At 32.8% G+C, this 117,792-nt stretch overlaps 12 protein-coding genes across 17 annotated transcripts; 5 read left to right on the top strand and 7 right to left on the bottom strand.

Moving 5' to 3' along the window:
- Positions 1–4,512: 4,512 nt before the first annotated feature.
- Positions 4,513–7,448, top strand: LOC114729403 (uncharacterized). Its single transcript, XM_028916401.1, has 3 exons — positions 4,513–4,693; positions 5,567–5,961; positions 6,840–7,448. Exons 1-3 carry the CDS (start codon positions 4,513–4,515, stop codon positions 7,446–7,448), a joined length of 1,185 nt encoding a protein of 394 aa, XP_028772234.1.
- Positions 7,449–15,471: 8,023 nt separating this feature from the next.
- On the top strand, positions 15,472–20,649 carry LOC114729420 (uncharacterized). Its single transcript, XM_028916427.1, has 7 exons — positions 15,472–16,036; positions 16,202–16,351; positions 16,786–16,869; positions 17,239–17,373; positions 17,544–17,753; positions 18,603–19,021; positions 19,882–20,649. Exons 1-7 carry the CDS (start codon positions 15,478–15,480, stop codon positions 20,629–20,631), a joined length of 2,307 nt encoding a protein of 768 aa, XP_028772260.1. The 5' UTR covers positions 15,472–15,477; the 3' UTR covers positions 20,632–20,649.
- An 8,114-nt stretch (positions 20,650–28,763) lies between these two features.
- Positions 28,764–32,857, top strand: LOC114729419 (T-complex protein 1 subunit epsilon-like). Its single transcript, XM_028916426.1, is given in 10 exon segments — positions 28,764–28,922; positions 28,924–29,101; positions 29,789–30,107; positions 30,243–30,591; positions 30,854–30,986; positions 31,122–31,174; positions 31,546–31,648; positions 31,979–32,145; positions 32,217–32,330; positions 32,436–32,857. Coding segments are annotated over 10 exon segments (1,608 nt in total). The 5' UTR covers positions 28,764–28,901; the 3' UTR covers positions 32,607–32,857.
- Positions 32,858–34,731: 1,874 nt separating this feature from the next.
- On the bottom strand, positions 34,732–38,549 carry LOC114729407 (ultraviolet-B receptor UVR8). Of its 6 annotated transcripts, none has more exons than XM_028916411.1 (6): positions 37,588–38,531; positions 37,196–37,476; positions 36,734–37,083; positions 36,242–36,643; positions 35,709–36,085; positions 34,732–35,298 (listed from the first exon to the last, which is right to left on the bottom strand). In XM_028916411.1, the coding sequence occupies exons 2-6, from the start codon at positions 37,418–37,420 to the stop codon at positions 35,048–35,050; spliced, it is 1,605 nt and encodes a 534-aa protein (XP_028772244.1). In that variant the 5' UTR covers positions 37,421–37,476; positions 37,588–38,531; the 3' UTR covers positions 34,732–35,047. The 6 variants fall into 6 exon arrangements, with proteins under 6 accessions (XP_028772244.1, XP_028772239.1, XP_028772241.1 ...); XM_028916406.1 differs by lacking the exon at positions 34,732–35,298 and having other exon boundaries at positions 35,641–36,085; positions 37,588–37,626; positions 38,423–38,549; XM_028916408.1 differs by lacking the exon at positions 34,732–35,298 and having other exon boundaries at positions 35,641–36,085; positions 37,588–37,643; positions 38,423–38,532.
- A 4,543-nt stretch (positions 38,550–43,092) lies between these two features.
- Positions 43,093–48,017, bottom strand: LOC114729406 (ALBINO3-like protein 1, chloroplastic). The gene is made up of 12 exons (XM_028916405.1): positions 47,451–48,017; positions 47,023–47,133; positions 46,844–46,918; positions 46,507–46,567; positions 46,182–46,255; positions 45,968–46,072; positions 45,579–45,686; positions 45,328–45,431; positions 45,018–45,224; positions 44,595–44,931; positions 43,594–44,084; positions 43,093–43,496 (listed from the first exon to the last, which is right to left on the bottom strand). Exons 1-11 carry the CDS (start codon positions 47,802–47,804, stop codon positions 44,007–44,009), a joined length of 1,614 nt encoding a protein of 537 aa, XP_028772238.1. The 5' UTR covers positions 47,805–48,017; the 3' UTR covers positions 43,093–43,496; positions 43,594–44,006.
- Positions 48,018–51,102: 3,085 nt separating this feature from the next.
- Positions 51,103–52,060, top strand: LOC114729399 (photosystem II core complex proteins psbY, chloroplastic-like). Its single transcript, XM_028916398.1, has one exon. It carries the CDS (start codon positions 51,253–51,255, stop codon positions 51,853–51,855), a length of 603 nt encoding a protein of 200 aa, XP_028772231.1. The 5' UTR covers positions 51,103–51,252; the 3' UTR covers positions 51,856–52,060.
- A 1,121-nt stretch (positions 52,061–53,181) lies between these two features.
- On the bottom strand, positions 53,182–59,364 carry LOC114729402 (uncharacterized). The gene is made up of 6 exons (XM_028916400.1): positions 59,199–59,364; positions 58,630–58,697; positions 57,140–58,547; positions 55,296–56,978; positions 54,687–54,741; positions 53,182–53,678 (listed from the first exon to the last, which is right to left on the bottom strand). The coding sequence occupies exons 1-6, from the start codon at positions 59,326–59,328 to the stop codon at positions 53,534–53,536; spliced, it is 3,489 nt and encodes a 1,162-aa protein (XP_028772233.1). The 5' UTR covers positions 59,329–59,364; the 3' UTR covers positions 53,182–53,533.
- Positions 59,365–60,660: 1,296 nt separating this feature from the next.
- On the bottom strand, positions 60,661–63,236 carry LOC114729404 (very-long-chain 3-oxoacyl-CoA reductase 1-like). Its single transcript, XM_028916402.1, has 3 exons — positions 62,313–63,236; positions 62,100–62,169; positions 60,661–61,158 (listed from the first exon to the last, which is right to left on the bottom strand). The coding sequence occupies exons 1-3, from the start codon at positions 62,951–62,953 to the stop codon at positions 60,904–60,906; spliced, it is 966 nt and encodes a 321-aa protein (XP_028772235.1). The 5' UTR covers positions 62,954–63,236; the 3' UTR covers positions 60,661–60,903.
- A 6,648-nt stretch (positions 63,237–69,884) lies between these two features.
- LOC114729400 (very-long-chain 3-oxoacyl-CoA reductase-like protein At1g24470) lies at positions 69,885–73,209 on the bottom strand. Its single transcript, XM_028916399.1, has 3 exons — positions 72,563–73,209; positions 70,418–70,487; positions 69,885–70,133 (listed from the first exon to the last, which is right to left on the bottom strand). Exons 1-3 carry the CDS (start codon positions 73,207–73,209, stop codon positions 69,885–69,887), a joined length of 966 nt encoding a protein of 321 aa, XP_028772232.1.
- A 3,704-nt stretch (positions 73,210–76,913) lies between these two features.
- LOC114729405 (uncharacterized) lies at positions 76,914–80,933 on the bottom strand. The gene is made up of 8 exons (XM_028916404.1): positions 80,688–80,933; positions 79,470–79,528; positions 79,159–79,389; positions 78,708–78,768; positions 77,984–78,108; positions 77,754–77,816; positions 77,540–77,664; positions 76,914–77,295 (listed from the first exon to the last, which is right to left on the bottom strand). The coding sequence occupies exons 1-8, from the start codon at positions 80,782–80,784 to the stop codon at positions 77,160–77,162; spliced, it is 897 nt and encodes a 298-aa protein (XP_028772237.1). The 5' UTR covers positions 80,785–80,933; the 3' UTR covers positions 76,914–77,159.
- Positions 80,934–82,469: 1,536 nt separating this feature from the next.
- LOC114729408 (myosin-9-like) lies at positions 82,470–92,338 on the bottom strand. Its single transcript, XM_028916412.1, is given in 10 exon segments — positions 82,470–82,871; positions 83,686–83,767; positions 83,839–83,986; positions 85,003–85,649; positions 85,762–86,436; positions 86,439–86,580; positions 87,261–91,268; positions 91,344–91,592; positions 91,734–91,999; positions 92,085–92,338. Coding segments are annotated over 9 exon segments (6,276 nt in total). The 5' UTR covers positions 91,956–91,999; positions 92,085–92,338; the 3' UTR covers positions 82,470–82,768.
- A 5,856-nt stretch (positions 92,339–98,194) lies between these two features.
- LOC114729418 (E3 ubiquitin-protein ligase AIRP2) lies at positions 98,195–102,667 on the top strand. Its single transcript, XM_028916425.1, has 5 exons — positions 98,195–98,638; positions 100,350–100,512; positions 101,477–101,543; positions 101,734–101,971; positions 102,339–102,667. The coding sequence occupies exons 1-5, from the start codon at positions 98,547–98,549 to the stop codon at positions 102,550–102,552; spliced, it is 774 nt and encodes a 257-aa protein (XP_028772258.1). The 5' UTR covers positions 98,195–98,546; the 3' UTR covers positions 102,553–102,667.
- The last annotated feature ends 15,125 nt before the right edge of the window (positions 102,668–117,792 follow it).

Genomic DNA, 117,792 nt, shown 5'->3' with positions numbered 1-117,792 from the left:
GAAGAAAGAGAAAAAAGAAATATCATGGACCCATTGTATTATACCAAGTTTGAGAGATTTCAATTTAACCTGTGAAGAGTTTAATTTATTGTAAATTTAATGGTATTGGAAGGGAAATTGATTGGTTTTGTTAATATTAGTGAAAATGAGTACTTTTTAATCAACTTAAATAAAATAAATGTAAGAATTGCTCACCTCCACAGAGTTTACTAGGAGGATGAATCAATAATAATGTCCGTAAAAAAAATTTTGAGAAAGAAATAAAAAAAATTCTTTATAATAATTTTGCATGATCACCGTGAACGCGCAAACATGCTTTCCTCTCCAATTATCATGAAACTACATGCACGAGGTTTTATCGTATTTAATCCTAGCTCAATTAGAAGTAGATGATGCCTGCGGCGAGGGCGGCGGCTCCGGCAACAGTAGAAATCGGAGTGTGTAGATGCGTCGCTGGACCCTGAAGCAGTAGAATCGAAGGCACCGGGAGGCACGGGTCCGCCTATAGGAGCCGCGACGACGACCGTCAGGGGAATCGGCAGCTTCCAGGACTCCGATGACTCCATCGGTCAGAGGCTCAGCGAGGTCGGCCTCGGAGTTGGTTACCATTAGAGGAAGACGGAGCTGGAGTGGAATCGGCTGCCACGACGGCAAAAGCCTGAACGACGGCGAGCAAGAGGAAAGCGAGGACCACAACCTGACGAGCACTTTCATATTTTAGGGAGTGAGATATAACCATATTATTATAAATTTATAATTAAATAATTACCAAATTTTTTTTAACCACCTAAATTAATTAAATGAATCTTTTATTTTAGGAGGTGTTTGGTTTCTCTAAAAATGCTTTTTAAAAACACTTTCACACAAGTTGAAATAAAACTCTTTTCATATATAGTAAAATTACTTTTAAAATCATAGTTTGTTTTCTAATCAAACATCCCTAAAGGTGAAAGGAACATTAAAATTATGAGGAGAAAAAAAGTAATAGATTACTTTTACATGACATCTTATCGTTTGGACACAAAGATAAAGTCTTCTATATAGGACACATTATATACCGGAGGGATCATGCATCAATATATGCATTTATTCTATCTTCTTGTTTCTCTTCGGTTTCTCATAAAATTTTAGCATATGCTCTCCGACTCTCTGTTGCCCGTAATATAAGTAATTTTTATAAAAATTATTGGTCTACAATATACTCCTTATTATAATTGAACAATATTTGCTCCTGGATATAAGTCATCAATTAACTCAATAATTGCTATTTTTCAAACCTACTCTTGTTTCTGGTAAGGAAAAAAACCCTACTCTTTTTATTAATTACGTTTAGTGTTAATATGGTCATCAGACTCTGTATTCTCTGTCTAGTACATCATTAAGCTGGAAATAAACTTGAAAAAAAAATTAATTTAGGACAAGTTAATACTTTAACAGTTATTATTTATTTGTATGTGAGAATTACGAAATATTGGGTAGAAATCAAATCATTGTCTTAAAAAAATAATTTACAACATACGAAGTAAGCATGCGAGAGGAATTTTATTTTGATTTAATGAAAGTTTTTTTTAAAAGTATTTTTTTGGGATGTTCAAACACCCCATGTGAAAAATACGCTATAGGGAAGACTAGAAGGAGTAAACCACTTAGAGAATAATTCATTTTTATTTGTCAATTTTACCTCTGTAATTAAGCTTAAATATTACTCTTTATATTTTTCCTCCTTTACAAACTCATTAATATGAATAAATGTGAAACAAAATAAATTTGAGACTGATTTAATAAGTTAACCATTTTTCTTTGGTTTTTGATGAAATGGTTAAAGCGAATTAAACTGTGAGGATGGGGAATATCAGCTTTGCCTGTAGGGGCACGTCACTTGTGTGAGGTTGTAAATATAATGCTTTCTGCTTTTAATTATTCTGTCTCTTGGACACTTTAATTTTTAACCTTTATTCAGATTAACGCTATCCCCAAACCCCCACCTATATATATTTTCAGATCTGAAGCTAAATAAATAAGTAGTCTAATCGTGTTTGTGTGTGTGTGTGATCACTTGCTTGATAAATGCTTATTATTGACCAAATGGATTTTCCGGCTCCACGTGGTCATCAAGAGAGTAGCAGTGATGAAGGAGGAATCGAAGTTCTTCTCATGGAGACCAGGGACCTATCACGGTTCATATCGCGCGGCGTGATTGGGACAAGGCAGTTGAAGTATGTAAGAGTAATCCGAGGCTCCTGAGCCAAGGGATGCCGAACTCAAAGGACACCGCCTTGCATGTGGCCATCAACGAGAACAGAGTTGACGTCGTGGAGAAGTTGATCGGTATAATCGAGAGTAAGAGAACAAACCAGGCTCTGATAGCACGAAATAACAAGAAGGAAACCCCTCTGCATTGCGCGGCCGCGAGAGGGTCCGTGCAAATGTGCAAGCTGATCCTCCGTGCAGGAGACAGCATGGGTGAGGATCTGCTAGGTATTCCCAACAAGTGGGATGAGATGAGAACCCGATCTTCGTCGCGGTTGTCCATAACCGTAAACCAGCCTTCATCTACCTCTACGATGCTGCATGTGAAAAAGCAGAAGATTACCGGGACTTATTCGATACTTGGTTATTCATAGAGGTACTGATAGAGATGCTGATAGAGATACTGAGGCTGATGCTGATAGGGATACTGTGCTTCACTCGGCCATTAGGAGGAGAGGACACGTGGGATGAGCATCACTATCCTTCACGTCTCTGTTTTTTTTTTTTCCTTAAAAAATAGTGACATTGAACTTGCGACCTCCAAATAAGCTTTGAGGCCAATTAATGCTATTTTATATTCATCAGTTATATTAGTGGCTGCTGTGACCTATATATATGTGTTGATTATTTATTATATAGATTTGGCATTCTACATCATCACAAAGTGCCCAGAGCTTTCGGACGACTTCAATGCGAAGGGAGTGAGTCCTCTTGAGCTGCTGGCCAGAACACCTTCCCTGTTAGAAGTAGAGTACAATCTTCCCTGGTGGGAAACATATTATATACCTCTGTAAGTATGTGGGTGTGTATACTTATATTACAAAATATATATACCAATATTACTCGCTCGGATTCAATCACACGTTAAAAATGGGGAGAACCACAATGAGATCCTAAAGAAAAAAATTACAAAACAAGTCTTTGAAATTGTCATTTCATATTTTAGAACTGTTATTATATACTGCTTAGGTTGTATTGGGATTTTTTAGTATTAGACTTCTTCCTTAAGACCTTAGTGTAATGTCTTCTTGAAAAATTTGATATAATAAATAAGGAACTTAACCTAAATATTATCCTCTCTCTCTCCTCTCTACTTAATTTTGTGCATATATATTCTGGCTTATTAATAATTAACTTGTTGTGTGGGTGGTGTGGTATGAATTATGATATGAATGAATAATTAATTTTTCCTTTTTTGGCGGCTTGCTAGGTATACAAGTTGACCCACTGAAGTATGTCCTAATCCGGAACCAGTTTCGGTGCTCATCCATTTGATGAGCACCATAAATCATAGATCTGAATGTCTATATCTCATTTGGGTGGTTTAGATTTGATTTCTTTTTTATTTTTATTTATTCCAAAATAATTATTTTAATATGTATAGAATCTAAAAATAGTGATGATCTTTTAACTATCATTCTTTCAAAAAATAGTTTATTTATTTAAAAATAATAATTATTAAATATTTCAAATCTAGACCGTTTAAATGAGATATAGACGGTTCAGATATGATGGAGTTTACGGTGCTCATCAAATGGATGAGCACCAAAACTGATTCCATCCTAATCCTACTTCTAAAACAAAAATCCAGATGGTAAAAGCTCCAACATTGTCAGTCCGCCTTCTGCCCATAGAAGGCATGGTATGTTGCGTGCATGGTAAAAGGGCACCGAACTGCCCTTCCCTCTCTTTTACTCAGTTATACGGTGAAATAATTGTTAAGGACAGTATTCTCTTACACGAATCAAATCACATATTTTATATTTTTACATATCTAATTTATCCATCAGTGTCGCGATCGTAATTTATGCAAAATTGATTAAGTACATATAAGTTATATAAAAATTTGAATTTTAAAAACCGTACGTGAGTTATATAAATAGTTTAACCTTTTTTCAAAAAAAAAAAAAGATTTTGTACAATTTAGTTGGTTGTCATCTAATCATCATGAATCTCTATCTGCTTTAGCAGGCAAAAATGACGAAGGGGAACCAGTGATGAACCCAAAAAACTCAGTTGCGAATCAAAGCTTTCCACACAATTGGGCCACCTGTTATGAGATTCTAGCCTGGGTCTACCTAAATTTCTTGGGCATGATGGGATTGGGTATGACTAAGATATATACATTCAAACCTTTTTTTACCCAAAAAAAATTAATCTCTTAATAATCTATTTTATTTATATGTATATGGTTCCTCCAAGTAATTAAGTTTCCATATCAGCGCATATGTACTTGTTTAATTTCCTGTGAATATAAAATTAATGGATGCCACAGGGAACATATTCACCAAGATAAAGAGGGTGAAAGAGAAGTATACATGGAGTCTTCAATTATTGGATCAACTTTTGGAAAATTACTTGAATGAAGAGATCATGAAACATGCAATTGACCTTGAATCGGGTTCAGATCATGATCCATTTGAGATGCTTGCTGCATTTGGTGGTAATTCATTCTCCCCTTCTTACCAAACTCATATCATACCTGGGGTTGGTGTGCCTCATTGCCAAGGAGAAAAAGTAAATTAACAATTAAATTTAGTTTGGTGATGAAATTTTTGTTACTAGTGAATTTAATCAGGGACGAAATTTCGTTACTAATCAATTAGGGAAGGGCTTTTTGTATAACAAAATTTAAAATTTTCATTACTAATTTGCTATTTTTTAATATATGCTAATTTCTTAATTTTTAAATATACCTCTTGTGATATATTTGTGTATATATATCCTAGACCTTTTATTTTATTTTATTTTATTTTCTATGGAACATAATCTACTAAATAAAATAAAGACATTTTTATTTCTTATTGAGAACACATTCCATATTCATTAAAAGATGAGTGTTCATTAAAAATTTTATTACTAATTTGCTGTTTTTTAATATCTGCTAATTTCTTAATTTTTTAGTATACCTCATGTGATATATGTGTATATATATCCTACACATTTTATTTTATTTTCTATTCATCTTTTATTGAACATAATCTACTTAATAAAATAAAGACATTTTGATTTCTTATTGAGAACACATTCCATACTCATTAAAAGATGAGTGTTCATTTTAATTATGAACTATCCAAATTGATTTTGAATGATCAGATTCAATTTTTTTTAAATAGTTTATTTTAATAGGTGCATAATTTTAACTGACACTTAAATTTATCATTAAAAATGTTAAATCTCAACCGTTCTGGCAAAATATTATTTAATTATGTCTAGTAAGTTAATAAAAAGAATGGCTTGATTGATTTCAAAATCATGATTGAATTGAATATGCAATATATTCCTGGAATTAAATTAATTAATTAATATTGGGCAGGTCGTGGTCGTAGTGGCGGTGATCGCAGAGACAAGGTTGAGGACATTATAAATAGAGCCCGGTTGGCAGCAGCAGAGACAGGCGTGATCGAGGTAGTGCATAAGATTCTGCGAAGCTTCCCAGAAATCATCCCTGAAGATACTGTAGGACCAACGAACAAGAATATACTGATGGTGGCTGTGGAGAATCAACAGGCAGAGATATTTGTGGCACTTCGACAACACTTGAAAAAAGTACCAGGGAAGCCTAACCTGTGGGACGACCTGGTTCATGCGGTGGACGATGAAAACAACACTATACTGCACATAGCAGCAAAGTACGATGAATCCTTGTCTCATGGTTGGCAAGCTTATGGTTATGCCATGCAGATGCAATGTGAAATCACGTGGTACGAGGTAACGATAATACCCGCTCTGCACTTTTAAATAATTCTCACATATTAAAAAAATAAATGACAATTTATAAAATTCAATGTTCTTGTCTTTTATTTTATTTTTCAAATGAAAGTTTGGGCAGATTGGATTCTAGAAATTCACACACGCCTTCATGTTCAAAAATCTAAATTAAACTCATAACATTTTGAATTATTAGCCAACTCCTTATAAACTAGATCAATCTTTGTTAGAAATGTGTCTTCATCTTTTTATTATGACTTTTCCATATTTTCTTGTCATAAAGTGATGCTCCCTCAACCTCAAGTATTAAATAGGCACGCTGGATAATTGATTGAAAAATTAGTTAAATTAATTTTTTTATAAAAATATTATATTGGCTTCTCTATAATATTCCTTTTGATTATTATCCCATTAATGAAAACTCCTTTTTCATGTATACAATTAGTAGGGAATAATTTGAAAAAAAAATTATAAATTCAGGAGACAAAGTAAATTAAGCTATCTTATTATATTTAAAATCAAAACAAATTTTTATATTTAAGACAGAGTACCAATTAAAGGGTCATTTTGGAAAGTACATTGACATTTAACTTTTTCAGTGTCATTAGAGTAGGTAGTTAATAAGTATAATAATAAGACGAATGAGAGGGAGTAGATGCCATGCACACAAATACACTATGCTGTCTCATGGAGTAATACTCCCTTGACTCTTTTTTTATGAGACAAATTCACATACTTTACACAAATAAAGAAATTTAGTTAAATATCTTTAAATTAATTTCATTTTTTTCAAATAAAATTATTACTTAATATATGTGTGTGTGTGTGCATGCAAATAAAACAGTTTTAACTTATTCATTTAGAGAATTAAATTGCAGTATGTGAAATCATTTGTGCCCTCCCACTATCTTTTCCTTAAGAACGAAAAAGGCAAAAGCCCGGAACAAATATTCGCTACAGGCCACACAGGTCTGGTGGAAAAGGGCAACAAATGGCTTAAGGGCACATCTCAGTCTTGCTCGGTGGTGGCAGCGCTGGTGGCCGGAGTTTCGTTCGCGACGTCGACGTCCATCCCTGGAAGCATTGACACCAAGGGCAAACCAACATTAGAAGGACATCCCGCGTTTCAACTTTTCGCCATCAGCGGAGTCATAGGACTCGGATTTTCCGTCACCGCGCTCATCATGTTCCTCTCCATACTTACATCTCGAACACAACCCATAGATTTCAAAAGGAATCTGCCACTGAAGCTTCTTCTGGGGTTAAGCTCATTGTTTGTGTCCATTGCTTCCATGTTCATAGCTTTCTGTGCTTCACATTTCTTCGTGCTTGAGGACAAGTTCAAGAAAGGAATCTTCTTCCCTCTTTATGCCGTCACTTGTCTTCCTATTTCATTCTATGCCATCGCACAGTTTCCTCTTTACATGAATCTTATGAAAGCCATTGTTAAGGACGTTCCCCAATCCCAAAAATCTGTCCAGTTGTGATTGATTAAATCTTTCATGTTGTTATTTTTCTTCACAGATTGTGATGTTATAATAATGATTGCTTTGTGTTATTGGTTCTTGTTTGTATTTGTGAATCTTATGATCAGGAAAAACCTCATATATATATATATATATGGATATGGATCCCCTCTATTTACAGTCTCACTTTAATTTGTCTCAATTCTGAATAGTACTTGTTGGATCAATCTTATATATTACCTCCTCTTCTTAATATAAAATTTAGTTTGACATTTAGTTTAATCTTAAATTTGACATTCAATTTGATCTTAAATATAAGATCTCAATCCAATTCATGTCTTACATAAATTTTTCTGGGCCATCTATGTCGCACAGTATAGTGTGCTTTTTGCTTGCCTTCATTCGCACATAGTGCGATCTCTGTCCATTTTTTCCCTTCAAGCCGCATTATTATCACGCGTGATCAATTCACTAAACTTGTGATATTTAGCCTTGAAACTTAATGGCTATCGCTTCTGTTCAATTTGGAAAATATGGCGCACTCCAAGCCAACGTTAATTCAAGTGCCAACCAGTCTTCATTCATGGCTGGTCCAATAGTATCCAACGACACAATCAATCTCACTACACCGTACAAACTCGACGATGAGAACTATCTTCCACGGTCTACTCGATGGCAGCTCATCCCAACCAGAAACAAGGTTTGCTGGTTAGTGCATAGACAATAGTCGGGTAATGAGTAATGTCTTGGCTTATTAATTCAATGACACAGCAGTAGGTTAGCAACTTTCAATTTCATTCAGCGCAGCTATAGCAAGTTCTACAACCAACATGTGCCATCACATCATGCATGCAATTGGAAAAAAAGAATGACATTCAAATTCTGATTATAGTAGGTACACACGATCAATCAACATCTATCAAATTCGAAAACGAGTCAAAAGAAAAGGTTCAATTCCCTTATTTTTATTTCTCAAACCAAGAGGTCCGTCAATAAGCGTCTTAATGCATGTAGATACAAATGGCACATGTGCAGCCTTCTGCCCTATCTAACCATAAATATCAGCATTCCTACCCCTTTCAAGCACATTTCAAGAAAGCTTGACATTGCCGTCAGCCAAATAGTTACTTTTGTCTGTCATTGGCGCAACCCAAGGCTAGCAAAAGCTTACTGACTGAGATCCGTAATATGGCGCCCTCCAAGCCAACGCACATATTGTAGATAGTCCTGCAACACGATTCAAGGAAATGCAGTGCCTAACGAAAATATGCAATCAACTCAGGCCAAAGTGATCAAACAAATAAAAATTTTATAGACTAAACATGTGAAAAATGAAACTGCTTAGGGACGGATACGCATATAACATCATATAGCCCTCGGAACCTCGGGCAACCCTTCAAGAATATTCTTCAGCTTCGTGATGCCCTTCTGCATAAAATCCCATCCTTGTTCGAGGTCGATCGTCTTGCGCTTCCTCGTCGACATGTTGGCAAGCTAAATCCCAGGTAGTAAAAACTGCAAAACACAGGCGAAATACTTACAAATTGAAGGAGGACATAAACTTTACCGAGAAAAGAATCACAAAATAAAAACGAAACCATAGTAATGAGCATAAAGGATAAATTTCATCCCCAAATACGCCCACCCATGGAAGAACCACGGCCGAAAAACTCAATCTCAACCTCACCACCGTTCAACCCCACTTCTTCTCATATACTCCATCAACAAACAAATAATGTGAACCCATCACTCACAACAGGACTGGGAAATTCAAGCAGCAGATAACAACACAGATCAGAAGAGCGAGATCATGGCAAGCCTACAAGAATGGGCATACATACCGCAAGTAAATAACAGCAAAACCCCCTTCCTGAACGAAGGAGAAAGCTCAATCGCCGATCTCTTCCCAAATGAAACCTCAGACCCCAGCTATGGTTGGTAACGGAGACGATGACCCAGAAGGGAGAAAAGAGGCTCAAATTCAGCAGCAAGCTTAATAAAATAAAGGATCATATTTATCAATTTTTTAAATTTTTTTTATGAAACTTTCCTAATTATAATCAAATAAAAGAAAGATAATTAAATAGAAGAAAGAGAGAATATTAAAAAAATAATTATAATTTTATAATTAATTTATCTAATTTTTTTAATATAATTAAATTAGTTAAATAGATAAGAATAACAGTGAAACCGATTCGAAGGTGGCTGAAAATTGTTACTATTTCCCTGAAGTTCCTAGTTCTTGCATTTATCTCTTTATTTTACTTTGAATAAAATCTCATTTCTCACTCCCAAAAAAAAAAAAAGTCTCATTTTCATTATATAAGTCACTAATTACTATTCTTTTGTAAATTTATCCCCACAGTTATTATCAATTCTTAAATGTGATTCATTACATTTGTGTCTCTTTTCATAACCTCATTTATTATAAATAAAGTTAAAAAAAATTAATTTGAACAGATTTAAAATAAATTCATCAACCTGATGGCACTTAATTTTTACTTAAATCAAGAAAATTTTCAATGTCATCGACTTTAGATTACTAAAATACAGTAGCTTTTAATTTCATTCTCATTTAATATAAACACTACTTTTTTAAGAAATACTAATAGTTTACAAATAATAAATTAAGATAAAATTATACATTACATATTCATACAATAAATTGGCTACTCAAAAATTATTAGTAACAGTTGGCCCAGCATCTCTTTTAGTTTCAAGTCTTCTTTTAAAGAGTTACGTTGTGAGTTTGAGCCTTTCTTTTTTTTTTTTTATACAAAAAATTTTAAAAAAAGGGGTTAGGCTCACCCACGATCCAAGGGTAGAGCACCTAACGCTTGATCCACTAGGACTTGTCCCTACAAGCACGGGAGCATGACAAACAAGGTCTTTTTTTTTTTTTTGTTCTGGCCCAATAGATAAGAATCTCTCAACTTCATTATGCTGTGGTAATGCCTCCCTCAGTACCGCGACCGGAGCCACAACAAAGTGATACTTCTCAGAATCGAATCATCTCCCTTTAGTGAGAAAGTCTAACCCCTTCGCCCACTAGACCCACAGATGAGGGGTCTTTCTACAAAGTATTTTAAGTTGTGAAAAAAAATTGATAGATATTTCTTGTAATTAATAACAACACCAATCACTCATATATAGAACTAAATAGTGTGAAAAAAATTACTTAATAAAGGAAGTCCTTAAATTTAGGTAACAAAATACACTAATATCAACAATATAATCAAAAGCACTAAATTCGACTCGATGACTAGATTAGCGTCTTAATTTTCGTATCCATATTTTTTATTTCCATTTCAAAATATCTACTATTTAAGATAGTTTGACTAGTTATATAATACTACTTTTGCTCCTAAATATTTATTACAAATAATTAACTTATTAATTTTTTTAATCCACTAAAATTAGTTATCTAATTCTTATATTAGACACAATAAAACTGATTTTAAAGTGACAAATATTTTTCTCAAAAAATAAAACTCCAAAATGATTGATATTTTGACGCAGAGCTGGTAAATGCTAGATTAGATGAATTTATATATCTGTATATAAATCTAGATGCATGGCTGCATATATGAAGAAATGAATATTCATCGCCACATTAAAAGTTTTCTTCGGCGAGGAGAATTTTACTTGAAAAATGATTCCATATTCCTTCTTTTAATTAAATCCGGGCTTCCAATTAATCTCTAGATTATCCTTTTTAGAATATCTCTTAATTATTATTAACTCTAATTTTAAATGTAACATCTAGTTTGTAGTATTATATTGCTTCCGCAATCCAAATTCCAAAACCTAGCTAATTTGAGTTTTAATTTATTTTCATATATCCTCAAACAATTTCTTCGTCTTGCAAATACGCAACCATTCGGAACTGTTACTGAAAACAAATTAAAATTTCACATTGGCATGTTAAAATAATACAATATCATATGATACAATGTATTTCTAGGGAAAAATTACCAATGTTGTAAATATTATTTTGTGGATTTTCTCTCATAGTCTGTTTCAAATAATGATGTTTAATGAATTACTCCTCTTATGTCCTCCTCTTCACAAACCGTCAAGTTATTAAGAATGAGAGCATTCACATATAATGAATCCATTAATATTCATTGATTATATGAAAAACGTACATCATAATGTTAGCATAGATATAATGCTGATTCATGCATAGCTATGCTTTTTAATATAAAAGCTAGTTGGCGCTTTGATTTGATTATATGTAAAATCTCAATCTACTTTGTCTCCTAAATTTATTTTTTATCCCAAAATATCTTATACTGACTATAAAAAGTTTTCACCAAACAGTAGTTTTAATACAGGTAACTAAAGATGGCAGCCTAGAAAAGTCAATACATGACTGTTACAAACAACTAACATAATTATAATTTCTTTAATATCTCCAAATTAATGATATAGTGGTCATATTCAAGATTGGATGTAGTACTTAATAATTAGAGACGTGTATAAAGAGGGCGTCTGACTCATTAAGCTCTAAATATAAAAGTTAATTATATATTAGAGGGTTGATTTTAACTTTAAATTTAAGACCTTAATTAATTTTATGTCTCATATTTATTAATTTTGTTCCAAACTAATTTATCAATTTTACAAATTGATATATATAATTTAATGATATATATGCATATTTTTAAATGGATCATGTTAAATTGTTGTTAGAATTTATTTAATTTCGTTAATTTATTCAATTGAATCAACTAACTCTAGCATGATAAGGCCTTATTTTCAAAAATTACAGCAATACGTGTAAAGCTGGTCTGATTCAATACAAATTCATTTGGGCTGCAACAAAAAAAAAGAAGACATCACCCCAAAAAAAAATCATTCTGTTCAAATCTGTGGGAAAAAGTTCTTTCGTGAAGGCACTTGCGTTGCGACCAATTTTATAAATTAAGTCTATATCAAAATATATATGCTTATATATAAAAATTAGGTCTGAAGAAAGCTCTGTGTATATTTATATACCCCCTATCATCCGCAATACTACCCATATTAAATGTATTTCATATCAAAATATGCTTTCAACTTTACCCATATTAAATGAAGTTTGTGAAAGAAAGGAAAAATATAAGGAGTTACTCATATGTTTAAGTATATTAATTGTAAAGACAAAATTAATAAATAAGTATTAATTACTCGTTGAGTGGTTTATATTTTTTATCAAGTCCTTTTTTGAAAAGTAAATATTGTGGGTATAGATTTGCTTTCTCACCGCCTTCTTAAATAAATAATTTTTTTGATAAATTTCTTACGTGTAAATTCCATGAGAACGCCCTTGTACATTTGAAGTTCAAAAATAATTGAAAACTATCGCCACTTTCCCACAAGGCAGAGAGAGATGTATTTTAATTTTTACGCATTATTTCTATATTTTCTCACATAAAATCGTTGTCACTTCCTAATTGAATAATTGATCATTGATCCAAAGTGATAGCTTTTTTTTTTTTCACTAATGAATAATAAAACATGTGACACTTTAAATGCAATACCATGTGTTTTGATAAAATAAAAAGAGCAGGGGGCATCAATTGCTAAATATTATTGTGTTTTAGGGTGCTAGTAGTTAATCTTTCTGGGAAATAATTTAGGAACAAAAACTCTCTTTGAACTAAAATCAATATTATGAAGCTAAGTCGAAGTCAATCAAGAAACAACATTACAACGATTTCGACATCTAAAAATGACATTGCTCTGGTAAATGGTCTATGATAGCCAATACTCTTCTCAAAAAAGTTTAAAAGCAAGAACATATATTAACCCACTGACAAAGAGTTGGTCTAGCATTGTCGGTTCCCTTATATTTCTTTGGGTTTCGAGTTCGAGTCCCAGATGAAATATTTTTGTATAGAGGGGAAACCACAATTTCTGAATTGGATTAGTCGGCTGCTTGGATATTTAGTTATAAGATCCAGAAAAAAAAAAAACTTTGAGGCACATCAATTTCGTTGTATCTCATGTTATGACCATACACTTTGGTACTTAATTGGAATGGCAGTAGAATTTTTTTAAAGTAGTTTTTCAGTCTTGATTACATACCACGTAAATAGATGGGGGATAAATATAACTGGCTCATATAGACGTTGCTTCTTTTGCACTTCAACTTTTAGTTGAACCACATATTCTTTCCCCCAAAGGTTGTCTCAATTACACTAATTAAATTTGGCGGGGAAAATGGGTTAGTTTTAATTGTTTATTTCTGTAATTTTGCCAGATTGATGGGAAAGCAAGATGCTTAAGTAGTACCTAACTAACTAAATATTTATAAAGAGCAGAAAAAGAATAAAAAGAAGTAAAGAACACGTAAAAATAGTGTCATGTCTGCACGCACATTTCATTAACTGTGACTCTAGAATGAATCTTTTCCAACACGTAGGAAATAATATTAAAAACATTTTTAACAATTTATGAGATTATTATCAGTCCAATCCTAAACATAGGTGCTAATTTAGAATTAATTTTGGTTTTAAATATAACATCTGAATTTATTTTATTTCTCATATTTATTATTTTTTAACTATTTTAATTAATTTATAAATTGATTTATAATCCGATGGTGCAGAATTATATTTTAGGGAGTGAGATATACCCACATTTATTATAAATTTATAATTAAATAATTTGTCAAATTTTCTTAACCCACCTAAATTAATTAAATGAATATCTCATTTTAGGAGGTGTTCAGTTTCTCCGAAAGTGCTTTTTAAAAACATTTTCATACAAGTTGAGATAAAACTTCTCTCATATATTATAAAATTATTTTTAAAACCATATTTTGGTTTCCACTCAAACACTCTTAACGATGAAAAGAACATTAAAATTATGAGGAGAAAAAAAGTAATAGATTATTTTTACATGACACCTTATATTTGGACCCAAAAATAAAGTCTTCTGTATAAGACACATTATATACCGGAGGGATCATGCATCAATATATGCATTAATTCTATCTTCTTGTTTCTCTTCGGTTTCTCATAAAATTTTAGCATATGCTCTCCATTGCCCATAATATAAGTAATTTTTATAAAAATTTATTGGTCTACAATATACTCCTTATTATAATTTATAGGATTTTAAGAACAATATTTGATCCTAGATATAAGTCATCAATCAACTCAATAATTACTATTTTTCAAACCTACTCTTCTTTTTGGTAAGGAAAAAACACATACTCTTGTTATTAATTACGTTTAGTGTTAATATGGTCATCAGCCTCCGTATTTCTCTATCTAGTACATCATTTAAGTTGGAAATAAACTTGAACAGTTTTAATTTAGGACAAGTTTAATACTTTAACTGTTATTATTTCTTTGTATATGAGAGTTAGAGAGTGTTTGGGTGGAAATTAAATCATTATTTTAAAAATAATTTTACAATTTATGAAGTAAGCATGCGAGAAATATTTTATTTCGGTTTATGCAAAAATATTTTTTTAAGTGTTTTTGGGGATTTTCAAACACCGCCTAGTTCAAAATACCCTGTAGAAAAGACTAGAAGGAGTAAACCACTTAGAGAATAATTCATTTTTATTTGTCAATTTTGCCTCCATAATCAATACTTAAATACTACTTTTTTTTTCCTTCCTTCACAGCCTCATTTAATATGAATAAATCTGAAGGAAAAAAATAAATTTGAGACTGATTTAATAAGTTAACCATTATTCTTTGGTTTTGATGAAATGGTTAAAGTGAATTATACTGTGAGGACGGGGATATCAGCTTTGCCTCTACGGGCACGCCACTTGTGTGAGGTACAAATATAATGCTTTCTGCTTTTAATTATTCTTGTCTCTTAAACACTTTAATTTTTAACCTTTATTCAGATTAACGCTATCCCCAAACCCCCACCTATATATATTTTCAGATCTGAAGCTAAATAAATAAGTAATCTAATTGTGTTCGTGTGTGGGTCTTGATCACTTGATTGATAAGTTCTTATTATTGACCAAATGGATTTTCCAGCTCCACGTGGTCATCAAGAGAGTAGCAGTGATGAAGGAGGAATCGAAGTTCTTCTCATGGAGACCAGGGACCTATCACGGTTCATATCGCGGCGTGATTGGCACAATGCAGTTGAATTATGTAAGAGTAATCCGAGGCTCCTGAGCCAAGGGATGACGAACTCAAAGGACACCGCCTTGCATGTGGCCATCAACGATAACAGAGACGACGTCGTGGAGAAGTTGATCGGTATAATCGAGAGTAAGAGAACAAACCAGGCTCTGATAGCACGAAATAACAAGAAGGAAACCCCTCTGCATTGCGCGGCCGCGAGAGGGTCCGTGCAAATGTGCGAGCTGATCCTCCGTGCAGGAGACAACATGCGTGAGGATCTGCTAGGTATTCCCAACAAGTGGTATGAGAACCCGATCTTTGTCGCGGTTGTCCATAACCGTAAACTAGCCTTCATCTGCCTCTTTGATGCTGCACGTAAAAAAGGAGAAGGCTACTCGGACTTATATCGATACTTGGTTATTAATAGAGATACTGATAGAGATGCTCATAGAGACACTGATGCTGACGCTGACGCTGATAGAGATACTGTGCTTCACTCGGCCATTAGGAGAGGGCACGCAGGTGAGCATCACTATCCTTTCACGTCTCTCCCCCCCCCCCCAAAAAATAGTGAGATTGAACTTGCGACCTCCAAATAAGCCTTGAGGCCATTAATGCTATTTTATATTTATCAGTTATATTTAGTGGCTGCTGTGACTATATATATGTGTTGATTATTTTATATAGATTTGGCATTCTACATCATCAAAAAGTGCCCAGGGCTTTCGCACGAATTCAATACGAAGGGAGTGAGTCCTCTTGAGCTGCTGGCCAGAACACCTTCCCTGTTTAGAAGTAGCTACAACCTTTCCTGGTGGAAACATATCATATACTTCTGTAAGTATGTGGGTGTGTGTAATTATATATACAAATATATATATTTATATATATCAATATTAGTCGCTCGGATTCAATCACACGTTAAAAATGGGGAGAATCACAATGAGATCCTAAAGAAAAAAATTACAAAACAAGTTCTAGAAACTGTCATTTCATACTTTGGAACTTGTTATTATATACTGCTTAGGTTGTTATTGAGATTTTTTAGTAATTATACTTCTTCCTTGAGACTTTATTGTAATTCTTCCTGAAAATTTTGATATAATAAATATAAGAAACTTAACCTAAATATTATTCTTCTCTCTCTCTTTACTTAATTTTGTGTATATATATTCTGGCTTAGTATTAATTAATTAACTTGTTGTGTGGGTGGTATGAATTATTGATAATGAATTGGATAATTAATTTTTCCTTTTTTGGCGGCTTGCTAGGTATACAAGTTGACCCACTGAAGTGTGATCCTAATCCTACTTCTAAAACAAATCCAGATCGTAAAAGCTCCAACAAAAGGCATGGTATGTTGCATGCATGGTAAAAGGGCACCGAACTGCCCTTCCCTCTCTTTTACTCAGTTGTACGATGAAATAATTGTTAAGGACAGTATTCTCTTACACAAATCAAATCATATATTTTATATTTTTACGTGTGTATGTTTTCCAATTATTCATGATTTAGATCCTCTTCATTTACATATCTAATTTATCCATCAGTGTCGCGATCGTAATTTATGCAAAATTGATTAAGTACATATAAGTTATATAAAAATTTGAATTTTAAAAACCGTACGTGAGTTATATAACTAGTTTAACCTTAAAAAAAAAAAGATTTTGTACAATTTAGTTGGTTGTCATCTAATAATCATGAATCTCTATCTGCTTTAGCAGACAAAAAGGACGAAGCGGAACCAGTGATGAACCCAAAAAACTCAGCTGCGAATCAAAGCTTTCCATACAATTGGGCCACCTGTTATGAGATTCTAGCCTTTGTCTACCTAAATTTCTTGGGCATGATGGGATTAGGTATGACTAAGATATATACATTCAAACCTTATTTTACCCAAATAAATTAATTTCTTGATAATCTATTTTATTTATATATGTATATGGTTCGTCCAAGTAATTAAGTTTCCATATCAGCGTATATGTACTTGTTTAATTTCCTGTGAATATAAAATTAATGCATGCCACAGGGAACATATTCACCAAGATAAAGCGGGTGAAAGAGAAGTATACATGGAGTCTTCAATTATTGGATCAACTTTTGGAAAATTACTGTAATGAAGAGATCATGAAACATGCAATTGACCCTGAATCGGGTTCAGATTATGATCTGAAACATGCAACTGACCTCGAATCGGGTTCAGATCATAATCCATTTGAGATGCTTGCTGCGTTTCGTGGTAATTCATTTTCCCCTTCTTACCAAACTCGTATCATGCCTGGGGTTGGTGTGCCTCATTGCCAAGGAGAAAAAGTAAATTAACAACTAAATTTAGTTTGGTGATGAAATTTTTGTTACTAGTGAATTTAATCAGGGACGAAATTTCGTTACTAATCAATTAGGGGAGGGCTTTTTGTATAACAAAAATTAAAAATTTCATTACTAATTTGCTGTTTTTTAATATCTGCTAATTTCTTAATTTTTTAATATACCTCCTGTGATATATTTGTGTATATATATTCGAGGCCTTTTATTTTATTTTCTATTCATTTTTTATGGAACATAATCTGCTAAATAAAATAAAGACATTTTGATTCCTTATTGAGAACACATTCCATATTCATTAAAAGATGAGTGTTCATTAAAAATTTCATTACTAATTTGCTGTTTTTTTAATATCTGCTAATTTCTTAATTTTTTAGTATACCTCTTGTGGTATATGTGTATATATATCCTACACATTTTTTTTTTTCTATTCATCTTTTATTGAACATAATCTACTAAATAAAATAAAGACATTCCATACTCATTAAAAGATGAGTGATCATTTTAATTATGAACTATCCAAGTTGATTTTAAATGATCGGATTCAATTTTTTTTTAAATAGTTTATTTTAATAGGTGCATGATTTTAACTGACACTTAAATTTATCATTAAAAATTTTAAATCTCAACCGTTCTGGCAAAATATTATTTAATTATGTCTAGTAAGTTAATAAAAAGAATGGCTTGATTGATTTCAAAATCATGATTGAATTGAATATGCAATATATTCCTGGAATTAAATTAATTAATTAATATTGGGCAGGTCGTGGTCGTAGTCGTGGCGGCGGTGGCGGCAACGGCGGCGGTGATCGCAGAGACAAGGTTGAGGACATTACAAATAAAGCCCTGTTGGCAGCAGCAGAGACAGGCGTGATCGAGGTAGTGGATAAGATTCTGCGAAGATTCCCAGGAATCATCCCTGAAGATACTGTAGGACGAACGAACAAGAATATATTGATGGTGGCTGTGGAGAATCAACAGGCAGAGATATTTGTGGCACTTCGACAACACTTGAAAAATGTATCAGGGAAGCCTAACCTGTGGCACGACCTGGTTCATGCGGTGGACGATGAAAACAACACTATACTGCACATAGCAGCAAAGTACGATGAATCCTTGTCTCATGGTTGGCAAGCTTATGGTTATGCCATGCAGATGCAATGTGAAATCACGTGGTACGAGGTAACGATAATACCCGCTCTGCACTTTTAACTAATTCTCACATATTAAAAAAATAAATGACCATTTATAAAATTCAATGTTCTTGTCTTTTATTTTATTTTATTTCCCAAAAATTCACACATGCCTTTAAGTTTAAAAATCTAAATTAAACTCATAAGATTGTGAATTATGAGCCAACTCCTTATAAACTAGATCAATCTTTGTTAGAAATGTGTCTTCATCTTTTTATTATGACTTTTCCATATTTTTTTGTCAATAAGGGATGCTCCCTCAAGTATTAAATAGGCACGCTGGATAATTGATTGAAAAATTAGTTAAATTAATTATTTTATAAAAAAATTATATTGGTTTCTCTATAATATTTCTTTTGATAATTATCCCATTAATGAAAACTCCTTTTTCAAGTATACAATTAGCAGGGAATGATTAGGAAAAAATTATAAATTTAGGAAACAGAGTAAATTAAACTATCTTATTATATTTAAAATCAAAGCAAATTTTTATATTTAAGACTAGACAGGGTCCAATTAACGGGTGATTTGGAAAGTATATTAACATTTAATTTAACTAGTTTTATTTCATTTTTTCAATGTCATTAGAGTACGTATTTAATAAGTTTAATAATAAGACGAATGAGAGGGAGATACCATGCACAAAAATACACTATGCTGTCTCATAGAGTAATACTCCCTTGGCTCTTTTTTTGAGACAAATTCACATCCTTTACACAAACAAAGAAATTTTGTTGAATATCTTTAAATTAATTTCATTTTTTTCAAATAAAGTTATTGCTTAATATATATGTGTGTGCATGCAAATAAAACAGTTTTAACTTATTCACTTAAACTATTAAATTGCAGTTTGTGAAATCATTTGTGCCCTCCCACTATCTCTTCCTTAAGAACAGAAAGGGCAAAAGCACGGAACAAATATTCGCTATAGACCTCAAAGATCTGGTGGAAAAGGGCAACACATGGCTTAAGGACACGTCTCAATCTTGCACGGTGGAGGCGGCGCTGGTGGCCGGAGTTTCTGCGACGTCGAAGTCCACCCAGGGTAAAACCCCGGAACAAATATTCACCAGAGACCACAAAGATCTGCTGGAAAAGGGCACCGCATGGCTTAAGGACACATCTCAATCTTGCTCGGTGGTGGCGGCACTGGTGGCCGGAGTTTCGTTTGCGACGTCGAAGTCCATCCCTGGAAGTGTCGACGCCAAAGGCAAACCAACATTAGAAGAACATCCCGCGTTTCAACTTTTCGCCATCAGCGGACTCATAGGACTCGGATTTTCCGTCACTTCGCTCATCATGTTCCTCTCCATACTTACGTCTCGAAAACAACCCATAGATTTCAAAAGGAATCTGCCATTCAAGCTTCTTCTGGGGTTAAGCTCATTGTTCGTGTCCATTGCTTCCATGTTCATTTCTTTCTGTGCTTCACATTTCTTCGTGGTTGAGGACAAGTTCAAGAAAGGAATCTTCCCTCTTTATGCCGTCACTTGTCTTCCTATTTCATTCTATGCCATCGCACAGTTTCCTCTTTACCTGAATCTTATGAAAGCCATTGTTAAGGACGTTCCCCAATCCCAAAAATCTGTCCAGTTGTGATTGATTAAATCTTTCATGTTGTTATTTTTCTTCACAGATTTTGTGATGTTATAATAATGATTGCTTTGTGTTAGTGGTTCTGGTTTGCATTTGTGAATCTTATGATCAAGAAAAACCTCATATATATATGTGTGTGTGTGTGTGGATATGGATCCCCTCTATTTACAGTCTCACTTTAATTTGTCTCAATTCTAAATAGTACTTGTTGGATCAATTTTATATATTACTTCCTCTTTTTGATATAAAAATTAGTTTGACATTTAGTTTAATCTTAAATTCGACATTCAATTTGATCTTAAATATAAGATTTCAATCCACTTTATGTCATATATTTATCCATTTTTTGTCAGGGTAGTCTTACAGTAATTACATATGTTAAATATGTTATCAAATAATAGTTTTAACTAATACATATGATTAGTAAGAGTATTTTAGAGAAGACAATACCTATTTATTATAAATGACTAACTTAATTAATTTTTTTAATCTACTCAAATTAATTAACTAATTTTTATAATATTACAGATCGGAGGTAGTATATAGCTTATTAATTGGACCTTGATCTGATGCTTAATATTGTTAATTAATATAAAATGATATATATTCGTATTCTGATATCTTGCTGTTATAAAACAATACAATTGTATTCTTTGCGATTTTTTCAAGCAAAAATATAACCACAAACTTGGAATAATTTGAAAAATCATAAATATATATATATATAATTTTATGGTTTCATAACCATAACATATCAGGATCAGAATCAGAATGTTTCTCATTCTATACAATGTGCCCATTTGGATCAGCGATTGGAAAAGCAACTTATAGGAAAAGTAGCTTATGAAAAAGTGAAGTTAGTAAAAGTTAAATTAGATATGCTGAATTGTGTTTGGATTGGAATTTAGAAAAGTTAGTTTGTAAAAGTGAGATTGGTAAAAGCTTGTTTGGATTACAGTTAAGTAAAAATAAGTTTGGCTGAAAAATTACCAAAATGGGTATGGGTTTTAATAAATAATGAAACATAAAAAAAATTGATTTCACATAATATAATGAAATTAAAATAATTTAATATGAAGAAATCAAATTTAATGAGTGAATTAAATTTTAAAATTTTAAAGAAATCATAAAAAATATTTCAAATATAAATTGAAACATAAAAAAAAGAATTGAGATAATATAATGAAGAAGTGAAATTTAATGACTGAATTAAAATTGAGAAAAACCATAAAATATATTTTGAGTATAAAATAAAACATGATAAAAAAAAAAAGAAAGCTGGTGGGACTTGCGGGTGGGACTTGAGTCTGGGAAAAGAAAGGAGGACTTGCAGGTGAAAAAGAAAGGACCTGACACGCACATTTGGTAAAAGCTCTTCTCAAATAAGCTCCTGCGTGGAGTTTATTTTCATTGAGCGTTTAGTAGGTTGAAAAATAAATAAGTTCAATAGGTTTTAAACTCTTCCAAACAAACCTATATGATCAACCCAGCTTAAATTATAATATAAGCTGCTTTTGGGTCAGCAAACGTTGACCCAAACAGAGCCAATATGTCGGAGGTTACAAGCAATATTAATGCCCCGTTTGGTACAATGGAAGAGTTTCTGATGGAAATGGAAGTGGAACTGGAAATGGAAGTGGAACTGGAACTGGAAATGGAAGTGGGTTTTAAAGTGTGTTTGGTATGTTGGTGGAATTGTTGCATTAATTTATATATTTTCAATGAAAAAGACCAAAATACCCCTAAACTAAAAAAAAAGGAAAAAACTGTAAACCCATCACTCCATTAGCCGAACACTCCTTCTTCCCACCGCCCACAAAGCTTCGCCGCCATCAATGGTGGCCATAAAATTCATGGCTTGAAGCTAATGATTCCAAGAGCTACTATCACTGAAAAACACAAACCAGACCAGCAAAGATGATGGATTTTTTGAAAAAGCAAGTTGAAAATCACAGAAAAAAAATTCCATCGAAGCCCATAACCACCTCTTGCTCTCAATCGTTTATCTTCTCACCGCCATCAAACATCCCTCTTTTGGTTGTCGACAATGCGCCTGGTTTTCTCTGTGAAGGAAGTTGTCAAGGTCGCCGTTGAACAAAGCTGTGGTCTGGAGTGTGGGAGGTTATTCTCATGGGTCACCTGCCTTCGTCCCTTCTTGCCCCCCTTCTCTCCTCAGACGATCCCATCGATGGTGTAGTGAGGATCGGCGCAGGTGGAGGAGCGTCGCCGCCGTTGATGGTGGAGGAATGTCGCCGCCGTTGATGGGGGAGGATCAAGGTTGCCATGGAGCCAAAGGATAAAATGGGAAGACCCCCAGTTCCGAGGAGCTGGAACTCGATTCCTTGGGGGGGATGATGGAACCCACTTCCATCATTTTTGATGGAACTGGGTTCCATGAGGAACTGAGTTCCATGACACCAAACGAGTCAAAAGCAGAGTTCCACTTCCACTTCCACTTCTCCAGGCCCAATTCCATGCTACCAAACGGGGCATAAATTTGCCACCTCTTATTTATAAGAGAGTTTACATACCACTAGACTATGAGGTCATTGGCCACCTCAATTGTCTTTATATTTCCTTCCATGCAATTACACAGTTTCCTCTTTTAGATGAATCTTTTGAACGCCGTCGTTTTATCTGATTCCCAGATCACACAAATATGTCAATTTTCGCTGGGGAAACCCCCCCTTTTTTTTCCCGGATTAACGTTTTCTTTTCGTTTGGCCAACATTCGATTGGTAATATCATCATTTGAGCCAAGATTTTTTTGATGTTAGATAATTGATTTTCCATCATCTACTAATATTGAAAATTTCACAATAGATAATTTAAATTTAATATTTTATAAATTAATTTTTTCCCTATTTGTCCGATATTACAATTATGAGCCATGCAGATGCATGTCAAATATTAAGTACTAAACTTGAATCATCCATTTTTTTAATCTAAAAGTGGATATGAGATTCTGAGGGAAAAAAAAAAAAGAAGAATGAGAAAAAGAAAATAACCTGGACCCATTGTATTATACCAAGAGATGTTTGGATGAAATTAAAACCATAGTTTTAAAAGTGCTTTTACGGTATATGAAATAAATATGTAGAGGAGTTTATCTCGATTTGCGGAAAAGTACTTTTCAGAAGTACTTCTGGTGCTACCCAAATACCTCCCAACTTTGAGAGATTTTCAATTTAACCTGTGAATAGTAAAATTTATTATGGCCTTGTTTGGATTGCCGTTAGGATGGTAAAAGCACATGGGGAAGCGTGAAATTGAGGTTTGTGGCTTATTGTGGCTCAGAAGATTGTTTGGATGGGGCTTCTTTTCTAACTGACTTATGGAAAAATTGTGCAAAGCTTACGGTTTAATTGGTTATATGATTTTATTTACTTTGATTAGATACCAAATGAATTTTAATTTATATTCATGTTTGTTCATTATGTATATTTAATTAATTATCTACAATGTGTTTTCAAAATTTTCTCCTAATGAATATTTTTATTTTATAATTTCACAAATAAACTATTTACATTTTATCATAATAATTTTATGTATTTTTTTAAACTATTATCACATTAAAAACATAAAATTTTAAACACTACTATTCAATAAAATTCATACCATTTTTAGTCATTTTATAACTAAAATAACTTTTCTATTAATTATCTAAACAACTTTTAACTTTTTCAATTGACTTTTTATAAGCACCTATCCAAACATAAATCGCATTACACTAACTGAATTTTACTCTAACTTTATAAAAGTTAGTTAAACTAGAAGTCAGTTTTACCCAACGCGAGTCTAAACATACCCTATAACTTTAATGATATTGGAAGCGAAATTGATTGATTTTGTTAATATTAGTGAAAATGTGTACTTTTTAATCAACTTAAATAAAATAAATGTAAGAATTGCTCACCTCCACAGAGTTTATGAGGAGGATGAATCAATAATAATGTCCGTAAAAAAAAATTTGAGAAAGAAATAAAAAAAATTCTTTATAATAATTTTGCATGATCACCGTGAACGCGCAAACATGCTTTCCTCTCCAATTATCATGAAACAACATGCACGAAGTTTTATCGTACTCCAAGCTCAATTAGAAGTAAATCATGCCTGCGGCGAGGGTGGCGGCTCCGGCAACGGTGGAGAATCGGAGTGTAGATGCGTCGCTGGACCCTGAAGCAGTGGAATCGAAGGCACCGGGAGGCACAGGTCCGCCCATAGGAGCGGCGACGACGCTGTCAGGGGAATCGGCAGCTTCTAGGACTCCGATGGCTCCGTCGGTCGGAGGCTCAGCGAGGTCGGCGTCGGAGTTGTTACCACCAGTGGAAGATGGAGCTGGAGTGGAATCGGCGGCCACGACGGCAAAAGCCTGAACGACGGCGAGCAAGAGGAAAGCGAGGACCACAACCTGCCGAGCCATAGTTCTCTCTAGAAGCGAAAGAGAACGAATTTAGAAGAAATAAATATTCCTTTATTGTTATTATTATTTTATTTTGGTTGTGGTTGAGATTATGAAGGAGACAGGTTTGTTTATATAGGAAATGGCGAAAACAAGAAATAAGATAAATGCTCCGAAGTGGGAGGGAGGCCACTGGTTAATACTATGCGGTTATTACAATTTTAGGTTGGGATTACTATAATTAAGGGGGTATGTGTTATTTTGGCTTTGAAATTATATATATGATCTCGGGATAGAAATTACTTTACTATTATTATATATCCCAAAAATGAAAAAATTAGCATTATTATTGGTTCTATTGAAGCAAATAACTTTCTTAAAACTAGTATAATTCAATATCAATTCCTACTGAATATAGTAAATCCATAAGTTACTTGATCGATGTCTAATTTTAAGAACTATGTATTGCTAGTTAAAAAAAAAAAAGAATTATATTGCAGGCAAAAAAAAAAGACATGTGTCTCCTTCTTACATACTTTGACCAAAATTATATATAAAATATTGAATATGTGTGTGTATGTATATATAAGCTGATGGTCTTTACCATCCTTCATAGCTTTCATTTTCTTTTTTGGCCTTGTTTATTATGCATAAAAGCTCCTCTGTTTACCTTTCTTTAATTTTCCTTAGTAGAAAATAGAGGCGAACCAAAAAAAGTTATTTGCCTCAATGATTTATTATGCTTTCTAAAGATGTTTGTTTTCTCTTCATCTCTTTTTGAAAGGATATCTACCTTCGTGACCAATGATACTCCTTAGCACTCACTATCAATATCCATTCGCTGTGTTTTTAAACTTCCATATAGAGTATCCGTCAAAATACAGAAGCCTTTGTGCCAGTTCATGAGAGTGAACTGCTCACTGACCCTCCTAAACATCTCCTGAATCAATGTTGAGTTCCCAATTTAAGTTGATGACATCTTCAAATTCTTCCTCGGAACATCACACATACTGGACCTTGCATTGTGAGGGATCCGCTCTACAAAGCATGACGAATATATGGACTAAATGATATAATCGAAAAATTTAAGTCTCGCACCCCAATATGCTGGATCTAGGGATGAAAATTTCAAGCTCAACAAATCTTCATTTTGATCATAAAATTTTGAGAAGCGTCGAACTGGGACTTGCCCTCTGCAGGTGGCCTGGGGGGAAGAATTGGAAATCAATAGTAAGGTCTTCTATAGTGGTGAAAGAGAATGAGTTGCCAAGTCTGATCCACTCGTACACCATATTAGGATCTTTAATGGTGCTTAATCTCATTTTAACTTCTCGTAAACAGAAGGATTAATAGATAGAACGGTTGAAACATAAGGATCCCATAAAATAAAAAATAACTTTGGGACTTGATTCAAAATGGGAAAAAATTATAAGGACTTGCATAATAGTTTTTCCATCTATTAATTCTTACTTTCAATCCTAATTATAAGACCCCGTTTCAAGTCTACAAATAAGATCTTTTAATTAGGACTGGATGTAGTATTATAAGTTCCAGAGCATGTATGAATGTTACTATACGTTTATTTTAAATTGTTATTGATTTTTTGTCTCTGAGGAAAGGTTATTTTGTTGGGTTTTTCCCGGTTATATAATTGTTTACTTGGATATTGCTACCAATTATGTACTGCTCAAATATGAAATAAATATCATGATCTAATATTTGAATATTTTAAGAATTAAATATCTGATAACACCCCTAAGGGACTACATTCTGTGCTTTATTTATTAAGAATAAAAGTATGTAGTGCTCATCTTTAATCCTGATCATCCAAATCATACTTGATGGTCCAAATTTAACTTATACGTTAAACAATATTTCTATTTTAACAAATATATAATTTAAATTAAGATAATTTTATAATTTCCTTTTTTTAAAAAAATTATAACTAAAAAATAAAAATAAAATATTGGGATAATCCTCACAAATCCTCTTAAAATATTTTAAATTTGTACTGTTTAGTTTAGATTGTGAATGGTCTAAATTTAATCTCATTGCTACGTACGGCAGTAGACGGTGCTCATCATATTGAATGAGGACTTAGATAGAGCACATTCAACAATGAACTTATCCCTTTTAGAAACATGAATTGAATTCAAACTTGCATCCTTATAGAATGGGCAACCAAAAAAAAAACCCATGCCCTTCAAAAAAGATTGGAATCATTTTCATTAATTGAACCGACCTTACTTGCTTTGTACATATAAATTTCAACAAAATTACACTCCACAAAATAAATTTTTGTTTCAATTCATTCTTTTTTGGATTCTTGTGTAATTCATTGAACATGAACTTGTGTCAAATAATTTTTTTACTAGACACAAGTATTTTTTTTATCAAAAATAATATGTGAGGACTAATCCCTTTTATTAGGCTTGTCCCGATGAACAAGAACGGGATAAAAAATCTATCCTGTGTCCCATTCCGTCCTGGTATTGTTCTAGTCCCGATCGAAATGGGATGGGACCAAGATGTTTCATTTTTTTCTTTTTTTTTTAAACATTTTTTTTACATTGTGATTGGGCTTATTACAATGGATTTTGTTTCTTTTTTTAAATTTTTTAGTTCTTTGAGCTTAGTCCTATTAAATAAAAACCCAAATAAATAATAATCAATAACATAATAACTCCAAAATTTATTTTCACTATTCAAAAAATCATTAACAAACTATAAAAGCTCTAAAATAAATAATGACTATTCAACTACATATGTGTTAAAAACCATAAATATAAATATTTTGTATTACACATGTCCTAAACATTTTGTATTTTTAATATTTATATAATAATATGATAAATAAAAAAATAAAAACTTACTACCGACCCTAGGACTGGTAATACGGGCAACCCGCGGGTTGCGGGTTGGCCCGTGGCGGGTGAACCCATGACGGGTCGGCTGGAAGGCTCGTTTAAAGGCGGGTTGGCTTTTAGCCAACCCTAACCCGCCAAGGTGGGTTGGTGGGTTGGCCCGCCAACCCGCCACATTTATTTATTTTTTATTAAAATATTTTTTTCTTTTTAATAATTTTTTTTCTTATATAATATTTAAAAAATAATAAACTTTTGTTTTTTTCTTGAAATATTTGATCAAAAGTACCAAATAAATTATATAAGTATTTTTAATATTTTTTTTAGATAGGATACTATATAATAATATAATTATAATAATTAAAAAATTTTAAAAAATAAAAAAAATAAATGCGGGTTAGCCCGCGGGTTGGCAGGCTAACCCGCGGCGGGTTGCGGGCCTGGCGGTGCGGGTTAAAAAGCTCGTTTATTGGCGGGTTGGTTTTTTGGCTAACCCTAACCCGCCATTTTTGGCGGGTTGGCGGGTTGAACCCGCGGGTTCAACCCATTTACCAGCTCTACCGATCCCGTCCCATGTCCCAGTCCCAACTTCTGTCCTGTCCTGTCTCAATATGATCAGGAATAGGTGGACTTTGAACATCCATATTTTTCAACATACCCGGCTCCATTAATGAATACTTTTTATCATATAAGAATTAGAATTACTAGAATGCTAAAACAAAAGGTCCTGAAAAAAAAAACCACTCATGCTCAGGTCCAGTAATTTGAGGCCCAAATATATAAAGGTCCCTCGAGAGCTACGGTTCGAAACGAAGCAGCGAAAGAGTGAGAAGAAACGGACCATCCCAGAGGAGTTGCTTGTTAGGGCCTTTCCTTTCGTTCTCCAAGCCAGTGCCGGACTGGAACGCCTTGACCTTGTGCTTCTCTAAACTTGTACACACTGTGTTTGCTTCTGAGAGGAGAGTGAGACTGAGACTGAGAGAGATCGTCGTCTTCGACTTCGCGAAATGGCGCTGGCTTTCGACGAGTTTCGGAAGGCCCTTCATAATCCTCAGGGAGCAGGAGCAGAAGACCCGGTTGAGGGGCCTCGACGCTCAGAAAACCAACATTTCGGCCGGCAAAGCTGTTGCTCGCATTCTCAGAACCTCTCTTGGACCCAAAGGCATGGACAAGATGCTTCAGAGCCCCGATGGCGACATCACCATTAGTCAGTTCTTTCCCTTCTCCTTATTTCTCATATTTTCACGTCTCTTAAGTATTGATTCGGCTTAGAGCTAGTAACCTAATACTTTTCTTTACCTTTTTATTGGGTCATTTGGGTTTTGTAATTTCGATATGTAGCAATGACGTCGCCTATTTTTATAATTTTGTAGTTATACGAAATGAGATCGTCACCATTTTATGCTTAGATTTACTTTTAAGAATGGGCAAATTAATAAAGTATTACCTCTAATTTGATGTCAGAAAACCACAGAGATATTGAGAACATTGGTTCTCGTCTTAGAGCTTCTACTGGCCAAATGACTCACTATCCTTATAATTCGAAGTTGTGTGCTTAATTTGGATTGTTATCCCTGAGAAAGTGTAAGATGAAGTTTTCTGATGTGGCAGTTTAGCTAATTTGAATAGTCAATATGTAGTGGCAGCGCTCATTCATTTGATGTCATTTAGTTAATAGTAATTACCTAAATTGGTGTCTGCATCCCTCTGTTAGGATGTATGACTGCACTATGCAGACTCAAATGGAAATCCCTTCAAAATTGAATATGACATTTTAGACGTTGATAAAATGGATTGTTTATATTAGGTAAATATTTTTAAATGATGCAAGGTGTGTAACTTTGCTTTCTTATTGTGATTGAGATTCCTGAACAGTGACATTGTGAGTTTACAGCCAATGATGGTGCAACGATCTTGGAGCAGATGGATGTTGACAACCAAATTGCAAAACTGATGGTTGAATTATCTAGAAGTCAGGATTATGAAATTGGTGATGGCACCACGGGAGTTGTTGTATTGGCTGGAGCACTTCTTGAGCAAGCAGAGCGGCTGTTGGAACGAGGAATTCATGCAATTAGGATTGCTGAGGGCTATGAATCTGCATCCCGAATTGCTGTTGAACATTTGGAGCGTGTAGCTCATAAGTTTGAATTTGGACCAACCAATCTGGAGCCTCTGGTTCAAACTTGTATGACTACCCTCTCTTCAAAAATGTGCGTACAGTTCAATTCATTTCATGATACATCATTGAACTATAAATGGAATGCATGTTTCTAAATTATATTAAATTAGTTATATAACTATAAAGCAGCAAGTTTTAATAGTGGAATCAATCATCTTGTTTGCAGTGTCAACCGGTGCAAGCGTAGCTTGGCCGAGATCGCTGTCAAAGCTGTGCTTGCTGTAGCTGATCTAGAGAGAAAAGATGTTAACCTAGATCTAATTAAAGTAGAAGGAAAGGTTGGGGGGAAATTGGAAGATACAGAGCTGATATATGGAATTATTGTAGACAAGGACATGAGCCATCCACAAATGCCAAAGCAAATTGAAAATGCTAAAATTGCTATCCTGACTTGCCCCTTTGAGCCTCCCAAACCAAAGACTAAGCATAAGGTTGATATTGATACAGTGGAGAAGTTCCAAACATTACGGAAGCAAGAACAGCAGTATTTTGATGACATGGTTCAAAAATGCAAGGTAACTTCTTATTACCAAGCCCTTGATTTTTCTGCTAATAGTGGGTTTTCGCTGATCATGCCTAAGCATCTTATTCTTTATGAATCTTGTGATATGAATGCCTTGTCATCTGGCTTGGGTGGGTATATCAGCTTAGCTGGGTATAAATTCAAAATGGACTACTTTTATATTAATTTTTTGGCTCATCAACTGTAACAATTCTGAACGTTTCCTGCTAGAATTTGTTTGGATCTATGTAAATGTTAACAATTACTCTTTGCAGGATGTAGGTGCAACCCTGGTTATCTGCCAATGGGGTTTTGATGATGAAGCAAATCATCTCTTAATGCACAGGAACTTGCCTGCCGTCAGATGGGTTGGTGGTGTAGAGCTGGAATTGATAGCAATCGCAACAGGTTTGTTTTATTTAAGCTTCTCATGTTTTGGATATATCATCTTTAAGAAACTGTACTTTGTATATGAATTATGACCATTTCTAGGACATTTATCTCTTGGCCTATGTGGATATGATGAGCTGTTTGTTGATGCAGGAGGAAGAATTGTGCCTAGGTTCCAGGAATTAACTCCAGAAAAGTTGGGAAAGGTATCCTGTCAACCCTCATTTTTCAACAATCATTATTCCCTTCTAGTTGTTGGAGATTGAACTCTTTCTTTTCTTGTATGATTTCAATACCTTTCTCTTTTCCTCTTTTTCCAAGATACTTGTCTAATTGTTATTTTTGCATGTTGTTTTTAATCGCAAATGGGAGGTAAATTAGTTGAAAGTTGTAGGAGATACCTTTTTCCTCAGAAAACTAGTTGGTTGAATCTCTTAGCCGTGTACCGTTTTTCCTTTTCCTATTTCCATTGTTGGGTAGGCATCTTGTGCATCAAGGACTCTTTCTCTTTACGGATTTTTTATTTGTGCGCTTTGTTATAATCTACATTAATTTGTGATCTTCTCTTGTATTTAAGGCTGGTATGGTTCGAGAAAAATCATTTGGTACAACAAAAGACCGGATGCTGTATATTGAGCATTGTGCAAATTCAAGGGCAGTGACAATATTTATTCGAGGAGGTGAAGACATGTACCTGTTATCATTTTCCTATCCAATTCAATTGGTTCATATTATATTCCACTATTTTAGTTTTGATTCGCTGTTTAATGAATTGCCTGTTTGGAGAAAACAATTGATATTGAACTGATCAATATTACTATGGGTTTTTAATTTTAAACCTCGTTCATTCTTTGTACATAGGATCTGTATTATTGGCTTTACAATATTCAGTTCATGGGTTGAGGCAGTGAGAGTGCAACTTCTTAAACATACTATTTACTTACGACTGATTAGTTATTTTGGTCTGGCAATCACGACAAACTAACAGAGGCTGTCTATTTTGGCGGCAGGTAATAAAATGATCATAGAGGAGACAAAAAGGAGCCTTCATGATGCCTTGTGTGTAGCTAGAAATCTCATCCGCAACAATTCAATTGTATATGGTGGTGGCTCAGCCGAAATATCCTCTTCTGTTGCTGTGGAGGCAGCTGCGGACAGATATCCTGGAGTAGAACAGGTATTTGGTTATTGTTGTTTTTGCTATGCATGTTGCTGTATTAATTGCTGAAAATTTCCTTTCTCCTGCAGTATGCTATTAGAGCATTTGCCGATGCACTGGACTCTGTCCCAATGGCCCTTGCTGAAAACAGCGGTCTCCAACCTATTGAAACTCTATCTGCTGTGAAGTCTCTGCAAATAAAGGTAAATCGAGCGTTATGATTGCTTTGAGCCCCCCCTGGCTCCGACCAATCCCTGGAGTTTTCGAATATACTGTGGCTTATCTCTGACGCTGCCACCATTTTGCAGGAGAACAATCCCCATTTGGGCATTGATTGCAATGACGTTGGCACTAACGATATGCGGGAGCAAGATGTCTTTGAGACGTTAATTGGGAAGCAACAACAGATTCTGCTTGCGACTCAAGTCGTCAAGATGATACTGAAAATTGATGATGTTATATCCCCATCTCAATACTGATTCCTTTAGTTGTAAACTCTGTTCTGATGGGTTGATTTGGTTTCTAGAGCAAGAAATTAACCATATGGTTCCCCTGATTAAATTTGTATCATGGATTTTGGCTTGGCTTTGTGTTGGAGATGAATGGCCTTTTGTTTTGTTGGACGATCCTATTCAAGTCTTGAAAAAATTATGGATTAATTTATTGTACTTTTGAGCTTGTAACAGTGGGCAGGAGAGAAAATGAAGTGGGGACCTGTTTTTGTTGCTCTTGCGTATTCCTATTTGCCATCTAGTGCATTAAGGGAAGGACTCGCAGAGTTTTGGTTCCACATTATCTCGTAGCTGTTGGATTAGTGCTTTGTACTACCTCCGGAGGTTTTTAATCTAATTTGATTCATTCGGAGGGATTAAAAAAGTTAGAAAATGGTTATATTTATCTTTTTCTCTAAACTAATTTGTTGCTTTTTTAAATTGATATATAATTTAATGATACATGATAGTACTTAAAAAAGATTACGTAACATACGTTATAATTAAACAATTAATAATTTTAATTTTTTAAATTAGTCAATTGAGTTTTATATTAACTTGTTAAGGACCGGAGGTAGTGGCACATTTTTTGGGATTTGATTTGGAGTTGAGATCTAATTGTGTGATTTTATTTTCTATATATTCAAAAAACTGCGTTGACAAAAATGTGCATGGGAGGGGAAAATACGATGACTGGATCAACGATACCGGATCGGTGGATCCCACTTGTACAGCTTGGAAACTTATTTACTCCTCCGGTCCTAATTATAAGACCCAATTGATTTATTTGAGGAGATTAAGGAAATAAGTTAAGTTGGTTATTTATAATAAATAAGTGTTGTCATTCCTAAAATATCCTTGCTAATTAAGTATATTGGCTAAAACTATCATTATTAGAAGGATTATCTTGGAAAAAAATGCATAAATATAAGAGACAAAATGGATTGGGTCTTATAATTAGGACCAAATAAAAAGTCAAATTGAATCTTATAATAAGGACCGGAGGAGTATTTTTTAAATAATACTCCTCCGACAAGTTAGACAAGATTGGAATGGGCGGGGGAACATGTGTTGATGTACCAGATCGGCTAATGCTCTCAGGTTGATGCGATGTATTTCCCCAGTTAACTGAAGACTTAATTATTGGTATATTGCTCGGTCTAGCACGGATTGAAATAGGAGCTGGTTCGATAAGAAGCTTTTGAAAACGCAGTGCACCAGCTAAATAAGAAACGTGATGAATAGAGGTTAAAAAAAAAAAACTTAAACTAGAAAATTGGCCTTATATTTAGGATTGGAGGAATACTTAATGTTTTGAAGTGAAAATAATAATTTATTTTAATATAATTTATTGATTTGATTTTTTTTTTCGTAATTATGCATATATATTAGTATTAGCGTAAAAATCTGTCAAGTTGGAAAAATGTAAAAATTTTTAAATATTGAATAATTTTTTCAATTCTTAATGGATTAATAATTTTTTTTCATTTTTATGAATTCATACTATTGTTTTTAGATATTCAGTGGACAAAAATTCAAGTCATGAATTCATTAATCTAATTTATGATCATATTTAAAATATAGCCACCTTCAGACGATTAATAATCAAATTTACACTTGAATTTCAAGTTTCATTAGAGTCAAGAGTCAATCCCTTTCATTCTTGATGATAAAAAAATGTTCTAAATATAGAAATTTAAATATAAACATTAAATAATTAATTCAAAGATATTCCTTTGTACTAAAAACTACCCCTATTTTATTGGGAAAAAACTATCCCTACTGATGTAAAATTGATAAAAATAATTAGGAGAACATTATAAATTTGAGAGAAAAAATAAATTAATATCAAGACTAAAATAAATCTTCAACTAAGTATCTCATTTAAGATCAAAGGAAATATTATTTGCTTAGTTATATTTTTCTCACGGCTCTCTCAACTCACATGTATCTGTATTTTAGTTCAACCTGTCTTTGCACAAGGAGAGACAAACTTCTATACAAATAATCAAAACTCAGGATATATCCGGTTCAGTTGCTATTGAGGTTATGGAAATTTCTTATTGTGCAAGCAACATTAGTCTTGAAGACCACAATGAGAATAAAAGGCCAATTTTAACCAAATTGCTGCTAAGCAAACGATCTACAAAAATCAGCATGAAACAACTAGGCAATAAATGAAGCATAAACAATGTATCAACTAATCAATGTTTGAACTATCAACTAGTCAAAGCCTAGGAGCGATGATATCAACAAGCATATTGCAACACCATGAGGCCCTTGTTAGCTGTTTACCCTACCATACACCTTCATGATGCTTTCTTTGATTCCCTATTTACAGAATACACAGAAGAAACTTAAACACTAAATGCAACATCATGCATTGAGACCATAAATTAGTGGATAGAATATAATACACAGATGATTGATCAACCGAGATCAACATCAACCCTCTCTGGTTTTCCCCTCTCGGTCTGGTTCGCCGCGAGCTCAATTCCCAGCTGTCCTTTGTCCCCAGCGCCAAAGGCGTACAGCTTACCCGATTCGGTCAGGGCAAATGTATGAGCATTCCAGTATATAGAGTTGGTCAGGCTGATCTGAACCACCCTCTCATTAGCCTGCTTCAGTGAAGTTACAAGCTCTGGACTTAGAACATTTGAGTGCCCGTTTCCCTGTGCATGTATAAACATAACATAGATGAATGACTTAATAGAATCAATATATTCTTAGTGAATAAGTAACATAAGTTACAATAGAATGTGCCAGGAGTAAATATCCAATATTAAAATCTGGTTTTAGAAATACGATAAAAATATCCAGTCTAAAACAAACTTAGCTATAATGTGTAATGTGGCCATGAAAATAGGTTGATTATATGTGAGATTTCTGCCTCCCAAGATTGAGGTTTTTCACCATTAAGTCTACCTTGAGATTCTCACTCTAAGTGTTCACTCAATAATGAAGTGAGAATCTCAAAAGTGGATCTCATGTTGAGAGGGGAAGCTTAACCTCTTGAAAGGTAAAGCTCTCAAAAGAATCATCCAAGAAAATAAGAAAAAGTGGAAAAAGCAAAACAGACCTGTCCATCATCATTTCCGGTGTTATGTCCCAGACTAGAAGATTCTCCACAACCAAATGAATACACATCACCATTGCCAGACACTACAAAGGTTGTGTAATCTCCAGTAGCAACGTGAACTGCTTTGACATTGCTCAATGCTTCCACCACCTTTGGCACTGATTCACAATCTTCATTACCATGACCCAAGCAGCCATAGCGCCCCCATCCCCACGTGCAAACACGGCCATCCTGCCCCACTACTGCAGCATGCCACGCACCAGCTGCAACCACCATGGGTTGAAGGTTTAAATTCTGGAACTGTTCAATCAAACGAGGATACTTCTCATCAGTTCTTGAACCGTGTCCAAGCTTTCCACCTAAGCCACACCCAACTGAGTATACTGACCTGTTATGAATTCAACAGAGAATCATAAGATCAGTAAAACTCAGTTATAAATAATAACAATGACCTAGACTACATGAACACAAAAAAAACTAATAGATTTAAGGATAACGAAGCTAATTTTGACAGCCAATGTAAGGAGTCACAGTTGGAGCTCACATTCCACTGGGCTGACATGCCAGACAAAGTAGGTAGCAGTATCCAGCAGCTATTTGCACCACCGGTATGTCTTCAAGGGCTCCTAACAAGGGATGAGGTTGCTTATCATTTAGATCAGTATGATGACCAAGTCTCCCGTCACTACCCCAAGAAAATGTATAAACCCTGCCCTCTCTTGACAACACAGCTGTGAAGAAATTTCCAATTGCAGCCTGAACCACAAATATGTTCTTCAAAGACTCAACTAACGAGGGAGTGGTGACAATCTTTGGTCCTTGAGCTCCAGTCTCAGCTTCCCCAAAAGAGTCTTTCCCAACGGCATATACCTGCCCAGAATCACTGATCAACATAGTCCTCCCAGCCCCTGCAGCTGCTTGTATAATTCGAATTCCTTCCAGAGATCTGCAACATAATGAAGCTCTGTAAACATTTAATCAACTATTCATCTTCCAATTAAGCTGCAATGATTTAGATATGGCCAAACGAACTAGCCTGATAGGGCAAGGTCGCCATTGCTCTTCAGTGGTACCATGACCAAGTTGTCCTGAATCATTGGAACCAAATGAATAAACAACCCCTTTTGATGTCACAGCAACACTATGACCAGGACCTGCTACTGCCTGTGATTTCTCCCTCCTACTACATGCTTCTCCTGCAAGCAAATACCTCAAAACCAGTTTCCAAGAACCCCCACATATTTGCTTCAATTCTTGCTTCTGTTCTGTTGTCATTGGCCCAAAAATGGCTCTCTTTTGGCACATGTCCAGAGCAGCAAGCTCTGACAGGGACAAACTGAAGTCGGGAGTAAAGTTTGCAGGCTGTCTAAAGAAGGAGCATGTTGCCTGCAGCAGCAGTAGCAGCAGCCACATTCAAAACGGAACCAACATTCTTAATATTAGTACCACCATTCAAGAACAACTTCACAATTGAAATGCAGACAAGTATAGTGCTTGCCTCTAAACTAGCAAGATCTTGAGGATCCAAATTACACGTTGTGAGGACATGAAGCACAATGGAGGGATTAGCAGACAAGGGGAATTCTCCTGGACTAGAGTCCCCAAAGCAATGGCGTTGTTGCCGTTCAAATGCTGGTAGAGGTGTTGCAACAATGGCAGTAATTGGCTGCTCAGGAATGTTATGGTATTGAATAGTAGGGGTTCCGCTAGTTGTGGCATCCATGGGCACTGCTGATCTTAGGCAGCGCCCAAACTTTGCAGAAGAAAAGGTCTAAACTTCTGGGAATTACGAAAATATGTGCAAATTTTGTTACTACATTAATTTCTCAGTTAGTCCAATTATAGCATCTAAAACTCTAGATATTCTTCCAACTTGCATAAAATGTGTACCTCAAAATACAATTGACTAGCAAGTCTCAGGTCTCAAACCTACAAAGAGAAACATGCTAATAGAAACTCATTATGTGACACAAACGTCAAAAAAGAGAGGGGAGGAAAAAAAAAAAAAAGACACACACACACAGAAGAAACATAGAAAATTTCACCATCTAGCATATTACATAATGAATTTAAAGCACCAGATGGCATACACTTAGACCAGTGAATCGGAGAACCAGAAAGCCATATCATCCAACCAAAACCAATTGAAAAATCGGAGCCAGACAAGCAAACCAGGAGCTGTGAATTTTAGACAACTTTGGGTTTATGTAAACCAGATGAAGGAAAAGTGTGAAAAAAGGAAGACGAAAAACGCTGAGGCAAGGCGAACCATAAAAGGAAACTTTGAGAAGAAGTATACCACTCCAAAACGATGGGATATTCTTCATCCCAAAAGGAATTTCGAAATCGGAGTCGTCAAGTCTAGTCTATTCATTTCACGTGAACTCATCATAACTTATTAAAGTAAAAAGATCCCAATCAAAACCAACCAAACTAGCAAAATCGTCTTCCATGGCTGAAAAACCCAGAAACAGAGATTGTAATCGCAATCGATTTTGCAATCAATATTTCCGGGAAAAAAAACAGAAAGAAAACCACTTTTTCAACTTCCCCAGATCAGAAAATTGTCAGTAATCTAATCAACAAGTGCACTTGTTGAATACGCAACCAGAGAAATGGGTATTAGAAAACAAGGAATCTAAATCACACGCTTTAACACAGTTTGCGATAAGTGTATTACGATCGTTAACAGATCGAGGCATAAAAAACTTGGAAACGTGATTACATATCAGGGGCATCCACGATTCCTGAAAATCAGTCAGCATCCGTCAACGATTGCACAGAAATTCACGTTTTTCTTAACCAAAAGTAGCGAAATTTGGATCATTAAACGGCAGCAAGGAGGGTGTTCGATTAATATCTATGTCTAATTATGTATATGTATATACACAACTGGAAGTGAGGGTATGTTTCAGTTTCAAGGAGATTGAGAGAAGAGAAAGGCAGAGAGAACGGAAGGCTTAGATTATTGTGAGTGGATGGATTGAAAAATTTAAGCTTTATTATTATGGGAAGCTCCCCTCTCTCTCTCTTCTCAGAGGCGATGATGACGTGTTACTCAAGATAATCATTATTTACACGCAAGCAATCCGTCTGCCTCGGGAAAAAAATTTCCTCACATCAATTGTTATACAATTTCAGACCCCAAAAAAAAAAATTGTTATACCATTGATTTCAGATTTGCGTTTGGTTAATATTATCTCTTTTTTTTTTCCTCCCATTATCGGTGTCTTTCTCTTTGGCTACATTAGTATATGCTTTATTTTTTCCTCTATTATAGAATATTTGTCACTTAAGAATATACACCCAATGAGAATTAAGGAATTCATTTAAAGGATAATGAAACTTTCACTTAGGATTATACACTCATATTAAGAATTAAGAAATTTATTAAAAGGATAATGAAACTTTTGGTCTCTCACATTTGCTTTGGTTCCTAATTCGGTCCATGAAATTTGATTTTCATAAATGAAATCTTGAAAGTTACACAATTAGCCTTTATGATTTGAAAACAATGAATGCTAAATATACATTATCTAATCATTAACTCAAAGATGACAACCTCTTCATGAATTGCAAAAAAAAAAAAAAAACTATTCTGATGAGATCAAATGAGAATATAAAATTGTGGAGAAAACTTTAGGAATTTATGGCCACATTTAGTTCGATTAGGATTTCGGTAAGTGTGCTTAGGAGGAAAAAAAAAACTGATAAAAAATAAATTTTAGGAACCAAATTGATGATTGTGATAGATTTGAGGGATCAAGAGTTTCATTATCCCTTTATCAAATGTTTTAGACTATAATGTTTCTTTTTCTCAAGGTTGTATCGAATTTCAAGGATAAGAATGGGGTTTAGATGCTCTCGTGCAGAAAAATCACGCATCATAGGCTTGACCAACAAGAAATGGATGGAAAGTTTCTGTTATAATAAATTCAGGGGTTGGATAATTTGTTAATCTGTGAATCAAGCCAAGAGACCTTATCATAAAAAGGTGATTTATGCAAGAATTTCTGAATTCCATATATATAGAGAGAGAGTGTGTGTGTGTGTGGGCTTCAATACTTAGGCCAATCTCACACATTTCAACGGAACTTTCCCATGATTTAAGTATGTCTCCAAGTTTCATTTAAATAGAAAATGAAAAAGAAAAAAAAGAATGGCAAATGAGGGGAGAAGGGATAGTGTTTGATATAGTTTACTGAAAGCAAGCATGTTCCTATGGCTTAGCCTCATATGTTTCTGTACAGAGGAGATGCGGGCGAAGTTGACACGTGTTATGTTTGTATGAACTATGAATTAATGGAGCCTACTTGTTTTGGAACGACACGCACATGTGAGAGAACAATGATGCATCAGACATATGTGCTTGGCATTACATTGGCTTTGGTCAAAAACTAGACTTTAGCCAAAGCAATGTCACAGTGGCTGGTTTTCATCAAAGCCAATAGAATACCAAACACATTAAAAGTCTATAATTGTGTAAATGGAAGGTTTTGTTTGTTTATTATTATTTTTTAATAAACAAGTATTTGTTTGTGCTGAAACAAATTATGTTTAAAACACTGTTAAGTACTAAATATGAAATATCATTTAATATAAATTTAAATTTTAGTTCACTATGTTATATATTATAAGAAACAAACCTTTTTTTACTAACTAAATTGGTCTACACAGAAATTAGGTAGCATATGACACGTGTTTGAAGGTAAAGTCAAGCTATTTTTGCCCTCTATTGGTTCTTTTTAAACATACGTAACTCTACAATTAACTTTTTTTTTACCAGAGGTAACTCTACAATTAACTAAATCCAACTGTTATTATTATTATTATTATTATTTTAACTGGATTACATTATGCTGAAATAAAATTAATGCCGTACACGTGTTTCTTGATCATTGGTAGGATTTATTTATATTTTTAAAGACGACCCCCAGTGACTTCTGATGTTGACTGAGGAGCGACAATTATGCCATTAAAGAGCCAATTTTAGAAATTGACGTCTTTTCATCTTCATATCTATTTCTGTGGCAAAACTATTAGAAACAGTGATAGATAAAAATTTACCTAATTTTTTTCCCAAAAAAGACAATGCAGCAAATCATGTTGGATAGCAGATGAAACTAAATAACTATATAATTAAATCACCATGCATCTATTTATTATGCAGCAACCAATCCATGGGACCCTTGTGAAGGAGAGAAGTGTTGAGAAAGATTTGTTATGCCATATTTTGCATTTACCACACGATGATATCATCAAAACAAGTTTCACAAGTCTCTATCTTGATTACTTGACGTTGCAGTTATACTATAACCCTTGAAAACAGGTGTTTGAATTATTGTTATTATCCATTAAGAATTTTATTCTTATATATATTTACATATATATTTTAACATGATATATTAAGAAAAAACTAAACCATAATTTCGAAAATAATTTTATGACATACAACCTACGTAAAAATAATTTTTGAAAGCGCTTTGAGTATACCAAACGCCCCCTACAAGGGGGCAAACTTTATGTGTTCGTGTTAAGCTTTTAATTTGATAAATAACGTCGATTATCTCGGCTAAGTTGAGCCTCGCCCTAAATAAAATAATCATGCGCATATTCCTTTATTCTCAGGTACAATATGGAGAATCCGTGTGTCCACACTTGACTCCTCTAATCCCTCTCGACACGCCTCTTATATCCTCTAAATATTAAGTTTACATATTTGCCTCAAATAAAAGAGAATAACAAAATTAATATACACTCCTGTCGAGCTTCTAACATATTTTCATAATATAACATGTTTTGTTTAAAACAATTATACAACTTCTTAACTAATGAACCAAACTCTTCTAGTTGATGATTTTTATTGAGTAATTTTTATAATTGACAAGATAATTCATGCAAAATTATTACATGCTTATAATAAGAACCAAATGGAATATGATTTAAGGATAATTAATCTGTAAATCCCTATAGTTTTAACCGATTTTGAATCAGGTCCCTATAGTTTTATTTCTTTTTATTAGATTCTTATACTTTCACATCTTTTTAATTAGATCCTTGTATTTATTTTTCTTTTTATGAAGTCCTTATAAGTTCATCTCATTTTTAATTAAATCCCTGAATTTTTTACTCTTTATTTTATAAATTCTAATAATACTATTCTATAATCATAAAATAGTATATATTATTTAATATTAGTTTATAAACAATAATATTCTAAAAATAATGAATTATTATAATAATTTTATTTTTTGCCAGCAAGAAAATATTATTTGTTCTAAAAAATTTATCTGAATTAATTAATTATATTACTTATATTAATTTAATTTAATTATTAATATTTTATATTTCAGTAATCTAATTAATTAAGTTTATATTTAACTAATAAATAAAAATTAAAAGAACATGGACCTGATTAAAATTTAGGGAAATTATAAGGACTTTATAAAAAGAAAAATAAATACAAAGACCTAATTAAAAACATGTAAAAGAATAAAGACCTAATAAAAAGAAAAAAAATTATAAGGACCTGATTCAAAATTGGTTGAAATTATAAAGACTTACAGATTAATTAACTCTATGATTTATATGCAAAATAATATATTTAATTATTTAACTTTATATATAATTTTAATTTGATCCCTAATTTTAAAAAAATATATTTCTAAATCTTTAATCTTAAAGTTGTTTTTTTAAATAATAATTTTTTTATAATAATCATAGCTATTTTGAAAATTAGACTTAATATGTTAACGTTGAAAAATATTTTATCAACATTCAAAATCTCAACACTATTTTTTTTTAATCAATAGTTCTAAGGTTAAAAAACTAAAAATATACATTTTAAAGTTAAGAAACCAAATTAAAACTTTGTATAAAATTAAAAGACTAAAAATACACTTTAACCAAATTTATACTTAAATTCTCTTTACTCTCCCAAAGCATAACATTTAATAATGGGATAAAAAACAGACATCGGCCTAATCATATCCCTTCTTTTAATTATGGAGCATGCCAGTTGACATTCAGGTTCAATATGCCTTCCTAAAGTAGACATGGAATCTCTCTGAATGGTTAAAGATTAAATAATGCACAAGTCCAACTGAGTTGTACGATTTCCAAAGGTTACCTGCGTTCGCATCGTGCACTTATCAATGGTGAAGCTGGGAAAATCCACGTGAAGAGAAATAACTTTGAGCCTATTGGAGAGAGCAGTCTGATGCGACAATGCTCCTACACTCTGATAACCGCCTGCTTCCAACGACAGCTATCGTGATCCCAAATACAAGGCTGTGAATAAGAGAAATGAGACCAATAGTCTCCGCATTTATTTGCAGGGAAATAAAATGCCCTTTCTTTCTTTTGCATAAAGGAAGCGAAAATGGTTTACTCTAATTTCTTGGTAGATGCTACTCAATTAAATGCTTGGATAAGCAAACATTATAGCCAGAGAAAGCTCTTTAGTCCATAGTTAGTACGAACCAGCAACAGATCTTAGTTAATGCATATAGCCTGAAATAATAATAGGATACAGAAAGGTCCCCCAAGAGTTTCATATTAAGAAGAAGAAGAAGAATTAAAAGGCGCCCACAAGTTATCGTGGGCTGTGCGCAGGGTGAATTAGGAGAACATAAATTATAGCAGTAAAAGGAACAAGTATTCAACTTGAGAACCAAGGAGTTGGCCAACAAGAAAACTTTAAAACTACGGAAGCCTTCATTGCTTCCTTTTATATGATATTGTCTCAAAAAATACCTTAACCTCAGAGTTCCCGAGCATGGCTGAGCTTGAACTAAAACCTGAAAGTTCAGAGCGTGTAAATTAGTACAAGTCAATGACCCAAAACATTGCGCCAAATTATGAAAAAAAGCCCATTGTCATGTCACAGACCAATACCTTGAGTCATGGAAATTCCTGAAACATAATATCTTCTCTATAAGATCAAAACCAAGGCACGTATTAGGATGCTTAAGGTGATAAGTTGACTAAGGTAATCTGAAGCATCTGTTTCTAATAAGGACACATTGATCCTTCTTTTTATTCATGCGACTGAAGGAAAAAAATTACATATAATACAAAAACTCCAACATCGAAGCTACAAATCAGCCATCCAATCTAACCACTTTCGTATTGCAATTATAGAAACCTTAACTCTTGATAAGACTACCATTTCTATCACTCTGATTTACAATAGTAACCAGGATTCCAAAATGCACAGGAGGGTGCGTTTTTAAAATTTCTTGAGTCGGAAAATAGGCCGGTCAATTTTGGTACAGTAAAATGTCTATATCTTCTGGTTTCTCAATTTCTCAGTCCTTTGTCACTTGATCTGGGTCTTCAACGGGTGTCTTGCTGTCTGTGGCAGCAGGTGTGTATACTTCTGTTTCCTGTGATATTGCAATTCATGCCCATAAAAGAACTGTACGATCTGTAAAAATATTAACTTCAAAGCAATAAAAATGTTTCATATTTGATCAAGAAAGAAAAGTAAAAAGAATTCAAATTCCAAATATTCCTGTCATCAAAGTAACAAAATCTAATATACAATATAATTTAGTATACTGATCTACTTCCATATTCTCAACCATCTCAATACCTCAAAAGCATGGTAAAAGAATGATATGGGACTCTAAGAATGATGAACAAATAAGTGAGAAAAATTGCAGAGCAAACTATCCAAAATAAAAGACACATCAATGCACTTTGAATGAACTTAGGCACGCTTTTTAGGTGCCAATCAAACTATAACCCCATACAAAAGTAAGGGAAAGTTTGATACTTCCCCCAAACTTCCTTCTTCTCCTACGTTGTGATAGGAACCAACAGGCTCATTTGCAACATATAGATGTGTTTCATATGCCAGATTTAAAAGGATAATTTTATCAATACAATCATACCTTTTCTAGACTTCTCTCATTCCTTTCATTGAACTGGTAATCAGCAGAACCTTTATTTTCTGTATGCAATGCAGATGTGGCTTTTTGATATCTCCCAAAGCCCTCACTGGAGGGATTGCCATTCACAACAATTCCAGAAGTAGAAGGATCATCATTTGCAGTCACAGCATCAGATTTTACAGCAATTCCATCATCTCCATCCTCATCTCCAACCTCAGTCTTTTTGTCCCTTGCCTCGTGTACTTCAGTTGCTTTAGCTGCTGCCTCCTCAGCTTTCCTTTTTTCTTCTTCTCTCTGTCTTCTTCTCTTTTCCTCTTGCTCCTTTATTTGCTTAAATCTGCAAAATAAGGGAGTAAAGTGATGTTATAAGAGGTGGAAAATATACTACGATATGATAAAATGAGGCCATCTACAATCATGTACCTGTCCCCTGGTTTTGGTCCCTCTGATGTCGATTTCTCACCTAGACTGGCCTCTATTTTAGGGGGCTCTAGCTCAGAGACTGATTTCTGAATTTGCATTACATTGTCATCCACTGTTTTATCACGTACTTGCATCACTGGGTTTTTGGCCCCTCCAAGTTTTTGAAGCCATACTTGTTGTGCTGTGCTCAATATATTATTTGTGAACCTGCACAACTTAAACAATCTGTAATAAGATAACATAATATATAGGCAGCGACAACAAGATGATTGAAATAATGCCAAACTAAAAGGCTTCCGCTTTCGCTTACCAGTAAAGACTTAACCCAGAAGGAACTGACAGAGCAAAGTAACCAATCATTAAAGGAAGGAACTTAGTTAGAGCCTGAGAACTCTTCATGCTGGGATCATTAGGCTGAAAGTCAACATGAAAAATTATGAGTAACTCATCTACATCAATGTGCACCCACATAAAGGAACCTCTTTTTCTTTCCATTTCAAAGTAGGATGAAGCTTAGAACCTGCATCCGTCAGACTGAATTATGCATACAGCATTACTAACCTGTGACGACTGCATTATTTGGACAGAAATGTACTGAGTGATAACCAGTAATACAGGCAACACAAGGTACGCCAATGTATCTGACCATCCAAGGGGTGGGTGACCATCCTAATGAAAAAAGAAAGAGCAAAAGGAACCCATTATGAAACAAATTCCGCATTGGGATCCAACCCAAAGCACTTCAAAAATATATAAAAAAATATCAGATGTAAACAATCCAATTTTAAATTAATTAGTTCCTTACAAGGAAGATTCCTCATACTAAAAACATAAACTCATTAAAAAAAAATCACAATTCAACCTCAGATAATTTGAAGATGAAAGATAATGAAGCTGAAAGAAATACCCATAATACATAAACACCAAAGTCCTCGAAAGACGTGGCATACCACAAAAGGAAAAAGCCAAGAGATGCCACTTCCATTTTGACGGGCAGCAATTGTAGTTGGACCAGCGAGGGAAGGTATCCAGAAGAACCCCTCTGCGAGAAGTCCCTTTGCGTAATCAAGAAAAATATAAAATCAGTCATGGAAAGTAGCAACATACAAACTCCCTCAACAAGTGAAGATTATATAATAGCAAATCAACTTATAAGGAAGCTACCTCATCAGCCACATTTGAAAGTGCTCTATATAAACCAATCCATACAGGTATTGTTGCAAGTGTAGGCAGGCATCCTAGAACAAAGAGAAGGGAAAATTTAAAAAGGAGTTACCAATTAATTTGATGAGCATCAGATTAATGCTTTATACAGTGTTGCTAGATGCCAACCACTGCCTAAGCCGTTCAAAGGGTTCCTATCCAATCTGAGATATAATGATGTTTATAGTTTTAGCAAAGTTATAGGAGCTAGGATCCAAAATTAATCACAGGAAGCCTCATCCTGATTTTTCATACTTTGTTCTAATCAAATTATGTTCAGAAATACCTGCTAGAGGATTAATGCCAGCCAATTTATATAACCGAGCAGTCTCAAGTTGGATCCTTTCCTGAAAGAAGAAAGGTTGCATGACATATGGATTGACAAGATCACATTGGTAGTTTGTTGAAATGCTATCAAAAGAAGTCATAGGAAAGAAATTCTAGCACGCAGTATAGTAGCCACTTCATTTCTTTCCTAATAAAAACAAAAATTAGGTCACTTTAAAGCTTCCATGTTCACTAGGTTTCAATGGAAAATCCCAAAGTTTTTAAAAGGCGTTTCCCGATATCATAATTATGAAATATGTTACATTTGAGAAAGTAAAAGAAGCCAAACAAAATACCTGGTCACCAGCATAACGTTGCTGAATAGCCTTTATCTGAGGTTGCAGAGACCGCATAGCCAAGGAAGATTCTACCTGTACAATGCCATTCAAGTTTATACTATGAAATGATGATAAATATGAAATTACTCAAGTTCAGCAAATCAACACCATTGCTTTATATTTCAACATGGACAAACCTGCTTCTTTGTCAATGGAAATGTAGCAGCCTTAACGAGAATTGTAAGGAGTATAATGGCAAAACCATACGCATATGGTACGTGCAAGGCAGAAAGCCCATCCTTCAATACCTGAAAGTTCAAGTTACTTCTCAACATAAGTATCGGACCATGACAACAGATCACGGGGGATTGCAGAAACAGATTCATAAGAGAATTACAGTTTAATGTCAGAAGAGCCACCTAAAGTCATCATTGGGAACCCAAGATTCCTTCTTTGAAAATAACAACAAGAAACAGATAGACAAGGCAAATGTCGAACTGCCTTTCAAACTATTGGATTAAGCTCAGTTATTCTGTCGATTATTCAATTGATGCTTCCAATACAACAAATTTCACAATTACGAGGACAGCAAATTCAGTAAAGTCGAATAACTCGGAGTTCAAACCTTGAGAACACTCTCCATATAACCGGTAATACCAGAAAGCCAATCGTTGTTCTGTTTGGCAGTGGTAGTCACCGTATCGGAGGATGAAACAGCAGCGTCGGCAATAGTGTACAGAAAAGCGTCAGCTCGACTAAGCAAGTCCTTCACCAGGTCCTCAGCGCCATGAGGTTCAGGTAGAAAACCAGGCTTGAAGGCGAACCTCGTGACGGAAAGCGAACGTCCAAGTAAGTTCCCGGAACGGGAAAGATTGTGGTGGTGGTGAGGCCGATGAAGGAGAGGGCTAGTCCTAGAGTTCGGCCGGTAAGAGAAAGGCGAAGAGGTTGCGTTCGGCGCGAATAGCACAAGAGTCGCCATGTGGTCAAAGAAGAATAAGAGAAAAACCCTAGCTATGAACTACTACTTATTGATGCCTGTGGTGAGGAAGACGAAGCAGAGGAGAGGAAAAGAGAGATTCATTCATGGAGGTAAAAGCACAGAATTATAGCTGCATTTGAGTGCTTTTTGTCTGTGTGGTATCTCTGGAGCGCAAATATTGGATTTTCCAGAGTTTCTGGGTTTTAGAACTTGTAAATTTGGTAAGGACGGTGCCAAGAGAGAGAAGAAAGTTGGAAAAGACAAATATTAACAGGAAAAAAAATCTCCTTTCATTTGACAAGAAATATCCTTTTTGAGAACAAATGTAGAAATGCTCTTTCTTTTTTTATTTTAGTCTTTACAAAATGTGATTCACAATTTAGTTTTTCTTATTTGACCTCAAGTTCACAATTTGATTGATGATTTTCAAACGCGGATTCATATTGGACGTATGAGAGTAGTTCCCACAATTGAATAATTCAAGAAGTTTAACAATTGTTGATAATACCAATAAAAATGATTATAATTTGTAAAGAACTAGCTTATAACTCATAAGGTTATAAGTTTGAATCCGTTGTGATGTGAGGATTTTGTCAGTAAATAGGAGTGTTTGGATGGAAACTAAACCATGGTTTCAGAAGTGCTTTTACGATTTACGAAGTAAATATGTGAAGGAATTTGTCTCGTTTTACGAAAAAGTGCTTCTGAAACCATGATTTAGATGTTGCCAAACACTCTCATAATCTGTAAATACTTCTGTAAATACTCTATAAATTTAAAGGCATATTTTGATCCTAATAAACTTTCGGCTCCTAATTTATCTATACTTTTTTGTATGAAAAAAAGACAGTTGTTGATTAAAAACATAAGATTCATGCTTCGCAGGATTTAAGACATGAATCTCAAGTTTTTCTTTCAAACTCGAAATTTAAACTCACACGCCCATGCTTACTTGCCCATCTCAAACCCGCAACCACGTTTTCCAAGAGGCAAGAAGTGTTTTGGTGCTATCAGGCCATTCGGCCATTCGCATCACTCCATTTTTTTTTTTTTCGGTTACAAGAGAGGGGATCGAACCCCTACCACACACCCCACACACACCCACCCATTTTTATGATATGTAAATGTAACGTTACCATCACCTTGTCAATGGGATTAGTCGTAACACTAAATTAAAATTTAAATCTTGCTAAAATAATTGTTTATATTTAATGTCTAACTGTACTTGGGGAAAAAAAAAAAAACACTACCATCTCCTTTGGTGGCTGGATTTGTGATAATGAGAAAAAAATTTTATGCAAAATCTAATGCTACAATCTCAAAAAGAAAAATCACTGCCAAAGTCTCGCACAATTCAAAATACAAGAAGTCTTGAAATCACCAAATTATTTTCAAATGTTATATTATCTTTTAATTATAAATAAGTTCAGTGTATACTTCGTTGGGGAAAAAAAGGTTTAGTGTGTATTTTCCCTTCCCTTCCCTTCATCAATGTTAGAATAGATGGCCCCCTAGCTTTATGTTAAAATAGAAGGAAAATTTAAGCTTTTGGCTCTTATGTTTTTTTAAATCAATCTCTAAATTTGAACTCGGACTCAATTTTTATAGGTTTAATTCAGTTCCTAAATTTTGTCCTGATACAATTCAATCCATATATGTTTAAACATTTAAAAGTTTAGTTCATATAATTAAAATAATTAAATTAAATATTTTATTAAATTTAGGGACTAAAATTTTAGATGGCTAAAATTATAAAAACTGAGTTGTATTTAATTAAATTTTAAAAATTGAGTTACAACTAAATTTAAATTAAGAACTGAACTGCAACCGAATTAAAATCACAGGACCAAAAAATTAATTTTCACAAAATAGAAATATAGTTTTTCCCAAATAAAAGATAAATATATCTGGGTTAGGGGGTTCTAATGTAAGGTTTAATATAGTCATCATTCCCTACATGAACTTTTTATCAAGAACAAAGAACGACACAAGCAAATGGAAAAAGTGAAATCAAAAGTCAACCATACTTTTTCTTTAGTTGAGAAGTATACAAAGCCTAAAATAATCTCCCAAACTGTTGAGATTATAATTGGGAGTCCAGATTCATTTAGAGGAACAAAATGCTGTCAACGTTGACTTTTTTTTGTCATGATTATATTTTATCTATTCTTCCACAGCAATATGGGTCTCAAGTCCATTGATTAAAAAGAAAGGGAAAATAACATAAAAAATAGTTAAAAATTTTAATATTCAAATTCAAGCACTTAAGAGGTTAAAATGTCTGTATATTAAAAAGTTTATTAACAAATTGTGAACTGACAATAACAAGTGTTTAAAAGCAAATAATAAGAAATGTACTGGCAATGACAAGTTATTTATTAATAAGTTGTCAGAAGCAATCATAAGTGATGAACAACCAATAACAAGAAATACACTAACAATAACAAGTTTGATAGCTTTTATTTTTAAAGAAAAAAAATCTGATACGAGAATATTTTAATTATTTGACTATATTTATAAAATATCAAATCAGGTACCACTTTCCTCTCCCTGGATTTTGACCTCTTATATACCTAAATTGGAATATCACAATTTTTAACTTCTTTTTATGTTATTTTCTCAAAAAGTAAATGCCCTTGAAATCATGAAAACCTATTTTGATTTCTTAGAATATTTTATATCTTTAAAAATAAAAAAATTTAATTTCAACAGTAGTAATTAATCTGATAATTTGTACCCATAAATTCAAATAACTCAATTAAATCATACATATTATATCGTATTTTAATTTTAATTTTTTAAAATCATATATAAAAAGATGGGCTACATATTATTATTGTCTCTTTTTAAGGCATATGTTTTTTTATTAGAAATAATCCTGTTGAAAACACTACTAGATATTAAATATAAATGCTTCTTCCAATATAAATTTGAATCATAGTTCATCAAAGAGACTATTTCTTCCACTACGCTTAACAAATCCCTTTATTCCCAAAAAGTCAGGTAACGAGGCCTGATATTGATTTGGGCTCAAAGCATTGGGGGTGAAGAGAAGTCCAAAAATGGGCGCCCAATTCGTTTGTGTTTATGCAAACGACATGTCGTTTCTCTAATTTCTTTTGTCTTTTTAACGTCGTTTCCAGAACCCAGTACGAAGCAGCACAATGTCACGCTGGAACAAAAGGGATAAGAAAGGGAGGGTGGGGTGGAGGATGTGAGGTTCCTAGCTCACCAATCACACTATTCGGATAAGGAAAGAATCCACAAACCTCAGTTTTATTGGATCTCATTTCTCACACCTGGCCTTAGCTTTTTTTTCACCAAATAAATCAATATTCGACTTTCCTCCATTCATTCTCTGCAATTCCTGCATTATCACAGAGAGAGAAACACTCAAGTTTATCATCCATCATCTTCATAGCACCAAGCTTGATTCACAGGTCCATCAATGGCAGCAACCGTAGCAGCAATGGCCATGACCAGCGCAAAATGCTTCAATTCACCGAAACTCCCTAACCCCACCAGGCTGGCCACTAAACCCACCCCTCTCCTGTCTTTTCAAAACCTCCCAAAGGGCCTAACCTCCGATACCACCACCGTCCCCACAAACCCATCACCTACCCTCGCAGGAACCGCCATTGCCGGGGCAGTATTCGCCGCCCTGAGCAGCTCCGACGCCGCTCTGGCAGCCCAACAGATAGCTGAAATAGCAGATGGAGGGGATAACAGAGGGGCAGCTCTGTTGCTACCCATAATCCCGGCCATAGCTTGGGTTTTGTTCAACATTCTGCAGCCAGCACTGAACCAGCTGAACCGGATGAGAAGCTCCAAGGGAGTGATCGCTGGGTTAGGGCTCGGTGGGTTGGTGGGGTCTGGGCTCTTGGGGTGGACCCCGGAGAGTTCGGCTGCTGAGGTGGCATCCATTGCTGAAGCTGCTAGTGACAACAGGGGTCAGCTTCTACTGTTTGTGGTGGCACCAGCGATTCTGTGGGTTTTGTATAACATATTGCAGCCTGCTCTGAACCAGCTCAACAGGATGAGATCTCAGTGAGTTTTTGGTTTGTGTTGATGATGATGATGGTGATGGTGGTAGGGGATTTTTGTGGAATGTATAAATTATACAGTTTCGTTTCTGTGACTTGTATTGTAAGGTAACTCAATGGTGAATCAACTTTTCAATGTGTCTTGTTTTTGTTTTGGTTCCTCAGTGCCAAGGATTTAGCCTTTGCTTCTAATAATATGCACTTTACAGCCAACAATATGACTGGTCAACGGGATCCATAGATCACCTCGATAGTAATTTTTAATGTTGAAGTTGTTTAAATGATTATGTTGAACTTGAATAACCATAGTTGATTCCTCAATTGGCTTAACTCTAGCTCATGCATGATATAATTCTATGTCATGAACTGTGGCTCCATTTGGAATTGAGATTTTGATCATAAAGACGCAGCGATGCCTTCTTATAGAAAGAAGATCTAGAGATAACAGTATGATGTTCAAATTTCTGGGAAGAAAAACCTCTTATAGCCTTACTACCCTTTTTAACTTTCTTGTCATTTATTTAACCTTGTGGAGTAAGATAACATGCTCCTTCTATCAAGGGCATGAATGTCTTTTGGTATGATCTTCATTCTTGAGGTCCAGCTATGTAAACAATGCAATAATTTGAGGGAATCTAGAGTGCATGATGTAATCCCTTTGTCATTACTAAAGCCAACCAAGAATCATGAATCACTTCGAGTCTAGTGATTAAAAAAAAGTTACAAGTGGGAAGTCGAAGCCGGTGAATTTAATTCCATTTATAATCTCAAGTCGTATCTTTTTTTCTAATTGAAAAGTAAAAAGCAAACGAAGTACCATGGATCGCCTAAATGAATCAGCTGTCATTGCATCACCCAAATAAATTAGCAGATAATGTTGATTCCTGTAATCCAACTACATGAGCCATTAATCCTTCATATACCAGCAATGGCTCTTAATAGACATGATGCACGGATGCGCGTAGGATAAGGTGCAGAAGGAAAAAAGATAACCAGCAAGAAATACATGAGAAGTGACAAGTTCTACTCTTCCATTTCAAGCTGTCAACATGTGTTTAATTTAACGATTGCTCTTAAATTCTAATTAATGTTCTTAAAAAATTATTGAAATTTATCAAGTCTATTATATAATTAAAAAATTAACAGTGCATGTTTAGAAATTCTTTCGGCCACTACATAGGATTCAAAAATTACAAAATAATATTTATTTTAAGGATGAGTCTTTCGGATTCGGTCTAAAGATATATATTTTTTTTTCCCTAGGCCTGGGTCTCCAATTAAATGAAGGGATTTAACAACTTTTAAGGGACGAGACTAGAGGTCTCTGGAACTTTCGGGTTAACAGAATCTTGAAATATTGTCATTTTCGCATTGTCATTCAACAGTTCTTCCAAGCCTAAACCACATCCCCTTCTACCTATATTCAGTACATTTAAACCAAAATATCTGTTCCCATTGGCACAACAATGAGACACAAAATCGACCCATGATGGTGTCTGAAGAGTTTAAACAAAACAAAATTTTCTATGCTGAATCGAGACAAGAGGAAATTCTCTCCAGCATAAGAAAGAGTTTTTGGCGGCTTTTCTTACATGATCCAACATATGAGCCAAATCTTGTAGCTGCAATGAAAATACAGAGAAAACACCGGTAGCAGCAAACGAAGAACGACAGGAATCTCAACATTTATGTGTTTGCCTGGCTGTCTGGAACAAAATCAACAGGTTGACTTTCACTTTCTTCAAACTGAGAGGCCGTCTGTTTAGCCATCTTATACCTGCTTGAGCTTCTAAGAATGCTATCTAGGGGCACTCCTTTTTTGACTGACAAGCTGCCAAAGTAAAGATTCAGATACCGCTCTGAAGTATGCGAAAAACACAACAATGCAAATTCCCTAAAACACCTACTCAAGGGCATAATGTATAAAGGAACAACATGTAAAAGATAGAGGTTAAGAATCTAGTTAGGAAGAGTTTCAAGAATCTTGACTCTAGCACAAATTCCTGATCAATTACAGTTGCAAATAAAATAAAAGGATTAATAACATTGTTAGTTCTTAACAGTTTGAATTTTGGTTTAGTCCTATAGTTTCAAATAGTTGGTTTTGGTGCTTATAGTTTCATGAGGATTTGATCTGAATTTACCGAATAGTCTCTATACTTTTAATAAAGTCTGATTTTTGTCCCTATACTTAAATTCAGACCAAGTCCTTATGAAACTATAGCGACTAAAACCAACAATTTGAAACTACAGGAACCAAAAATATTTAGGGTTAACAATAATATTAACCCTAAATAAAATCACACCATTCACACTTTAGTAGATTTTGATTTTAGTGCAGATGATCTCAAAGACTCGGTAAAATCAGATTCTATCGGTGACTGAGAAGGGTAGATGATGTAACTCGAAATGATGCGTAAACTTTTCACACTTAATTCTATGGCAAAAAAATTCAACAGTTCTGTCCCCTAAAATATATTAATATATTGTTCTTTATTACGGCGGAGGAACAAATATCTACTGCAAATACCCAGCCCAACGCTAGGAAAACAATATGATCTGAGACACTGAGAATATGTGAAAAGCTCATTCGATTGAATAAGTCATCCACATAGCACGTAAGCACCATAATCTTGACCAAGCAAATTGAGGCTATGATTAACAGAGATTATGGATGGTAGAAATTTATGATGACCCAACATGCTATACTTGCATGTGCTTTTCTTCCGTGTCAAAAAAACAAGTAAATAAAAAACACAAAGATTTATTGAGGAAAATAGCCATTCAATCGTGTAAGACTGCCAACTTTTAGCTGCATGCTTGCAATTAACTAACTAACCGTGATTTCATGCTACTTTCTCCACCAGTTTCCGGTCCTGTCCTGCCATGTGAACCTGTTGCAATTTAGTTTTTTTTTTTTTTTAAAAAAAAGAGATTAGTTTGAGTTCCCGTAATCATCAGTCCTATGAAGAAATGAAGAAAACCAAGAATGAAGCTGTACTAATATTTTGTTCAAGATATTTTTCCCCCTTTTTTTTTTTTTTTCCTTTTTTTTGGGGGGGGGGGGTGGGGGGGACTTTGCTCCAACATTGCCATCCAAACCGTACCCATCAAAATTCTAAAACAGAAATAGAACAAGATCCATTTCGTAAACCAAAAAAAAAAAAAACGATGGAACAACATATAATTCAGAGATCAATACTAAGCACTTTCTGACTAGTTGGAAAACTTTTAGAAATCAATGCTAACTTTCTACCTCTGATTTCAACTTAGAAAGTAACACCTTGGGCACATTAACCTAAGAATTCCCAAAACCAGACGTCATTGAATTTTCAACCTATTCCTCCATGATCCGCTCAGGACCCAGCCGCATACAGACAGTCGACAGACAGAAAGACTCCCAAACCAAAAAAAAAAAATCAGTTTATACTTTGTATAGAATTCACACCTGCATCACTATCATCACCTGAGTAATCAGGCGGGAGTGAAACATCTGATGGACTTCTAGTGCTGGAACTAGAGTCATGAGCTTGTTCATCTCTGTCTTCAGAGGTTCCACTACTATCATCCTTGAAAATTGTACCCGACAACAACTTCTTCTTTTGCTCTTTTTGACTCACCACTCCCTCAGGATTATTCCCAGAAGCTTTTCGAGCTTTATTTTGAACCATTTTCTTTACGGCTTTGGTTTTACAATTTGATACAGGAAAAGCTTCACTATTTTTCTCCAAATTCATACTTTTCCCAGAAGATTTCTTAAATTGAGGCCTTTTATCTTCTTCAATGGTGGACGTGACACTATTAGACTGACTAGGCAAGGAAGCTTCTTGTCCAATTCTGCACACATTTGGATCCTTCTCATCAGGATCAATCCCAAGCCCATTGCCCACCTTCGACAATAATTTCTTTGCAGAGCTCAATTTCCCACTACGAGTATTTCTTTTCATTACCTCGCACATTTTTCTGCCCTTTCCAGTCATTGGCTCCATATCTGTTCTATCTGCACCATTCTTGTTAACAAGAATATCATCTGATACATCTTTATGCTCCTCTCGCCCAGATGCAATATGTTGTTCCCCCTTAATCTCGTCCTTTTTGGTGGGAGTTTTCAAGTGGTTATCATCTTCATGCTCAAAATAAGACACTGAATTTATAGCAGTTTCATTAGCTCCAGAATGGGATTTGTAATTTCCTTTGGGCGCATTTGATGAAGTATGGGGAGGTTCAGCTTGAACATCTCTCTCATGTTCCAAAATTGGTCCACTTGATTTATTAGTGGACTTGCTTTTCTTTTTCTTTTTAGATGTCAGTTCCATAGTTAGTCTGCTGTCAGAAGCGGGTGATGACTCTTCAAGAACTTGATCCTTTGTTGGCATTTCTGGCACACCTTTTGTGGTAGAAGCTTGTTTCTTCTTTGATTTCTTGCTCCTTTTCTCACTCAGATTTTCACCATAAGCTTCAGTTTTGCTGATGTTTTTCATGGAGCCAACGTTAATGTCATCTACTTCCTTATCAATATCTGAAGTCCCGTTCATTTCTTCTGGATGTACCTCTTTCCCTGCTGTTTGATTTAAAAGATTTTCCTCTTTCGTTGTCTTTCCAGAGGTAGGATCCAATTCCATTAAAACAGTACCATTCTTAGAAGCATCTACATGACTAAAGTCTTCTGTAAGTAAAGATCCTCCATCTGCATCCTTGGCATTTCTTTTCTTCCTTCTCTTCCTCTCTGATTTTCCACATTCAGTAGTTTCATTTTCCTTTGGAACCTCTGAAGTCTCGGTTAACCCTATGATGTTAGCATGCGCTTTATTATGGTTGGTTGTCATGCAATTTTCAGACAACAAATGCTTAGGATCATCTAATGGAGATGGTTTTCTTCCTTCTTCAGCCGGCACAGTCTGACTATCATCACTTAAATGACAATGGCCAAGGTCAACCTTCTGATGCATGTGGAGGCCGTTACCCTCAGTTAGTTCCTTTGTCCCCTCCAAATCAGAAGGATGCATTCTCACATCAATGGAACAATGATCCTTAGAATTTCCTGTTCTTGTCACTTTAGACATAGTGACTTCTTTGGCTGTGTTTGTTATGATTTCCGAGTTGTCACCAGCATTTTTACTGGCACTGTTACCTACAAAAGCAAAAAAGTTAACATTAGAATCAGAAACATATATTTCAACTTTTAAGTTTCTTTTATCTATATAAAAATGTCCTTTTTTTAATTTCTAGATTCCTCTCAAATAAAGTAATTGCATCAGACTTCTTTCCAAAGCAGTCACCAAGTATAAGCACCTCTAGAGATTTGACCGTCTTTGAGTATTTCCTCCTGCACACCTTCACCATATATCCTGGAATCCTCTGCATCATCATTCCTGGAAGTACTTGCGTCTGTTTGATTATTTGATGAGTTCTTCTTCCTCTTCCTCTTTGAAGTTATTACACTGGTTCTCGGTGGCTCAGCATCACCACATTGCTCCGTTGATTGGCCAGCAATGCTATCTATAGTCTTTGGTAAATCCTCCAAAGAGTGCTGAGATGCATGCTCTGGCTTCAGGCTCTCTTTATTAGAATCATCAACCAAAGATCTCTTTTCCTTCAAAGCACTCTGAAAACCACCCCTCTCTTTTCCCTTCCGCTTTTTCTTTGCAGGAGATCCAGCATGTGAAGGTTCTTTAGATACCTTATCATGCTGAAATTCAATCCTACCCCCAGATTTATCATTGTTAGTTTCAACCTGTTCACTTGGTTCTTCAATTTTCTTTTCCTCTTCATCAGGCCTGTGTACATCAGCCTGCTGACATGCATCGTCTACCTTCTGCATCTCATCTTCTAAATCAAGAGTCAAGGATCCCTTTCTTTTCTTATATTTTTTACTTACAGTAGATTCACGTGAAGGCTCTGCCATGGGCTTGACATACTCACCATCAATGTTTTCCTTACTGTTATCCTTGCATTCAGCATGCTCCTTTGGAGCTTCAGTTTCCTTAACTGCATCATTTGACATCTGTACTACAAAACTTGTATTCTTTGAATTCCCACCTAGTTCACCTCTGCTCGCATTCTCTGAAGGGTTTTCAGCGACTAAATTACCTTCCTGCTCAGCTGTTGATATACCAGGTCCCAGAACAGAAGCATTATTGTCCTTACAAGCATGTTCCTGTACTGTGTCTTCCTTTTCCTCAATACTCTTGCGTTTTTTCTTTGCACCTGGCAAAGGTTTTAAGGTTCCTTCATCATATAAATTGTTCTCATCTTTATTTCCTTTGCTGAATCCATCTCCCTCACATGCGGGAATCAAACCAGTTGGCAGAGTGTCACCAGCGCCAGAGAGTTTGACACCTGTCTCCAATTCATCAACAACCCCTTTTCCACTATGTTCTGACACACGTGGGCTAACAAGAGGAACTTCCTTTTCACCGTGTCCGTTCTCTAATTGTGGCAATTTGAAACAGTTGAAGTCAGATGCCCTTTTAGAAGGATAACGGAGAGGAATATCAATAGCACCAATTGAAGCATTATTTGCAATGCCATGACAAGCTAACTCGTTAGTAGAATCAGGAGAATCTGAAATCTGGGGTTTTTCATTCTCTGTTACTGCAGATGCATCAATACTAAGAAACCAGCTCCTGTTGAACCCATTAAAGGCACTTCTCACCATCATGGAATCTGATAGGTGATAAAAGTAGCCCTTGCGCTTTACCTAACATAGTAGAAAGTTTTGTTAATAATATGATTTAGTCAGAACCATGCTTACAACAGTGGAATAGGACCAAGAAGCATACCTTTATGGCATGGATCTGTATGTGTCCGATCTTTGGAAAGCACAATGGGTGTTCCAACATAATTCTCTCTGCATACCAACGGCAGGCACATATTATTTGAACAGGTCATAACTTATACAAACAGTAAAAGAAGAGCACATAAGTCATGCCATGCTAACATAATCCTATGTCCAGGCACAGAGAATAGATGGAAGTGTGTCTAACAACTTATGCAGAGCGCAGAGCTAGACAAAGTCAACTTCATGGGTTCACCATTTTGGGTGACCGTAACTCGTAAGTCTTTATAACGCAGCTCGTAATAGCTCTCAACTCTTAAAAAGTATTTACAACTCAACTCGATATAACTCATCCATAATCTCATACAAAGGCTGGCAACCCCCCCCCCCCAAGCAGAGGGAGAGGGAGAGAGGTAAACACAAGAACCAACGCTCAATGCAGAATAAATTTAGTTTATTGAAATTAATTTCATATTAAAGAAATGCAGAATAAAATCATTGAGAACAGAGAACCACCCAAAGTTTAAGGGAAGAACAGATTGATGACAATGAGAAAGGAGAAAAGGGCGTTACTTTTGAGATCAGAAACAGTGTCGGCGTCGTAAGCGATAATAGCCAGGTGAGTGTCGAGGTTTGTATCGATGAAGACCGTGTAGCGATCGGCCTTGCCGTCGCCGTCAGAAGCTGAACTCTGAAGAGCCATTCAGAGGGCGGAGGTCCGGTTTGGGGTTTATGGATTGGCGGCAAGGGAAGGAAGGTTTTAGTTTTTACATTTATATGTGGGCCTGAAACACACGAGCGGAACGAGTAATAAATCTTTTTATTTTTATAATTTTCGCTCAACAATAATTTAATTCCTGAACTTTTATTTTTGAATGAAAAGCTGGTATTCATAAATCATAAACAAAACAAAGAGAAACAAATATATAATCTGATCATTTAAAAATATTTGACTTACGTAGCCCGGTAAAACAAGTAGACAACTCAGTGTCCATAACTTAGTCATTTGAAATATTTGTCTCTATAATTTAAAAAATAAGATTATATACTACTTCCGGTCTTTAATATAAGACCTGTTTGACTTTTATTTTGTCCTAAATACTACCTCCGGTCCTTAATATAAGACCATGTTTGACTTTTATTTTAATTCTAAATATAAGACCACAATCTACTTTGTCTCTCATATTTATATATTTTTTCCAAAGCAATCCTTCTAACAATGATAGTTCCAGTCAATACACTTGATTAGCAAGGATATTTTAGAAAAAATAACACATATTTAGGACAAATAACTAATTCAACTTACTTCCTTAATCTCCTCAAATTAGTCAACTGGCTCTTATAATTAAGACCAGAGGTAGTATAAGATCCCAATCACTTTCTCTCATATTTATACATTTTTTTCAAAATATCCCTTCTAACAATGATAGTTCTAGTCAATACACTTGATTAGCAAGGATATTTTAGGAAAGACAACACCTATTTAGAACAAAGAACTAACTCAACTTACTTTCTTAATCTTTTCAAATTAGTCAACTGATTCTTATAATTATAACCGGAGGTTAAAGCTTTAAATGATTAAAATTATAAAAATTGAATTGTATCGAATTAAAATTTAAAGATTGAGTTACAATTCAGCCAAAATTATAAGAACAAATTAATTTTCTCTTTAATTGTGGCTAAGTTTTGGTAAAAAAAATTTTTTTTAAATGAATTGTAAATATTGATTAACAATTGCAATTTGAGGAATTTTAATTATATTTGAGGGATTTAATTTTAAATAATAAATTATTTGAGAATTGAATTATTGATTCATCTTTATACAAAATTTATAAATTGATGCGAAGGGAATGGGTCAAGCCAGAAATCAATCATTCCAATTCTTTTAACTCAAAAAATTCCATTTTGACCATTCCTGGATCTTTGCATGGAAATCTGGACTTCCCCTCATCATCCCATCTCCACTTTAAGATTAAAAAATTGAACGGTTAACTATTATTATAATATTACATTAAAAAGAAACAAGTATAAATTGTTAAATTAGATATTGATGAATGTGATTATATGGGGGCTCAACTCTGTCATTACACTCATTTTTTCCCTTCAATCTCTCCTCAAATCCACCATATAGATCATTCACAATCCACAAACACAGTAAGATGAAAACAGAAACATATAACTACCATTTGAAAGATACAATGTCCTAATCATCATTCTTGAGGAAAGGAGAAAGGGAGAAGAACATGCTTTATCATAACAATGAACACACTCAAATCAATCATTCCTTCTTTCTTGAGTCTTTGAATTGGCCTCTCTTGCGGATACCGAGGCAGAAACCAAGGCGCCAAGTATCAATAATGAAGTCAGGCAATGAAGATGTTAATGCCCAGAGAAGGGAATGAGGCCAGTATGGCGTGCAACGAGGTTCATATCCTATCCACCTCAAGCCTGCTTTTGCATATCCATCTGTTGATGGCACAAAGAATGAAGACCTCCTGATTGATGCCATCTTCGTTGCCACGTATAATGGAACCTGAGTATTCCAGAATCTTTCTATCAGAAATTATGTATCAGAAGCATGGCAGATTATTCTGCACATGCATGGTCAGCTAATTAAAGAAGCAGCCCCTTTCATATGCAGCTTACATATTCAGGTCACCAACACCCAAACCGATATAAAGGCCAGTTGGGAATCATGATCATAATCTTAAGAACTTATAAACACGTTTTATGCAAATCGAAACAAAACTCTTCTCAAATGCTTACGTCATATTTCATGAATCACAATTAAAAAGCTACTTATAAATCATTTCAAACAAGTTATTCTAAACGGCTTAATAGAATCATAAGAGAAAATTTGAAAATGGAGAAAACGAGAGGAAAATAACTAGATGGGATCCCAGGACATTTACATAGATTCAATTTATAAAAGATAATCACATTAGATGATGCACAGTCTGCTCAGGAATATATAGACGGGTGATTAAATGTTTGTTTATGATTGAAATCATTTGCCATTGGAGAACATGTCTGAAGATAATTCCTGTTCGCAACATCGTCAATGATTGAGGCTAGAAAACATCTATGATGGATGTATTAACTCTTTATCAATATGTTGCTAATGAATACAAGGCAGAGAAGTATAGGAAATGGTTTAGTATTGTTAACACACCTATAGCACATTATGGAAATTCTAACAGGGATGGAAGATAACCTCTAACAAAGTCCACTTCTGATACAGGGTAATGTTTTTCTTAATTTTGGCTAAATGGGGTTATTTGAAGGGATAAAGAAAGTATATGAAGATCTTGAAAGCAATAAAAAATTTAAACAATGAAAGAAACCATTAAAGAGTAGCCAGTAAATTAGTACTCAAAATGCATGAATCAAATCAAGAGAAACAATCAAGTACTCGAAATTCATGATCAAGATGTGCGTCTGAAAGAAGATCATAAAGAAGAGAACAAACGATACCTGGCATTGCACATCAATCCCACTCTTCTTGTACTCAACATAGAGACATCTCGAAAACTGATCGATGTACCTGAAGAAACAATCAGAACACCTCATTTCAGCAAACGGCACACAACATATCAAAAAAGGAACAAAACATAATATTATTTTGCCATCAAGTAACCAAACATAATAAGCCGTTATTGCTTGGAGTGAAACAGTCAAGTAACTCACGCTTTTGTGCCTGCATATACAGAATAAAGGGGATCTGAAGGAATCACAGTGGCTGCTCCAGAGCCAATATTTACTATTGCTCCCTTCTTCCTCTTAAGCATGCCGGGAAGAACAGTTTGTGTGACCTTTGTAGTACCCTCAACATTTACCTTAATCAGATTCTTCAAGAGTTCATCATCCACTTCATGGAAAAATCTAGCGTAAGGATACGAAATTCCCACGTTATTAATCAACACTCCCACATCCAGTCCTTCAATCGCCTCACGAATCCTAATTATACCCTCCGAAAGATCGCCAGAGAAATCAACCACGACAGTTTTAATCTGTATTTTCCCGAACTTGGCAAGAATCGAATCGGACACCCCCTTCAGCTTATCAGGATTTCTCCCCACCAAGACAAGATTAAGCCCTTTGCGAGCCAACTGAAATGCAAAACTCTTCCCGATACCGTCGGTGGGTCCGGTAACGAGTGCCCAAGCTCCATATTTCTTTAGATTTTTGGGAGGCCTGAGAAAATTGACATAAACCCATCTGACAAAAGCCAGCGAAAACTTCAGAAGCGAAAGGGAGCCCAATGCGAAAAGCACAAAAAACAAGGAAGGGTGATCAGTTCTCAGCTTTTCGATAAAACAGGACTCCATATTCTAAGAGAGGCGAGTCTAATGGCGGGCACAGAGAGAAAAAAGCAGTGAATAAAAGTTCAAACAATGGGGAAGAAGCTTTGCATGAGAAGGAGTGAAAGGTAGTGATAATGGCGAAGTTTGGAGAAGACGAAGAAGAAGGGAATCGAATTTATGGTGAAAGGAATCGATGTAGGTGAAGTAGATGAGCGAAAAACAACCGAAATTAAGAGTGGTTTCAGTTGATTTGATGCAGACTTGAAGAATCGCATTTAATGGAGTAATGGGACACCACATGGCGCGCCAAGCCTGGGAATTTGGTTTTGGCTCTGACCAGCTTTCTCAATCAGAGCAGGTGTTTGGAAGCAGTTACGGATTTTGGGAACCTAACTACAACCATATTATTGTCTTTCTTTAAAATTTTAAAATCATTTTTTCAATTTTTAAAAAGAATTTCAGTATACTTTTTATTTTCGAAATTCATGTGAATAAATGGGATGATTATGGGCAGAAGTTTAGAGTTTGAATTCTTAATAGAATCATTCAAAAAAAAATTCTTAATAGAAAAAGTCATAAAAAAGACCGCTAAAATAAAAAAATTGCACAAAAAAAACCCATTCACAAAAATTATCATCAAAACCCATTATAATATTATCATGGGTCCCGATTTATAATTTTTTTATTTTAACGGTCTTTTTTACCATTTTCCTTCTTAATAATATAATAAAAAAGTTGGCACAGATAAATGAATATTATGTAAAAAAATCAAGAGAATTTATTTGTCATTTCCAAATATAGACATATGTTTTTTAAATGCGAAAAAACTATATATTAATGTTTCCAATTTAAGGAGGAACGTAATTATTGAAAACAATTGAAAATTTCATAGGACTCCATAATATAAGAAGTCTCTAAAAAAAATTGTTCCAAAATATAAGAGGCTAACAAGTTAATTTATTGTAAGGAGAAAAGAAAATTTTAAATGCTAAAAAAAAGGGAAAGAATTTAAAGCAAATCTAATGACTTGAATAATATTCTTTGTTTTGGGAGAAAAACCTTAAACAAATCACACACTGAATGAGAGGGCGATTGTAAAATTCTGATCCTTTCCTTTTCAAAAGGAACATTATTGATTTTAATATTTACCTTTTGTTATGAAGATAAAATTTAAGTAGTAATATTTTTACCTTGTATTTTTTAAATTAATTATTAATTGCTTATAATTTTCCTCCATTTTAAATTATGTTTATATAATTTATTTGTTTAAATTTTAATGATTAATTCAATCATTAACAGTAAAAAAATTTATTAACAATTAAATTTGTCATATTAGTAATTCTTCCTGGTCCCCATCACCCATTTCCCCAAATGTCCACTTGATGGGTTTGTTAACAAAATTGCCACATTAATAAGCCGTACCGTTTCTTTGGGCCACCCAGGAGCCCTTCCAACTGCCTAAAAGGCTAATACCAAAAACAAATGTTTAAATGTGTAACTTCATTTTCTTATGGTCTTCAATGCACGGTTTACTGAATTTAAGCAAATTAATAATATAAGATGTCCGCAAAAAAAAAGAAAAAAAACTAACAAAATTGCAGGGAGCCATCTCTTGAAAAGAAATTGTAAGGATCTACTAGCTCATATCTTTAATATAAGAGTTAGTTGACTAATTTGAGTATATTAAAAAAGTTTGTTAAGTTAATTATTTGTAATAAATATATATTATCTTTCTTAAAATACTATTATTAATCATGTATATTAGTTAAAATTACCAATTAATGGGACATTCAACATGTGAAACTGCTACAAAGATTACTTTAAAAAGTAGATAAATATGAGAGACAAAGTAGGTTGTGATATTATATTTAGAATCGGAATAATTAATATGTAAGTCCTTATAGTTTCAACTGATTTTTAATCAGGTCTCTATAATTTTTTTTCTTTTTATCAGGTCCTTATACTTTTACATATTTTTAATCAGGTCCTTATCATTTTTTTTTATCAAGTCCTTATTGTTTTACTTTGTTTTTAATTAGGTCCTTGTAGTTTTTATTCTTTATTTTACAAATAATAACATCTTAAAAATAATAAATCATTCTAACAATCTTATGTTAATATTCTTTTAAATTTTTAGTTAAACAAATATATTATTTATTTTCAATTCGAATTTTTATAATTATAAAATTCAAATTATAATAATAAATTTTTCTAAAATTAAAATATGATTATAAATAATTTATATTTAAGTATATATTATTCTGATTATTTCTTAATTACTAAATGATTGTATTAATTATTTTTTCTAATTATATAATTATTAAATTAAAAATAAAATTAATTTTAAAGAATAAAGTTCATAAATAATTTTTTAAAAACTACGAAACACCTAATTAAAAAATAAGTGAAACTATAAGGACATGATAAAAGGAAAAAAAATAGAAGAACCTCATTAAAAACACACGAATGTAAAAGGATCTGATAAAAAGAAAAAATTTTATAAGGACCTCATTAAAAATCAAATGAAACTATAAGGAGCTAGAGATTAATTATCCCTTTAGAATCAAATTGAATGTTAAACTAGCTCTTATATTAAGAACTAAAGGCAATATTTCAAAATCCATTGAAATTATAGGGACTGATAATGTAATTTTATCTAATTAGGCTTTAATAATAGTATGTTCATAAAATTTAATCATATTTTCAAATCATAAAAATAATTCGAATAGTTTAATTATACTTATATGATCTTATTGATGAGTCATGTTTACTGCGTTTCACGTGAACAAATTTTTTTTCCAATTTTAATAACTTTATCTTAAATTTTAACAAGTTTTAAGTTTTATCCCTGTTTAATGTATAGGTTTTTTAAGAAAATAACAATTTGCTCAATAATAAATAAAAATTATAATAGTATATTTATGTTACAAATTTAATACTAATACCACTAATGTCAAAAAAAAATACCACATTAATTAGCCCTACCTAATAACGCCAGTGTTTAAAAATCTGAAACCACATTTTTTTCACTGCAAGAACGCAGAAGCGTGCTTGTGTTCTCGCTTGAGGGCATGAAAACGGACGCCCAAGCAAACATTTAACCCGCAATGCAAATTAATACTTCTCCGGTATGCAATATAAAACCTAATTATTAAGTTAATTTTGATCTTTAATATAAAATTTATTTCTCATATTTATTAATATTTTCAAAATTATCCTCATAGATACTCTCTCAACTATAATCAAGTAGAAAAGGGAAGGAGGATACTAAGAAAGATGATTATGATATTTCAGAAAAAAAAACATATCATATTTCTTATAATTAACTAACTTACTTAATTTCCTTAATCTAATCAAATTAGTTAAATATATCTTATATTAAGAACCGGAGGAGTACTACTAAAGGCAAACACTAATTGAAAGAATAAGATAGTACGTGTCCTTAATATGTAGAAGTTAATTTGAGAGTTAATGTTAGTTCTATATGTAAAATTTATTTCATATGTTTATTACTTTTTTTTCGAATTAACTCTATTAATATTCTCTCAGTAATAATCAAGTAGGAGAAGGAGAGAGGGAACTAAATAAGACGACTAAAATGTTTAGAAAAAAATTATCATATTAACTAATTTAATTAACATTTTAATCTACTCAAATTAGTTAATTGAGTTTTATATTAAGAATAAAAAGAGTATTAGGTAAGCTTTCTCATAAACCAAAAAATATTGGTTAAATTACTAAATATGTCTTAAATTGATAAAATTTATATTAGATTTGCAAGTAGCCAGGTACTCCAATCCTGTGATCTTATTTATAGAAAGGGAGAGTATTTTTTTCCTTAATATAAATCGTCCCATTAAAGTTATTGTATAACTATATAATTTCATCCATAACTATTATCTTGTTATTTTCTTAAAAAATATAGATATATTAAATAAAAGTAAAATTAGAAAGTTATGCTATTAGCTCAATCAATGAATGCTATTTATAAATTATAAGGTACTTTCATCGTATCTTGCTAGAATTAAGTTAAATCTTAAATCCTATTAACATTGGCTTAATTTTTTTTAAAAAAAAATTCAAATTTACTCCTCTTTAATATATTTACTTTCTTTTAAAATAACATTTTTCAAAATAATAAATTAAAAGTAAAATTTTACTTTTATTTAATAAATCTAATAAGGCAACTTATATTAACGAAAAAAAATACCTTATCTGTGTTTTATAAATAGGATTCGAATTTTGATGAGCAATTTATTAAGGAATTACAATTTTATCACTGTACATAAATTTAGCTTGACAATTTGTTTGAAAAACAAGGCAATTTGGGGAGAATATCACCAATTCTAAGTATATCAGCAAGATAACGGGAGACAAGATTCCTTCTTGCTAATTTTGCAAGAGATTGATGAGGATTTTATTTTTTATTTTTTGCTAAACACATGTAATTAACAAAAAGAATAAGAAAGAAGATATTCGCATAATGATTCAAATTCATAGTCATCTGGGCCGGCGGAGGAAAAGTCGATCCAGCCCAAGAAAGCTTAGCTCGTATAACCTCGGCCGATATGGATTAGGCCTTGAAAACCCACGGGCATGGCCTACATTTTTCAAACATGAAAGATAAGTTTTAAATATTAATTTACATAATTATAAATATAAACTTTTTAATTGAAAATTAGACCTTAAGTCTCATAAATTTCTTCCAATTATTTTAATTGAAAATTTCTTTTTTTTTTGGGGTTAATATATTCTATAATTATTCAAATTTGCTTTTATTTTAGTTTTAATCATTCAAGTTTTAAACTATAAGTTTTAGTCCTTCTAAAGGTAAAATAGTCTAAATTTTATTGAATTATAAGAACTAATATCTTATATGAAAGAAACTTAAGAAACTAAAATCTATAATTTGAAACTTAAAGGACTAAAATTAAAATAAAAATAAATTTAATGAATCAAAAATTATATTAAATTTTTCTTTTTACCAAAAAATATTCGGCACGATTCAAATCTATATCTATAACGCATTTTTTTGGCAAAATTCTTTTTGACTATTATCATTTAACTATTATTTTATATTAATATTTAATATGGTTGATTAAAGGCTGGCAACAAGAAAAAAGGTTGGTTAAAGGGCACACGGATGTTAGTTGTTACATTGAATAACATCGTACCCCTGTCTGATACAACTCCGTGTTGATTTTAGCCCATGCGTATCTACGCATGCTGCTTTGTTCTTCTTTTTTTTTTTTTTCCAATTATCATTTATCTAACGAAAATAATTCATGCGCTCCCTATATCTTACCCGCTGTCACTTATTTCAAAACTACCATATTTTTAAAATATTACGGGATAACTTTTATTTTTCTTTTTTTGATAAAAGGGAAAATAACAAATAAAAAAGCTGAAAAATATGATATCCAAATCAGACGCCTAATTCTTCCAAATCTCAAAAAGAAGTAATATCTGATATGATATTTTGCAAGTATAATTAAATAACTAAAATGTCCTTCTATAAAAAATTTATTAACAAATTATGAGTAGTAATGATAAGTGTTGAACAATAAATGACAATAAATATTCTGGTAATGATAAGTTATTTATTAATAAGTTGTGAACTCGCAATAACATGTATTGAACAATTAACAATAAGAAATATATTAACAGTGACATGTTTGATAACCTTTTTTTCAGATATGATTACAAGGAAATTTTGATTATCTAACTTCATTTGTAAAATATCATATTAGACACCACTTACTTTTATGTTTTTTTTTTTAACTCTTAGTGCCTGAATTGAGAAATAATAATTTTAGCTTTTTGTTTCCTCAGAATTTTCTCTTGATAAAATAACTAATGTTTTTCTATATAATACCTACCTTATGCACATTTCTTAAAAATCGGATGATCCAAAAAAAAATATCAACTAATCTTTGTAAATTTTCTTAACTTATATGAGTTAGTTAAATGCAACATATTAAGTGAAATAGGCAACTTTGCGACGTATAACAAATAAACCACACTCTCTATTTTCTTTCTTTGTTTTTTCTTTCTTTTTGGCTCTTTGGCCATCTTCAAGGTATAGCTTATCTATCTAATATTAATAAAACCATGCAGCCACAACGTACGTCGGTCATGGGCATATTATTATTTGGGAACACAAAAAAGAATAACAAAAAATATGTGATGACTATATGATTATAGTAAACACACACACACACAACGTAGGACCACAGATAATAAATTCACAGTGCATATATACAAGGTAATAATTAACAATTTTAATGTTTTAAAAACCAGTTAGTGTGAAATTATATTATATTAATACCCTAAATGGCTAAATCACAACATTAGTCACTCTCTCTCTAAAGCACTGTGACCCTGAGTAAACGAATCAGTCAAGTCAAACTCAAAATCTCGTTTACTTTGTGTTTTTTAACCAATCACCTACATGAAACTGATCAATTATCATGTGAAACTATATAGATCTGATAGAAAAAAGAAAACTATAAAGACTTAAATACACAAAACAAAATTATAAGATAGATTATATATATATATATATATATATATATATCAAAACAGAAAAAGAAAAGGACTACACATGATTAGTCTCTTTCAGAGACACTCGATAAAATTAGAATGAGTAAGAGGATGTTTAGAAACACCTAAAAGTGTTTCTCAGAAGTACTTTTCCGCAAAACGAGACAAATTCTTCCATATATTTATCTCGTATACTGTAAAAGCACTTTTAAAACCATGATTTGGTTTCCATCTAAACACTCTCTAAATCAGATGAAACTATAAGATAAAAATGACAAAAACTACGCAGACTTGATTAGAGGTCAAGGATATGCGGATTAATTTTTCCAATTATATTTCATTTTAGAGATACGTGGGGATAAATCAAAGTGTGTATGGGTGTGTAAGGATGGAAAACATGGCATGGGGGAGGCTACAGGCGACGAAGGTGTGGGCTTCTGCGAAGAGCAACATTGAGACGCCAAGAGTCAAGAAGAGAGTGAGGCAGGAAGGAAGCAAAGTACCATTGAAGGGAGTGACTCCAATATGGGCTGCATTCTGCTTCATGCCCTATCCTCCTTATTCCGGCCTCCGCGTACTCCTCCGCCGACGCTATCCACAACGACGTCTTCTCTATCGCCGCCACTCTCGCCACCATCTTCGTCGCCACGTACAGCGGTACCTGCCCATAATTATTTTCTCCTCCAACTTAGACATGTTTATTGGTGAGTTAAAAAACATTTAAGATTTCTTTTTTTTCAATTAAAATAATAGATACCAATGACGTAAAGTTATAAATATGATCAGACTTCTTTTATTGGATGAGAATGAATGTAGAAATACTAAATGTTGCACAGTGAATCGGGAATTTTTCTTTTCTTTTCTAAAATTTTTATATTTTATAATGCACATACGAGTAACTCATGGATCATACCAATCAAACTACAAGATTATTGGAACACATACCTGACACTGCACATGGATGCCATGACGTGCATATTCCGCATAGAGAGACCTTGAAAATTGCCTCACGTAGCTGCAAATGTATAATTCAATGCTCACCTTACGTTTAGGTTTACGTACCTATAGTAATCATATATATATATATATATATATATATATAGCTTTTGCAGCCACAAAAAAAGTGCAAAATTTAAACATATGGCTAGGTATTGATGGAATATAATCAATTTACGAGGGTGATATAAGTCATATCACTTTCCACCAACAAAGCAATAAAAAGCCTTGTTCCTAGGACAACAACTAGTAACCGTTTTATCCGACGACCGATCGAACTCTCTGGAAACAGGTTCAGGTGCTGCTCTGTTTCTTCCTACCTTAGACTGGAATGATACAAATTTTATAATGTAACTTTTTATAAAATTATTTAAATTTCAAAAAAATAATTTCTTAAGACTGTGAACTGTTAAAAAAGATAATTTATGATGAAAATAAAATAATAGAAATGGAAAAAAAATATAAACAATAGTCTAAATAGAGAAATCAGCTGGGCCGGATTCTCATTTACAAATGAAATGGGGAAAAAAAGAAGTAATGAACTAAAAAGGGAAGAAAAATGTAATGAGAATGATCTCTTTATAACTAATTATATCGTTTTTTCCGGGAAAAAATAATTATATCAATTATATTCGTCTGAGTCTTTCCTTTCGTTTTTTTGGGTTCTTTCTCAATGCATGACTATAATCAAAGGCGACATATCCTCAACTACCAGATCAATTATCACAAGCGTTGTGTGGTCCTTGATGGCATTCCATCCAAAGCTTAAAAAAGTTACTTCATATCACTCGTCATAATATAAGAGCTAGTTGATTAATTTGAGTAGGTTATAAAAATTAGTTAAATTAGTTATTTATAATACATATATGTTATCTTTTTTAAAATATCTTTGCTAATCAAGTGTATTGGCTAGAATTATTATTATAAGGATTAATTTGAAAAAAATAAATAAACATAAAAGACAAAGTGAATTTGAGTCTTATTTTTAAGATTAAAATAAAAGTCAAACAAATTTTTATGTTAAAGACTAGATATAGTATTAATTACGCATGAATAATTGAAAAACCATCACAGTCTATTCCTTTTTTATTTTTATTTATGGATGGTTTAAACTCTAAACACAAATTAATTTATGATTGTTACAAGGTATATATTTCAAAAAATAAATGAATGGCTCAGGCTTATACCCATATCTCCTATAGGCGCTGTAGCTATATTCATAAATGTGATTGCGATCCATGACAGAGACTACAATTAAAAAAAAAAAATCATTCTACTTTTGCAGCTGCTAATGATTTTTCAAAAGCACAAACTGGGCCTACATAGAGGCTATAGGTAGTCTATTGTCTATACTCTATACCCTCCCCCAGTCATAAGTACAATAATAATAATAATAATGAAGAGATTTTGATTACTCATCATCATGATCGGAAGATCTCAGTAATTATATTCAGTTTTCGAGATGTGAACTTTTTACCACTTCAGCCTAAACCGATTAAAAAATTATTTTATCTTGATTATTTACAAGTAATTTATCTAATTTTTCTATTTTGAGATATTTGAGTATACTCTAACTAGTAAAGTTACTCATACTCTCCTTCCTTTTTATATATAAGATATGGTTTTTTGATTATATTTAGTCCTCTTTATAAGACATGCCTAAAGAATATATGAAATTCTAATCAATTTCTTATGTTATTTGCATGAATTATTCTTACACACATCTCATTTTCTTATTCAATACTTCTCTCATTCACGTTCTCTCGTTTCATAATTTCACCAAAAGAAATAAATGAGTATTTTTTAGAAATAAAATATATTTTTATATATTTATTACCTTCTATCAATTTTAACCCACCCTCCAATCTATGTAATCTGGTTACTAATTTACAATGTTTCAAAAGTTTAGGAATATTTTGAAAAAAAATCAGCCAATAAAATTTAAATTGCGTAAATACTAAATAAAATAATGCTCTATTTGTTTGCTCGGGGATCATTTGCAGTCCAAAAGGCGAGCTTGTTTAGGACCATAACTGGCAAAGAAATGAAGAAGACGAAGAAGAAAGAGTAGAAGAAGAAGAAGATGCATCTTACGCCTTTGTAGCTGCATAAATGGCGTAAAGAGGATGTGAAGGCACAACGATCCCAGCTCCCGATCCAATGTTGACGATCGCACCTCTTCTTCTCTTTATCATTCCGTCCACAACCGCCTTCGTCACCGCCGTTGTTCCCTCCACGTTCACCTTCACGATCTTCATCCACACTTCCTCCTCCACCTCGTGAAAATACATCGCTTCGGGATACGTGATCCCGACGTTGTTCACCAAAATCCCTAGATCCACCACATCCTTGATCGCCGCCTTCAGTCGCCTGATTCCTCCGTCGGTATCTCCGGCGAAGTCGATCTCGACGGTTCGGATGTCACAGCTTGGGAAATCAGCTCGGATTTCATCCGAGACTGTTTGAAGCTTGTCGGAGCTTCGACTGACGAGAATGAGGTTCAGGCCGCGGCGGGCGAGTCCGTAGGCGAAGGCTTTGCCGATGCCGTCGGTGGCTCCGGTGACGAGAGCCCAGGCGCCGTAGCTTCCGATGAGGTCCTTTTCAGATCGGAGGAATGTTTGGAAAATCCATCTGAGAAGGGACAAAGATTGCTTCAGAACGATGCGGAAGCCGAGGCACGTGGTGATGGCGAGAAGGAGCCACTGCAAGGAATCGCTGCATGTAAGGACACGTAACCCCATTTTCTTCCTTATGAGTTTATCGATTTTATTTCTGTGGATGGATCGAAGGTTGGAGGAGTGTATAAATATATATATATATATATATATATATGCATGCTTGTGTGTATATATATAATCATCGCCGTTACTCAGACTGTGCAACATACGTATCCTACTCAATTAGTGCAAGCTGGTAGCGGGTACTTCTCTTCATAATATAAGAAATTAATTAAGTTTTTTCACAGATAAAAGAATATTATTAGTTAAGTTATTAAATATTTTTAAATCGATGAAATTTACAATTTTATCCTATGGAACATTTAAAATTGGCAACAAATGATAAAAATAAAAAACTGTCATTAATTATGTGGTCAATTTCTTATATTTTGGATTAAAAAATTTTTCTGAAAAACTTTTTATATTTTTAATCAAATGGAGTATATATATTGATTTTGCATATGAACAACAAATTAAATAACCAAATCACGGATATCAAAATATTAGTTAAAAATAATAAACATGTCAGAGATGCAACTTTTTCCAAATACATATTTTTATTTATGAAGATGATAACCAAAAGAGAATGAGTGGGGAAGGAGACAAGTAAGCGCAATAAAAAAAAAAAGAGAAAAATATAATTAACTGACTATAAAAATGAAAAAAGTATATTAAATTTTTAGACAAGTACAAACGAACTCATTATGAAAAAATGTTGCTTATATATAAGATCCAAGAGAGTATATATATATATATGTACCAAAAAAAAACAGAGTATATATATATGCTACTTTTCCGGTCCTTAATATAAAATATAATTTGATTAGATTAAGAAAGTTAATTAAGTTAGTTAATTATAAAAAATATCACATTTTTTTTCCAAAACAGCATAATCATCTTCCTTAATATCATCTCTTCCTCTTCTACTTAATTATAGGTGAGGAAGTACCCATAAAAGCAATTTTAAAAAAATTGATAAATATGAGAAATAAATCTTATATTTAGAATCAAATTCAACTTAATAACTAGATCTTATATTAAGGATAGAAAAAGTATTATGCAACAGTGAACAGCTGAGAACAAGCATGGAGGAGCATTTATTGGAGGTTGCTTTAGGAGCCACCAAATTCAGCAAACGGCGACGGGTTCACTTCTTTCGGGTAAAAATGCAGATACGTGGGATAATTGCACTTTTCATGACGCATTCGAATATGAAGCACCTCACCAAAAAGGTGAGAAATTGGTTGAACCTAAATATAACGGCTCACGTGGTTCGGCATGATAATTAAATTGATTGTGTGAATAATAATATTTGGATATTTCAATAACGAAACATTTCTTTTTTTACTTCACAAATTGCAACATTTAATAAAATAGTAAATGCTGCATTTAGATTCAATATCAATATAAACGAGTAATAGGAAAAAACATGACGCATTCTGATTCCATAGAAATCCCAAGTTTTGTCTTGATAGTATTACTAGTAAAAGTATATTTTTAATTCTTTATTTTTATACAAAATTTTATTTTAATCTCTTAATTTCATAAATTATCTTTTTAGTTTTTTACTTTAAATGTAGTTAATAAAAAAGGCTGAATTTGAAATTTTATAGATTGATATAAGTTTAATTTTTAAAATAATAATAATTGTTTTAAAAAAATTATCCTTTCAGACCAGTAATGTTAGGAATAAAAGACTGAAAACATATATTTTAAAATTAAGGGACCAAAGTTTCTCATATAAAATCAAATGATTAAATATGTACTTTTACCTAATTTAAATATTTTTTGACCATAGATTCAAATATAATCAAATTTCAAACCAAATTTTACGTATAATGCTTACTTAATTACTTTCAACGTATTAACTTGGAGGTGATGGAGCTCTTGAATCTTGAACATAAGCCTAGATTCAAACATATTCATTTTCAGAAGGAAAAAGAAGGATAAAAGGAGGAGTAAAACATTTTGCTTCACAATGTAGGTTCTTTTCTCTCATCTCGTCTTGGTCCAAAATATAAATTCAATTCACTAATACATAAAGCATTTAAATTTTTTTATTTTGTCCTTCTATAAAATTAAAAAATCATCTTCCATTTAATGTAGTCTTTAACGCTCTACTTTGGTAACTTTTAATAAGAGCGTTGGCCAAAAAAAAAACTTTTAACGAGTATAAAGTATTTGAATAATGCTACAATATTTTTATATCTTCAATGAAGCCAACGTTTTCTTTTTTCAGTGAAAAAAATAGCTTAAAAATGAATATGTTTGAATCTAGGCTTATACAATACACCCCCTTTGCAGCGCTTTCTTTCAGTGTAGAACCATAACGCGGGAAGGAAGACCGAACCCCACATGCACTAAGCCAGGCGTATCCACCTCATCAAGCCATCAACCGCCCCACTCATTATAAACGTTGATTTAACTGTGTTAGGTTCTGAATGATCCAATAAAAAAGAAAATTACTTTCAAATACTGCATTTAAAATCAGGTAAAAATATAGGAAATGGGATATTAGTTTTCCCTTCTTCCTTTTGGACTAAATCTGAACTTACTTTTAAAGAAACTACTTCTCCAATTCTACATATAAAACTCATTTTGTAGTATAAATTACACTAAAAAATAAGTCTTATATTTATGACCAGATGAGTATATTTTTTGTCTTAGTATATGTCAATTTATTAAATTGTTGATTATGTAAATCTATAATTTTACCTCAAATTTATTATTTTGTATACTGTTATTTAAGATTTTTCTTACTTTTAATAAAATACATTAAAAACACCTTATAAACAAGATCAAAACTTTTATCAAGTAAGATTCGTTGGAAAATTAGTAAAGCACAGTAGGACGGTAGAGTTATGAATGAGGTATTAATTGAAGGAGATGAGACTTCTGTTCTTTCCAGGGGAATAGCACGTCTTCTCAAGGTATTCACTTCTGCAACTTTATACAGCTATTTGTTGGCAAAAAAAAAAAAAATCATACAGCCATTTTTGTACTAATTTTTTTTGCCATCTCTTTTTGTACTAATTAATTTCTACTCCCTCCGTTCCTTATTATAAGAGACATTTGATGCTTATGCCATGTTCCTATATATAAGAGACACTTAAAAGTTGTCTCTACTTTTTTGTGTTGATTTCCTATTTTACCCATATTTATTGTCTCCAACTCACACTCTCTCTCCCTCTCACTTCTCTTTCTTTCAATAATTTAATTATTCTCTCTCATGCTCTCTTTCCTTATTAATGAGGGCATTTTTGGAAAAAAAATTATATTGATTGTTCTTAACTAATTTTAACTGCTTTTTTGATCAACGTAATTCGGTTATTCGTCTCTTATAATAAAGAACGGAGGGAGTATTAACCAATTCATTATCATATAAACATGTGCCAACAAAGAACCCAAAACCAACCAAGTTCAACCTTCATTAGCCCTCACGATGTTCAACTAACTTTTAAGGAGAAAAGTTATGAAGTCCTAAGCATGGAATATAATTACTCAAAAAACTCAATGACAACAAAACAGCATGTGATAACTAAGTTCTAAAATAAGAAATGATAACTGCTCATTTGTCATTGGGAATTATGGGTAATTATTTTCTTTCCTTGGGGACCTTGGTGTAATTCTGCCTAATTTTTATCAAATTTGTCAATCAGATCTTATATTTAGAAGTAAGATTTTAGGTCAAAAATATTCCTCGAGAGAATTGTACTCAAATTTAGCCATTTCAAGACAGAATACAAGCCTTTATCTTGCCCATTGACCCAACTCTTCAATTTAGTCATTTACAGTAAGTTATGCACAGAAATTTGAATTGAATGTATACTAACTAGAATTAGTCAAAGGAGGTTGTAATCTTAAAACGTTGAAATAAAACACCATAGATTTGAGTCAAGTGAATTGACCACCTACCAGCTTCTGTGTCTGTATATATAATATTTTGGTTTTAAAGAGGCAGGAAGCCCCCAGATCTACTCCGACGTATTTGATGTGTAGCGCCAGAGGATCCCTCCAATCAGATTGTTCACTGCATGAGAAGCCATGGGCACCAAAATGCTGGAGGATAAAATTGTGGCATAACCATAAGCAAGCCCAACAAACGTTGCCCTGAGACACCACCAGCACCAACAATCTTACGCTCAAAATGAACTCAAGCCAAATAAACCAAATGCTTCAGAATGCCATGATGACAATTTAAGTTGCCTCATTAGTTGTTTTCCGTCGTACTCTGATTGAGTTTAAAAACTAATAGTATAAAGATATATGAAGTCTAAGGACTACATTTTAGCTGAAATTAAACTCAACAATATGATCTAGATGAGAGAAATGCAGAAGGTGAAAAGATATGCACCAGATGGCAAAGGAATACTTTCGCCCGCTGCCTAAGTGCAAAACACCAAAGACTAAGGCAACCACCCCGATGCTTATCCAGTTCATGCCCAAGAGTGGCAGAAGTGCCCCCCGGAAAAGCAGTTCCTGGAAACAAATTTTAACACACGTGAGGATAATCATGGAAAGTAACCAAGAAACAGATTAATTAGACAGAAAACTAATTCTCTTTTTACCTCACTAATCCCAGGAAGGAATGCAACGGCCATGTAATCCAAAGGTTGGAGTGAGGTAAGGACCTGATAAGGAAAGAAGATCATTGCCAGAGCTCAACAAAATATTTAGACCCAAAACCTCAAAAATGACAAGCAGCAGAAAGGCAACAAAATTCTTCTCATGTTGTAATAATCATCTGGCAAAACTTTTGAAACCTTAAGACACATTTCTGAAAAATGACTTGATTCACCTGCTGATTGGCTGCTTCACTTGACTCAGCAAAATCTGTCCATGTCTTCAAAAGCAGAAACCGGCATGATGATATCAAAACCACCAGTCCTATAATCAACTCAAGATGCCACATCTCAAAATCAACTGCATATGAAGGGAAAAATAGAAAGTTTCTTTACAAGCAACATCAAAATGTTAGATGTAGCCGTAAAGGGAAATATCCATGAAGCTGTTTCCTTCATTTTGGGCAAACTTTTCCAACAAACTACACAGTAATTGCTAAGAAAAAAGAAGACTCACTTTTGTGATGTACTCTTTTTTAGACACATTCACATTTGTCATACAGTCAACAGAATCTCATCAAATATTCCTAATCATGATTAGGGTTTATCACACGTCATGTTAACTTTTTAGTTTTATGAAAATAATACGAGATAGTTTAACTTTCATAACCAACAGATCGTGTTCCTTAAATTTCCGATCCACATATAGTTTCATTAATTTTTCTCATTGATACCACGGAAGTATAATAATCCAACAACACTTTCCATTTAACATAGACTGATATCTGACAACTGCAGTCTCCACATGTACAAGGATAGCAGTTACTCTATGCATTTGGCTCATAAAAATAGCTTTTTAGATTCATAATATTGTTGCATGAACAAAAGTATCATTTCTCAGCAAAGGGTGTAAATTGAAATTTGAATTGCATAGCATGGGAAGGAATAAATGTGTAATACATGACACTACCGAAGAACAGTCCAGTACTGGCAACCCCTCCATTGATGCAATATGAGACACCTGCAAGTTGCAATAACTAGATGAAGCCATTAAAAAGACCTTCGCCATGCAAAGTTTAACTGCTCATAGTCTCGAGTTATGATAAGAACTGGCAACAAATCTTTCTATCTGTAATTAAGAATTCAACCCATCAGAATAGAGCTTTTAATTTCAATATAGCATCTTCTAACTAATATGTGGCTTAAGAAAAATAGAGGAGCCCAGAATACAATCTATGAAGGCTGAAGAACTAAAAACAATAGGGGGTTCTTTTGCACTCATGTTTATATTACTATCGTGGCTGGTAGAATTATTGTAATAAAATGAGTAAGTGAGCAAGAAGTTTATTCATATGGAGAAACAGGACAAAGGGGAAAACACCTCTGGCTAAAGCAAAAATCAGAAGATCACCTGCCGAATTAGGAGTCCAAGAGCAGCTAACAGACCAGAAGTGATTGTGCAAGCCTGAAGAACTGCAGTTCTAGAAGTAATAAGAGTAGAATTCTGGCTAGTTGAAAAAGCACCCAACTTGTCATTCTGAACAAAATTGTCTTTTGCTGGAGGCCCAGAATCCTCTTGTCCATTCCTTATGGACTTCCTTGCAGACTTCTTGGCAAAAGAACATATTTTATGTCTAAATCCCTGTAAAGATACTATGCATCATAAGTTGAACGTGCTGCTGAAAACGATGTTCTTGTAATAAATTAAAGGTAAATTCTCACACGGAATGTTTTGGTTGGCAAGACCTGGTGTATATTCCAAAGAGCAATAAATTCATTATCTGGCACATACCATAACCGTTTTAGAGAAATGAAGACAAAAGAGACAGACTAAATAAGGGGGAACAAAAAAGGGAAGTCCATGACTGAAAATATTGCTTAGTGCAGGAAGGTAAACTCGTAGAAAAGAGAGAGACTACACTGATCCAATTGAACCGAAACTGAAATGGATTATTTAGTACAGCTGAAATTACATTTGAATGTTGGTATGTCCATCTTAACATGCTGTAACTTACGAAATCATTGAATAAGAAAATAACAGGATATGAACATAAGATAAAAGGGTGATCAAAACAATTATGCATGATACAATCACTCATCATTTGCCTCCCTTTCTTAATTTGTCTCCGTTTGATAAGTACTAATATCTGGTGACTGGTATACTTTCACCTGCATCTTCACTCTCATTCAGCATATCCAAATACTTACTTCGTCTAGTTAGAAGAAGGCATACTCCCGCAGTTCCATGTATTAGTTAATTAGAAGTAAATAAATGAATTGATTAGAGAATGATTTCTTTCCTGTTAATTTAGTCCTTCAAAGGTAAAGCCTTTCGATCTAGTCCTGAAACATCACTCTTCCCACATTTCATTCCACCAAAGATAAAACTTCTCAATTTATCCGTAGATATCCTTCTCCCAAGTAATGTGCGAAGCACCATGCAGATAATAAATCAAGAATCCATGGAAAGCGGTACTTATAACAGAATGTGAGATGAGCTACATTGTTCATGCCTATAGATTTTATAGCTGATTGATTAACTACCAAATAAAGATGTGCTTCTTCTCCCATTTATAGATCTTTTTAGATGATTTAGGATTAGGATTTCGTCGTTCCGATTATGGATTTAACCTTCCGAGATTTTATTAATTGCTCAAAATTAATAACAGCGAAGTAATTTCAGCTAGAGGTTCACTTCATCTTTCAGATGATAATGCTTAATATCTTTCGGAAGAAACTCAACTTCTGATTCGTGTTTAAAGAGTAAGGTTAGAATATCCTAAATTGAAAAACCAACCGGTCACCATGAGCTAAACTTTTGATAAATGACAGCACACGGTAGCATCTACTTGGCTAAATGAAAATGCATAAATTTGAAAGACAGTGAGGGAAAATGAACAGTAAACATCACCAAAAGGAAAAAAGAAAAAGTGAACTGACTCGTGAACGAAGAACCCGGCCAACGCCAGGATAAGAAGGGTGCTTTCATCGGAGCTTTTACCGTACCGCACCAACAATATGGAGAGAGCAAAGCCATAGTAAGATCTTGCGATTCGAAATCAAAGAAATTGGACCTAGATTTGTGGTCTCATTACCACCAAAGAAATCCGAAACTCTCCTTCAGTTTGCTGAAAGCACTCTTAAGTACGATAACTGCGAGGAAACTCTCACGGTCTTCATTGTCCAAACCAGTGGAGCTGAACTTGCGGGACGCATGCTACATGAAATATATGCGCTTCTTTTTATCATGTGCCACGTGGAACAAAGATAAAGTTACACGAGTGTTTGTTATGTGTACTTCTAAATATTTAATTAAACTATTGTGATTTATATTAAGAAAAAATTAGGAATGAATCTCTTGTTAGAAAATTAATTGGCAAATAGAACTTAAAAATGTTGTTTTATTGTGTGTAACTTAATATCCTTTATATATAATTTATATTATCTTATGTGTAATAATCTTTCTTTGTGTGGTGTGCAAGTCAATCTTCTCTATGTGCAAGTTAATCTCTTGTATACAAATAATGTTTTGTACAAACCATCTTCTTTTTGTGCAATTTACCTTTCTTGTTATGCAACTAATCTTTTTTTGTGCAATCAATTATCCTACAGACTATTTGCCAATTAAATTTGCAACAAGGGATTTATTCTCAATTTTTTTTAGTTTATCTTAGTCGTGAAATAGATTTATAATTCATATTTATTATATTTTTCCCTAAAAATATGGAAACAAGCATTTAAGAGATTTGAAGCAGGACCAGTTCAAATAAAAAATCTCTCTCCTTTATGATTGTTTTCCCGATCCGAGATTTGAATTCCCCGTCTACTTAAGAAATATACTGCACCCATTCTACTTAACCAAATCATAATCATCAATAATACCAACAAATTTAGGCCTGGTTTAAAATCACAATAATAATCATTCACATTTCATAAGACAGAAACAAAATTCATCTCATATACTTATCTTATATAAAGCATTCCAAACAATAAGAATTTAATTTGGAAGCCAAAGCTTGAAACAAAATCATCAATAATAAATTTAAAGTTTTTAATTGTAAGATTTTTTTTAATTTTTTTTTTTTACTGAAATATATGCCTTGTTCACGTAGAAACGTTGCTTTTATATGTAATCACTGTAAGTGTTAATATAAAATCAGAACAAAACACGCTTCATACATTATGAGGACCGTAACACATCGCCAACCCTATCCAATTAAAAACAAATGTGTTTGGCAGTAAACGGATTAAAAATGCTTTTCTAAAGCTCAATGAAAGTCACCCCCTGAACACTTTGCAAATGTATGCTGCGTAGTAAAGTAATGTGATTTTAATAGCGGCAATTGAAGCGTCCTTGTATTTTACGCTGAACACATATGCAAGGCAGAGTGAAAAGTGGTAAAACCAACTGGAAGCCACCAAAGAGATTTTCATCGCCTATCATAATTTGATATACTATTTCCGGTCCTAATTATAACTATAAAAACTAGTTAAGTTAGTTGTTTATAATAAATGTGTTGTATTTCTTAAAATATCTTTGCTAATTAAATGTATTGGTTATAACTACCATTGTTAGGAATACTATCTTGGAAAAAAATGTATAAATATGAGAGACAAAGTGGATTTGGGTCTCATATTTATGACTAAAATAAAAGTCAAACAAGATCTTATATTAAGGACCGGAGGTAGTATTAAACTAATCTCAAAAATCGGGCCAAAAGAAAATCTAATCTCAATATTCAAATTGAGGGAATTCATAAATTATGATAACGGAGGTCAAAGAATGTGGGGAAAATCATCCCCAAATATTATAGGATTAGATTCTCTGTATCCCTAAAATGTGACTGCAGAGAATCAAATGAACGGTTACTATACATGGCTATAAGAATATGTTGGGCTACATTAAGAAGCTAGAAGAGAGACAGGAAACAAGGAAAAAAGTATTAGTATAGCTATCATACAATTTGAAGATGCAGAATGAGCAATGTTGAACGGTTCAGATAGGTGATGATCCCCAGCTCCTACAAGATTGTTGCCAATAGCCATATATGCAAGAGCAGCGAATAACAAATGAGTCCTAATCTTGCCCTGGGACGACTCATGAGAAGCCGACCACCAGAAACCCTGCAGGAAGAAATTTAACCCCAACTTAGTCTTTCAATCCATCTTAGTCTGTTTTAAATACTGATTAAATTATTCCTAGACTTGACCATTTGATTTTTTGTCTCAGGTGCTTGTTGAGGTAGAGGTTAGAACATAAAAGTTTTTGGCAGCCACCCATAACTCTCACCACTAGATTAGACCACCGGAGGGGCCTATAGTCTAAGATTCAGGAAGTTCTTACCATAGTACCCAAGTCTATATGACCAAGTATTTTAGACTTTCGGATTTGGTCCTTGCTATTCCCTGACCCTTAAAGTTTCAGTATATAATATGATGAGCCAATGTTTCATCTACACATCAAGTCCTAAAAGCTCACGGTTGAGAACCCATCAGATATATGTATTAAATCATTCCTGGACCTTCATTATCAGCCTAAACTTTTCGGGTTGATGTGATCATTGAGGTTCTCTAGACTCTTTTCACCAGGAAGAGTGTGAGGGCACTTGTCTTTCAAATATCTCTACTATATAACTATACGAAGCATTTTATCATTTCCCCCCATAATGAATCTCAAGCCTGGATAAGTTTGGACTACAAAATACAGCAGGGTCTCCGTTATTTTGTTTTGGACTGTCTGTGGGGCATCTGTTAAGATCATGCAAATGGATATGAATTAGTCCAACAGCTCATGCTTCTATGTTTTACCATCCTTGATCCTGCCTCGTATGTTCATAGATTGGCATTGTGTTAGCCAATAAAATGTTAAAAGAGGCAATTACCAATATGCTTTCTTTACCACTGACAGAAACTTCAATTAGACAATATAGAACTTTACCAGATTCCATCAATACGATCTGCCATGAACTTTCCTTGTTTCGGCACAAATCCTGATGTGTTCAGCGACTTAAAAACATGACCTGCATAGCAGTAGATAGTTGAGTCTTCAAGCTTTCGTTAAGCAGTTCTGGTGTGATAAACTTACAATTACCTTTATCCTCATCAGCGTCAGCACTGCTGATTAAACGATTAGATTCCCCGTCAATATCAAGTGCGAGATGGTCAGTAGATCCTTTTCGCATATTTCGCACAAGTGCAGCTGATGGGGCAGGAGATATGACATTCTTGCCAAGTGATCCCTGCATAATAAAGACATACAATTTTACATATGCGTTTCCTCACACAATGTATAAAAGTATTCCAATATTTTAAAGCCGACACAACATCTCAAGCAATCTCGAGTTATATCAGCATTGAGAAAGGATGAGGAAATGGAAACCATCTGAAGCGAACTCCTCTATTGACAAAGCTCACGGAGATATAAAACTAAAGACAGAGACATGAAAAGAACACTTGGAACCATCCAAATGGTGCCCAGTAAATCTCAATAACAATTCCAGAATACCAATGTCAACACAGCACCCTTATTTGTAGAACACATAAGAAAGCTTAAAAACTTCCTATTAAACTGAATCAATAAAACATGCTTTCTGCAAATATCGATGTTATTCCCAATTAGCGCAACTGTACACAGAATTTTTGAAAGTTCAAATAAGCCGTTAACAAACTAGTCCAGATCCACTACATCAAACATTGTTTTGTTATTTAAACAACAAAGTGTGCAAGTTGGCTAGCAATTACACAGCAGTTGTACATACAAACAAGAAGCATTGCTTGAAACCGCGTGTGCATAAGTGCATATATTCGTAAGAATATAATATGTCATGCCTAACAATTCAACAGAAGTTCAAACCGGAGTTAAAAGCCTAGTTTGTTATATATATAAATATATATATATGTATGTATATGTATATATATCTGTTTTAACCATTAGATTTAAATACTAGAGTAGCCTAACAAGCATAAGGAGTACTATAGAATACACATTTGAACTTCAATAATATATATATACACACATCTCTGTTTTAACCATTAGATTTAAACACTAGAGTAGCCTAACAAGCATAAGGAGTACTATAGAAAAAACATTTGAACTTCAATAATATATATATCTCTGTTTTAACCATTAAATTTAAACACTAGAGTAACCTAACAAGCATAAGGAGCATAGAATAAACATTTTAACTTCTATAACTTGACCTGGCACCATTATTGCATCAACGAATAAATTAAGTTTAAAATTAACTGTGAGTACCTCTTCAACTTCAGATATCTCTGATCCCCCAGGTATTGAGGGTGTTTCGAATAAACTCCTTTCCTGGACAACCTCCGTCTGAGAGGTCTTACCATCAAGTGAGCCTTCAAGCAATCTAACCTTGGTTGTTAATTCATCAATAAGTTTCTGACTTCCAACCAACTTCCCACCAAGTTCTGTGGCTTTTGACTTTGCACTTTCAGATTCTAAAAGAATGGCCATAACCTGCTTTTCCAATAGTGGTATCAATTCATTCAGACCAGTAGATTTTGTATCTCCAACCCAATCACTGGCTCCCAACATACCGAGAATTTTTTCCAAAGCAAAGGTGCACCCAGACAACTCATTTTTCACCTTGTCCAAGTCCTCCCAGTTACAATTAAACTGTTTCACTTCCTCCTCCAGATGTTTAATTTCAAGATCCTTAGTTGCAACGGTTCTTTGAAGTTCTTCTTCGGCATGGGACAAAGAACTCATCTGGTGATGCAGCTGAATAACATTATCAATGATGCTAAAGAGCTTCTTTACAGGAGCCGAAGTAGTGGGTTCCATATCTTCTGCTGAATCTGAAAAGGGGATTTTGATCCTATCAATCTTACCAAAGAGAGTTCTAACCTGTGATTCTGAGAGAAGGGAGTTTTCTGCCTCTGAAATAAAACACATCAAATCATAAACAGGTGAATCAACATCTGCAAATTCAATGAAAAAATAAACGAAGTATTAGCAAATAATCAGATCAATAAAGATTTTGACGTTTACCTCCTTGTTTTGTTGACAAAGCACTGTTCAATGATGATATCTCTTTTTCTTTTTCCTTTAATGTTTCTTCTAGGGCATGATAACCCTCTAAGTTATTCCTCAGCTCACTACATGATTTTTTTAATACTTGGATATCAGACTCCAGTTGCAAAACTCTGTTTTGACTAAGGTCTCTTTCTCTTATGACCTCTTCAGAAGCAGCTCTATTTTCCTTCAACTGATTCTGCAAATCTTCAACCGTTCTGTCTAATTTCTTACTTTGGGATTCAAAATTTCGAATCAAATACTGTGCTTTCCTACTAGCAGATATCAACTTCCGTGCAGTATCCATGTATTTGCTGTTCTGATTATACTTGGGCAGTACATCTGCATCAAGGTTCATTGTCTCAAAAACAGAACCAGGTTCCACAAGGTTCTCGTGAACTACAGATTGAAGTTCACAGGAAGCATCAGCACAAGCAGAAAACAGGACTGTGATATCATTCTGCAAAGTGGCAATAGTATTTTCCTGTTCTGCTTTTAAACTTTCCCCAGCATTTACTTCGTCTTTAAGGGTTTCCAAGTGCTCAAGGATACTTACTACATCAGTCTCTGTTTCCAGTAGTTTTGTCTGAAGAAGAGAAATAAACTTATCAATAGAATCAGAAAAATCATCAAACCTATCTGCAATATTTTGTTTCTCAGCCGAAACCCTTTCACAATGTTTCCAAATTGTGAAATCACATCGTCAATATCAGTGCCATTCATCACTCTACTGTCCACTTCAACATCATAATTCTCAATGCCACCAAAGGATGCTTTTCTCACCAAGGGATCTTCCTGGAATAAGCAAGATGGAGTATTAAGAAACATGTGCCAAAGTAATATACAGATAGACAGAACTAAAAACTTCAAAACAACATAAGTACTGATCTATGAAAACATCATGCAATTCTCAACTAAGTACTCCTCTACTCCTCTAATTCATTGTTTATTAATCTGGTTCAGAACAAAAAGAAAATGGGAAAAGAAAGGAGAAAAGGGAGAAACAGAGAAAAAGATGGAAGGAGGAAGTTGAGAAACAAAAAAATTGAGAAGTTGGGATAGAAAGTAAATAATAGCATTTGAAAATTCAACTAGTCTGGTCTGGAGTCTCCTAACGTACTTTTCTCAGGAGCTATTTATAGTAAGCCCATAATAAGAGAGTACAATAAATGAAAAGACAGGAAAAAAATTCTTCTAACGCTAGTATTTCCTATAATATTCCATTATTTCCATCTTAATCACTTGCTACACATGAAAGTATATATAATTCTGTCTAACAAGATTGTATTCCACCTCCAAGCCTAGTACCATATGTAAAGCCTCAAGTGCCACGTACATGAAGGTCATAACCAGAATAGCACTAGCATGCATGAAACAAGAAGTGACGTAGAGAAAAGGAATAGCATACATGGAGTTCATAACCAGAATAGCATGCATGAAAAAGAAGCAATGGAGAGCAAAGGAGGAAGTACTACCTCCACAATATGGTGTCTTCCAGTATCTTTGGCAGTCATGCCAACAGGATAGTCCCTTATTTTGTTCAGAATTAGATCCATATCCTTTAAAGCCTCAAACTTTGTCGCAAAGCACTGTTCTACTTTGGGAAGTAAAATGTTATCTTTCAAAAGCACGATAAGATCATTTATAAGTCCTATGAGCTCCATAGACCTGTTTTCCGAGCTACCATTCGTTCTAGATAACTCGTCCAAGCATGAATTTAACTTGAAATTGACTGATGATATCTCCTCTTTAGCAGTTTTATTTGCATCTTCCAGGACAGAGATATTATTTTGTGCCTTCAACAATGTATCTTCCAGTGTTTTTATAGTTGCAGAGGCATCTATCAATTTGCTAGCCTGATGCTCAGCTTCATCTTGCAGCTTCTTCAACTCACTCTCCATTTTGGTTTTAACAACTTGGTCAGCATCATATTTTTCTCTCAATGCATTGACACTACTCTCAGCCTGAGATAGTGTATCTTCTAAGTCCTTTATGGTTGTGCCGGCCTCTGCTAGCTTGCTCGTCAACCCGGCAGCTTCTTCTTTAACTCTTTCTAGCTCAGTCTCTGCAGCAGCTCTTACGGTTTGAGCCATCTCTTTCTCATTAGAAAGAACGGAAATATCTTTTTCTGCCTGAGATAATGCAGCTCTCAGTGACATTGTAGCCTCACCTACGTCCGCAAAGTTCTTTATGGTTGCACCGGCCTCAGCTAGTTCACTAGCCAACCTGGAAGCTTCTTCTTTAACTTTATCCAGTTCAGTCTCCGTGGCAGCTCTAGTAGTTAGAGCCAACTCCTTCTCACTGGCCATAACAGCAATATCTTTTTCTGCTTGAGATAATGCAGCTCTGAGTGACACAGTAGACTCTCCAACCCCTTCCAAGTTCTTTATGGTTGTGCTGGCCTCTGCTAGTTCGATGGTCAACCTGGTAACTTCTTCTTTAACTCTCTCTAGCTCAGTCTCTGCAGCAGCTCTACCAGTTTGAGCCAGCTCTTTCTCAATGGAGAGAACAGAAATATCTTTTTCTGCCTGAGATAATGCACTTCCAAGTGATAAAGTAGATTCAACAGCCCCCTGCAAGTCCTTTATGGTTGCACTGGCCTCTTCTAGTTTACTGGTCAACCTGGCAGCTTCTTCTTTAACTTCCTCTAGCTCAGTCTCAGCAGCAGCTCTTCCAGCTTGAGCCAAGTCTTTCTCATTGGAAAGAACAGCAATATCTTTTTCTGCCTGAGATAAAGCATTTCTAAGTGACAAAGTAGATTCAACAGCCTCTTGCAAGTCCTTTATGGTTGTGCTGGCCTCTTCTAGTTTACTTGTCAACCTGGCGGCTTCTTCTTTAACTCGCTCGAGCTCAGTCTCTGCAGTGGCTCTGCCAGTTTGAGCCAAGTCTTTCTCATTGGAAAGCACAGCAATATCTTTTTCTGCCTGAGATAATGCAGCTCTAAGTGACATAGTAGACTCGCCCACATCTTCCAAGTCCTTTATGGTTGTACTGGCCTCTGCTAGTTTGCTTGTCAACCTGGCAACTTCTTCATGAACTCTCTCTAGCTCAATCTCCGCAGCAGCTCTGCCAGTTTGAGCCAACTCTTTCTCACTGGAAAGAATAGCATGTGCTTCTCTCACTTTACGTAGTTCCTCCTCAACTTCAGCTTTCCCAAGTTCTAACTCCCTTTTTTCTTCAGCTGATAGAGAAAAATTGTTCTCTGCAGAAGACAATGCTTGTTTAAGGGATTCTACAGTTGCTTGGGCTTCTGCTAATTTGCTTTCCAGGTCATTGGCTCCCTCTTTTACTAGCTTCAGCTCTTGCTCAGCATGTAGCTTTGCATCTTGGCATTCACTGACAAATCCAGCAAGCCACTTCACCTTTTCAAGAGGTTCTTCAAAAACTGAATCAACAGGAAGATGAATCTGATCAATAGACTCTACCGCTCTCTGTAACAATTTATTGATATGTAACAAGAGCTGCTCAAAGTGATTCCTTTCACCCTTTACTGATTTAAGCTCTTCCTCCAATTTTGGGATGCTTTCTACATCAACGGACAATTTATTAACCTGGTCATTGTACTCAGAAACTACAGATTCTTGCTTCTGCAAATCAAGCTTTAGCTGCTCAATCTCCAAGTTCTTTTCATTTATAAGATTTTTTAGATTTTCCCTATCTTGAACCAATCCTTTCCCTTTCTTAACTGCCATGGATAACTTATCCTTAAGAATAGCAGACTTCTCCTCTGATCGGTCAAGATCTTTCTGTAGAGAACTCTGTTCTGCTTTCAGCACATGAATTTCATCTGAAGCTGTTTTCAAGTCATTTGCCAGTTTATTCACCTCTGATCTAATCACCACCTCTTCTTCTAGTATATCCTCACAGAGCATCAGCCTCTGATCCCTAACATATAAGTGACTTTGAATTCTTTCAATTAAATCCGTATCAATATGAGATGACCTAGAGAAATGACCACTCTGTTCTTTTATCATTTGAAAGCAATGGTTAATAATCATAGATGTGTCAGGAGAAACATCAATTTCTTCAGCCTTCATGTTATAGCCAGAAAGCTCAACTACCATTTTCACAATCTGTTCCTTCTCCCCCAAAACCCGATGATTCATTTCAATAATCTCTTCATAATCGCATCTCAACTCAGTGAATTCTGACTGATAGTAATCTTTCTCCAGTGATTCTAACAAAAGGGATGCACTCAAGAAATCAACACAGTTGCGGGCTTCTTCTTTAATTGTAGAGATTTCTTCCTGCAGAATATTTGTATCATACATGGCCTTAGAATAAGAGTTACCCAGCCAATTTATCTTAGACACCAAATCAGATGATGAGACAGATTCTGGTAGATTTATCAGAGATAGAGCATCCTTCAATTTGCAGAACTCTCGGAACGCACTCTTGAGGGCATCTCTGTCATCCACAATCCAACTTAACCTCTCCAACATATCCAAATTAGGAGTATCAGATTCAGTCTGAGACAAGATTTTCTCGACTTGCTCAATAATTGTGTTACTTCGTAGTAATGAATTCTGCAGGGATGCAGCCAAATTTTCACTTTGAACCAACTCATTCTTGGTAATTCTAGAAGCTTCTAGCTCAGCACACTTCTCCTGCAACTCAATCAAGCATTTCTCATACTCACTGGACTTTTGCACCAGAGATTGCTTTAATGAGTCCCGCTGCTGTACCAATGCCTTTCCTTTTGTCACAGCCATACCAAGTTTTTCTTTGGTATTAGCACATTTAACCTTTTCCTGCTCAAGTTCTATTTTCATATTTCCAATTTCTGCATTCAATGTTCCTATCATCACCCTTTCCTTGTCAAGCTCATCCATTAGTTTCTGATTCTCGCCTTCTAGGTGAGCAAGTCTTTCACCCAATTCTGCTTCCTTTCTTTTGAACTCCAATAATCCACCACGAGCAGCAGCAAGTGTGTTCCCCTGTTCCTCGTACCTAGCATCCAACCCAACCTCAGAGAAGGAATGCCCAAGTTGATAAATTTCAGAAAGAATGTTATTATATTTTGCAGTTAATAATGCAGTGCCTTCCTCAATATGAACTATTTTTCCACGAATAGTATTATCTAGAAGTTGGTCTTGACTCACAACTGTTGCAAGAGAGGACATTATTCTATCTACTACAATATCAATCTCTGACGATAATTCCAGAGTCTTCTGAGCTGAGTCATCATGGGAGACCAATAACTCAGTAACCTTTGTATTGAGATTTTCTATCTGGTGATCCTTATCAGAAAGAACAGCATGCAGATTTCTAATAGTTGCCTCAGCACTGGATCGTTCCTCTTTAGTTGTTCTTACAAATTCCAAACATTCTTTGATCATCTTCTTTAACGGAATCTCAGCCAGTTGAGCCTCCTTATCCATCCCTCCAGCTTCAGCTTCATCTGGCAATGACTGTTGCCAGGACAGAGCCTTTAGTTGACAATAAATATCAAATACTCCTCGGGCAACGGTTTCTTGCTCTTCCTGCATCACAGAAACGATCATTAATTGAGAATAAACTGCACCTGCAAAAGCCGGTGTTAACCTTATAAGCCGAACCTTATATTCCCGCGTATTACTTTCTTTCTCAGCAACCGTCTTCGCCACTGATTCATCTCCTGCCCCATTGTCCGGTTTACCGAAATGAATCCGCTGATCTTCTTCCAAGTTCAGTCTACTTTCTCCAGCATCTGTTTCTTCCTTAATATCAGTTTGCCTGCCATCAAACGTGCCTAACTCATCTGGGCAATCAACAAACATATCATCTCTCGCAGTATCCTCACTAGATTTAGCATCATCGTGGTCTCCCTGTTCAGGACGCCCAAAAATCCCATTATGAATGTTAGCATGCTCAAAATGCGCTAGCCAGGGGATAAAGATGTAAGGAAAATTGATGTTCCATCTCCAAAAGAATATAATAAATTAAAACTTGATTGACATCATCACTACCTGATTCATTGTTTCCAGTGCGTTCTCGGGAAGTGTGGCCACCGTAACGTCGTCATGATGAGTGTGAGTGGTGGATTCGAATGGTAATTCGCTAACTCCATTTGATTGTTCCACTGAATTAGCAGCTGTGGATGCACTAAAATCCGAAAGGTTCCCCTCAATCCCTTGCTCGGTAGCTCCATGACCTTCCAACGGCTGTTCTGCAACGTTATTCTCAGCCATTTCAAACGGTCATAATCGAATCGCCACCGAAACAAGATTCGGATCTGCAAAAAGGAAATCCCTACACAATTAGAATCCAAAGCCAAGACTCAATTTTAAAGTTAACCAGGCAGAGAAAAAACAAACTACCGAAACCCTAAAATTGGTTCGCCGAAAATGATGTAAGAACCGGAATTAGGGGTGTGGAATCGAACGTTAACGTTGGGTGGCACCACCAGATCGTGATAACAGATAAAGCTGTGACTCGTCGTTGACTTTGTTGCTGAATTCACACAGTCAAAACAGGAACAGTTGGAAGTTATAATTTCGAAGACCCAAGAGATCAGATCCGCAGGTGATATCACAAAAGTGTCGTCTATTTTCTGAGAAATTTTTAATTCGATTTATACTCCATTGAATTACTATCGCACAACAAGATCACTTGGATGAAGCTTTTTTTTTCCCCAACAAAATCAAATTAAAATATTAAATTAAAAATGATGTAAGAGAAGTTCGTTTCAAGCCAATCTCTAGCTCAATTAGAAATGCCTCATCTTCTTAGGATGTTTTTAACGTTCTCATAGAATCGAACTCAAAACCTCGCATCTAATAAGTGATCAGAGCTCGTTCCACTATGAGAGTCCAGGCACACTTGAATGCATTACTGTTGATAGACTTAATGTTGAAGTTCTTACTTTGCATTACTGTTGATATGATCACACCCAAGTTAATAAAAGTGTTTACCCCAATCCAACCAAAGATTCGATCTTATTTTACCTTTTCTCATGTTAGAAGCAATAGTAATTAGTTCTCTTCTGGATATATAAAGTTCTTATGTTTATGTTTAGAATCGGAAGAGTATTTTCTTTGGTCTAAAAGTAATTACGTTCCAGTGATGTCCGTCTATGATGTGTGAACATGTTCCATTATCAACGGTCACGTCCAAATTGCTTCGGCGCTTTTTGTGTATAGTATTGAGAAAATAACTCTGGGAATTGTGAATATCTTATTGGAAAAAAAGTCTCTCTACTTTCTTTGTTCTCTATCCCTATCTATTTATAAAATACTTGTATTATTATTTTAAATTATCATGGCTAAAATTTAGTTATTTTATTTTATTTTTTAAAAAATAATATTTTATTAACAATTTTATAAAATATAAAACCTAAATTTTAATCTCATGTTTAAAATGAAAAAAATGAGAAGTGGATAGAAGTGGTGGAAAAGAAAAGTGGAGTGCTTCTATTATATGTGTTTGAACTCCCGTCTTCCTTTTGATGATCTTGTTGAATTAAAAGATGGGAGTTTGTTGTATGGGGGACCGGAGTTTAGTGTAAAAATGATGTTCATCATACCCCTCATCTATGGATTCAGCTGGTGAAAAGATTGGGCTCTCTCATTAAAAAGAAGGGGTTTGATCCTGAAGAGTGCCATTTATTAGGTCAGGAAAAAAAAAAAAAGCTTGCTTGTCATGTTTTTTTGCCCATAAGGTCAGGCCCCAGTGAATCAAGTATTAGTTGCCCTGTCTTTGGATGGTGGATGAGTCTAACCCCTTTTCTAAAATTTTACAATAAAAAAATGATATTCGTCATAATTTAAAAAGTTTATTAAGTTAGTTATTATAATAAATAGGTGTGATCCTTCTTAAAATACCGTGGAACCACATATTCATTAATTACAATAATAACTTCCTCTAATTCTTTTATACGGTGGAATAAAATGAAAATCCAACAATTCCCTTATAAATAGGGGAATATCACATGAACATGAAAAAACACGTGTAATTCAAACCTCATTAAACTTTTGCCGCGGCTGAAGCCTATTGCCGTCGGTTGTCAAACATTGAGCCACCATTGTCATTAAGCGCTTTCATGGAGAGGATGAAGATGAGGAGTGTTTTTGCCTGAAATTATAGAGAGCATGATCGTTTTCATCCATATTATAATTTTGAGACAGTAAGTGACATTTATATGTCTTTTGAATTGGGTTCCATTCCCACCACCTTCTTCCAAAGTTAATGAACAAGAATTCTCATTCAGTGTGCTTGTTATGATTCCTACCATTCAAAATCTGATAACAACAATTCAAATTTAAAATTTTTAATTTTTAATTCTTTCAAATTTATAAAAATTTTAGAAAAAATTTTCAAAAAAAAAAGACCGTTGAGTTTAAAATTTTCAAATCAGGAATTACTATAAAAATATATTGTCATTTGCTTTTCAAAGGTGGTTATATTCTTTGCAAGTGTGAGATTTGAAATTTTGAAATCTAATAATTATTCTTTTCGTGATTTTTTTTCAAAATTTTATAACATTCGGAGTCATTAATAATAAGATTTGTCTTCTAAATTTTGGGTCATATATAAAACACATTCGGACCTTGTTAAAACCCCCCAAAAAAACAGCAAATTCCAAAAAGACCTTAACTTGGAGAAAATAGGGAAATTGAAACTTTTTTTTTTTGGGTTTTTTTTGGGGGGTGGGGGTTGAGAATTTTTGGTTGGACGGTTTTGAGCGTGGGGCTGGGTTCATCACTGGATAGATGTGATGCGGGGGGTGAGTTATGAAACTTTCTGGTGCAAACTGTAAAGAGAGAGCATATTTAATGGAGCCAGTTTTCTGAAAAACACCTTCTGAATACAATGCCCACCTGCTTTTTCATCACAAGCATCATAATAAATGTAATGTTTAGGATTAATGGGATTTGGTGCGTTCAACACTATGAATTACTTTGTCATCTCACACCCTAAAATATTTATTCAGAATCTTGAAATATTTTTTTAAAGATGTGTTCATCAATTTAGAATATTTTATAATATAATTTTATTCTTAAAGTATTGATCTTTTTAGGAGCAACAGCACGAGCAATCTTAATCTTGTCATTTACCGATCAAGAACTTGCACCTAAAGTGTTGTTTTAGTATTTTTTTAAGATATTGGACTCGCTTAAGAAAAAAAACTCCTCCGGTTCTAAATATAAGACTCATTTCGTAGTGTAAATTACATTACAAAAGGAGTCTTATATTTAGGACCAGAGGAGTACTTTAAGAATTACTTATTACTAAATACTTTAGAGTATAAATGCATATAAAAAAAGTACTTATGTCCTAGATGCACCTTAATCCAAAATTAACTCGCTCAAAAGTAAACATTCCATCCAAACAATGCCATGTCCCTCTTTTAATGAGGGTTTAAATTATGAGATGAAGATAGTTAAAAAAATAAGATTAATGAAGATAATTTGGAAAAACATATTGAATAAGATATACAACGAAGATTGATATCCTATATTAACTAAACATAATAAATATTATCTTCTTTTTTTTTTAGCACTGAAATATTATCTTCAATAGTTCAAATTCTTAAAGGACTTTGTCATCGTGTTTTAAATATAAAATACGATTTATATACAACTTAAATTCTAAAAAAAATTATACGCAATTTTACATAAGTCATGTAAAATATTTAGAAACTTGATTATGAATAACAACATATTTTGATATTAATTTAAATTCAAATTGAGTCAAGATTTAATTGAGAGAAACTCTCTCAATAGTTTTTTTTTGTTTATAAGGTTTTAAATAAAAATTTATTTAAAAGGTGTGGAAAATTTTCCACTCATGGTGGCCTTGGAATTATTGGGACCATCATTTCAGGAGGTGGAGCCCTGGGGCAGGTGAGGGAGGCCTCAGACCGGGGGAACGGGGTGGTGATATCTATACAAAAGCTACAGGATTAATGTAATATTTGACGGCTTAAATTTATTTTTATTTTAGTTTTAATTTTTTAAGTTTAAAATTATCGTTTTAGTCTCTCAAATCTCAAGATAAAATAGTCTAAGTTTTTTAATTAATTTATAAATATTAATATTTTAAATAAAAAATTGAATCACTAAAACTTACGATTTGAAATTTAAGAGACTAAAACCAAAATTAGAATAAATTTAAAGAACCAAAACTGTATTAACTCAAAGTTATATTATAAATTGTTTAGAAATTTGATTATCAATTGCCCTTTTTTTTCTTTTTTACAAACTATCCATCATCCACAATTTTTTATTTAGAAGGCTCTCTCAATATATTTTTCACTCATAATGTTTGAGCTGGATATTTTATTCAAGAGATATTAAGATTTTTACCATTCAGCCTTATTTTATACTGCCTTCGAACCCCTATATAAGGTACATATAATCAAATTATGCAGATAAAAAAATGTGATAAAAATTAGTTATAAATAATAAATATAAAAATGTATTTTATTTTTAAAAAATACTCTTATTGGTAACAAGAGTGAATGAGAGATAGAGGAGCCGAAAAAATGTGTGAAAAGTAATTAATATGGTGATATAATATAAAGTCAATGAGGCAAAAATTAAAAAAAGTGTTTTTAAAATTCAAACATCCTTTAAATACGTGTTATAAATAGAACCATGCCTATCCAAAAATTATACTCCTCGGGTCCTATTATAAGCTAGAGAGAAAGTACTCATCCAATCTTAAATATCAGACTCATTTTATTATAGTCTAAAATTACACCACATAATAAGTCTTATATTTAAGATCAGATGAGTTTTTTTGGTAATATAAGTTACCTCATTATATTTATTATATTTAAAATTTTTCTTAATTCCAATAAAATAAGTCAAAATTATTTTATAAATAGGATTAGAGAAATATGTAATATTTAAGACACGAGGGACTGGTAAGTAAAAGCATTTGATTAATTAATTGTGAGAGCTTGACTATTCAAGATCCCACTAAAGAATGTAACTTTATTGGATAAGATAGTGGCCGAAAGTGGAAATAGTCAATTCCGCGGAAGGGCCAAGTGGCAACAGATTTCACGGAAGAAAATAATAATGGAAATAGTCGGCAGCAGCTGGCAGGGGCACCATTTGAATATTGAGCATTAGAAATGAACACAAAAGTTGAACCAACATTTATTTATTTTTTGGACTTACACACTAAAAAAGTCAAAAACACTATTAGTGAACCTCAACCCCAACTAACAAATCACCAAATTGAGAGGGGTGTTCGGTGGGTACGGAACAAATATTGTGAGAATTCCCTAACGCCTGATAGTATTCTGAGAAATTAATCTTTCACTGTTTGGGTGGGAGGATACTCTAGACAAAAAAAAAAACAAATCACCAAATTGATCTCAGTCAGTTCATTGTAGTACTCCTACTCCAAAATTAATTCAAATCTCATCTCATATAATTTTCTGATAAAATAAAAACTTAAGTTTCCAAACCATCTAATATGGTAATTAGGTCTTATTTATTTTTATAATTTTATAATTATTATTCGCTAGTTTTTATGTTTTTAAGAACTTGAAATGTTTCTATGTATATTTTATTGAATACAAAGTTTAATATCTATATATATTTATTTATATAACCAGGGGTGATTGGGTTGAGTAGAAGAGAATCAATTTTCTATAAATGAGAGCAAAATTTTGAATATTGTAAATTAAAAAAAATCATGTTATGAGAGTTACCCTAAATTATATTTCACAATGTGGTAATCTGACATCATGGTAGCTAATATCATATACTTATATTGAAAAAACTGTATATATATATATATATATATATATATAGAAGCGTAATAATGATATATAATGTCACATTTTTCTGTACACTCCCTCTCTAAATATATGAATGAACGCATAGAAAAAATCGATCTAACTTATATATTTTCCAACAATTGGTAGGATATTTTATTTGGTGGGGAAAATATCTGCCATGGAATGTGCATCGTAATTTGCTCACAGATCAACCATGGAAAAAAAAAAAGTAATATACTGTTGCTAAAAAGGTTCAAATTTTAAATTTATTATTTTTAAAAAATAAAACCCATAATTAATTATTTTTGGCCAACAAACCTATAACTAACCTATAATTAATTATCTGTACAATATAATATTGTAATTAAATAAAAATTATTATACAAGAATACTGGTCTATAATATGTTAGTTAAACTTTTTAACAAGCGAAGAAATATTAGTTAAATCATTAAATATGTTTTAAATTTATAAAAATTATGTATTTTATAATTATTAAATAATATGATTGGAAAATACTCTTCCTAGTTGTAATAAATGGCTAAAAGTGAAAAATTATCGTTAATTACTGCGTAAAATTTTTATTATAATTTTGATTAAGAAAAGAAGTAGTTGAAAATGAAGGCGTGTGTAAGGATGAATACGTGTAGATTCGCAGCGAAGACATGGTAGATTGCAGAAGAGACATTCTAAAAGAGAAGGGTTAATGAAACCGAAAGGAGGAAAGCAGGTGAGGAGATCATTAATGACAGAAAGAGAAGGCATCCTTTTCTTTCCTTACAGGCTCCATATCTCTGATCATTAAGCAAACTTCTTCGTCAATTTCCTCTTCCTCTTCTTCCTCCTCCTCTGCTTTTTATACAGGCACATATCCCCTTCTCTCTCTCTCTCCCCTATATTCCCCTAAGCTTCCTTCCATATATACACAGCAGAACCCATTCTCTCTCTCTCTCTCTCTCTGTGGGGTCTCTCTATTTGGCATAAAGTTTCAGACTTTTTGCAGAGAGAGAACAGAACTATCCTTCTTTTGTTGCTGGGGGCTTGATAATGTGGCAGAATCATCCCCATAAATCTTCTTCTTCTTCTTTAAGAGATTCTATTGTGGCTCTCGAAGCTGATATTCAGCATGCCAATATCCTGTGAGTTTTCTTCTTCTCCTTCTTCATCTCTCATCTTCTTCTTTCATTCTTGTTCTTGTTTTCTGGGTGTTCTGGGAAAACAGGCCATATTCTGTTATCATTCATGAAATTAAAGTAGCATTGCTTAATTTCTTATGCATTATCTACTTAATTAACACATAGTTCAATCCCAATTTATGATAGGGGCATTATGGGGAAAATTAATATTGGAAGAGGATTTAACCCTGGGATTAGAAAATGGGACTGTGATATTGCCCGCTGAAATGAAAGTACAGGTTAATTTCTCATAATATATCTCCAGCAATTATAATTTCCTTTTTGGCTTTATACATCCCCATTTAATATGTAACGTCATTAATCACACAGATTTTGTTGTTTAGTTAGGCACATGAGTTAAATTTGCACGAAAATTTACCCCTAAGAAAAAGGTTTTTGCATTTTCCTTTCTTCAAGAAAATTGTGTTTCAGAAAGAAATTGTGAGCCCGGTTGCATACGTAAGGGCCTGTTTGGAATGCAGTTGAGAAGCTCCAAACTGATTTTTGGACTCTTAAAAGTTAGTTGGAGTCAAAAGTTTTTACCGTTGTTCAGAAATAGTAACATTTTAGAGCTCAATAATTGAATTTTCTGAGGGGAGGAAAAGAAAATAGAGAAATTGATAACAAACGCGGAAGTAATTGTTTGCTTCATGAATTGGCAAGATAAGGTTCCAGCTAAAAATTTAGTCTGTAAAATGTTCATTCAGGTTAAAAAAAAATTATTGTTCATTTTCATAAATATTGGAATAAATTATACTCCATATGGTCCTTATTATAAAATACTCCTTTAGTCTTATTTGTAAAACAAAGAGAAAAAATATTTTTTGATCCTATTTATAAGGTATTAAGAAAATTTTTTTATATGAATGTACAATTTTATCTTTCATTTATTATTGTGTTTTGTTTACATGAAGTATGATGCACTTTAAATAGAGATAAAGTTAAAAAATTATTGAATTTTAAATAAGAGTTAATAAAATTTAAAGTTTTTCTTAGCCTGTGTGAAATATATTAAAGGCGACTTATAAATAAAACTAGAGAAATACCCTCTAGAACAAATTTTTGATCCTTTTTATAAGACACCATGATAGTTTCAATGAGCATCAAATATTACATGGCCATATTTAATAAGGGCAGTGAGGGAATAGAAATTACGAGTATGATGTTGGAATTTAATATAGTTAAGGAGGATGATATTAAAAATCACTTGAATTTTATGATAATTTTAATGATTTATACTGTTTTTATTGATATGTGTGAATTAGTTAGTAGTTTCTTATAAAAAGAACCAATGAGAGAGTTCTCCAAAAAAAAAAAACCAAAGAGAGTAGTATTTCATATATACCAATGTACTTCTATTCATCTACTTCTACAAATATGTATGGCTAAATTACGTGGCCTGGCTTTTTTTCTTGTGTAATTTGACTGTTTATATATAATTAATTATTAGGGTTTAGGGTTTAATGGTTATGTGATTTAATTTTAAATTATTGTGAAGTTTAATATTTATTTAATTTGAAAATTTCATGATTTAATTACAATGTATTTTTTTGGCCAAAAAAATTACAATATACTTTTGCAAACATGAAATTTAATTAATGTTTATATAATTATATGTGCTATTATTGATGATATCTTTGAAAAAAAAAAACAAAACAAAAACAAAAAATTACAGGGCGGCATCACTGCCAAGAGGTTATGGAGGGGACCACATTCAGATGAAACTATCATACAGTCCTTTGGCTCCTTTATTCCTTCATTTGATCCAATGGATGGATTTCACTTGTACCGATTCTCTCCCCACCTCTCTTGGCTTATTTCACATCCTCATTTACAAGGTTATTATTATTTCTCCTACCCTTATTTTCACCTTATTTGTCTTTTTTTATTTAGTCAGATAATTAATTTACATATATCTTAAAAAATGAATTATTTACAAAAATATGTGTTGATTTATATTATTATATTTAATCATTCATATAAATACTATCACATTAATAGAAACTCTTTTTAATATGCGGATCATATCAATCGAGATAATTTGAGAAAAGTTATGAATTTGAGAAGCAACGAATAATGTCTTATATTTAGAGTTAAAACAAATATCTCAAGTAACTCTTGCTTTTAATGATTGAGAGAGTAATATACATAGTGAAAAATCTGGCTACTTGAGTTTATATATTTAGTGGTTTTTTTCCTCTTAAGTCAATAGTTCCTAATTTAAAAAATAATTATGCAAAGATGGCTAGACTTATTTAAGAACTCGAGTGTAAATTACTTTTAATGAGTGCGACTCTCTCGCAGTTGTGTAATATATTTACAATTATATGTAAAATAAAATATTACTACTGTCGATTTTTAATATAAGAACTTGTTAACTAATTTGAGTAAATTAGACAAATTTGTTAAGTTAAGTATTTACAATAAATATATGTTATCTTTCTTAAAATATTCTTACTTACTGTGTGTATTAGCCAGAAATATTATTTAATGAAACTTTTAACATGTGTAACTATATTTTGAAAAAATAAATAAATATAAGAGATAAATATGAATTAGGATCTTATATTTAAAATCAAATTGAATATCAAATTAACTCTTATATTAAAAAAGAAATTACGATATCTGTATATAACTGAAAATGTGCTGTCTATTGAAGGAAGATTATAACTCCTTAACTACATTTGAAGAATTTATTTTGTAATCTTGGACTTTTCAACGACTTCCCTCTTCTCTTGCTAAGCAATTAAGGACATGTGAATTTTTTTCATTCATTATGTTCTCATTGGTTTGGTGGTCCAGGTGTACGGAGATGGATTGCCGTCCTTATCCTCCAAAGAAAGAAAAGCCTCCCTCAAGGATTTTTACGGTAATGACAACTTTTCTTCCTCTTTTTGCCCAACTTTTTCTCACCTTCTCCTGTTAATTTGCTCTCTTTGTGATTTATTACCAGCTTCAATTGTTCTTAATAAGGGTCTGTTTAACATGCAAAATGAAAGTAAAAAAATTAAAAATTAGATATATTTCATACATATATTGATATTTTTGTGGCCTTACAGGTGTAATATACCCATCACTGAGGCTACTTGAAGGGGAGTTAAAAGCACAAGAAGCTAAAGATAAAGGAAATAATCGAACACATCAAGTTGTGAGCAGAAAGAGCCCAAATAAGAAAGGGTTAGAAAATAAAGAACAAGAGTTGAGAGATGATGAATGTGGAATCTGCATGGAGATGAGCATGATCATGGTCCTCCCTAATTGTGGCCATTCCTTGTGCATCACCTGCTTCCATGACTGGTAATTACACTACAAACTAAATCTTATATTTAAAACTGAAAATAGTATCTGAGTATAAATATTTGATATTTCACATTTTAAAAGGTTCCAAAAAAAAAGCAAATAACATGTGAATTAAGTTAGTAACCAAAACTAGTTTTGGTGGGAACAAGTTTGGTTGTTCATCTCATCTAGACCGTCCGGATTTAATATCTTTCTTGTTTTATTTCTAGAATAATTATTTTAATAGATATAGGATCTAAAATAAAAATAATCTCTTAATTATTATTATTTTTTTAAAATGAATATTTTATTTAAAAATATTAATCTAGAATGTGGATGGTTGAGTGGGACCAAGGCAGTAAATGATGAACAAGAATGTGTGCAGGAATGTGAGATCAGAGTCATGCCCGTTCTGCAGAGGAAGCCTGAAGAGGGTGAGTTCAAGAGATCTGTGGGTTGTGATAGACGAGAGAGAAGTGGCTGACAGAGTCACAGTGGCAAAAGACAACCTCACACGCTTCTATCTTTACATGGAATCCCTCCCTCTTCTTTCTCACGATCCTCCTCCTCATCTCTTCCTCTTCAACTACATGCTTTGACTCCCTCTCTCCCTCTCTCTCTTCATTATTATCTGTATATATATAATACCAGTTTTCTTCTTCGGTCCCATTAATCATCATCAATATATATATATATATATTTTCAGGTCTCCCATCACATGTATTAATTTTTCAGTGAGAATATGAGATTATTCTCCGGGTTTATGCTTTGTAACTCAGCTTTTTGGGAACCTGGGTTCTGTGAGAATCTCTCTCTCTCTCTCTCTCTATATATATATATATATGAGTGCCCTTCCCTATGAAATTAGTGTTCATATAATAAATATATATCCATGTTTGATTTTCTCTTATTTACTCGTACATGAAGCGAGATAAATCATTTGCTTATAATATATATCACATGTTTTGTTTTTTTTTTAAGTTTTTCACTTGAGGAGGGCTTAAAGGCTTTTTTTGGTACTGCAAAGAAGTTATCTGCCGAGGAGAGGATGATATAGCTAGAAACGCATGGAAATACTGAATTTAATAATGGAAAAATTCTCGAGAAAGCAAGGTCAAGTTAGCTAAGAGAGGTTAGAAATATAAAAATTATCAACAAAAGAAAAGAATATAGAGGGCCTTTAATAAACATTAATTACCAAATATATTTCGGCTTAGTACATAAGACAGTTATTTTTAATGGAAAACTGTTGGCCAGAGAAAAATGGAAAACTTGTAAAGATGGATTGGGTTGCTTCTCTAAAAGAAGACTCGAAAACCGAAATAAAGATTAGTTGTTTAGTTTTTCTTCAGTGCCTGCGTTACTATTTTTTCTCTAAAATGGAGTATTAACTTTTTGCAACTTGAGAATTATCAAAATTTTGCATGTAACTTAAATTTAAAGGAATTATTTATGTGTAAAAATTAAATTTTAATATAAAATTAGGATTTTTTTGACAAGTTTAAAAATTTATTTAGATTATTTGTCTATAATTTAAAATTTATGGGTAACTGGGCTTGGGCCCTGAGTCTGAAAAAAAAAACTCAAAACTTTATGGAATTTGCATACAACTTGGTAAACATTTTTAGAAAAATAAACTAATTTAAATAACTGAAACATGAATAAAAATATGAGCATAAAAGTATAAAATTAAAAAAATATAAAAAATTACTCATTCCTATCCTAAATGTAGAAGCTAGTTAAGTTGAGGTGTTTATTTTAATCATGAATATAAAATTTATACTCACTATCCCCACTAATTGCATATATTAAATGAATTCAATTTAAAAATTACAAAAGCAGGATTAAAACTTTTTAATTAATTTTCTTATTTTTTTTCTTACATCTTCTTTATTAAAATTTTACAATCCTAATTTTTAAAAATCAAACGCATGAAAATTTTTCCCCTCCATTTTCTTCTATTTCACTCATACCAAATACTACTTTCGGTTCTAATTATAAGATATTATTTGTAGACTATAAATGAGATCTTATAATTAGGTTGTAGGTGGTATAAGATTAGAATTGAAAGGAGTAGTGTGTTTATCTATTATTTATATATACATTTTTAACAATATTCTGTTGGAGGATCTATCATCTTTTATTTTGGGGGAAAAAGCAACTAGGTTGAAAATTGAAATGATAGTTTAGGGGCCTAACATTGAGATTTGACTCACTGTATTAAAGGCATGCCTAGACTTTGAAAAGTTGAATTAAAATCAATAATTGAGGCAGTAATTAAAAGTTACTGGTTGGTTAGGCTCACAACTAGCATATTCTCACAAAGCAAGCAAACCATCAAGTGCGCAGCATCTTGTTCCAATTGGATGCAAGTGAAATTGAGAAGAATATGACAATGGAAATTTACAAAAAATAACAATAAAGAAATCTAAAGAGAGAGAGTTCGAGAGATGGAGGAGTTATCTAAAGAGAGAATAAGGTATATAACTATTCCATTTTTGTGAATTTTAATTAAAAATATCTTAAACAAGTTTAGTCTCTAGCTTTTCAAATTCAAACCCCTTTAGGTTTTTCTAATCAATTCTTCTAGCTTTTCCCCTAGATTTTTCTTAGTGGGAATTTAACTTTTCATATATTAAAAGCTCTTTAGATTAATTTATTAAAATAAGTTTAGAGTTAAGTTCGATGCCTAACCCAACAATACATTCCCTTTGGTCATGAATATGTTATTAAAATAATATTGATTATATTATTCCAATTATTCTATTCATTAAATTGAATATCTTCTTCTTCTTCTTCTTTTTAATCTCAAAGAGTTACTTGTTTGTCCTTAATATTTAATATTTAAGCTTGGACGGAGTACTTTAAAAAAAGCACTCTCTCACACACACAAGATGTTTGTTTATAAGATATATTATGTTATGAAAAACACTATTTATTTTGAATAGTAATTAAATTACTTTTTAGTTTTTATAAAACTTGACAACAAACTTTTAAAACTTTTAAATTAGTTCATTTTTTATGGTTCTTTTTATTGTTGATAAAGCTTTGATCTTCAAATTAATTACTACTAAGAGATGCCAGCACTTACTTGTAATAGACCACTATCTGCTTAGCACTATGTCCAATATAAATATATTCTAATTTTGTACTGTTCTCAGCCTAGTAATTGATTTATGCTTCCAACCTTAAATGACTTAGCACAATTTGATGTAACAATATGAATGGTCCATGAAAAGAAAGTTCAAAAAGGAAAGAAACTTCTATAATGTGGAGTAGCTGTTGGGAAATGGGTGGGATGTCACGCACTCCATTTTTTTTTTTCTCTTTTCAGGAGGCACAAAATTTGAATTAGTTGTATTCTTTTGAAATAAAAAAATAAAAAATTTCATATTTAAAAGCATAAGGTTCCTTCAGCCCCATTGTTAAGAATTTCCCGTAATTAAGCTGGGTTAATTTGCCTGACAATTGAGTCAGTCCGCATATCTCTATGGTCTAAAGTGTACAGTTCATTTTCTCCTAATGAGATTATTAATCTTTTTTTTTGTACACACAAGTAATCTCTTATTTGAAATGATTCTGTCCAGATACTGTCAGACATTAAATATTAGCACTTCTCCTATAAGGGATCTAAATATTGGTTCGTCACATTATGAAAAATTAATTCCTTTTGCGAGATTTAACTCCCGTTGGTTGATTATTGTTCTTCTCAATAGTACTAATGAGTGATTAATATTAAGAAGAAAGGAAGACGGGAGAAGAGGAAGTTGGAAATTGCTAAATGCTAGAAGAAAGGAATGCTGAAGTTTCATAATACCTATGAATGAAAGACATCCCAAAACAAGATTTTGAAATTTAAGAAAAAAGCCATAGATACCACCATTAAAAAAAAAAAGTTCAAAATCTCTCATTGGTGAAATTTAAGAAAGGAATGCTGAAGTTTCATAATACTATGCATCAATTTATAAGTTAGATAAATTTGTTTTAAAAAAAATGACAAATATAAGAAATAAGATGGGTTGAGTTTTTATATTTAGGATCAAATTTAATTTCTAATTAGTTGTCATAATAAAAATTGGAGGGAGTAATTAATTGTGTGTCTAGAAACCAGTCAAATTTAGTTATGTTTTGATCAAAATGACATGAAAATAGTTTTACTCAGAAATTGTAAAATCCCTTTTCGAGCAAGTTACAAAATAAATATTTATACCAATATATTTATTAATAGTTTCTTTATTTATATTAATTTTTCTATTTTCCTATCTTTAATTTTTCGGATTTTAAATTTTAATAATTTATTACATCGTAAATATCTTAATATTTTATTAATTTTTTTCAACTGGAATCTTTTTGGCCAAATTTTTAACTGGAATTTGATTCGAACTATCTAAATTATTAAAAAAATATTACTCCTCCGGTCCTAATTATAAGACCCAATTGACTTATTTGGGGAGATTAAGGAAGTAAGTTAAGTTGGTTATTTATAATAAATAAGTGTTGTCATTCCTAAAATATCCTTGCTAATTAAGTATAGTGGCTAAAACTATCATTATTAGAAGGATTATCTTGGAAAAAATGCATAAATATAAGAGACAAAATGAATTAGGGTCTTATAATAAGGACCGAGGAGTACAAAAAATCTAAACGGATGTGCGTTGAGGTTTGAGTGCTTGTCATGTAGTTGTTAAGAGACATGCCAATAGCTGGATTGCGATGGATGAAGCAGACTGCATTAACGCGAAAGTTAATAAGTGAAGCAGAAAGTGCGCATTACAAGTTTATAACTACTAATTAAATGTTACTAATTATTACAATTAATAAGAAATTAAACTAATAATAATAATAATAGTCAAATCATTATTCAATTAAGTTGTTAAAGTAGATGCCATGAGCTATAAAATGGAAGTTATCGTGGCCTCTCTGTTTACATATAATTTGCTCACACAAAAGGTAGATTTATTTAATGCCTTTTAAAAGTTTCTAAGCATGGAGGACTTACACGTTTTATTTCAATTATTCCGATTGAATTTATATGTTATTAATCTCACTTTTATAGTTTCATATTTTTAATTTAAGCCTTATAGATCACAGAATAAAAAGGGAAAAATAATCTTTTCCTTCCTGTGTTTCTAATTCGATGTGTTACAATTTAATTTCTGGACTCTGAATCGTTATAATTCAATCCAGTAGTTTAAAATCATATATTTTATGAAACTTGGAAACTAAAATTTTAAACTGTCAAAATTATAAGGATTAGGTTGGTATGAAACAAGATTTAAAGGCCGAGTTATAACTAAGTCGAAACTATAAAAATTATATTATTAATTTTCTTAGATAAAAATAACATACACTATTAAACATGGTTATAAATAGGAGTTATATGTATACTCTTCTAATCTTATTGTAATATCTAATTAATTAATTTGGGTATATTCAAGATGTTAGTTAAGTTAGTTGATATGATATATTTTTTTCTAAAACATCCTAAGTATCTTTCTTAATTTTCTCATTCCCTCTCTTATTTAATTATTGTTAAGGAAATATCAATAAGATTGATTGAGGAAAAAATTGATAATTGATTTGAAATTTTGAAATTCAAGAGATTTTTTTATTTTTAATTAAAAATGACATAATTTTTTATGAATTAAATATTATATTTTATAGCTCAGTTTGCACTAAAAATAAAGCTATTCACGTAAGATCACCTTTTATTAAATGGATATACTATTTTTTTATAATCTAAAAGTGTATTATTAGTGAATAATATCTCCCACTCCAACAATGGAAAAAGGTGACGAGTGACTAGAATTATATGGCTGAAAAGAGACCATATTAACTCCATTTTGAGCGACATGATAGTGTTGCAGTGGCATTTGATCTAGCATGCTTACTAAGGAATGATTTGATTGCTTTACTAGCATTTCATTTAGCATGGTAACTGATGAATGATTTGATTGTTTTACCATAATACAAGTTTTAAAAAAAAAACTCAGATAAATTTTCATAATCATAAACAACAATTCATATTTAACAGTTTCTACTTCATTTGTATTCCTCTTATCTTTAATATAAAATCTAATTGAGAAATTAATGCTGGTCTTATTTGTAACACCTATTTCATATGTTTATCAAACTTTTTCTTGATTAATCTTGTTTACCATGTTTTAATAGTAATTAATTATACATAAAAAGTAAATGATAACACATTTTTTTAGTAATTGTTTATTTGATATTTTGAAATTCAGGAAGTATTTTTTTCTAATTTTTTTTATTCAACAGTTTAAAATGAAAAATCAAAATCATCCTTCCTACAGTACTCCGCCCATGGGCAGCCAGCTGCTTGTGTCATTTGACTCCCACCCTGTCACCAGAAGGAACAGATGATCGGATAGCAATGATCAAACTACGAATTGAAATACCTTCAAGAGCGTGGCAATCTTAACGACAGAAACGTGGAGCTGAGTTGGAGTAAATTTAACATTACTACTTTCTTTCTTAATATAAAACTCAATTAAATAATTTGAGAATATCAAAAAAGCTACTACATTACTTAATTATTACATATGTTACATTATCTCTCTAAAATACTTATGTATAATTAGATTATACTCCTCCGATCTTTAATATAAGATCTTGTTTAACTTTTATTTTGGTCCTAAATATAAAATATCAATCCACTTTATCTTTCATATTTTTTTTTCAAGGTAATTCTCCTAATAATGGTAGTTTTAGCTAATACACTTGATTAGCAAAGATATTTTACAAAAAACAGCACCTATTTATTACAAATAACTAACTTAACTTAGTTATTTAATCTACTCAAATTAGTCAATTAACTCTTATATTTAAGACCAAAGATAGTACAAGACATATTTTGTGGTGCAAATTATACTATAAAATAGATCTTATATTTATGATTGGAATAGTATATCAATTTATAAGTGAGAAAATTAGTTTGGGAAAAACATGATAAATATAAATACTTTAAATTAATTTGATAACTTTTTTAATATTCTCAAATTAGTCAAGATAATAAGGACATCTCTAAGATGACTTGGAAGTGAGTTATAAATGATAAAGATAATGATATAAAAAACTAAAACATAAGGGATTGAGTTACAAGAAAATCAAAAATTTAGGAATGGAGTTGTACTGAGTTATAGTTAAAGAATTGAGTTACAAGTGAATTAAAAGTTGAATGACTAAAAAAATTAATTTGTTCTGTTATATATATTGATTTTAATATAACTATATTTTCAACCTCATGCTCTGCAAATAATTTCTGTTTTTGATAAATTAACACAATTATAATTTATAAATATATAGAAATAGCTAGGAAGGGAGTAGTTTTCCTTATTGCCAGTAATCACCTTTCTTAGCTACCAAACCTTTAGCGTAGGTCAAAATGGTGTCTAATCACTATGATGTGCAGTGCCTTATGATAAGAATGGGAGCAAGTAATTCACATGGATGAAAAAAATTATTTAATTTAGTTATTTATAAAAAAATGTGTTAACTTTTCTAGAATATCATCTTAAATATGTTGCTTGGGAAACTATCTACCGGATTAAAACTATATTTTAACATATGTTAGATCAAGAAAAATAATTTTAAAAAACCACAAATTTAAAAGATAAAATAAATTAACTAAGACTGAAACAAACTTTTCACACTACTACAAAAAAGATATTTAACAGCAGTTAAATTGAGTTTTTCAAGGCGGTTTTATGAGCGACGTCTATGCTACCAACGTAAAATATAAAGGATTTCACGACGGTTGAAAAACAGCAGTGGTGTGTGACTTTTCACGGCGGTTATTTAGCGGTTATATAAATAACCGCTGTGAAAAGTTTTTTTTTTTTTATAGTTTACTTTTATCCTGTCAATCAGGATGGAACGGAAGAACAAAGCTCTAAAGGAAGGGGTTTGAGAATCAATTAACCAATAGCCCCTTACTAGTTAAAAGTATCCTGATAAAGCAAACGTATATTCTTTTTTACCATAATAGCGCCATTTTGCTTCGCCTTCTACGACCAGATCGAAGTTATTAAGATTTAATAAAAATAAAATAAAAAACTCAGATCTGATAAAATTCATGAATTTCAGGTTGTCAAACCACAAAAACTACGAAACCCATGAAAAGAATAGAGGAGAAAGGGTGAAAGCCTCACAAATAAGAATGAAGAGGATGAGGCAACAGTAACAATGACAGCGACGGCAACAACAACAGTGACGGTGATGGAAGAACATGGTGGAAATGATAGAAACAAATGATAAAGGCTAGTAAAGGTAGGAAGAGGGAGAAAATCGAGTGAGGAGATAATGGGAGACTATGAGCTCTGACTTTGAAAAGTGAAAACTATCACATGATGGATAGGGTTTTAAAATTCTGATAGACTTTTTAAGGCGGTTATTTAAAAGACAGCCGTTAAAAGTACTTTTTACAACGTTTTTAGAAAGCCGCTGTTAAAAATATTTTCAAGGCGATTATTTAAATAATTGCCGTAATGGTGGTTTTTTAAATAACCAGCATGAAAAGTAAAATTTACTTCTATATAATTACAAAAATACCACTATCATATTTTTTACAGTGTTTTTTCTAATAATCACCGTAAATGAGCGTCGTGAAATTTTTTTTGGTAGCAGTGTCAACTAATTCTCATATTTATTGCATAGCTAGTTCATACCCTTGTAATAATACTCTTCCCATTTTTTTTATAAGAAATAATTATCAGAATCAGGCAGCTCAAGATATTAGTTAAATTTAATTAAAGTAATAAATGTGTGATATAAGTCACAAAGAGATAGTAAGTTGCATATATTTATAGGAATAAAAATAAAAAGATAAGTTTAAAATTTTAGATTAAAATAATTTGATTCTTACAGGCAGATCAAAAGCATCATCACGAGAGATACTGTTTATTATGAAAAAAAAGAAAGAGAAGGGTATGCTTTTTTTTTTGGGGTGGTTTTCACTTATTTTTATTTTCCCCATTGACCTTTGAACCTTAAATAAGGCACGCCACTAGTAGTATTATTTTATCCTTCACCAACTTTAATGTCTTTTAACCTAAACTCTCTTTCTTCCTTCCTAATTAACATTAATTAAAGTTAAAGTTAATGAGGCGTTGAAATCACGCACCAATGGCGTGCAGACAAACCTGTGGCGCCAAATTTCATTTTCGACCTAACAGTGATGCTTTGTCACTCACTATTTGCAAGTTGTCTTTGGAGATGGACAAAGCAGGATGGGTTACAGAACCCAAAAAGCCCGTTCTTTGAGCCACAATAAAAGAAAGAAACATCCTCATTAAAAAAAAAAAACATTATGATCAAGACAAAATTGAAAATCCTATGTGTCTAAGCAAGACATATGGAAATACCCACGTCATGTCTAATGAAAAGGACTAGTTTTTTATAATATGATGAGCAAAAATTTGAATTTTCATTTAAAGAGATGCCTATATTTAGTACCTGATTAACTTATAATTTTTAAAGATATTAATTATTATTTTTTGTAAACTTTGACTAGATTTTATGGGCTATTTCCCAAAAAAAAAAAAAAGATTGTTATGGTCTATTGTTATAGTCTAGAAGTTTATAATGCATCTACTAAAAGTTGATAGTAATTTTTATTTTTGAAAATGAACTATGATTTATAAATTAGTCTGATTCAGTTTTATTGTATTTTGAGTCTCTGGACATGATTTTATTTTGTGATATTATGTATATATTTTTATTATATATATCAATAAAAATTAACGAGATTGCTTTTACGCCTTTTTATACTCTTGCGAACTCAAAAAAGAAATTTTGTTATGAGTTGAGAAGATTTTTTTTTCCTGAATTTTTTTTTGACCAGCTACTGAAATTTTTGTTTGAATCTTATAATTATAAATTTATAGTTAATAATACTTTATAATGCACAAAGTAGGACACAAGGTCAAACTTCGGTCAATGTTGTTAAAGTTTCTTGATGCTATTAACAACATACTAGTATTATCTTATATTGACAAATATTTATAGATTATGTTAATAAAAGACTTAAAATTATAAACAATAAAATTAATTGAAATATGTAATAAAATATTGAAAAAAATAATTTATATTGAATCAAAATTTATTTAATCTCCAAATTTTAAAATTATAAAATACGTTAAAGATTAAGTGAATATAATGATTTTTTTTGTGCCAGCGAATTATAATGATATTACCTAAAAGGTCCTTAATATTTATACCTTATAAATAGAAAAGATATATAATATTAAAATTATTGGGATTTTCCTATCTAGTCCCTTATTTTTATAGAAAATTACACTCTCAAATTATTGACCCCGTGTTGCTTTATACTACTTCCTTCATGCTAAAAAAATCTCCTCTAAATATAGGATCCACTTGATAGACGTGATTTCATTCTGCATATAAAATCTTATTCCCTTTGATATTTTTTCGTCACATTACCTTTACTAATATTATAATTTTTTAAAAAGGGTATTTTAAAAAAAGTGTCACATAATTTTTATATAATAATAAATAATTAAATTAACCCATTTTCTTGATGTTCATAAACTAATTAAGTAGATGTTATATATTTAAAATTACTATAAATTATTGGAACTTACTAGATCTCTGTTCACCAATATTTATTATTTTATGTTGAAGTCTAGTGGGGACTACTACAAATAAATATCTAGGTCCAAAAAGCTTGGATGCATGTCACAAGCACATTGGCTAAAAATGGCTAATGGTGTTCAGGGGGAATGAAGGATTGTGGATGGGGTTTTTTCAAAATAAATAAATACCATAAATGGAAGGTATACATAACAAATTAAATGTGGGGTACGTATATAAAAATATCAGATTCTTTTGGTCAGGCCAAACTCAAGCATGTCCTGTGTCCTTATTTATTATTTAATTAATTAAAAATAATATATGTAAGAATATTTTTGCTTAAAAGGAACAAAAATAAAATAAAAAATTATAATTAAATAAGGGATATTTTTTTATAGGAAAATAAAGTGTAATATCTTTTTCAGAGTGATAATTTATTTGTTGATTTATAGGATATTTTATATTATAAAGGTACTACTAACTTACTTTCGTAAAGCCAATGAAATTGAAGTTGGGTTCCCCAAGTTTGAGTGGTGTTCAGGCTCTTGGGGCTATCCAGCCAATGCTCTATTAAATAACTTTTCAAAATGGTCTCCACGTGCATATCCACCGAAACTTGTCTAGCCATTCACTGCAATTTCAAGTCTTTCATCTGTCATCTTTTTATTTATTTTCAATTTTTTTTAAAAAAATGTCCCCATAAATTCAGCATAAAGAATCAAGACTTTTTTTATTTTAGGCAAAAAAAAGAGAAAAAAACTTTAGATGGGAAAGAGGACCTTTTTCGGTTTTAATGGGAGTAACTTTCTAATTATTTTGTAGACATTAATAAAAGTCACTCACCCTGTTCGTTTTCAAAAGAGGTAGTTTTGTTGGATAACTTGTTTCTATTTGTAAAAAAATATTTTTATGTTTCAATTTACACCCCATTTAATTAATCATATCAATATAATATATAATACATTTATTATCAAGATAAATTGTATAGATGATTAGTTCTCTCATACTCTCTTCTCCCATAAATAGGAATACTTTTGGAAATAAGTTATATTGTTTTTACATGTTTATTACCTCTAACTAATTTTAACCATTTTTTTTATTAAGATAACTTGATTCATTGTTTCTTGTAAAAGGGAATGAAGGGAGTAATTACTTTTTCCAATTTTAAATATAACATTTATTTAAGAATTTTGGTTTAATTCTAAATATATGATTAGGGGTGTGGATGGAACAGACTGGACAGGGTTTATTATCAACCCAAAGTGTGGTCCAATAAAGACCTCGGGCTGAAAAAGACAGCCTGAGGTCTAGTCTAGTCCAGTACCAACCTGAGGTCGGATTGGACTGGACTTGGTCCTCTGGATTGCCTGGACCAGTCCAGCAGTCCAGAACCTAAATTTAATTTTTTTTAAAATTTTTTTCTTCAATAGGAGGCAAGATTTTAACTTACTATATAAAATTTTGCACATATTTTAATCCATAGTTCATCAAATTTGATCATTCCCTTTCAATTTCCCAATAATGTCATGTTTTATTAATTAATCCTCATTAATATAGATCTTATATTATAAAAAATATATATGCATGTTCATTACTTAGGAAGTTAATAAATAAATTTTGATTATTTGAATAGACAAAAAAACTTACATAGAAAAATTAAATGAAATTAAAATTATATAAATAATAATTAAAAAAAACTGAGTTAGACTGGATGGGAACAACTGGTCTGAGGGGCCAGTCCCTAGCCCAGTCTAGCCCGATGAGACCGGTTCGGTCTAGTCTAGTCTTGTCTCGAGCCAATTTTTTTTGGACCGGACTGGACCAGGTTTGCTTGGGTTGAACCGGACCATACCAGACCATCGGGTTTTTGCACAGTCCTACATATGATGATAAGTTTTTTTTTCCCTATGTATGATATCCTATTTGTTGAGTTGTTTTTATACCTACGCATTAAATTTTGATTGTTAAATGGCAGAGCTATTTTTTGAAAAAGTGTCACAAATTCTTTATATATTAAATACGCATAACTAACTTACTATTTGTTTTTAAAAAAATTCTATAAATTATTTAAGAGGATTTTATAGCCGGAGTACATAACTCAACTCATCTAAAAAAATGTTTTTTCTGCCTTTGCCCATAATAACTGCCATAAATTTGGAGGAAAAAAACTCTCTCTAACCACAAATTGCAAATAGATAATAAAAGTAATTTTGGAATGAAACAATTAATGGCCAGCAAACTCTTGACTTATATTTTGAAACATAAAACTCTTTTAAAAGGTCACTTGTTCTCCCTCATTAACTTTTTATAAGAATCTGTATAGAGTTTTAGGAAAAATTATAGAAAGTCTCTAGTTGAATGAGTGAAGAATCATAAAAGTGAAGACTTTTTCACCAAAGAAAGAGAAGCATGCATGAAATTAAAGGTAAAAGTGGGAAGAAGGAACAAATTTTAGCACATGAATTACTTATTGGTTTCTATAAAATATCCAAATGAACTCTTATAAATAGGGACAGAGAGAGAGAGTATAAAGGACCAGGTGGAATATCAAAGATAAACATAGATCAATCTAACATATCATTGAGAAAAATATTCCACGCAATTCTAAATATAGGATATCGTAAAAAATTTATTTTGATTCTAAATATTCAACATCTTTGTCTTTTAACAGCTCATTATTTTTTCCCCCCAAACTACTCCTATAGTTAGATTGTTTTATAATGTACAAGTTATGTTTATAATACTCCAATACAAATAATCAAGAGGAGGGGTATATGATGAAAATAAACTCATATATATATATATATATATATTATAAACAATTGATTTACTTAATTTCATTAATTTGCATGAATAATTAACTAATTGGGTTAATATAATTTTTGGTCCTTTAAGTCTACCCTCATTTTAGTTTAGGTTCCTCAAATTTTTTTTCATTTAAGATATTGATTTCTATAATCCAATAAAGTTCTGGACTATTTTACCGGGACCAAAACCAAAATGAGAACAAACTTAAGAGATCAACGATTATATTAACTCTAATTAATTTATACAAGACTTCTCATAACATAATCACAACCAAATAACATAACATTAAACATTAAAACCTTGAACTAAATGAGTGAAAGTACATGAACCCATCTTTTGGATCCAACCTCTTAATATTGTTGTTAATGATCATGATATGATGGAATGAAAAATAAAAAAAGAATTACAATCAAGTTCCAAAAAAGAGAAATAATCACTAAAAATTTCAATAACAACTTGAACAGAGAATGACAATCTCTAGAATTTGTTTTATAATTTTTTTTTTCCTTATTTGAGATCTCATTATAATTCTCCCAAATATAAAAGCCTTGAACAAGAAATCTTAATTTGACACCAACCAAGAAGAATGATGAAATTGCCATATGTTGGAGAAGACCAGGGTTGAAGTTAGGGTGTGTTGGGTTAAAATAGGAACAATTCAATTGCCATTATTGTCACTGCGGGCCTTATAGAACTCTCATTGGTTGTCCTTTGGTCTTGCCAACCATTGAGTGTGAATCATAGCTAGTAATGATGAGTTGCATATTGATATTGAATAGGACATGAGGTTGAATGCGGGAAACGACAACACTGAAAGGGACAAAATGGGACGATAATTTTAGCGAATTAGCGACAATTAGATTCGAGAACATCAATTTCGACAATTTTTTTTCTCGTAAAATCAATTGAAAAGAAAATGTCAGAGAATTACGAATTCAGGAGTTTCAATTGTAAATAAGATATTAAATATAACTCTCAATTTATTATTTTTTTGCCATAAAAATATAACTCTCAATTTATTATTATTTTGCCATAAAAATATAACTCTCAATTTATAATTGAGATTCCTATTTACATTTGTTTAAATAGTAATTGCTAATTGCTTTTTAAAAAAAAAAATAAAGTTTTGTTAATATTGAAACTTTTTGGAACTTAATTATCATTTATCCGACAGTTTTAGTTGGTTAGGTTTCTCTTAGGAAAAACCACACCCCTAAGCGAGGAAAGGTTTTGCTCCTTTCAAAATGTCGACATTTGTTTTTTTCTTTTTGTTGCCCCTTCTCCTTTTGGTCTTATAATTATAAAGTTCCTATATGCTTTCTCCTTTCAATTCCTTTTCCGTAGGTCCATTTCCGTTGCTCCAAATGTAACAGGCTACTTGGAGCTTGTACACAAAAAAGCTGTGCATTTCTCTTATTTGACATAAAATTTAATTAGAAAATTGATATTGATTCTATATATAAGGCCTATTTTATATATTTATTAATTTTTTAAAATTAATCTTATTAGATTATTACTATTCTCTAACAATAATTAAGTAGGTGAGAGATGAAAGGAATTAAGAAAGATATTTTTGGTGTTTTAAAAAAACATATCATATTAACTAATTCGACTAATATTCTTAGTTTACTTAAATTAGTTAATTACATCTTATATAAGATTGGAACCCACAATTCTACTTCTAAAACAAACAACTCAAATTTACTTGCGACAAACATTTTTTGGTCTAATTTGGGTTGTGCTGCATCTTTACATGCATAAAACAAAAAATACTAATAGTGATTGAGTTAAATAAATAAAACTTTTTCTCCTAAACAATGTCGAGAATTCAGTCACTGTAAAGAAATTTAGATTATAAAATTTCATATAATAGTGCCGAATATCATATTAAAAAAAGAGACAATGTGATTTTAAATTATAAAAAGTTGAAAAATTTGGTAAAAAGTCTCTACTTAGAAAATTCATATTTGCCAAAGAGACGTGATGCAATTCTATTCAACGTTGCAAATCTTATTTAATTGTGTGTAACTTATTTTTAATTATGTGTAAAAAATGAAAGTCATTTGCATATAACTAAGATATGCTATACATACTTGAAGAAGAGTTACAATTATTGCCAAAGATAATTATAATAACTTAAATTTAGGTCTTTTTAGTTAATAAATTTCTCAGACAAAGACTTTTCATCAAATTTTTAAAAAAATTGGTTAGTAAAAATATAAGAAGGGGGTTTGAAATCTATCATTTATCATTTTATTTCATGTTAGATACTCCTTTAATTCTATTTATAAAATAACTAATTTAAAGATATTAAAAAATTAGTTAAGTTTATTATTTATTATAAAAGTATGTTGGTATTCCAAAATTATTTTATTCAATAATGTGCATTAGATGATTGAAATTATCTTTTAGTAGAAACC

Source organism: Neltuma alba, unplaced genomic scaffold (genome assembly GCF_004799145.2).
Source record: "Neltuma alba isolate B1F8T4 unplaced genomic scaffold, ASM479914v2 tig00012631_pilon, whole genome shotgun sequence".
Classification (NCBI taxonomy): Eukaryota; Viridiplantae; Streptophyta; class Magnoliopsida; order Fabales; family Fabaceae; genus Neltuma; species Neltuma alba.
The sequence above is the reverse complement of the archived record's forward strand: the minus strand, read 5'-3'. Positions and strand labels throughout refer to the sequence as shown.

Excerpts from the sequence above, each read along its gene's own strand:
- LOC114729418 (XM_028916425.1), top strand. The coding sequence starts at position 98,547 with ATGTGGCAGAATCATCCCCATAAATCTTCTTCTTCTTCTTTAAGAGAT. Across the intron at positions 98,639-100,349 it reads ATTCAGCATGCCAATATCCT|GGCGGCATCACTGCCAAGAG; the intron begins GTGAGTTTTCTT and ends AAAAAATTACAG. Across the intron at positions 101,544-101,733 it reads CTCCCTCAAGGATTTTTACG|GTGTAATATACCCATCACTG; the intron begins GTAATGACAACT and ends GTGGCCTTACAG.
- LOC114729420 (XM_028916427.1), top strand. The coding sequence starts at position 15,478 with ATGGAGACCAGGGACCTATCACGGTTCATATCGCGGCGTGATTGGCAC. Across the intron at positions 16,870-17,238 it reads AAGCTCCAACAAAAGGCATG|ACAAAAAGGACGAAGCGGAA; the intron begins GTATGTTGCATG and ends CTGCTTTAGCAG. Across the intron at positions 17,754-18,602 it reads GATGCTTGCTGCGTTTCGTG|GTCGTGGTCGTAGTCGTGGC; the intron begins GTAATTCATTTT and ends AATATTGGGCAG.
- LOC114729400 (XM_028916399.1), bottom strand. The coding sequence starts at position 73,209 with ATGGGGTTACGTGTCCTTACATGCAGCGATTCCTTGCAGTGGCTCCTT. Across the intron at positions 70,488-72,562 it reads ATTTATGCAGCTACAAAGGC|CTACGTGAGGCAATTTTCAA; the intron begins GTAAGATGCATC and ends ATACATTTGCAG. Across the intron at positions 70,134-70,417 it reads GCATCCATGTGCAGTGTCAG|GTACCGCTGTACGTGGCGAC; the intron begins GTATGTGTTCCA and ends AATTATGGGCAG.
- LOC114729404 (XM_028916402.1), bottom strand. The coding sequence starts at position 62,953 with ATGGAGTCCTGTTTTATCGAAAAGCTGAGAACTGATCACCCTTCCTTG. Across the intron at positions 62,170-62,312 it reads GTATATGCAGGCACAAAAGC|GTACATCGATCAGTTTTCGA; the intron begins GTGAGTTACTTG and ends TTGTTTCTTCAG. Across the intron at positions 61,159-62,099 it reads GGATTGATGTGCAATGCCAG|GTTCCATTATACGTGGCAAC; the intron begins GTATCGTTTGTT and ends TGGAATACTCAG.
- LOC114729407 (XM_028916411.1), bottom strand. The coding sequence starts at position 37,420 with ATGGATGCCACAACTAGCGGAACCCCTACTATTCAATACCATAACATT. Across the intron at positions 37,084-37,195 it reads AAGATCTTGCTAGTTTAGAG|GCAACATGCTCCTTCTTTAG; the intron begins GCAAGCACTATA and ends CTGCTGCTGCAG. Across the intron at positions 36,086-36,241 it reads GCATGTCAGCCCAGTGGAAT|GTCAGTATACTCAGTTGGGT; the intron begins GTGAGCTCCAAC and ends AATTCATAACAG.
- LOC114729405 (XM_028916404.1), bottom strand. The coding sequence starts at position 80,784 with ATGGCTTTGCTCTCTCCATATTGTTGGTGCGGTACGGTAAAAGCTCCG. Across the intron at positions 77,665-77,753 it reads TCCTTCCTGGGATTAGTGAG|GAACTGCTTTTCCGGGGGGC; the intron begins GTAAAAAGAGAA and ends ATTTGTTTCCAG. Across the intron at positions 77,296-77,539 it reads AAGTATTCCTTTGCCATCTG|GGCAACGTTTGTTGGGCTTG; the intron begins GTGCATATCTTT and ends GTGGTGTCTCAG.
- LOC114729403 (XM_028916401.1), top strand. The coding sequence starts at position 4,513 with ATGGATGCCACAGGGAACATATTCACCAAGATAAAGAGGGTGAAAGAG. Across the intron at positions 4,694-5,566 it reads GATGCTTGCTGCATTTGGTG|GTCGTGGTCGTAGTGGCGGT; the intron begins GTAATTCATTCT and ends AATATTGGGCAG. Across the intron at positions 5,962-6,839 it reads GTGAAATCACGTGGTACGAG|TATGTGAAATCATTTGTGCC; the intron begins GTAACGATAATA and ends ATTAAATTGCAG.
- LOC114729406 (XM_028916405.1), bottom strand. The coding sequence starts at position 47,804 with ATGGCGACTCTTGTGCTATTCGCGCCGAACGCAACCTCTTCGCCTTTC. Across the intron at positions 44,932-45,017 it reads GGACCAAAACCAGGGGACAG|ATTTAAGCAAATAAAGGAGC; the intron begins GTACATGATTGT and ends CTTATTTTGCAG. Across the intron at positions 44,085-44,594 it reads ATGAGAGAAGTCTAGAAAAG|GAAACAGAAGTATACACACC; the intron begins GTATGATTGTAT and ends GCAATATCACAG.
- LOC114729399 (XM_028916398.1), top strand. The coding sequence starts at position 51,253 with ATGGCAGCAACCGTAGCAGCAATGGCCATGACCAGCGCAAAATGCTTC.
- LOC114729402 (XM_028916400.1), bottom strand. The coding sequence starts at position 59,328 with ATGGCTCTTCAGAGTTCAGCTTCTGACGGCGACGGCAAGGCCGATCGC. Across the intron at positions 58,698-59,198 it reads CACTGTTTCTGATCTCAAAA|AGAGAATTATGTTGGAACAC; the intron begins GTAACGCCCTTT and ends GTTGGTATGCAG. Across the intron at positions 56,979-57,139 it reads AGACGGTCAAATCTCTAGAG|GTAACAGTGCCAGTAAAAAT; the intron begins GTGCTTATACTT and ends TTGCTTTTGTAG.